General features: G+C 46.2%; 1 protein-coding gene across 1 annotated transcript; it reads left to right on the plus strand.

The window, feature by feature from the left end:
* The first annotated feature begins 75,195 nt into the window (after window positions 1-75,195).
* Window positions 75,196-114,270, plus strand: LOC144818351 (fructose-1,6-bisphosphatase 1-like). The gene is made up of 7 exons (XM_078675700.1): window positions 75,196-75,573; window positions 84,204-84,366; window positions 104,425-104,517; window positions 105,645-105,785; window positions 110,215-110,352; window positions 111,865-111,984; window positions 113,906-114,270. The coding sequence occupies exons 1-7, from the start codon at window positions 75,404-75,406 to the stop codon at window positions 114,095-114,097; spliced, it is 1,017 nt and encodes a 338-aa protein (XP_078531826.1). The 5' UTR covers window positions 75,196-75,403; the 3' UTR covers window positions 114,098-114,270.
* Window positions 114,271-144,179: the final 29,909 nt, after the last annotated feature.

Below are 144,179 nucleotides of genomic sequence, written 5' to 3' on the forward strand. Positions count from 1 at the left end.
AGTATTGTCGGTCTACCGACCACCCAACTCCACCCCACTATTCAATGATTTATTTGCCCCCCATTATATCTGACCTTTGCACGAGATATAAAAATATTGTGGTAACCAGAGATTTTAATCTAAACTGGGAAAACCCTTACAAGGACTTGGCCACACGTCTACTGGATATTACAATGTCCTCTTTGAGTTTTAAAAAACTTGTGGAAGTACCCACACATATCAAGGGTCACACCCTTGATCTTGTGTGGACCTCAGACCCAAATGTGACTCTCAGAGATGTTCTACCATGTATATGGACCGACCACTATTTATTGAACTGTGAAGTCCATATCGATGGTCATTTAAGTCATCCATCGCGGGGAGTCAGAAAAATCCGTAAATGGAACGAGGTTGATTTAAAAACCCTGACTGAGACATTTCCGGAAGTGGCCCGACCTTTTGGTGCCGGAAGCAACTTGGACCTGGAATACACGGATTTAACGTGGAGCCTGTGTCAAGCCATCGATCAGATAGCCCCTGAACAGACGCAGCTTATTAAAGGACCAGGCAAAGGAGCTCCATGGTTCACCCCGCTCCTGAGGGAGCATAAATGGAAACTTCGGGCTCTGGAGAGATCCTGGAGGAAAACTAAACATGCCATAGCGAGGGATCAGTATAAAGCCTTTCTTCATACGTATAAAAAACTCATATTACAAGTAAAGGTGGAGTATTTTGAGTCACGTTTAAAGAAGGTTAGGAATGTCCAGAAAGAGACTTTTAAGATTCTATCCAAGTTGAGCAAAAAACCGGATAACTCAGAAACTACTATAAGTTGTAATACCTTTCAGGGATACTTCCTAGAAAAGGTGGAGAATATTATTTCGGAAATAAAAAGCAACATGGTGAATGAGCCTGTATCACACCCTGACCCCCATAATGCTATTGGCTGTATTATTGAGGAGTTCCCAGAGATAGATGTGCTGAGTTTGGAGCAATTGATGGGTAGAATTAAATCTGGCTCCCCAGCTGACCCGTGCCCCCCTAGCGTATTTCGCGTGGCACGCCCCATTCTGGAGGAACGTATTATTTCTCTCCTCAATAGATCACTAGAAATGGGGTATCTACCTGCTGAATTCAAGGAAGCGCGAGTTAGACCCTTGCTGAAGAAACCTGGCGCGGATCCTATGGTCTTGAAGAACTATAGACCAATCTCCCAGTTGCCTTTTCTCTCCAAGATCTTAGAACAGCACGTCCTGAAGTTTCTATCTCTTCACGTGGAGTCTTACTGTTCACTCCACGAGCGACAGGCAGGTTTTCGAGCACATCACAGCACCGAGCTGGTGATGCTCTCGGTGCTGGATGAATTAAGAGGCATGGCTGACATTAAGAAACCGAGCGCCCTGATCCTCTTAGATCTGTCAGCGGCGTTCGATACTGTCAGCCATGCCCTGCTCCTGGAAAGACTGGATGACTTCGGGGTCAAGGGTGTGGCCTTCAACTGGCTGAAATCCTTCCTTTTGGGAAGGACACAGAGGATACAACTGGGGGATTTGATTTCAGATGTGGGGACTTTAGAGTGTGGGGTGCCTCAGGGCTCCACATTGTCCCCACTACTGTTCAACCTCTACCTTCAACCTCTGATTGCATCTTTGGCCAGTATGGGCTGCAGAGTCTTCAACTATGCAGATGATACTCAGCTTGTGCTGAGTATCGATAACACCGAGGCCGCACAGACCCAAGCGCAGAACATCTTGAGGTACACGGTTGGGTGGATGACTGGAAACCTGTTAAAGATCAACCCGGATAAGACCGAGGTACTGGTAATTCCATCTACCACCTCACCTTGGAGCGATCTCTACTGGCCACAAGAGTTAGGGTCAACTCCAAAGCCGAGTGCAAATGTAAAGAGCTTGGGGATCAAGCTGGACTGTGACTTGTCTATGTGCAGCCAAATCTCTTCTGTTGTTGGAAGCTGCACGAAAATCATCAGGCAGTTACGCAAGCTAGCCCCTGTTCTCTCTCAGTCCATGTTGCGAACAGTTGTAGCGGCGACTATTATATCAAGAATAGACTATGGAAATGCTCTTTACTTAGGTCTCCCTAAAACTTTAACTAAAAGGTTGCAGGTCGTGATGAACGATGCGGCGCGACTGATTTTTAGACTCCCCAGAAGGGCTAAGGCCTCTCCCTTGTTACAGAGCCTACATTGGCTCCCTATAAAAGAGAGGGTAGAGTTTAAGAGTCTATGTACGGCCCATAAGGCAATTTATGGCCATGCACCTGTTTACATCAGAGATCGTCTGAAAGTGTATAGCCCAAAAAGAACACTCAGATCCTCTGATTCTCAGCTACTGGTCTGCCCTCGGTACAAACTGGTAACCAAGGGAGGGAGAACCTTCTCTGTGTTGGTCCCTTAACTTTGGAATAAACTACCCGAGGGGCTACGCAGAGAGGTAAACCTCCTGCGATTTAGGTAATCTTTAAAAACATTGCTATTTGGAAGGGTTTTGGGTACAGTGTAGGTTGGCTGCTGCATTATCTTTCTGTGTTGTATGTAGTTATTGTAAAATTCCATCGATTTCCGAGCGCCTAGAGACCTGCAGGTGATTGGCGCGATATAAATCCAATATAACAATAACAATAACAATAACAATAAAAGGCAAGCAGTGGGATACCATAAGGAGGCAGGCACAAGCATGAAAAGGCAATATGTTAAGAGTGAAGTATGACAGCAAGAGTGAAAGGGAATAGGAAATTACAAAAACATGAAAAGTGAGCTAAGGTTCTCTCCTCCTGTTAAACAAAACTTAAAAAGTACAAGTGGTGGAGAAAAACACACAAACAACAGAAATATCTATTGAACAGCTTATATTCACTGTTGTAACAGTTCATCTTATGTGCACTAGATTAGTGTTTTAGTTTTAAATAAAGGGTTGTAAAATGCGTATCTCATATTCTAGTGATGCTTGATTGCGGTGTTCATTTATGAAAGAGGATCCGATGTCCTACTAGCTGTCTCCATCTCATGTCCCATGGGAGAGCACATCTTACACAAATAGTGCTCAGGTGGTTGTGTATGGATTGCAGTTGAGCTGGTTTTCTGACTCAAGTTGGCACACTGAGTGAATCCTTAGTGCCAGTGGTCAGGAATCCAAGTCTGCGGCTCTAAAAATCTCTAGAGAATGTAACACTGCAAACAAGTACCCTGTGAGCATGACCTAGGTCCAGTAGTATGAGGGGCATTGCTCATCAGCATCTGTTAAAGAAACGTTTAAATGAATAAATGTCAATCATCACCTGCAGCTCAGGCACCTTCATGGACTATACTTTCTTGGATTTAACTAGTACATTGTTCATTTTACAACCTGGTTCCTTTCTGATGCCTCAGCTTTTCTACATAGATGCTTAGATAAAATATTTTGTGGAATATCAATATCACTTCTATTGTTTCTGAACTACAGCACAGTATTTCTGATAGCCATTATTTAGCAGGTCAATGAATTGTGATGAACATTACTCAAGCTGTGGCTCAAGGTTGTTAGTGTGACCACGTTTGCCTTTTACACAAACATATTTCTGTAGCATGTCCATGATTCTACTTCAAAACTATAATACTAACAAAGGTTCAAGCACATAATTATACAAAACATAAAATAACAAATGTAAAGAATAATCAAATTTGTAAATAAATTATCCTGAAAGAAAAGAAAAAATATCACAAAAAACAAATCATGAGAAGTAGGAGAAAGGAATTGCTGATACACATACACAATTAAACAATATATATAACTTTTACTAAGATCATAATATAAAAAGAGACAAAATAAATACACTCTTAATAATGGTGCTCACAAAGTTACAAAGAAAACAATGTAAAAAAATAATTAACATTGTAAACAAAAGAACAATGGCAGACACTAATAATTCACAAAAGACTGATAGGACAAGACACAAAACCAGTGATGCAATTAATGCCTCCTCTTGAGTAGGTGGCAAAGCTAAGCGTCGACAGCGTTTCGCCAAAAATAAAGTAGTATGGTCATAATCAGGACAAACAATACATTTGACAGAGCATCCAACTGAGAATTTTGTTCGAAATCACTTTAAGAAATGTATAGGCCGATGAGGTTTTGGCCCATAAAAGAACAAACCACATCCAGTATTTTCCAAATGGAAACGGAGTCCAGTCATTAAAGTACTGGGAGAAAAAAAGGGGGGAGAGAAGGTATCAGAACAAATCCCGACTCTCACATGAATACCGGTGCGGAGTGCGACTCAATCTTCGGCCCAGAAAAGGTAATTAATATCAACCCGGAGCTACGGGCCTTCATCATTTTTGGGCACCATAAAAAGCAAAGATTCTACTTGAGCACAGCATCAAGGGAAGAGACAAAGACAAGCTTTTTTGACCTACAATGGGCTACTACATCTGAACAGTGTTGTAAACATACAGCATTAGATTATTTCACAAGGTCCCTATTTAACCATTGTGAGCTCAAAAGCACAATTAAGAACTGTCGTGTCTAAAAATATGACACCAAAATTGTACTTCAATAATTTTGCTGCTTTTATTAAAATCCAAATTACACTTTGATGGAGAACTTTTTTCACTCGATAAGAGGATATTTATTAAAGTTTTGCATCACTCTTGTGCCACGCAAGGTAGCGCAAGGGCGACACAAAACCTATATTTACCGCCTTTACATGGCCCTGCGTGGCTTGGCAAATCTGGAATAACGCAAGGCAGTGCAAGGTGCTGCCTTGTGTTACCCTGCCAGCAGCCCCTCCATTAGGGCAGAGGAGCATCACCTCCCTGCTGCCAGCGCAGCAAAGGTAAAAAATAAAATGGTAATAAAATGAATATACTACCATTGAACTTTTCTCTTTCCCCAGCCTGAGCAGTGTTTGGGGGTGGGGCCACTGATGCTGACCCGCGGCAGGAGAGTGGTGCTCACTCTAGTTTAGAGTGCGCATGTCATTTTGGCCGGCTGTCTTGCGACGGCCATCCTGATATGGGCGCTTTAAACCTCTCCACCGATCTCTTAGACAACTGAATGGTGAGCAGGCACAGGCACCCTTTGCCTGAGGGAGCGTTGAGGCAGCCTGCTCCAACCAATCCTGGTGCTGGTCTCATACTGCTCAACATTATCCGCAGCTTGAGAGCAGCGTCTAGATTGGTGTGGAGACTTGCTGCAGACCAGTGCCGACGGGCTGGAAGCACGAGGACCGGAGGAGTCAAGCCAGCGCATGCAGTGGGTAGTTACATTTTTATATTTATGTTATGATCATCCACTGATAAGAGCTGTAGGAAACCTGCACTGCCATCAGCCTCAACACGATCGCTCTCCGTCGTCGTTAATTGTAAACACTGTTTTTTAACACACCATGACTGATAGCTTTGACGCTGATCTTAAAGGCATTGCTGGTCAGTGGTTGCCCCACCAATTATTTAGGGTAATAGCCACCACTGTACTCTGCCCGAAGGAGCGTGTTCCATGGGTGGAGCGTGGGTGTTTCCACTCATCCACCCATGGATTTTGGTGCATTCCCAGATGTACCAAGACTGGTAAACTTGGGAATGTGTCAAAAAATGCTACGCCTCTCCAGGGTAGGCATAACGAGGAGAAACATTTTTATTTCTTCTAATTTGTTATGCCTCAGAATATTGTTTTTATTCCGGAAAGTGTAAATTCCTGCATAAAAACAATCCTGTCTGCAATGCAGGCACTCTTGCACCATGATGCAAGGGTGCCTGCTTTGGCACTAGGCAGCACTCATTGCGCCAGTGCAGGCAGACAGCAGGAATGCGCCATATCTAAACAGATAATGCTTATTCCTGCCTGATCTTTTTCATGCAGCTCAGCAAGGTATCCTGCTTCGTTGCATTGCGTGAAATAGTGATAAATATGGCGGTAAATCATTACACATGCTGGGGCATATTAGCAAGAACCTCGTTAACATTATCGCAGTTTTAGCGGCATGAAACTGCTGCTAAAACGGCGATAATGGGCTTGCTAATATGTGTTATAGAGTTCCAATAGAAGCCCAGGTTAGATGTCCTGCACATCTAACCTGGGCTTCTATTGGAATTCTATAACGCATATTAGCAAGCCAATTATCGCCGTTTTAGCGGCAGTTTCATGCCGCTAAAACGGAGATAATTTTAACGAGGTTCTTGCTAATATGCCCAGCTGCCTTTTTCTAAATAGGAATGTGTGTCAAATTTCACTACTAGCCTTCATGTTTAGAAAAACACTAATCTCTTTAAGAGGCCACCACAAACGTGGTTTACGGAATTTTGATCATGTGATGCACTGCCTTACTCAGTAACCTGGGATTTTTCTATTCCCTCCCAACCCTTATGATTTTAGTCGGTGAAAGCCTGGTCAACCTCCACTCAGATAGTTGTTCCAGTACCTCTGGGAAGGGGTGGGAGCGAGCGATGGAAGGGGGCAGGAATGGACTTTAGAGCTGCTTTCAACATTTTCCCTGGGTTTCCAGCCCGCCCTGCTGCGCTATCAAACGCATTTTCGATTCAAACACATCGCGAACCAAAGGTAATAATGCAGTTCGGGCTGTGGGAAAGTAAAAACATTCCTCACTTGAATGAAAATCGATCAGGAACTCTCGATGACTAACCAAGTGTCCGCTGTAGTTGGTTCTTGTACCAATTTGATCAGGCAACTGCGTAAGCTCGTCCCCCTACTCTCAAGGAACATGCTTAGAACCATTGTCTCAGCCACAATAGTGTCTAGAATTGACTACGGCAATGCGTTATACCTTGGCCTCCCAAAAAACTCCATCAACCGTCTTCAGGTTACTCTGAATGACGTAGCGCGTTTGATATTCGGAGTGCCGAGGCGGACTCATGCCTCCCCTTTGCTTTATAGGCTACACTGGCTGCCTATAGTACAAAGAGTCGCATTCAAGAGTATGTGTATCTGCCACAAAGCAATCCACGGACAGGCGCCAGCCTATATAAAAGACAGGCTAGAAATATACGAACCTAAGCGCGCCTTGCGATCATCCGGTTCTTTTTTGCTATCCTGCCCACGCTTTAAGCTGGCAACAAAAGGAGGCAGATCCTTTTCAGTTCAGGCTCCGATCATCTGGAACAAGCTACCGGAGGCGCTTCGTAGGGAACCCAATCTTCTCCACTTTAGGAAGTCCCTGAAGACTTTACTCTTCAAAGACGCATTTACACCTCAGTAGTCGGCCACTAGCTTCAGACACTCTTATACTTTCATCTTGTTTCTTGTTGCTGTATTTGTCAGAAGCGCTTTGAGACCTGTCGGTGAGCTGGCGCGATACAAAACTCAGTTACAAATTACAAATTACAATGACGCAAACCGTTAGTTCAGGTGACTAACCTGAAAGGTAACTTTCACCCGTCGCTTGACCTTGTCATTCACAGCAAACCGTACGTGACAAGTGGAAAGTGCTGTTTCTTGCCCTGTGGTCCCCTGGTCATGCTGCACGCAGGCTGTTATGCAGTTCTTCTGCACTCACGTGTGTATTACCACGCAAGTTATTTGCTGGCTGCTCAAACAGCAGTGAATAGGCAGCGTTGGCCAAGAACCGACTGCCAGCCGCTGCATGACGCTCTCAAATACCTACTTTGAACTTACTCCACACATTGTAAAGATCACTGAAAAATTCAACTGACTTTGCAACTTATTTTCCTCAAAATGTCTTGATTTTAGAAAGTAAACGTGTGTGTATGTATGAGAGAGAAACCCTTATGAGTGGCCTTTTGTGGTACCATTGGGGAACTTATGGCACCCGTAGAACTCTCTGGGGCTCCTCTTAATCCAGGAACTGTTCTGAAGTCTGCACCGTTTCTGAGTGCTTCGCTTGAAAAATAATAATACTAATAAATGCTGTCCTCGTTTCACAAAAGTATTCTTAGACGACTGAACTAGGAGATATGGCCATGTGGTCCGGCCTTACCTTCCTCCGCTTACATCATGTCGCGAAAACAGCTGCAGCAGCACCACTACCGACTGAAGCACCCAAGCACCTCTGATAGTGCCCGCTCATAGGCTGTACCATCAGCCTGCCTGGGGGGCAGCATGCTACTGCCTAGGAGTGTTAGCAACAGTCTTTGCTTTGTTTCCATTGTGGTTTGTGCAAACAGAAGAGCTGCCAGTATGCTAAATGGTGAAGAAACACGTTATTGGCTGTACTTCTCCTATTTCTAGGGACCTTAGTGGAAATAAAAGAAAAACTGACCTACTGTCTCCAGCTGCTCTTGAAATTAAAGGCAGCTACTTTCTGATACTGGGTCAGTGCTTCATGTGGCACAGGGTTATGGTTCCCGAAGCAAGTGCCTTTGGTGTCCATCTGAAACCAAAGGCACAAATTAAGCTCTGCAATTCCCTCCCTGGTCTGTTGGAACACCCGCTCTTTGCTGATCACACTCAGAGAGGCCGTTGGCCCTCCCTTGGGAGCTCAAAGTGACAGCACACAATTCTCTCCTAGCTTCCCCCTCTATTTTCAATGTTGGACAGGTTTCTCTTTTCAATGTTGGACAAGCTGAGTGGGACCGGGGAGGTCAGCCTTTAACTCCACAGAGGGTGAGCCCGTGCTTCACTGCAGCCCATGGCCACCAAACAAGGGGCACGCGTAACTCGCTGATCCCCCTATCCCTCTGCTCTGGACTGATCACTACCTATTGAAATTTACCATTCCTATCCTCGCAGCTAAAGTAGCTTCCAAAGAGAAATCCATATTACGCAGGTCCTTGAAAAAAATTACACTATCTTCGATTTCTAAACACTTTCATCTTGACTCGATAACCCCCATCATGAGTGCTAGTACAGCAGCACATCACCTTGACAAAGCCATTGAGATAGCAATGGATAAAACCGCCCCCTGGTGTAATGTTAAATGTAAGATTAGAAATGCCCCATGGTTCACTGAACAACTAAAAATCACCGAATCCCTAACCAGAGCCGCAGAGAAAAAATGGCGGAACAGCAAAGATCATGCCGACCGTAAAGCATATAACGCTCTGCATACTGGCTATATGCACGACATAAGGTTGTCAAAGCGAGCATTTCGCACGGAACGAATAAACAAAGTAGAAAATTCCTCCAAAGAATTGTATCAAATTTTAAGAGAGTTTACTACCTCTAACAACCCGTCATCAACAACCAACTCCCAAGAATGGACTGACGCTCTTTCAGTATTCTTTGAGAAAAAAATAAATGCTATACATGTATCATTCTCCCCCCATTCAACTTTAACGCAGCCTGAAGTGCTAGCACATTTGCCATGTGACCCCCCGCATATCCTGAGTGAATTTGAAAAATTCGACAATGATATGACCATGTCAGTTGGGCTGAAAATAAAGTCTGGGTCCCCTACTGACCAGGCCTCCCCTAAACTATTCCCCATACTTGCCCCGGCCTTGGTGGAATGTCTGACCGGTCTCCACAATAAATCTCTCCTGGAGGCAGACTTCCCCACAACATGGAAGGCAGCAAGAATTAGGCCAATACTGAAGAAACCCTCGGCTGACCCTAATGTCCTCTTAAACTACCGACCGATCTCCCTGCTCCCATATTTCGGAAAATACTTGAATTTTTTGTCAACAAACAGCTTGTGAGCCATTTGGAAAACCAGGGGCTTTTAGATCCTTCCCAATCGGGTTTCCGGGCATCACACAGCACGGAGACAGCACTGGTTGAGTTTGCGGACAATATCAGGCTGGCCTTAGACAAACATCAATCAACTATTCTTGTCCTGTTTGATCTGGCTGTGGCATTTGACACCATCTCGCATCGCATCCTAATCCAATTGCTGTGGGAGATCGGTGTCAGAGGAAATGCCCTAAAATGGTTCACCAACTACCTATCTGATCGTACAACAGCTGTCCAAATTGGCAAAAATATAGCAAGTGCAAGGCCTGTTAAGATGGATGTTCCGCAGGGCTCCATTTTAAGCCCTACGCTTTTTAATGTCTATATGACACCTTTAGCCAGAGTGATCAGAGCCTTCGGCTTCGATGTTCTGTTTTACGCCGATGATACCCAGATCCTAATTACCCTGGGCCCTGATCCAAATGAGACAAGACAGCGTTTTAAAAACTGCATGACTGAGGTTGAGAAATGGATGAGCACCAACCATCTGCAGCTCAACGGCAGCAAATCAGAAATCAAGCTCTTTGGCAAAGCTGCAGAATATTGGGCTCAGGACTGGTGGCCAACCAATCTGGGCAACTGTCCAACCTCCAAGGAATCAGTGCGGCACCTGGGTTTTCACATGGACAATAAACTGTCCATGAAGAACCAAACAAATTATATTGTAGGCACCTGCTTTGGACTTATGCGCAGCCTTCAGAAAGTTTTCAAGTGGATTCCCGCGGAGGCCCGGAAACCTCTAGTTCAGGGTCTAATCAAAAATAGATTGGACTATGGGAATGTGCTTTTATTAGCCATAAACAAGCATCACTTGAATAGACTACAGGTTCTTCAGAACACCGCAGCGTGGCTGGTTTTAAACCTTCCGCGAAGGTCCCATTCTGCCCCAAGCTTGAAGAGCCTTCATTGGCTCCCTGTAAAAAAACGAATCCTGTTTAAAACGTTATGCCTAGTCCACAAACACATGTACGGAAAGGGTCCAAAATATTGGTCTCAAAAGCTAACATGGTATGTGCCCCGAAGAGAACTCAGATCCAGTGCCGAGTCCTTGCTCACTCCCCTTAGAATACAAACCTCCAGAAATGGTGGTCGGGCCTTTTCTTTTCTCGCACCAACCTCATGGAATAAAATGCCCCTCAACCTTCGTGTTATTTCTGAACACAGGTGCTTCCGTAAGAAGCTGAAGACATGGTTCTTTGCAAACTAAGCCTCTCCACTCTCTCGTCAGCCGTCTGCAAGCGCCATGAGACTCTTTGGATGTGATATGTGTTACAAATGTTTTTGACTTGACTTGACTTGACTAAGTGTTCTTGACTTCTCTCCCTCTCCAGAGGTAGGCCTCACTATAAGAACTAAGGACAAAATGAAATGGGACATTTGCAAACCACCCTTGGATTCCATGCTCACCATGCTACGGGATCTAAGCTGCCCATGACTAATGAGGCCCAACAGAGCTGAAACATGCTTGCAGTTGTTTGTTTTCCCATTCACATGAGATGTGTGTGGCCTGGCAGTTTTGACTGGACTGTTACTATCGGAGCAGGAGCAGGAATGATTTGCATATGGTTGCTCCCGCTTTGGTGGACAAGAACAATGATTGGAACGCAACCCAAGCGATTACCAGTAGCTGATACTTTTAGGCAGTTCGGACTGTGCTGTTCATCAGAGTAGGCCACAGTGACTGCCAGTGGCAGGCGGTTTTGGTTGTCTGTGCGATCAATGGAAGGCATGCTTCTGCACTCCTCTGAAGGCCTGAAGGCCTACACTTTGTCCTTAGCGTTTTGGCCTCTTTCTACTGAGTGTATCGTTAGGAGAATGCAGTGAGGCAGTAACTGGAGTGGATGAACGAGGCTGACTGTAGTTTGTGCTCAAGCCCCTATTTCCCATTCCGGCAGTACTTACAAGGCCTTTTGAGGTACGTATCAACTCCTACTGCTTATCAATGCAACAACAGACTGACAGTTTCTGAGGACTTTGACCAGCTGCGAGTGTGCACAGTGTACAAGTGTGAATTGTCAGATGGTCGTAAGACTGTAACTGAAGTCTGCATTGGTCTGGGCCTTGCAGGTCTCTGGCCCTCAATATGCCCCAGCCCAAAGGCCAATTTTAAACACCTACTGCAGCTGCACCCCAAATGGCGTTAGGGAGGTCCCTAGAATATTGAGAAGTTAGAATAGTGGGAATTTCCTGGAGTGACACGGGTTGAGGGCCCTTATACTGACCAAAGAGTAACAGGCGGGCCAGGTACTGGAATCAGAGCTGGGGAAGGATTATGGGGGCTTCCCCGGCAAGCGCAAAAAACAATGCACCCATGTGCACACCTGTTGAGCTGAGGGAAGATGAAGACTGGTCACAAGAAGGTGAGAGAAATATTAATAAATAGCATATAGTCAGTCCTGCACACCACATTCTGCTATTCCTATACACTGTGAATGGCAGATGTTACTATCATCCAATGTAAGTGTTTACCAATTACGGAAGGCTGGGTCTGCCTTGCGGGAAGTCGACCGTGTGTATTTAATATCATTGCAGATGTCTGCAGTGAGTGTTAGCTCCCAATGTGGGGCTTCCCTTTTCCACGGGTGCCGGAGTGGGTATGTAATGAGAGAGAAGGCCCCGGTTTCTACTGTTAGGATGGCTGCATTGATAATATGCTGTGGGCAGGCGTTAATGTGGAGTTATTGAAATACTACCAGGTGTTAGAGAAGACCTTCCAATGAGACTGTGGCATCACAGACACAATGTCAAGGTATGTTGCAGGGACCACGTTTGTGTAGGCTGGGGAGCATGTCATGAGTAAGAACCTAGGGAATCCAGGTGCCAAATGTAGCCCACAGCGTTATTTACTGCAAATATGTAGGTGCCAGTAAAGGCCCTATGTGCCATCCTGGTATGTGAGTGTCTTCTGTCTGGGTTCAGAAGGTCTGGGTAGATTGTGTCGCTATGTAGAAGAGATCTCTCAATTATTTACCCGTGAATGAGAGTGTGGTAGGCCTGTAACTTCACAATAAAAGATCAAAGCTCACAGAGCTTGTGCCCATCCTTATTTGGAGGGTTATTGTTGTTCGCACAGTCCCGGGCCTTCTGAAACACCAAGCAGAGGCACTAAATTGGTACTTTGGCCAGTAGGCACTACACACGCCCAACATTTGGCCTGATTAATTCACGTCTCTTCACTGCAGGTTATGTGCCTCTGGGTCCTTCCTAAAAGACACAGATGTATGCCTTGCCTGACGGCTCAGCTTCCACACAGTGAGACCAAGGGGTATCAGTCAAAAGAAGGGATATCAATGGTGTACAGAGGCTCACTCCACCTAGCAGGCAATATATTGGGGGGGGGGGCAGGCATCAATAACAAGAGTCGGATGGTACAATCACTCGATTGATCATTTCATGTTGAGGTTGTTTGTGTTCCCATAGAATTAAAGGTGCCAACATGTTCAATTTGGGATCTTATTTTTCTCCAACCCCTGCAGGCTAGTAATGTTCACCAGGGTTCTTCTCAGTCTCCATGTATTTTCAAAATTGGCTTAGAGTGGATGTCATCTAGGCTCACCATTTAGTATTTCAATCATATATCAACTTTATTGAAAATGGAAGATCTTCAAATGAACTATGAACCCACCCTAATGTGAATGAATGAATGAAAGGCAATTTATAGGGCGCAACTTAGCCCAAGGGCATCAGGGCGCCAGACAAAGCATATATCGGGATAACAGTCTCGGGTCACCGGGTTCATGGCTATAGATAGGCCTCTCGGAAGAGCAGAGTTTCAAGCTCCTTTCGGAAGTGTAGAAAGGATGATTGCCCTACCAGGGCAGGGGGGAGGGAGTTCCAGAGTTTGGGAGCCAAGATGGAAAAAGCTCTGCCTCCCCATTTTGTCTTAGAAAATCTGGGAACTAGGAGAAGATTTTTGGTGTAGGATTGAAGGGCTCTGCCTGGGATATAGGGAACAAGAAGAGACCTGATACCTTCTGGTCCCGAACCATAGATGGCTCCATGGGCAAAACAGAGAAGTTTGAAGGCGATCCTAGACTGGACAGGAAGCCAATGAAGGTCTTTCCTGGCCATGGATGCTGATGAAGATTTAAGACCAGCCTAGCTGTGGCATTCTGGATCATCTGTAGGCTATAGACTAGACTCTTATTCATGCCCGCATACAATGCGTTGCAATAAACAAGCCTTGACAGGACCAGGGCCACAGTGGCCTGCTTCCTCGCCTCAGGAGAGAGATAAGATCCAATCTTTCTGAGGATCCTGATGATACCACAGCAGGAGGACACAGTCCTACTGACCTGATGGTCGAAGGAGAGATTGGTATCAATCAGGACCCCCAGATTCCTGGCCGAGTTGGAGGGAAGAGGGCAATCCCCAAGAGAGTCCAGCCACCAGTCCTTGGACCAGGTGTCCTGGCCACCCACGAAGATCAAGATCTCGGTTTTTTCTCCATTGAGTTTAAGAAAATTTTGGACCATCCAACGAGAGACTGCCTCCATACAAGATCTAAAATTGAGGGCAGCTTCATTCGCTGGCTGTGTTAGGGAGACCATGAATTGTGTGTCGTCGGCGTATGATAACACTTCAAACCTGAAGGATCTCACTACCCTGGCAAGTGGTGCCACATAGATGTTGAACAAGATGGGACTTAAAGAAGATCCCTGGGGGACCCCACATTGTACAGGTGTAGCAGGGGACAGAAAATCTCCCAATTTCACTCTCTGCTCCCTTTGATGGAGAAAGGAGGCTAGAAGGCTGAGAGCGAGGCCACCCACGCCTATATCCCTAAGCCTAGAGACCAGGACAGAGGGAGATAGGGTATCAAAGGCAGCCGTCAGGTCGAGTAGGACCAGCAGAGTGACCTGGCCCCTGTAGACCTTCGAGCGAATGTTGTTAATCACCACAGTAAGGGCGGATTCAGTACTGTGGGCTCGTCGAAAACCATGCTGGGAACTATCCAACAGGTTCGAGTCATTAAGAAAGGTGGTAAGATGGTAATTAAGATGAGACTCCAAAATTTTGGCAGAGGCCGGAAGCAGGGAAATAGGTCGGAAGTTTTTCAGGACCACAGGATCCAGGGAGGCTTTCTTCAAGAGGGGCTTAACCACTGCCTTTTTCCAAGGGAGGGGAAAAAACCCCTCGGTGATGGCAAGGTTAAGAACCTCTAGCAGAGGAGGCAGAATCGTCTCCCTACAAGTTTTCAGGACTTTCAGCGGACAAGGGTCCAATAGGGAGCCAGATTTAATTTTATCGAGGAGGCAACTTGTCTCTTCAAGGGTGAGGAGAGGGAATGCGAGAAGGCCAGCTCCTGGATCTGCCAGCTCATGAACTGCAGTAACCGAAGGAGGGGGAGAGTAAAGATCCAATTCCTGATTTAGGAGTTCCAAAGAGCTGTAGATGTCTACAATTTTAGTATGAAAAAAGGAAGAAATTTTATTACACAGCTCCTGAGACTCAACAATAGTATCCACCATCTGCGGAGCAGAGAGGGAATCAATAATCCTAAAAAGATCCCTAGATGAATTCAGTGAGGTGGTCAGATTAAGGAAGTGTGTCTTTTTCTCTTCAAAGATGGCTAGTTTATATTCCCTTAGAAGGAGTTTATGTCGTTGCTTATTTTCCGTGGAGTCCAAATGGGCGCGCAAGAGCCTCTCCTGTCTTCTGCAACCCTGTCTCAGTAGTCTGAGTTTGTCAGAGAACCAGGGAGCAGAGGGACTCTTTCTGGCAGAGTAGTGACGTTTGGCGGGGGCTATAGTATCTACCGCCTCAGTAATGGTATTCAGGAGCTCTGCTGCAGCTAAATTAGTGGTCTTACTAGAGAGAGAGCAGAGACTGTTCATAAAAGGGGCCAGCGCTTCGTTATTAATGTCCCTTAGGTTACGTCTAAGTTCCCATTTCTTGGAGTTCGGACAGGGAGAGGCATTGGGATGGATTTTGAGCTCGATAGGGACAGCAAAATGGTCTGACCATGCCAGGTGGATGGGTGGGACAGTCATTAACCTGGGGTCATTGGAAAAGACTCCATCAAGGATATGGCCTGCAAGATGAGTGGGACTATCCACAAGTTGAGTCAGACCGCAGGCACGCAGGGTTTCAATCAGAGACCGGGTATCACTAGAGGTGAGATTCTCTAAATGAAAGTTAAAATCACCCAGAAGAGTGAGATTGGGCCTATCAATAAGGGGTTCTAAAAGCTTCGTCAAGCTTTGGCTAAAGGAGGATCTCGGGCCCGGAGGTCTATAAAATAAAATGCCCGAGAATGACACAGTAGGAGTGGAATTAATAGAGAAGTACATGGCCTCAAACAAATCTGTAGGAGAAGAGAGGTTTTCAATTCGGCAAGTGGAGGCGCCTTTGTGTAGTATAGCCAGACCGCCTCCTCTTCGACCAGATCGATCCAGCCTGGTCAGGGCATATCCTGCGGGAACAGCCTCTACAAGATCGGGGCCAGAGGATTCCGAGGTCCAAGTTTCTGTAATGAACACCCACAAGGGTTTCCTCGAAGATACAAAGTCCCTAAAGGCTATATTATTTTTGACCAAAGACCTTGCATTGATAAGGAAGCCTAGTTCAGTCTCCGAGGAGGCAGTTTAGGCGACCTGGCATCCGGTGAGACCGACCTGGCATTGCCCTCCCTGTAGGACGCTGGGTGGCAGATACTGCAACATAGGTAGGGAAGGGCGTCAGGGGAGACAGTATGATGACACGCTTTCCTAGGGGGTTTGAGTGACAGTAGAGTATGAGTAGAGTACAGGTTACCTACTTGGGGAATGGGAAACCGGGGGCCAGCCCGACTGGCTCCTGGCGCCGACTCAGCGCGGACGGGCGCAGACGGGCTGGACTTAGACGCGACTTCGGCGCGCGTCCGCTGCGCACGTCCGCTAAGCGCGGAGAGAGTCATCAGGACTAAATAGGGATCGCCCTATGCGTGAAGCCCCACGTGACCCTGTGCAACCAATCTGGGCAGGGGGAGGAAATGTTTGCCGGTGCCCTCCACAACAACCGGGAAATCCCGTGGTGGACCGGGGCGCTGGCAGGAGCAACGTACAGCAGGTAAGAGAGTGCGGAAGATAGTGCAGTCAGCAAGTCACAATTTTAAAATAAAACGAGTCACAATTTTAAAATAAAACAACACTGATCAGAGCAGCATCGCAGTCATGCAGCTCAGAATCACACACGAGTAGCAGCGTTTAAAAACGAGGCATCTAAATCATGCACTCTGCACCAAAGACCAAACAGGCTGTATTCTAGACATCAGGACTAAATAGGGATCGCCCTAAGCGTGAAGCCCCGCGTGACCCTGGGCAGCCAATCAGGGCAGGGGAGGATATGTTTGCCGGCGCCCTCCACAACAACTGGGAAATCCCTTGGTGGACCGGGGCGCTGGCAGGAGCAACGTACAGCAGGTAAGAGAGTGCGGAAGATAGTGCAGTCAGCAAGTCACAATTTTAAAATAAAACGAGTCACAATTTTAAAATAAAACAACACTGATCAGAGCAGCATCGTAGTCATGCAGCTCAGAATCACACATGAGTAGCAGCGTTTAAAAACGAGGCATCTAAATCATGCACTCGGCACCAAAGACCAAAAACCAAAAATGTGTTTGAAAGATGTTGAAGACTGGGTGATGGAAAGTTAGATTCGGTTGTTGGGGGGTTACGGGGAGGGTAAGAGGGGTATAGCTATGTTCTATTCTAGAGTTGACTTTGTAATTGCCATCAGATCATGACTTTGAGTAGCATATAGCAAATGAGTTGATGTTTTGTGGTACAAACTTGAAGAGAATAGTTATTGCATGATGTGTTGCATTGACATGTCATGTTATGGTATTCTGGGATCTGTAGAGTGCATCTTTTACGCTAGCTTGACCTTGTGACTCTAGAAAGAAACCATCACCAAACTAGGAGAGACTTTTAAAACCAGTCAAGGCACTGATTATGACTATGGGTCTGGTTTAAATCTTGAAGGATATCCTATCTGCAACATATAAATCCCATTAGATCCTATAGGATAAATATTTTAGTGGATGGAATATCCGTCACCATTATAACGGAGTGATCCGTCCGCCAAGATCTAACTCACGCCGTATGTTTGAAAACAAAAGGCATTCCATGACAACCCTCAGTGTTGATCCTATGATTATTTTGAGGAGCCAGTTACTGCTTGATTTACAGACTATCACTTCATGTACCCAAGGCCAGATATATCACTGAAAACTTGTGGACAGAATTAGTTGTGTGTCCCGAATTAGACCATAGCATAAACATACCTATTTATGGATATTGACAGAAAATAAGCATAATCAAGCCCAAGTGGCCTGTCCATTTCACTGTAGCACCAGACTTGATTCATTCCTCAGATGTGTCATTGCTGATACTCTAGAATCACTCCTGTCAGCTTTTGGGGGATTTTGTCACTAATTTTATGATCATCGCTCCTCTAGAAGAGTAAAAGAAATATATTCTATTATGTAAAGACTATTTAAAGAACTTACCATTTCAGTAAAGACCCAATACTGTTCTGATAAAATCAAGGCTGCTAAGAACTCCTCTTCGGAGCTGTTTAAAACAGTGACTAAACTCTCCAATTGCAACCTCGGTAATACCTTAATCTCTGACCAACTTTTTTGTAATGACCTGGCATGCTATTTTCAAAAGAAAGTGAACAATGTTTTTAAATATTTTGCTACTTCTAGATCTTACAATGTAGATCAGCCACGCCCCATAAGTCGCCAGACTTATGTCTGCCGAGGTAAGAACCAGGGTGATTCTCCACCCTGAACTGAATAGTTTCCCACCTTTAACAGTGGAGAAGGTGAGCAGATTAATGGAGATTGTTAAATTAGGCTCGCCCCTAGATCTATGTCCACCATTTGCCCTGCTGCTAGTACCCGAAGTAATAGTGACTCCTTTGACCAGCATATTGAATGCTATCTTAAAAGTAGGTCACTATTCAGTAGGCTGGAAATAGGCCACAATTCTACCTATTCTGAAGAAAACGTCACTAGTCCCCACGTCTACTAAGAACTATCATCCGATCTCCTGCTTTAACTTCCCAGCCAAAAGCCTGGATAAAACATTGAATGAGGAGATCTGTGACCACCTTGATGCTTCAAATGATCTGAATACAGCACAACATGGCTTTAGAGAAAAGAACAGTACTGAATCAGCTTTGGTGATTGCAGCAGAGGAGATACGTAGGCTTGTCGATGAGTGTGGCGGGGCAGTCCTGATCCTTCTGGATATTTCAGTCACATTTGATACGGTAAATCATGACATACTTATCAACATGCTGGATGAGTCAGGGACTGCCTTAGCTCTGCTGAGATCATTTTTGGCTAAGAGAGAACAAATGGTTGAAATTGGCAGCTATAAATCTGCAGCTTTTACTCTGCCATGTAGTGTACCACAGGGGTCCTCCCTATCCCTGACACTTTCCAATCAATTTCTCCTCTGATTAAATTGATCTAATTGTTTGGCTTGACTGTTGTTAACTACGCCGATGATACACTGAATATTGTATCAATATCTGGTGAGGGAGCTACGACAGCCAGCAATTTCAATCATTGTTTCTCCCAGATATCTACCTGGATGCAAGCTAATTGTTTAAAGCTAAATGCAGGAAAAACAGAGGCCCTCCGGTTCGGCAAAAATGCCCTGTCTTGAGATAATACCTGGTGGCTGATGGAGCTCAGCCCTCTTCTCTCCCCAACCCAGAAAGCAAAAATCCGAGGGGGTTCCATTTGATGATTAACTAAGTTTCTCTAACCAGATAACCCTCATTACGTCACCTTGCTACTACCCAATTAAGAGGCTAAAAAAGGTCTTTAGGTTTATTCCATGCAAATTGCAAAAACAGGGGTGGTAGCCCTGATCCTTTCAAGGCAAGACTACTGCAGTGCCTGTACCTGGGTATGAATAAAGTCCTTCAGCGGAAACTTCAATCTATGCAGAACAGAGCAGCTCGACTTCTCCTGAAGCTGCCTAAATTAATCTCGATGTCAAACAAGATTCTGGAGTTACACTGGTTGCCAGTGGTAAACAGAGTGAAATTTAAGGCTTTTAGAGACCCGCCTTTGCTAATTAGAGTGTGACCTGGAGACCGCCTTTAGTCCGTGCTTGTTGGTGGACCTCCGCATGGCGGTATCAGAATATACAATCCTTGTAGACAGCGAGTGCATACATTTCTACAAATATGATATTGAACGCGCTTATAGGGAGAGTGATCGGCTTGGTCAAACACTAGCACGACTACTGAAACACAGACGAGGGCCCTCAATTGTGACCTGCCTGATCTGTGATGATGGTACTATCGCATAAGATGCAGACAATATCCTGATGAGTTTGCCGGCTATACTACTCAGCTATATTCTCCCCGATATTCGCATGATGCAGCAGACTATGCCATCTATCTTGACCGCCTTACCTTAGCCTAGTTAGAGGGGCCTCGTAGAGCATTCTTGGCAGAGCGTATCACTCCGGAGAAGATTACTGCAGCCATACTAGAACTTCCCACCTGTAAGTCCCCAGGCCACGATGGCCTCCCTACTGAGCTCTACAAGGCATTCTCGCTGCCTCTTACCTTGTCTACAGCAGGTTTATTAAGAAGCCTTGCGCACCAGCGCTCTGCCACCCTCCATGCATTAGAGCATCCTTATCGCACTCTTAAAGCCAGATAAGTCTCTTGAGTGTCCTGACTCCTATTACCCACTCTCATTCATCAACACCAGTTCAAAAATATTGACCAAGGTACTGGCAAATAGGCTTACTCTCCTACTGCTGAATCTCGTCCTGCCTGATCAGCCTGGCTTTATTCCGAATCGCTTTATGTCACAACGTTCGGACCTTGTTTTCCTCCTCCATCAGTTGCACTCAGGTACAGAAGCGATGGCTGTCTTTCTCTACGTCACTAAATTATTTGATTCACTGGAGTGGCCATACCTATTCGCGGTACTACGCTCCTTAGGGATTTCCAACACTTTGCTGCTTCTGATCCACCTTCAGTATATGACCCCCTTGTCACAAAACCATTTTAATGGATTGATATCGGACCCTATATCCATTGGCAGAGGTACTCGTCAAGGCTGCCCCATGTCAGTTATTCTATGCCTTGCCGACCGAACCACTGGCCGAGGCTGTCTGTCAACTCCATGACCACAGGGGCCTAGCCTTTTGCCTACAAAACATTGTCATATAGCTTTACCTGGATGACGTCACTCTTTATCTCAGCGACCCAGCAGTAAATCCTGACCCAATCATCCGAGAATTCTTGCTGCTCTGGGTGGTGTCGGGGATAGCAAGCGATTGGTCTAAATCTTGCATATTTCCCCTCACCCATCTACCACTGTTTGTCCCCTTTTGCTACCCCTCCGCCGGGTTACCGATTCCCTAAAATACTTGGGAATGTATGTCAGTGTTACAGAGTCAACTGTTATCCTTGAAAACCATGGTGCTGCAATATCTAAGCTGAAGGACACAATCCATGATGGATTAAACTTCTCCTCTCCCTAATGGGATGCATCTTCCTGATGAAAATGGTTATTTTTCCTCAATTGCTTTACCTATTCTTAAATATTCCTATCCCTCCACCTGGCCCTTTTTTCATACCTCGCAGTCTCAAGGTGCACCTTGTCTGGGCGGGTAGCCAACCTCCCCTCAGCTGGGAGACCCTGACCTTGCCTTACGACCAGGGCTTCCTTCACTCATTATTGGCTCAAATTGCTCCCCCTCCCTATCTGACACATCTAGCGCCCGAATATGATCAAGTTTATCCCACACCTCTGCCGGTGTTGCTAGAGCAGACCCCAACACAAAAATTGACACATTCGTGCATACCCAAAAAGCCTAGGCCCGTTTACAATCTAAGCTTTGGCACCCAATTCTCTACTCCCTGAGACAACACCCATTCACTCTCCTCTCTCATGGTACTCTACAGGAAGAGGTGGCATGTTGGCGGGTGAGGCGTTGGGGTGTGATCGAGATGGGTGATCTCTTTTCTGACGGGCGATTTTGCGAGCTGCTGACCTCGAGTACAGAAGTCTCTCGAAATTCGCTTGAACCTTTGACTCTGCAGCCCCAGCAGAATGTATCACATTAACTCTACTTTGGATGGCATCATCTTCCCGACATCTCCTTTCTCGCCTATTTACATCTGTGCAGTCTGAATTACCTATAGACTCCCAGCAGGCTAAGATTCGCTAGGAACTTGCCCTAGACATACTCATCTCTGATAAAGACTGGACCTCTGTGTGTGGATTGACAGAATCCTTCTCCTCTAATGATAGCCTCGTACACTTTCGATACCTACATCAAATGTACCACACCCCCACTAAACTGTATCGCTTCAAGTTGTGTGCTACTGATGAATGTACCAGACGTCATGCGAGTGGACCAGACTTTATGCATCTTGCGTGGCTTTGCCCTCCAATCTCGGCCTACTGGGCAACAGTTTTTAGTACACTCTCTGATATTTTACATATACTTCTTCCTCCTTCGGCTGGACGGGTACTACTATGTCTTCCAATGGAAATGCCAGATGATCACAAGAAATTTCTTCCATTGGCATTACTTATCGCTAAGCGTAGGGTGGCATGTACATGGGGTCGAGGGAGAGCCCCTACGGTCCGAGGGTGGTTATCCGACATAGCTTAATGTCAGGAGCAAGTAACCATATGCTACTCTATACTCCCTCCTACTAGTTGGCCAGGGATAATTGGTAATCTTTTCAGTCATATTTGCTATCATAGGCACAGTACTTCCCTCCTATTTCAGTGCCGAACTCAATTACTTCATGATGTGATATTAACTCTGTTCATTTGATGAGGTATTGTCATGAGCCTTGCACTTTCAATATGAACTGTTTCTAAACTACTATTATTGTCTCGTCTGGCATATATGACTTGTATTACGTCTGCTTCTTGACTGCCATGACGCGCCATCCAATGAACTTTATGCTATTTTAATTGTTTTATCTCTGGAGCTGCAGCTAAGTGTTGTTGGTATTCTGTTCCTATGTTTCGAAATAATGAATGAATAAAAAAGCAAACAAACAGTCGGAGGCTGTTGAGGCCCATACATATCTCTGTGCTCCAATGGGTGACCTGGGTGTAACAGCAGGCAGCTACTAGCAAAGGTAGCGGTTCCAGATAGTATCCCATCCCCACCCATATTTAGTCGGGAGGCAGGCTCCTTCCCTCATCCACTCCAAGAGGGAGAGACAGACCACTGGGTTTATGCAGCACCTTATCTTTCTGTAACTGGAACTGGGAGAGGATGTGGCGTAACGGCCAGCGCTACCTCCTTTGGAAATGGGGAACCAGTTTTGAGTCTAGCATTGGCTCACCATCCTGTCATTCTGGGCAATTCCTTTAATCCACCGGTGCTAAAAAACGAAAAAAATGAATATGTCATGTAAATAGAGCTCAAGCAAAGCGCTCCTATGCTTCCGACCGAGTTCGTGCTGCATAATAATACTTTTGAAAAAACCTCCACCCTCACTCGTAATACCAGTCACGTAAGCTCTCAACGCTGCACACTTTTTAGGTGGATGCCGCCACTAGCACTAGTGCTTGAAAAGTGCAGAACGCTTGTTTCTCGGGCCTGACTTGTTGGTTAGTGGTTGTGCTGTCCAGCTAAACATGCAAATGGCAGGAGCAAGAGCGTGAGGGATGCATTCAAATCGGAGGCCTGTTACACAGTACTCGGCATCCACACGTTACTACAATTTTTTTAAACAAATCATGAAACTTGAGAGGCAGGCATGAATTATGAGACGTGCGGCGCGCGGGAAAGATAGGCATGCACTGAGTTTATTTATACGAGCTCTCCTTTAGTTTTTCCTTCAAACAAACTTACACGTGCTAATTCTTGTCTCGAGGTCAACTCTCGAGTTGTACTAGAAGGCATGACATAAGAAGAAAAAATGTTACCTGACAGAATCTTTTGATATTAAATTACTATATACACAAGCTTGAGACTCACTCCTGAGGCGGAAGCCGGGAGCGATTCACCTTTAAATATTCTTAAAACTGTCACAATTTGGGGGCGTGGCTGGCAGCCGACGATGGCGGCCACAGCTTAGAGGGGCTCCCGTGCTGAGGCGGCATCCCGCTACTATCCGATCAGTTTATCCTGCTGAAAACGGTGCCTGGCGGGGTGGACCGGACCCTGAGTCCTTGCGGCACCCGCCGTAGAAAAATCGGAGCGGAACGACCTGGCAAGTGCCCGACATTGTGTAGATGCGATTGGGATGGGGAGGGGCCTGCCGACCTCCTGAGAGCAGCGGAGTCGTGGGCTGCGCAGAGCCGGCCGGAAGTGCATCCTTGGCGGCCACGACGGACCGGAAGTGCCGGACCCTGGAGCGCACGACCTACATTCTTCCCTGGCCCCGGAGGGGCGTATGAGACCCGGCAGCCTCCAGCGACAGCAGGCGCAGCTATTGGGCGGCTCCCTGAGGCGACACAGTCCTCACCGGCAGTTCGCGATCGGAACCGCCATTTTGGGTGCCGGAGACGCGCTGCGCCCGGGGCTCAGGTGGAGACAGCCTGCCTTCTGAGACGGTGATTTGGGGACCCTGTGGCTTGGTGCCACTGCGTGGGGGGGAGCGGAAGTACTGTTTGGGGATTGCCCTCTGTGGTGGAGGCGAGGATAATGGGCCCCCCCCCCAGGGATACCTTGTTGTGAAATAGAGGAGTAGGGAAGGATTGGCTCACCTGTCCTTGGGCCGCTGAGACGCGACACGACACTGCGCCGTGACCTTGCGCCTGCTGTGCTGTGTGCCCGTCCACCTCCTTGAGGCACACTGCTGCCATATAGACGCTGCGAGCCACGTCAGCGCCACCACCAGTCGGAGGGGGGCCGCGTCCTGCCTCCTGCTTAAAGCGGTTGCCCTGCCGGACCTGGCATCCCTGCTGGGCTGGGGCCCTGCGCCTGAAGGCCGTTGGAGTGAATGCGGCCCGCGCCCTGAATGCTTGACTGCACAGCTACTTCACTGATAGACGTGGCGGAGTGACAGGTGTTCCTCCTGGGCCTGACCACTGTCCCCCGGTGCCAGGCGGCGAAGCCCATACGACCATAACCATGTCCAACAGAGGCCCCAAACACAACGCTACCCAGGCCAAACTGGATAAGTTTGCGTACGAGAGGCACACTCCCCCACCGGAGCAACGCAGGAACGCCGGGAAGGCGACGGAAACTGAGGGGGTGAAAAAGGCCACGTTGGAAGACGTCCTAACAGCACTGGCCCAAGTACAGGCGACGGTGGGAGCTACGGCCACAGAAGTCACCTTGATCCGGGCGGACCTCCAGAAAATGAGCGAGAGGGTCAAGCAAGTTGAAGTGGTCACTAAGTCCTTGGTTGAGGATGTCTCTGTCTTGCAAACGGCGATGGAGCGACTCCAAACGGACAACAAACTACTTAAAGAAAAGTTGGACGACCAGGAAGGGCGCTCCCGGCGCAATAACGTACGAATTTTGGGTGTGCCGGAATCGGAGGACACGGGGGCCATGGACATCTATGTGGAAGGCATAATTAAAACCAGACTCCAACCCAAGGGCCTTTCCAACTTCTTCTCGGTGGAGCGGGCACACAGAGTGCCGGGGGGCAAACCTCGGACAGGAGGACCGCCTAGGCCGATCGTGGCCCGGCTGTTCAACTTCAGGGACCACGACGCCATTCTACAGGCCGCAAGAGTAGCTCCGGCCATCCAAATTCAGAATTCAAGAATAGCCTTCTTCCCGGACTACACAGCGGAGGTCGCCAGACGGAGGAAAACATTTCTGGAGGTGAAAAAGACTTTGCGGGAAAAGGACCTGCCGTACTCGATGATCTACCCGGCGAGGCTACGAGTGGTGGCGGACAAGAAGGTATGGTTTTTTGACTCACCGGACGCTGCCCGGGACTGGCTGGAGGGTTGGCACACCGTGGGCAGGCAGAGGAGGTTGAATAGATCTACCCAGGATCGAGGGGGCGGCAGCCGGCCTGCTTCACAGACGTCTGGACGGGAAGGAACGGAGGGCTCTCCGCCCCGTGGACTAGCGGCGGCAGGCGGGGAGGAATGACACCACTAATCCCCACCCCACTGAACTTTAAGGTCGAGGAGCTTGCCGACAGTTTCAACACAGATTCATAGCTGCATATGGACACTGGCATGGACACCCCGAGGGCACGCAGGGATGCCGCCTGCTCAGGGAGACGCTCTCCCCCTTACAAGCAAGTACACTGGTTGAGGGATGGGTAAAGCACTCTGCTCAGTTGGGGAGGCGGGCAGTTGAAAGTCCGTTAGGCAGGGACGCAGGGAGGGGGGTTGGGGAGAGGGTTGTTGTGGGTTTTTTTGTAGTTTAGAGTTGGAACAGTATTTTGCAGGAGAATGTCAGGCCCCGATCTGTATCTGCCCCGAGGGGGAGGAGAGTAATATCAAAAACACTGCCCCAGTGGGGGCATCCACCGTCCCCCTGCATTACCATGTACACATTGCCTATGACATGTGCACCTACAGATACCCCATGCTACCAGTAGTTCCGGATGGCTGACTTACCTTTGAATGGTGGAGGCGCCGCAGACACCGAAAGTGTGCATCCTACCCTGAAACTCATGTCGTGGAATGTGAGGGGGCTGGGGGACAGGGTGAAACGGGGTTTGGTCCTAGCAGCGATTAAGAGGCAGAAGCCCACTGTAGTGCTCCTGCAGGAGACTCACTTAACGGGGGGGACTGTTAAAGCTTTGGATAGAAGGGGGTACAAAATGGTGGTCCACTCAGCATTCACGTCCGGTTCCCGTGGGACCGGAGTCCTGTTACGTAAAAACGCACTGTTCATCCCCCAGCAGACCAGGACTGACGATCAGGGTTGCTTTGCCGCCCTGCAGGGGCAGTGGGAGGGGAAGTGTTTTAACCTAGTTTCAGTGTATGTCCCGCCAGCGCTGCACTCGGTGGTGCTCCCTAAACTGGGTGAGTTTATCTTATCTCTCCCAGAAGGGGAGGTCATCCTCGGTGGGGATTTCAATGCAGTCGTAGACGCCCAGCTCGACAGGTTCCCGCCACCGGCCACAAGGGGAGGGATCCCCCGGCTCCAACAATTCTTAACAGCCATGGGCCTTGTTGACATTTGGAGACATTTCCACCCCGCTGATCAGAAATTCACTTATCACTCAGCAGTGCATGGCAGTCTGTCTAGGATCGATCATTTTCTGACACTAGGGGGGGGACTCCACTGGGTAGGCGGAATGGAGATTCTTCCTAGGGGGATCTCAGACCACTCCCCACTGACTCTTACACTTTCCTCCCAGGTGCCGACTCGTCGGCGCATATACCTTATACAACCTGCTTACCTCAAGGTGCCCCAGATTCGCAAAGCTCTGAAAAAGGTCACGACACAATATTACGCTGAAAATATCCACTCGGTGGACTCTGCGGAGGTCCTCTGGGAGGCATATAAAACGGTTCTGAGGGGACAAGCTATAAATGCCATCGCGGGACACAAGAAAGAACGATCCCGAGAACTGGCGAACCTGGAACTGGCGTTGCAGGATTCAACCACAACACATGAGCAGCATCCCACCCCTGCTACACTACACACACTTACACTACAGCAGCAGATGTATACGGATCACATTCGCGTACACGTTAAACACGACATGGCTGACACACAGAATAGGATCTATGAGGTGGGCGACAAGGCGGGAAGGATGTTGGCCTGGCTCGACAAACGTGAAGGGGACTCAAGGGGGATCCATAGGTTGAAAGATGACCGGGGGGAGATACACACCAACCCGGAGCACATTGTGACACTACTCGCGGATCACTTCGAACGGATTTATACCCCTGAGAGGGAGGTGACGCCTGCTATGGCCAGGGAAGTGTTGGCCCCAATTGAGGTCAGTACACTGGCCCCTGAGGTGTCTGCTGAATTGGAGGCGGACATCACTGCTGAGGAAATACAACTGGCGATTGGCGCGTTGAACCCGGGTAAGGCTACGGGCCCCAACGGAATACCAATAGAATGGTACCAGGCTATGCCTGAGACCCTTAGTACACATTTGCTAGAAATGTACAGTGAATGCCTGGAAAAGGGTACGCTTCCGCCGGATCAACGAACGGCTACGATAGTGGCCATCTCCAAGCCGGGCAAGCCACCTGAGGAGTGCTCTTCCTACCGTCCCATATCACTGCTTAATGCAGAAACCAAGATTCTTGCCAAACTTCTAGCGCTGACGTTGATACCCCACTTGGCGTCACTCATTCACCCGGACCAGTCCGGGTTCATGCCTCATCGAAACACTGCTCTGAATTTACGCAGGCTGCACGGGGTATTGGCTCGTGCTGAGTCGATCACTACGCAGGCAGTCATCTTGGCGCTCGATGCTAGGATGGCCTTTGACCTTGTGGAATGGGCCCACTTATTTGAAACGCTGTCTCGCATGGATTTCGGCCCCCGCTTTGTTGCGTGGGTGCGATTGCTCTACACAGATCCAACGGCGCGGGTGGTGGCGAATGGGCATATCTCACGTGAATTCCCACTGGGCAGGGGTACGCGGCAGGGCTGCCCTCTGTCGCCATTATTGTTTGCACTCTCAATAGAACCTTTGGCCACTTTGATTAGGACATCGCCTCGGCTTCAGGGTATTTGCTGGAGGGAGGGGTGGGAGGACCGGCTGTCTCTGTACGCTGACGACATGCTGCTATACCTTACCAACCCCGACAGCGGAATTCCTGCACTCCTATGCCTCTGTGATGCTTATGGTAAGACCTCCGGCTATACGCTGAACTGGAGCAAATCAGAGGTGTACGTCCTGAAAGGGAATGCCCCGGTCCTAGCAGCGGACTGTCCTTTACGAATAGCGGGCACCTCCTTCAAATATCTGGGCATTCAGGTCACTGCGGACCCAGTGGAGTTTATGGACAAAAACCTGCGGCCCCACGTAGACAGGCTCAAACGTGATGTGCAATTCTGGTCGAGACTCCCATTGACGCTTCTAGGCCGTGCAGCACTCTATAAAATGATGACCCTGCCTAGACTCCTGTATGTTCTTGAAAATACTCCCTTTCCGGTGGCCCCAGGATTCTTTCAAAAGATATCAGCATTGGTAACAACCCTCTTATGGGGGACCTTCCCAGCACTTATAGCCCAATCCAAGTTGCATAGAGGGTGGTTTGACGGCGGTATTGCCCTTCCCAATATCACACTGTATTACTGGGCGGCACACCTTAAGCCTATTAACCAATGGATCCATGCTCCACAAACTGAGCCTGCATTCCGGGCAGACAGACTGCAGTTGGGCACCACCACTCTTCTGGCCCCGCTGTATGACCGACGTAAAGCGCGCAAGCTCGTGGGTCCTACTAGACTGACAGTAACACTCTGGCACACGGCCACGGCGGCCCTGGGCTGGAAGGGTAGGATCACCAAATTAACCCCGTTGTGGGACTCTCGGGTCCTCGGTTCCCTGAGGAATAGCAAGGGATTCTCGCACTGGGATACAATAGGCATATCCACCGTGGGCGATCTGTGGGACAGGGGAGGGGTCATACCCTTCACAAGACTGCAAGAACTGTATGAACTTAATGTTAGGGAACTTTATAGATACATCCAGATCCGACACGCACTCTTGGTAGCGCTTCCCGCGGGTACGGACCTGCCAGAGTCCTCCCCGTTGGAGGACCGCCTCCTTACTGATTTCATGTTAGAGCGAGCGACATCTTTCACATATCGCAAACTGATTAATAATCTACCAGACCCAATGCTTTCCCTGAAGGTGAAATGGGAGGGGGACACGGAAGAGATGGATGAGCACGAATGGAATGAGGCGTTGGCCTCGCCCAAGGAAGTAGGCATCTCGGCACGACTGAGGCTCGTGCAATTGAAAGTTCTTCATAGGGTGTACTACACGAGGACTATGCTACACCGTATAGCCCGAGCCCAACACCCCTATTGCCTTCGGGGATGTGGGGAGGAGGGAACGTTTTTCCACACCATATGGGACTGCCCCCACATACAGGACTACTGGAGACAAATAATGAGAACGATCTCACAAACGTTGGAGCTATCCCTAGTGCCAGATCCGAAGAGATGCCTGTTAAACGTGTGGGCACCTTCAGATATCACTAGACATGGGAGAATTTGGGCAGCGGTGGGAATGGTAGTAGCGAAACGAGATATTGCGCAAAGGTGGGGAGTGGCGGAGGTTCCTACTGTTTCGACCTGGTGCCTCAACATGGATAGAATAATGATAACCGAGAGGGCGGTGTACACCAGCCGCGCATGCCCGGGGAAGTGGAACAAGATTTGGTCCCTGTGGAACAGTTACAGGGGGGACATCTGTGACCCTTTGCCAGAGGAGGACTTAGCGGAGTCGGATGAGGAAGAGGTGGAGGGCTGAAGTGAGGCACACCGGGGGAGGATGGGGAGCTACAGGGCGGGATGCGTAGCCGCACTTAAGAGAGGGATGGGGTCGTGGGGGACTAAGAACCATAGCTGAGATAGGATCCATACCTTACCATGGGGATGGTGGCTGGGGGTGATGGATGAACTACTGGGAGTGATGCTTGGGGGTGCATGGGGACGGGGGCCAGGATGATTCAGTGATGTTGCGTATATGACAACGTGATTACTCCTGCCTGTTCTTCTAAGTTTCGGTTGTTTTTGTGGGGGGGGGGGAGAAAATGTAAAAACCAAAAACCTACTCTCGCGAATGTACCTTCGCTTAGACTGCACCATTTCTTGTGCGCGGCGGACATGATGGTAGTTTCACCACGAATGTAAGATTACCGGTGGGCGCATTCAATGTATTACACTAACTGTTACGGCGGCCAGCCCACTGGGTTGTAGGCATTTCGCAGTGTACATTAAATGTGTAATAAAGGTTTTTGTAAAAATAAAAAAAAAATAAAAAAAAAACTGTCACAATTTAACCTGTGTATTGTTGATTTAAAAAACTTACTTGTTGGGAAATTGGATACTAGAGGCAGTGGAGCCAGCGCTGACCCTGCACTCTGATTAACAACACTCCTCGCGCCACGAGCCGAGGCCACGCCCCTTTTTTAGGCCACGCCCCCTGCCGTCGCCTACTTATAGATGCCGAGTTAAGGGCTCTAAGTAGAAGCTTGAGACACACTCCTGAGGCGGAAGCCGGGAGCGATTCACTTTTAAATATTCTTAAAACTGTCACAATTTAACCTGTGTATTGTTGATTTAAAAAACTTACTTGTTGGGAAATTGGATACTAGAGGCAGCGGAGCCAGCGCTGACCCTGCACTCTGATTGACAACACTCCTCGCGCCACGAGCCGAGGCCACGCCCCTTTTTTAGGCCACGCCCCCCTGCCGTCGCCTACTTATAGATGCCGAGCAAAGGGCTCTAAGTAGAAGCTTGAGACTCACTCCTGAGGCGGAAGCCGGGAGCGATCACTTTTAAATATTCTTAAAACTGTCACAATTTAACCTGTGTATTGTTGATTTAAAAAACGTACTTGTTGGGAAATTGGATACTAGAGGCAGCGGAGCCAGCGCTGACCCTGCACTCTGATTAACAACACTCCTCGCGCCACGAGCCGAGGCCACGCCCCTTTTTTTAGGCCACGCCCCCTGCCGTCGCCTACTTATAGATGCCGAGTTAAGGGCTCTAAGTAGAAGCTTGAGACACACTCCTGAGGCGGAAGCCGGGAGCGATTCACTTTTAAATATTCTTAAAACTGTCACAATTTAACCTGTGTATTGTTGATTTAAAAAACTTACTTGTTGGGAAATTGGATACTAGAGGCAGCGGAGCCAGCGCTGACCCTGCACTCTGATTGACAACACTCCTCGCGCCACGAGCCGAGGCCACGCCCCTTTTTTAGGCCACGCCCCTACGGTCCCCTCCCATCGAATCAGCATAAATAATGTGCATTTTCCGGTCGCGCAGCTGGCGAGCGCAGCTGGCGAGCGCAGCTGGCGCGACGTTTGCGCGCCGAAGGCGCGCCTAAGGCAAGCCCGTCCACGACCGGCCGGGGCCAGGGGCCACCCCCCCTGCCCAACTATCACGCCAGACCATCACCTATCACCCGCAATCCCTGCATCAATTAAACCAGACAGTTGGGCCATCCTGTCTACACACATGGGATCCCTCTACCCAACACTCCGTCTGCAACCATTGTGGCTTTCACCTTTCTCATGGTATAAAGAATCCCACTTCATTCTCCATGTTGTTGCTTAACTGCCGTTCGCTCCCTAAACACTCCGCAGAAATCTCTCTACTATTAGAGGAAATAAGTCCTGATGTCTTTTTCGCTACCGAGACCTGGTTACAGGAACATTCTGAACCTGACCTAGTACAAGCACTTCCCCCTGGCTATCAAATATTCCGCCTCGACCGGAAAAAAGGCATCGGCGGTGGTCTGGCTATAATTCACAAAACAAATTACTCTGTCACCAGCACCCCCGTAGACTTCCCAGACTGCGAATGCCTCCCATTCTTCATAAAATTAAGTGCCACACATACCTTTTCGGGTATGCTTATATATCGTCCACCTGGACCACAAAGGCAATTTCTTTCAGACCTCACCTCGATAGCGGCAAGTCTTGCAGTCAGCACTGCTAATTTCACAATTCTGGGTGACCTTAACATCCACCTGGATGACCCAAACGACTCTATAGTAAGGGATCTGTCTTTGGGCCTAAGTGCCCTTGAATTGCACCAACGTGTCACCGGGCCTACTCATCAAAAGGGTCATCTCCTGGACCCCATTTTCAGCAACTGTAATAACCTCCAAATTGGAATCTCCTCTCCCCTCCCCTGGTCAGACCACTTCCTTATCCCGTTCACCTGGGCCCTGCCCGATCACTCGCCCCCCAACCCCCGTTGGCGCAACGCTCACGTAACTGGTCTAAACTCCACCTAGCTGAGTGGAAGGAACTCCTACTAGGCACTAAACCCACCAACACATCTATCCCCACTCAAGACAATGACAACTTCAACCTGTGGATCACCAGTTCCCTGGATACAGTTTTGCCACTAAAAAATTCCCACCCTAAACGGGGCAATCCTACAGCCCCGTGGTACTCAAACGAGCTACGCGAGGCAAAACGTGTATGTAAGCGACTAGAGAGGAAATGGCGCCTCAGCTACCTCCCTTCAGATAAATCATACTATAGAACAGCAATCAAAAACTACAAAACGGAAATTCACCAGGCCCAGGCTAAATACTTCGAACTCAAGATTGAAAACGCAGCGTCCAAACCCAAAGAAATCTATCGAATAGCCAAAACCCTTCTACAACTTCCGGAACCACTGAAGGACCACAACAATACTCAGGCCCATTGCGAGGAAATAGCTGAGTTTTTCCACCAGAAAATTGAAACGATCAACTCCTCTTTCCCCCTCCTCGTTACTCCTCCCACAGATTTCGTTAACACAGGTAGCCCACCAGTCCCTCCCCAGGATCTGAACAGCTTTCCTCCTTTAGAACTTACTAATTTGGAGAGACTTATGGGACAGGTCAAATCTGGATCACCCGCCGACCCTCCTCCCCCCAGTACCCTCACACAGATCACACCTTTGATCTCGTCTATTATTCTAGACCTGCTCAACTCTTCACTCCATACTGGGATCGTCCCTTCCCTATGGAAAAGAGCAATGGTCAAAGCCCTTCTAAAAAAAACCAATCTCGACCCATCTAACCCCGCCAACTACCGTCCCATCTCCCTCCTGCCATGGCTCAGTAAACTCCTCGAGAAGCATGTCAACTCCGTTCTCACCAACTTCTTAGAAGTCAATAACATCCTCGACTCTTCTCAGACCGGCTTTAGGCCCCGTCACGGAACGGAGACGGCATTGATTGCAGTGACGGAGGAGGCACGAAGGATCCTGGACGATGGCGGTTCTATGGCCATCGTCCTACTCGACCTAAGTGCCGCCTTCGACACTGTCAATCATAACATCCTACTTCATCGTCTCGGAGAAATAGGAGTGACCGGGACCGCCCTCAGTTGGATGAGTTCCTTTCTGACTGACAGATCCTTCAAGGTTTTTGAGAGAGACTTCTCCTCGGCCAGTAGACCACTTAATTGCGGAGTGCCTCAGGGCTCGTCCCTGAGTCTCACCCTTTTTAATGTCTACCTACGCCCCCTAGCTGATGTCGTCCGCCCATTTGGTGTAAAGATCGTTTCCTATGCGGACGACACGCAGCTAGTGGTATCTCTGGACCCCCCCCTAAACTCTCAACACAGCCTACACAGATGTCTGGAAGCAGTCGCCACCTGGATGTCCAGCTCTTGTCTTAGGCTTAATGGGGAAAAAACTGAGATAATGCTCCTGGGTAATAACATCGCCAAAACCATCGACCCCATCTGGCCCTCCTGCTTAGGCAACCCCCCGCAACCCAAGGAGCAAATCAAGAGCCTGGGCATCTGGCTTGACCACACTCTGTCCTTCAACCATCAGGCCACTAAGCTAGCTGCGACCTGTTTTGGCCTGATGAGACTGCTCCGCAAAATTCTCCCTTTGCTTCCATTCCACTCAAGACGAATCGTGGTTCAAGGACTGATCCTCTCCCGCCTCGACTGTGGAAATGCCTTATATCTTGGAGCACCCCAATCCACAATCAACAGACTCCAGGTTATTCAAAATTGCGCAGCAAGAATTCTTCTGGATATCCCCCGCCGAACGTCAGTAAGAGCCAGACTGAGAGATCTTCACTGGCTCCCGGTGAGATCTAGAATCGAGTTTAAGAGCATGTGCATTGCACACCGCTCTTACTGGGGAACAGGCCCCCCCGTTAACTCTCCCCTTGTGAAAACCTACCAGCCCACTCGTTCTCTCAGATCTGTGACCTCCTACCTCGCCTCAGTACCACGCATCAGGAAGGCCAGATGTGGTGGTCGTTCGCTCTCCTACAACCTGGCCAAGATCTGGAACTCCCTCCCTCTCAATCTCAGATCCGAACCCAACCTCCTCACCTTCCGAAAAACTCTCAAAACCTGGTTATTCAGCAAAACCTCTGTTTAAAACCAAACCTAGCCTCCCTCTTCCTACCCCTCCGGATTAGCTCAATTTTTCTACAGCGCTGGGACGCCCCTGGGTAGCCATCGCGCTCTACAAATCCTCATTCCATTCCATTCCATTCCATTCCACATACGAACTCGCCCTCCGCTCCTTTGTGTACATACATGTTCTTACGACAAAAGGACATCAATAAGTGTGCAACAGAGCAAAAAAGTTGAAACAGATTAAATGGTTCTAATATCACAAAACAGTTGAATGATAAACACCTAAGCACCTTTTCTTTATGTATGCACGTGTATTTTAAGCACAGGGGCCATCTGTTTATAATTAGCGTGGCTGCGCTTGTTTTCCTAATGCGCCCAAGCATGTCCCGGCTTCTTTTGGTCAATAAATTACATGCGCGGGCTCGGGCTTGGCTTGTTGGTTACCAGAGAGGTCACACCGATTCTCATGAGCTTCTAACTGCTTTGATAAGCCAGCCCTTATCCAAACGTGCATCCGCATCAAAAAGCCGGGGACTTAATGCTGCATAAAAAGTGCATGTTACTGAAAGTGAGCAATCGCCCTCTCTAAGCTGAGTTATGGTCTTCAGCAAGAGTGGGCGACTGAAAGTGCGCGATATCTGGTACTGTCATGGAAAGATGCATGATGTTTGGTCTGTGATTGAATCACATAGTATATATTGTAATGTCTGCCTTTTTTTAAAAAAGGTTTCCATTATATGTAGACTACAACGAGTGGCTCTGGTGGGGGTATCTGTGCAGGTCCTTTGGTCGGTTATCGGAGAGTGGAAGCTCCCAGCCTTCTGCATAGTCCCTGGATGTCGGGCTTTTACACTACAATACCTATTAATACATACAATATAAGCATTGGCATAGCCAATAGGTCTCGCCTTTGGGACCTTATAAGTGTTTAGCCATGCAAAAGTTTATTTGTTTATTTGATGAGTTTTATATAGCGCCGGCTAGACCCGGAGGTATCAGAGCGCTTTACATGAGGTTCCACATTGTTACAAAGTTACATCAGTTACAAGTTACATATGTTGCTAGAATTATTTAAAGACCATAGAAGTCAAGATAAAGGGAGCGTAGAGGGAAAGGGGGTAAGGTAAAAGGGTAGGAGGGAGATACGACTGAGAGACGAAGCAAAGTCTGCCCAAAGTCCGGCTGGGTAGGTGACGGCCGAGGAGGAAGTCCACAGCCAATCTCCTCTATAGCTATCCGGTAGCTCCACCGGGCATCGGCCAAAATGCTAGGTCTCAAAGGTCTGTGGCAAGTTCACAGATTCTTTCTCCTGATGGGTGAGCCGGATGGGGGATATGCTCGAGGTCTGGTCGATGTTACAATTTTTGTCCAAGAGTAGTAGCTCATCGTGGTAAAGGAGCACTGGGAAGGCCAACTTGGGGTCAGGCAGGAGATACTTTCCCTTGTGTTCCATTCGGCTGATGCCCCGTCACAGGTTGGCATCTGCATCTTCCCGTGGCCTTCATAGCTGCAATGTTTTCAGTGTTTTATGTGTCCTGCATTAGGCCTCAGGCAGCCACCTTAGAGTCAGGCACATTACAGTTTCGGGGGTTCCCCCCCTGAGCTTATTGAAATTAATCCGCTCTTTGAGCAATTAGTGTTACATAGGCCCTACCTAACATTCTTGTGTAAAGGTGCCTCTCTGATCATTTGTGCAAACCTTCATGGGTAAAGGGTTTCCCTTGGGTCACCATTTTGAGGTCAGCGGTGCCGTGTCGAAGTTAAATTTTAATTAAAAGGGTCCCCCAGTGATAAGGCAGTCGAGGCTCCCCCAATGTCCCCCGGTCCGCGCTCACTGAGATGAGCTGCTTCCGCTCTTCACTCACCGGTTCTGGGCACGTTCAGGAGCTTTTATAGCCTCGGGCGCAGGCCTCCCGACTACGGCATTGAATGTGCCCGCCACCTCCATCAATCACCCTCTTTGGCTGCACCAAGTTCTCCGGATCAGCCGAAATGCTGACGCTCCCGGCAGGCGCGGGGAGTTCCGTTAGGGAGCCTTTTCAAAGGTACGCCACTGTCGCAGCTCATTTTCGTTACCGCCCGGCTCCGACCGCAGGCGCCATTTGATGTTGTTGCACCAAGAATATTCTACTGCATAACTAAATACTTATAAGGTCCCAAAGGCGAGACCTATTGGCTATGCCAATGCTTGCTCTTTTCCCCCCTTTCTGCCCTGTTCGTTCCCCTCTTATGATCATTTGCCCCCTTATATCTGGAGCTTTAAGACTTGTGAGACAGCTGTGCACTATTTAAATCTCATTCGTAAATATATACATAAATGCAATGTAGTGGGTGTGAATATAGCGGTGTCTAGGTCGTGATAAGGCGATGCAGTACAAGTAATGTAGGAAGATGATAGTACAGCTTCACAACCAAGGGAGTCAAGAATGCAGTGGTTAATTTGTAAAAAGAAATAAGAGCCGGGGCTCTCGTCTGTAGGCAGCTTGTACCAGCCCATTTCTTATGCTATGAGAGCCTAAACAGAACAGATTGATTGATTGATTGATTGATTGAACCAACTACTAACAATGAAAGCTGAGAGAGTATGTGGCATAAAGGTCACAGCTGCCGACTTTGGAGCTGGGGAACCAGGTTCGAGTCTCAGCATCCACTCAACATCCTGTTATTCTGGGCAAATCACTTAATCTCCCCATGCCTACCATAAATTATTGTGTCCTTAACTGGTGCCCATGAAAAGCACAGGGTGTTGAGTATTAAGTGACGGTGCTGAGCACCGGAAACCAGAGGCTGAAATTAAGCACTGCGAGAATGTCATCGTTGAAGTTGTCTTCATTGAGAAAATAAGGTCTACAGCATGTGTAGAGAAAACTGCAGTGCTGGTCTGTCAGTGATTCAAGTACCTTCTCTATAAAATAAAGTAAACGATTAAAAACGAAGAAAAACATACAGAGGCAAATGCTGACATTTATGAGGTGCGTGTCTGAGGCTGAAGTGAGACTAAAGGACCAAACTTAAATTGTAATACGTGATACTACTATGCGCATCAAAAGTAATTGTTTACAATATAGGTTTTTGTTAGAAAACTAAACATAACCAATAAAAATATTGACATTTTACACTAATGAATGTATTGTGAAATCAATAGGTCCAAGCGTTATTAAAATGTAATTTAGCATCCACTCAAAGATACAAGTTAAAAAAAAAAAATCTAATTATTTAAAGAAGCAAATGTGCTAATTCTTAAAGAACAGAAGCTAGATTCAAGTGGTGGGATTGTAAAGACGAATTTAACCCGTTGGCTGCTGCCGTCGGCCAACTGTCATCGCGAGCACTACCTTGGTAGTGCTGCGCACGTCTGTTGGCCGACGCTGCCCCACCCGTTTTTCGAACATTCAGCACTGAAGCACAAGCTTGTGTAACAATATATCTGTAAGAGACATTAGTTAGTATTAGATTCCTTACCTTAGAATATCCCCATACGTCAGACTGGATCCGGAAATTTTTGCGTAGCAGTACCCTTGCGCGTCGGTAGGCGTCGTCTGCGGCTCCGCGTCCGTCGTGGGCGTCGTGGGCGCTGTGATGACGTCGTCGGAGTACTTAGACGCCGCCTCCGCGTGCTGACGTCAGTTCTTAGACACAGCTTTTCCGCGCCAGAAACGCAGAGCCATGTTAAAAACCAACACTGGTGCCATTGAAACTAGGGCCCTGAAAGGGGACAACCCTAACCCTAGATATTGGTTCGCAGAACGGGGAGGATGGGTGCGTCGGTAAGGAATCTAATACTAACTAATGTCTCTTACAGATATATCGTTACACAAGTAGTAACTTGTGCATCTGAAAGAGACACGTTAGTATTAGATTCCTTACCTTAGAATAGATACCCCAGCAATACCAACCCCGGAGGTGGGTCTGCGAACCAATAATCACACCAGAAAGTCCTGGAGGACGGAACGGCCAAACAAGCCATCCCTCCGGACTTGGCTGTCCAGGCAGTAGTGTCTAGCAAACGTGTGCAGCGATGCCCACGTAGCTGCCTGACAGATGTCTTGTAAGGGCACTCCCCTGCCCAGGGCAGTGGTAGTCGCCGTGGCTCGGGTAGAATGAGCCCACAATCCAGCAGGAGGCTCCTTTCTAGCCAAGGAGTAGCATGCCTGGATACACAGGATGATCCACCGGGAGATGGTCCTCTTGTGCACCGCTTTCTCCTTCTTCGCGCCCACGTAACCAACAAAGAGTTGGTCATCCACCCGGAACTGGCGTGTGCGATCCAAGTAGAATGAGAGCGCACGCTTTGGGTCCAGACGGTGGAGCCGCTCTTCCTCTTTAGAGGGATGCGGTGGCGGGAAGAAGGTTGGCAAGGTGATAGACTGCCCGATGTGGAAGGCCGTGACAACCTTGGGCAGGAAAGAAGGTTTGGTACGCAGCACCACTTTGTCCGGATGGACAGAAAGGAAAGGTGGAGTACAAGAAAGGGCCTGGAGCTCACTCACTCTCCTGGCAGAGGTGATGGCAACCAGGAAAGCAGTCTTCAAGGTAAGAAGGCGGAGAGGACAGTTATGAAGTGGCTCAAAGGGAGCGCACATCAGAAATGTAAGAACCAGGTTCAAGTCCCACTGAGGCATCACAAACGGAACAGGAGGAAACGTGTGAGTGATGCCCTTAAGAAATCTATTAACGATAGGGGACTTGAACAAAGAAGGTTGATCAGGCAGCCTGAGAAAGGCTGAAAGGGCAGAAAGGTAGCCCTTGATAGTGCCCAGAGCAGAGCCCTGCTGGGCAAGAGAAAGTAGGAAGAGAAGGACCTCAGAAAGAGGGGCATTGAGGGGATCCACAGCCTTTGCTGTGCACCATGCCACAAATCTGTTCCACCTGCAGGCGTATACCGACTTTGTGGAGGGACGCCTGGCTGCCAGAATGATGTTACAAACTTCAGGAGGCAAGTCAAATGGCCTCAACTGTCGCCGCTCAATCTCCAAGCATGGAGGTGGAGACTGGACAGGTTCGGGTGGAGGACCGTCCCCTGCTGCTGCGACAGAAGGTCCTCCTGAAGAGGCAGAATAACCAGGGGATCGACTGACATACTGAGTAGCTCTGGATACCAGTACCTTCTCGCCCAGTCCAGAGCCACAAGGACGACTTGGGCCCGGTCGCGCTTGATCTTCTTCAGCACTCTGGGCAGAAGTGGTATAGGCGGAAAGGCGTAAAACAGACCGCAACTCCACTCGCGACAAAAAGCATCTCCGAGCGAGTGCCGCCTTGGAAATTCAAACGCGCACGACTGATGACATTGCGCGTTCTCTTCGGTGGCGAATAGATCTAACCATGGCTCTCCCCATCGCTGAAAGAGGCCTTGCGCCACGTCCGAGTTCAGACGCCATTCGTGATCCATCATGCACCGACGGCTGAGCTCGTCCGCCCTGGCGTTCAGAGAACCTGCCAGGTGTTGAGCCACCAGGGTCACGCCCTGGCGTTCCAGCCATTGCCAAAGGCGAAGAGCCTCTTGACAAAGGATCCACGACCCCACCCCGCCTTGTTTGTTGCCCTACCACATGGCGGTGGTGTTGTCCGTGAACACCTGCACTACACTCCCCCGGACAGAGGGGAGGAATGCCTTCAGTGCCAGACGAATCGCCCTGAGCTCCAACAGGTTGATGTGGAGCCGGGTCTCCGCCGGAGACCAGAGGCCTCTGATCTCCGCCTCTCCCATGTGGCCTCCCCAGCCCTGGAGGGACGCGTCCGTCACAACTACGTGCTCCGGTTGGGGAAGGGAGAGGGATCTGCCGCTGACCCAATCGCGGTCCGTAAGCCACCACTGCAGCTGTCTCGCAGTGCCCTCCGAGATCAGGACGTGGTCGGATAGGTTGCCCTGATGCTGGGCCCACTGAAACTTCAGGTCCCACTGCAGAGCCCGCATCCGCCACCTGGCATGATGCACCAGTAGGATGCAGGAGGCCATCAGCCCCAGAAGCCGCAGCGTCAACCTGACCGAAACCCGGGATAACGGCTGAAAGATGGGAATCAGAGCCTGAATATCCCGGACCCGCTGTTCGGGCGGATGAACCCGAAACCGCGCCGAGTCCAGAACCGCTCCGATGAAGAGGAGCTTCTGAGAGGGGCACAGGTGTGACTTCGGCACATTGATGGAGAACCCCAGCTGGTGCAGGAGGTCTGCCGTCGTCTGGAGGTGGCTGACGACTGTCTGGGGCGAGCCCGCCTTCAACAACCAGTCGTCGAGGTAGGGGAAGACTGAAACCCCTAACCTGCGCAGATGAGCTGCGACCACCGCCATCACCTTTGTGAACACCCGTGGGGCGCTGGTAAGGCCGAAGGGGAGCACAGTAAATTGAAAGTGCTCGTGGCCAACCATGAACCGCAGGTAGCGCCGGTGGGCAGGCAGGACGAGAATATGAAAGTAAGCGTCCTGCAAGTCCAACGCTACCATCCAGTCTCCTGGGTCCAGGGCAGCCAGGACCTGAGCCAGTGTCAGCATCTTGAACTTCTCCTTCCGGAGGAAGCCGCTGACGTTCCTTAGGTCCAAGATAGGGCGTAGGCCCCCTTTGCCCTTCTTGGGTACCAGAAAGTAGTGGGAGTAGCAACCACACCCTACTTCTGGCCCAGGAACGCGCTCGATGGCCCCCTTGGCCAAGAGGGCCGTAACTTCCTCCTGCAGAAGTTGCAAATGATACCCCGACACACGGTGGTTCTGCGGTGGCATGGCTGGAGGAGTCGCTTTAAAGGGGAGGGAGTAGCCCCTTCAGACGATTTGCAGCACACACCTGTCCGACGTGACAGTGCGCCAGTGGAGGTGGTGATGGCGAACCCTGCCCCCCACTGGCGTCACATGGGCCTGAAAGCACGGACTAGGAGGGGTTTGAGGCGGATGCTGCGGGGGAAGGTGTGGACTGACCTTGCCGCTGCCCCCGACCGCCCGAACGGCGGTTCCCACGGCCGCCACCGCATTGGGTATTGCCCTGCTGAGCGTAGCTGGCGGCACGTGTGGGCGCACCCCTTCCGTGGCCACGAAAGGAGTGAAAGGCAGCCGATTGCTGGCGCTGGCCCGAGAGGCCCAAGGACTTGGCCGTAGCCCTGAAGTCCTTAAAGCGCTCAAGCGCATGGTCTGCCTTGTCGCCAAAGAGGCGACGGCCATCGAACGGCATGTCCATGAGCGTGCTCTGGACATCTGCCGAGAAGTTGGCGGACCTCAGCCAGGCGTGGCGTCTGACCGCCACCGTCGTTGCCATCGCTCTACCTAGCGAGTCGGTGGTATCCAGCCCACACCTGATGGAATACTTTGCTGCATCCCGGCCCTCCACAAGGGCTTGGCCGAGTTTGGCCCGTACCTCCAACGGACACTCTGGCAGCACTTCCGCGACCTTATCCCACACAGAGTGGGTGTAACGTCCCAAGAGGCAGGCGGTGTTGGAAGACCGCAGGCCTAGACTAAGGGATGAGAAGATCTTCTTCCCATACTGGTCATACGTCTTGGATTCCCTGTCCGGCGGGGCCGACGGGAATGCGGTCTGGGAATTGGAGGCCTAGATGACCAGGCTCTCGGGGGTAGGGTGGGAGGACAGGAAACATGGGTCGCCCGGCGGCGGGGCGTTGGCGTCTGGCCACGTTCCTATCTACGGGCGAACCCGTAGCGGGCTTGGACCAAGTGCCCAGAAGAACGTCGGTCAAGGCCTCATTAAAGGGCAGCAGAGGCTCGGCCGAGCTTGACTGCGGTTTAAGGACCTCAGTGAGGAGGTTAGTCCTCACGGCCGCGACGGGGAGCTCAAGGCCCAAGGCCTTGGCAGCCCTCATCAGCACCACACTATATGTTGCCCCCTCCTCCGAAGCCACGGTAGGAGGGGAGACAAAACCAGTGTCTGGAGAGGTGTCCAGGCCACTGGCCTCCCCAAGGTCTCCTGTCCAGTCCTCATGAGACTGACACTCCCTGGTCAGAGGGTCTTCAGACCCCTCCCAGTCCTCTTCATCACCCATCTCCTGAAACTCAGGGTTCTCAGCTAATGGGGCCTGTTCATAGAAGTGAAACTCCCCAAACGACGTCTGGAGCGGCGCCCATCGGGGCCGTCCCGGCGCCGGAACAAGAACGAAGGTGGAACCGGGGACGGCGCCGCCCGAGGACGGCGCCGGAGGCGACACCTGAGGGTCCGACGCCGGGGAGGTCGTAAGGTCCACCGGCGACGAACCAGATCCCGAAGGAGGTCCAGCGGCGTCCTGCGGCGCCGGGCCCGAAGGCGCGGGCGGCGCTGGAACAACTGAACCCCTCGGCGCCGGGCCCGAAGGCGCCGGCGGCGTCGGGATAACGGGAACCGGCGGCGCCGGGGCCGAAGCACCCGACGGCGTTGGGGCAGATCCCCCCGACCCGCTAGGGGTCCCAGACGGGTCCGCTGGGCCCGAAGGCGCCGCGGAGCCCGTCGGAGGAGAGAGTTTCCTCATGGCCATGAGGAAGCGCTCGATCTCCTCCGGCGTCGCGTTGAGCCCAGGGACCGTAGGGTATGTGGCTGGACGCGGCGCCTGCGACTCAGACGGAGCCGCGTGGGTGGTGTCACCCGAACCCCCGGCTGCATCGTGCGAGCGTCGGGGGGAGTCCGAGGAGCGATGATGCCGCTTGGACTTCTTGTGCCGCTTACCTGACGACGACTTCGACCCGGAGGAGTGCGGCCTACCCTCGGAACTGTGGTGGCTCCGAGCCCGCGACCTGTCCCTCGACCTCCCATGGGATCGGGACCTCTCGCGGCGCGGGACCAACTGCCGGAGTTCGAGCCGCCTGCGGGACCGCTCCCGTCTGGCCTTCGAAGAGAGGGCCCGGCAGTCGGAGCAGGCCTTGTCGTCGTGGTCGACGCCGAGACAAGATACACACACGCGGTGAGGATCCGTGACCGACATCAGGCGGTCGCAATCATCGCAGTGCTTAAATCCGGGCATCCCTACGGCACCGTCGTAGTCGATAGACTTCGAGAACAATCAAAAGTGATCAAAAAGTTAGTCAAAAATGACTAGGGTTACTGCTTTTTCCAGATCTGCGCTTGCTGGCGCGGAAAAAAGAAGAACTGACGTCAGCACGCGGAGGCGGCGTCTAAGTACTCTGACGACGTCATCACGGCGCCCACGACGACGGACGCGGAGCCGCAGACGACGCCTACCGACGCGCAAGGGTACTGCTACGCAAAAATTTCCGGAGCCAGTCTGACACCTGGGGATATTCTAAGGTAAGGAATCTAATACTAACGTGTCTCTTTCAGATGCTGAACGTTCGACTCAGCCAACGGGTTAACTTGATTTGTAGTTAGATGTATTTATGATTTGAACCAGAGGTCTCTCATGTCTCTCAGCTAAAGGGTGAGAGTGGGGCTTTGTGCACCACAAGTTCAGATTGAAAACCATTGGTCTAATTGTGGCCTCCATGCGAATGTGCAGATGTACTGTCTGAACACAGAAGTGCAGATTCACAGTCATGGCCTGCGGGGAGTAGTAGGGCAGCAAGGCTCAGAGAATCCAGCCCTTCTGGGATGGATCCCAGCAGTGTGAACTCACAGAGCCAAAGCGGGAGGGAGCGTACTGCCTCCCATCCCAGCACAGTTCACCCCATTGATTTCTGGTAAATGCAGCATGCTTACTTCAAAGTTGCTGTCGTTTTTCAGCAAAGTTGGTGCAGATAGTGCTGTAAACTCTAGACACGTGTTTCTGTGTTTAGCCCTTCGTCAGTGGTGAAATGTTGAAGGATAAAATCCAGAAACACGTGTGATAAACAGCACTTCTTACACCAAAGTTGGTGAAATACTACTACTAATATTCAAGTAAGCACTAATTGTGAACTGCATTTGTTATACTGCAAAGGGGCGAACTTGGCTGGGATGTGAGACAATGTGCTCCCAATCCCCCTTCTGTTTAAAGAGGCTTCCTTGAGCCAGTGAGCTGACAAGCTTTGGGAGATGTACCTGTGCGCCCGCGAGAGGTACTGAGACCTGAGAGGACTCTGGCAGAATTCTCAGTAACCCCTGATAAAATTGTTTTTTTAATTCTACTGATGAAGGATAAAATCCAGAAACACATGTCTAGAGATTAACAGCACTACCTACACCAACTTTGGTGAAATACTACTGCTAATATTCAAGTAAGCTCTAATTGTGAACAGCATTCACCATAATGCAAAGGGGCGATTTCTGCTGGGATGTCAGGCAGTGTGCTCCCATCCCCCTTCTGAACTCACAAAGCCCTCACAGCATCTCTGACCAGCATTTGGCCTCTTGCCGGATCTGGCACAACTGATCTTCAGGCAAAGTCTCCCTTGCTGGACGATCGGCTGCTGAAGATCCTAACAGAATACCTCCTGCTCAGAAGCCCAAAGACCTGAACATTGTGTTTAATACAGACAGTGACATAATGTAAAATCACAACATCTCTTGCAAAATCTGGTGAGGGAGCCCTCAGCCTCCCATATCTCACAGATAGTCATTGAATGGGGCTCCTGAATGGTGGAGGTCCCCTTTGCCGCAGGGCCGTGTTACACCCCTGAGCACAGGACACCTTCTTCAGCTCTGTTAGTCAGCAATCCTTTGCCAATTGTTTGTCTGACAGTTTAGCTCCAACCCTCAAGTTAGCTCTTTGTTGACCTCACTTAATACTGGGATCGTAGGTTTGTAGAACCTGGTACTTACGGGAATACAAGATGGTACAGCAGAGGGTGGTTGTCATCATTTGTTGAAGGAGGCCAAAAGCTTCCTTGGCTAATGAGTGAACACTGCCTATTCACCATTATTTGTACTTGTGTCTCTTTTAGCAAATGTTTGAAAATAAGATGCTGTGTTGACTAGAGGTGTGAGTTGTTGCATCATATTATTTGCAGCGTTTATATAGCACCTCATGCTTTGAAGAGACCCCACAACCTTTCTGAGTGAGTCTGAAGCTACTTCATGTGCATGGCTGATTTATAGTGACCTAGATAGAAACAGCCTGACTGTTGTGTGTGAGGTTCAGATGGGTGCTACAATATTGTAGTGGTAACCATTTGGCTGATGAGAGAAGAGAGGTGTAAGATAGAAAGGGATACTTATGGGTATTCTTCACATCTTTGTGCAGTTTGGTAAGAAGCTATCCTGATGCTCCTAATAAGAGGCTGAATCAGATGCCCGCGGTGTAGAAGGCAAATTTGATCATTTGATTTGCGTGTGGTAAAAGTGATAGGTTTGGTTCCATGGCGACTCACAGATTCCTCATCTTCTGTTGAGGTGGTTGTGGGAGGTCTGAGTTCCAGAGACCGGATGGCAGTGGGGTGGTACTTGCTACTGGTTTCATGGGTGAGTCTGTTTTGCTGAGTTGATTATAAGATGGTTGACTTGCATCCAGTGGACCAAACCTTGGAGCCATTAGCCTAGGGGACAGAAGTTGAGGTCTGAAGGGTTTTGTAACTTTAGGATGATGTTTGCATTGTGGAGCAGGATTGGTTGAATAATTTTATGAGATTTAGTGGCATGAGGTATGTCTTGAAGAGGATTGGAGAAATATCAGAATCTTTTGGGACTTTGGTGGAGGGGTAGAACAGAGGTGATGACAAAGGCAGAAGCAAGATGAAGTTTGATCTTATGAGGAGGTAGAAAGAAATCCAGTTCCGGACGGTATTGAACGTCTAAGTTGCTTACTCCCTGAGTACAGTGCAATGCTGCACTATGTAAAAGGGACATCATATCTGTTGAGGATCAGCCCATATTACTTTAGTGTTAACTGTTTTTTGTGGTCATACACATACCTTCGTCTACAACCAACCAGCCGATGAGGAGCTAATGTGCATGCATGGTTGTATGTGTTTTAATGGAATACTATTAATAAGAAACCATTTCTTCTATACTGCTTAATGGAAAATTTCAGGATAAATTACATTTATCCCTTAATAGAAACCAGTTCATAGAATGTCTGTTGTTCCGAAATTGGCATTTACATACCTATTTTTTGCAGGTGCAGATGATATGGTTGCAGGTCTTAATTTCAGAATTTTTTTTGTCTAAAGTATTTAGTGCAAACCTATACGAAGGGGGTATTTTTTCAGATTTATATTTTTCACATTGTCAAACATATACTTTGGATGCTTTTAACTCGCTGAACCCTGAACACCCCCTCAAACACCATTCATCTCTGCCCCCTAAAAATGCCTCCTCATGCATAAACTACACCCATTTCTGAACGATAAACTCCACTGATCCCTAAACTCTAAATTTCCTTTCTAACCCTAAACTCTACCCATCCCTGAACCCTAACACCGCTCACCACACCTAAAATCCACCTATCTCTGACCCCTAAACTCCACCCATCCCTGAACCCGTAAAGCCCATTCTACTGCCAAACTCTACTCATCTCTTAAAGTAAAACCCCCTCACCACCCGTAAACTTCACCCATTCCTGAACCCTAAACCTCTTTCTACGCCAAAACCCCTCCTACTTATATCCCTCTGTACCACCCCTAAACTCCACTCAATCTGGAACCCTAAAAAACCCTCATCACCCCTGAAAGCCACCCATTCATGACACCTAAAACCCATCACACCCTCAAACTCCACCTATCCCTGAACCCTTAAAACCCCACACCACCATAAACTCCACCAATTCTCGAACACAAAAAACCATTCACCACCCCAAACTTCTACGCATCATTCTACCTTACGCACCAGCCCAAAACTCCATGCATCTGTAAAACCTAAAAAACCTCAACACTCCTACAAGCGACCCATCTCTGAAACCTAACAACCCCTCCCCACTCTAAACTCCTCTCATCCCTGAACCCTTAAAACCCATCATCACCACTAAACATCACCCATCCCTCAGCCCAAAAAAATCACACTACCACAAATCTTCACCCAAGTGTATGATTTTGAATGTTTCTTTCAAATTATCTTTCCTTTAACCCCTTCGATGCTGGTGACGGAACCGTTCCGTCATCAGTCACGGCTGAGCTGTGCTGATGACGGAACGGTTCCGTCACGACCGCGCCCTGTTCTGGAATGTCCAGCACAGGGCGCGGCTACGGCGCCGCAGTCAAGGTGTTAAAACGTTTCCTTTAACTTTCGATATATATGCATTTCCTTAAAATTGTCTTTCCTTAAGTTGTTTTTCCATGATTTGGTTTCCTCCAACTTGGTATCTCGTTTTTAGTTTTTCCATAAATTTACATACATCAGTATGCATGGTGTTACGTAGTTTAGGTTACGAACAAATCCATCCCCCAACTAGATTCTCCCCCCTTTTCAATCAGTCATACTTGTGAAGGTGCTGTTCTCTAGTGGAGAATTTAGCATGGTAGTCCTCGACTGCGTGCTATCTATATCCAGTGTCTGCGGAGCAACAGGACATTGAGATTCTCTATGTCTGTAACACCCAGGAGAGTTCATTCAATGTCCCTTAGCTATATGGGACATGAAGTTTCCCTGTACTTATGAGCTAAGAGTTGAAGGAAGGGCTGCCTTTGTAAAAATGTAAGGCTATCCTCTATTGCAAATTAAACAGTTTCCATTGCTTGTATGTCTAACAGTTTCCTGTAGCGGTTCCTGGAGGTGTTGCCGTCCAAAAACAGACAACAGAACCTGTGTTGCTGTGACCAGGGCCATGGGGACTTCAGTGATTTACGGGCCGGGGATGGTCTTCCCAATAAAACCATCCCTGTATCAGTAGGGAGTTGAACTTTGAAGCACTTTTGTGGTTTCTAAGAATGCTCGCCACTACTTCCAGAGTTTGAGGCAGTGCCATAGGAGATGCAACATGGTTTCCATGGCCTCACAACCCATCCGACAACGGTCTCCTCTAGACGAGTTCCACTGCCCGGTTCCTTATGCTGCCCTATAGTAGTAGGTCAGGATTTTGTTTTGCGACTCTCGTAGTTGTACATCAGTTGCAAAGGTACGTGTTCTGTTGTATAGGTGTTCCCATTCCGTGGGGGTCAGGACCTGATGCTGGGTAAGTTATTTGGTTCCTCCCACGGGAGTGGCGGGGTTGCAGAGATCCTGGTCCTGTGCTCCTTGTAGCTTTGTAGTTACATCTGCTTTTACAATACAGCATTGTCTAGTAATGGTTTAAAAAGATGGTGATTGTTTTAAACTCTAGCCACGCCCACTACTGACCCTACCCCCCACTGGCCTCGCTCCCATCCGTGAGGCCCACAACCTCAAACCACACTGTAATTTTGGTCCCTGAGAGAAAGTTTGTGAGTACCTATGTTCTAAACAATTAGACGGTTCATTAAATCTGATAAGTCGGGCAATGCGTGTTAAGATTCATCAATATTATGAGTTTAGCAGAAACTCTGCTCGCAAGTGTCATCCGTCCCACAGATTTCAGCTCCATCAAGCAGGTGAAGAGTCTGACTGTATTTCAAGGTAAAAACATGCAGATATGGGTATAAATCAGATTTCTACATGGTAAAACTTGGAATCATGTTATTTCCCCTCCCCAGATTTACCGGGACACCGAGTAAAGATAATTCTGAGGTGCAGAAATAACAGGGAATTTAACTGTTCACTTGCAATGAGAGCCTATGATGAAGCAGGAAGACAAAGTGGTGATAGATGATTTCACCGAATTATAGTATGTGACACCACATAATGCTGAAAATACCTCAGTTTCTTTTGGGGATGGAAGAAATATTTTGGGTCAGAATTTGGAGAATATGATGAAGCTTTTACTGATTCCCACAGCTCCGAGGACTCTTTCAAGACGTATTCATTGACTTTGCGCTTCTGCAGAGCTCTGAAGTTCCACAGGTCCATGCTTGAGTAGATCATCCAGTTCAACTTGTTTTTCTTGGTGTTCTGCTACTTGTTGTTGCCCTGATTATATATCAGGATAAACATGACTACAATCACCAGAATTAAAGAAGACCCCAGTTTTCAAGATTTCATGGTACGTGTTCAGGAAACATGGTCTGAAACAATTTTTACGAATTTTCCATTTATGGGTCTAAAAAGTAAATAGTAAGAGCATTGCGTCAGGTGGAACAGTATGCATTACCAAGGTATTACTGGGTAACATAACATGCTGATTTGATGTACTGTACGGGTTTAAATTATCTTTAAACAGTTTTATAATAATGCTTTGAAAACGAAATGGTACCTTTTTGTCAAAGGGCTTTTCATCAAATGAATTCATTTGCAAAGCCTGTCTCCGATCAATCCAAGCCCACTAAGGCCATCGTTCTCAGTGCTAAATAATTCTTCATTAGGGAAGAAGTTGGTAATTGGTATTCTGTTTTTTCTAAGGACTTAATTTGCCCAGTATAATCTGGTGGAGTAAGTGACCAGAAAGCAGCCCAAAAATTGAGAATTACATGTGGAATGGTGCAGTGATACCAATCACATTGTAGCTCTAAATTCCTTTTGTGGAAACTGATGGTAGCGAGGTAATTTTGCAGCCTGAAATTACATCAACCCTCAATACTGGTGCTGCCAAGTGTAGTATTATTGCTGCACCAAACATTAAGTGGCACTTGGCATGGGGCCTAGGTATTGGAAGTGTGAGCTGCTGCTCATGCCGCGCGCTCAGCCCACCAATATGGGTTGTCCTGCATTCGGGGCTCCTGTCCTGTTGCCTGCACCGAGGAACTTCAGGAAGCCCTCATTGTGGTGCCCTGCCGCTTTTAACACCATAAAAAGACAAGAACCTCTCTCTCTTTTAAGGGCTCAATGACCTGTAAAGAGGTGCTTGCCAGTGGCCTGGAGGGGGAGGGGTCGTGTACAAAGCAGTTTCCGGATCACCTTCAGCGACTGAACGTGTGAAAGAACATCACGCTGAGCACCTGTTCTGTGATCTGCCCTTGGCATTTCTTTCTTCCATGAAGCCTGTTTCAGAGAGCTGACAAATGAAAAGATCAGTGGACGGATGCACAGGGAGAGATTCATTTGCCCCAGACCAAACAGTTTGTTTTATTAGTATAACCAAGCCTGAGGCACACTGCTACTTACCTCAAAGGACATACATTTAACAATGTGTTATATTTAGGTGAATAACCATGTGACTGGACACCTCTCCTCTCCCCAAGGTAATAGCCAATTCTGTTTTTTACAACCACATCCTTACAAGCAGCTTTTACATGAAATCTAAATACACCCAATCTTGCCAAAAAGGGAGCATTGGAATAAACTCAAAAACATGACTATCCAAGAACACACATTTTGGGCATATGGGAGACTGGGATTAAAAAGCAAACATTTTGTAGTACTACACAGCGTAATATAAAATGCTATTCATAAACTGCACTTCTAAAGTAATGCTGCACAAAAAAACACAGTAGGAAGTCCAGCACCACACATGACCAATCACTGGTACTTCAACACCCTCCAATAGAAAATAATGGAGGTAGGACTTAAAATAAAACTGCACAGAATTTTTTTTTTTTAATTAAATTAAATTATTAAAAAAAATATTTAATTTAATTTTAAAAAATCTAATAATAGTACATATTTATTACTTAATTATAACATATTTTAACAACCTTTATAATTTGAAAATGATTGTAACTTTGTGTTTATTAAATGCAATGAAATTAGTTTTAATTCATTTTATATCCCTTTTAATCATTATTCAATCATAATAAAAATATTTTTTCTTTGAGTAGAAATGTATTATTTAATTTAAACGTCAGAAGAATAATTTTAATTTAATCTGATATATTGATAAGTTAATAGTTTATAGCAGTTTTTTGGTCCTCGTTTAAAATAACTACTTTACAGTCTTCTGGTAAAGTACAGGGAACATTTAAAAAGTTTATTTAACTCAAAGCATTATTAAAAAAAAGATGTTAAATATTGGTATCAATTAACTTAACATAATGCAGTTGTTGAATTAGGCCCCATGTCTCCTCCTGAGTCCACATTTCCAGCTAGTCCTCTAGACCACAACTATGGTAGAAATTATTCTGATGGCAAAGCCACTGGGCCACCTTTCCCAGGGAAATGTCACTGTGTTGTGGGCTTTTTCCAGCTTTAGAATGCAGCATTTATTTTCATCGTATTTAGGTGAAGTGTTAAAGCTGAGATTAGATATCAAATATCCTAGTTCCATGGCTACAACATACCCAATGGACCAGCTCCTGTGGCAGTGGATAGTTATTGTGCAGTATGTTTGACAGATAATGTGATTTGCAACTGGTGTTTCAGAGCTTAAGACTATTTCATTTAATTTCATTACCAGAGATATTCATTTTCTAGCTTTGTGTGTCAAAATGTACTATAGCTAGCTGTCAAGGATTACTCCAGTGGGTGGTAAAAGGATTAGAACTGAAATATAGAATGAGTAAACTCAATATCCAGCCGAATTGTATATTTTAAGATGGCCTGCATTAGAGAAGGGGAATTTAGAATGAGATAATAAAAATGCGCAATGCAACTCATAGTCCCCATACTACCCAACAAGCATATGCTGATGTCTCTTCATGAGCAATGTGTCTCCGCATGTGCAATGTGCCTCCACAGGCATAAAATGCCTGTGATGCAACTTGCAAGCAGACTATTTTATAAACAACGTGGTGGATATTTATCGTAATTTTTCTGGAGAAGATCTTATTTTAGTTTTTGATCAGCGTGGACAACTCTGGCAGGCACCTCATCTAAGACCTTGACTAGCAGGTTTTAATTTTATGAACTTTAAATGCCTTGAATATGTGTTTACTGTAATACAATCTGGATTGCCCCTTGATCCGGAGAGGTCAGACATATTAAAAAAGGCAAGGCAAGTTCTTTTCCCCTTTTTTCTTAAAATCTTTAACTGGTCCATTTCCACTGTAGAGGTTCTGTCCATCTTATACTCCCCTTCCTTTCCTACCCTGGTTTTTCCCGGGACCACCCCGGCATTTATGAGATCAAAAACATCTATAAACTCGCCCTTGAGAATCTTTTCCTTGGTCTCCACAGGCACGTGCCATGTGATCCCGGCCGAGGGCAATAACGCCATGGACGCGGACCCATAGATTAAAGGGCTGTATGCTAATGTTGGCTGCCCCACGACCGCTGGCCCCACTGCCCCAGGATAGGAATTTGATGGAACCACTGAGCCTGTTGCACAATTACTGAGCGCTTGCCCTTGCGACGTCGCTGCTACTACCATTGGGGATTTCCCCATAGCCCCTGGCCCCACCGCCCCAGGATAGGCCATTGTGGGAACCATTGAACCTGCTGCGCAATTACTATACGCCTGCCCCTGCGACGTTGCTGCTACTACCCCTGGGGATTGTGCCACACCCCCTGACTGAACCCACACTTGCGCTATACCACTGCCTGGATGTGTGACCACTGGTGGAGTGGTTTGCGGGGCAATTTGCGTCGTGGGCGCCTCCGCGGTTGAGACAGGTAAGCCCCCAACTGTGAGCCATTGTTCGTTGTGTTGGTTCCCCCCGTCGGGCCCGGAGATGGATCATTCCTTGCTTGCATTGTGTCCGACCCCAAGCCTGCTGTTTCCAACACCCCTACCTCACCTGAGGATATGGCCTGAGAGTCACCCGCTCTGTAGCGCTTTCCAGTTGGCGCATCTTTAAACCTCTCCGGTTTACGCCGGACCCGCTTGCTCTGTGCTGTATCTTCTTGTGTGCTCGTTCCGGCCCCTTCCTTCAATGTCTTTAGCACCCAATCCACGCCTTTCTCCTTAGTGACCTCCAACAGCTCTGTCAACGCCCGAGTCGTCCTTTGTGGCCTGGGCCTCCTTGCCCTTCCGTGCGCGTCTAGGTGGCATTCTGCACTTAATAAAACGGAAAAATGTTAGACATCCACACTTTACTCCCTTATCCCCTGTGACTTGGAACGTGAGGCGCCCCTCTGTCTGCACCCCCCTTTCTGCGCCTGAAGTGGTCCTCCATCCTTCTGCCCCTAATCACCTGTGTTAGCACCCATGTGCACTCTTGGTGATACTCCGCTCCAACCCAATGCGTTGGTTTCCCCCATTGGTATTCCCTTCTTACTCCTGCAGTGCCCCCACTGTGTCTGGAATCTACCTGCGAGTGACATTATACCCCCATGCCTATGCCTCGCAGCACAACACCCCATCGCAGCGCAACTAGACTCGCCTGCCCTAGATGTGTCCTCTGACACCGCATCGACTTTGTGGCCAATGCGCCTATCTGTCTGCCTCGCACTTCCATGTCATTTAATAAACAGCACGAGTGCCCTTTGCCGGTGCTGTGAGACTGCGCATTCTTCGTTTAATCCCTCGGAGTGAATATGCTAATTGTGGCTACTAATAACCTCCCCCGGCTCGTACGCGTCGGCGCGAACGACGCATACGCCGCGCCCTCCATTACAGCCCAAGCGTACCTTCTGATCAATCCGGCTCGCACCCGGCATCCTTCTAGTCTCCTAGCGTACCAATGCATCGTCATGTACACTTGGTGCGTACGCCCCAGCCTCCAGCATACCTTCCAACCATTACGCCTCGCACCCGGCAGCCCTACGACACGTACCCTCCTAGCGTACCCATGCTTTACGTCCCGTACACTTTGGCGCGTACTCCTCAGTCTCCATTGCCGCACCAACGTACCTCCACACAACTACGGCTAGCACCAGGCAGCCATGTGACTAGTACAATCCCCGCATTCGCCGCAATCGCACCACTACGACTCGTACCCTGCGGCGCGTACGCCGTGACCTCCCCGAACCGAACCACTCGCTCAGACACGATTCTACATCTTGTACGCTGCTCACACCGGATTCGCTACGATACGCACTCGCAACATGTACCCAGCCCAGCGACTCGCACCCCATGCGCCCGCCGAGACGCCTTCCATCACGCATTGCACCACAATGCACTACACGCACCACATCACACTGTGAGGCCCTCTCACCTGCCACTTGGGTCATGCGGACGCTCTTTCTCCGGCCGCCGATACCGCACACGGTCCCACAGCAAGTCCGACGCGACCTCTGAGGAAGGAAAGTGGGCAAAGAGGGCGCAACTACCGCCCCTCTGCCTTTTAAAACCCCCGCCGATAATTGATTGCTTCCGGGTCATCCCGTGACGTGCATCCGGTCTGCCTGGCTGGCCCCCCTTCCGGGTCTCCCGACCAGGAAGGGATTCCTACTCTGCTCCGGCCCTTTGCTGCCACTAAAGGCGCCACGCCCCTTAGGTGGGGTGGCGCCCCTCATTTCCACTTTAGAGGTTCTGTCCAGCTGGAAACCTGTCATGGTTCTACCCCCTGTAAAAGAAACTACTGATCATGAATTGAGCGGAATTTCAGTCCATGCTTTTCTGTTCACTGTGTTACTACTGTCATAGGCCAGCCTTATGTAAATCAGTCTTGTTTATGCTGCAACAGGAACAGTCTAACCATGTAAAGTCCCCTCGCAACAGAAACACAAGCACCTCCAGGCTGCTCCCAGTCTTCATAGGCCGACTCAATGAGGTGCAGATTGCATTCTATTGCCATGCGGCCATATCTAGGCCTCCCCTTCGCACCTAGGGAGTTTAACTAGGAAGAAGAAATACGGTGGAGTAGAATACTTGAATTAATTTGAGCCCTTTATAATAATTTTAGTAAATATTCCAGACTATCGTTGTTTTGCCTAGTGTGCTACAGTTAATGACCAACCATATGCAAAAGAGCCTTTTGTCCTCGTTTAGAAAACAGAAAAATACCAGCTTGTGTTTTTTACCCAAGATTTCTTCTGGATTAAGCATGAAAATATTGGCCATGCTACTAAAATAATGTCTATAGCCTTACCTCCTGCCTTTCAATCATAGCCCAGCACTGTGAGGCCCAAAGAAACAGACCACTGCGTGAGCCGGGCTTGCAGCATAATTTAAATGCATTTGGACGTGTGCTTACCAGGTGTACTGTAACTTTTGGGGAAATCATCATATGCAGGTGATAGGGGATGTATCTCAAAACAGTTATTGAAGCTGAATCATTTTAATTTGCAAAAGAAAATGCAATTTGGAACCACCTAAGTGTATACAAATAATATTAGAACTTTTAAGGGCTGCAGAGGCCATTGATAGGAGTCTTGTAGTTATTGCTCAGGGCACATGCCATTAAACTCTTTTATTCTACATATCATTGTATTCTGGTAGTTTCTGGTATTTTACCGTGACTCGAGTGATGTCTCTAATAGAAATCAATAATGTTCAACAGTTTTGGTTGCTTTCTTACTGTTCTTGCTACAAAATCACCTGTGCACACACCTTATGTTGCATTGGGTATCTGGGAAATCATTTTCGAACTTGAATCCATTTTAGCACCACTTGAGGGTATCCTACATGTTGCAGCACACCTTATTAGGGCCTGAAGAAATATGACCACATGGGCCAATCCAGAGGGCACACTGCAAGTTCCCCTTGCCAGCTGTCACCACTTTCAAAATAAGCGGCATCATCTAAAAAGCCATCACAACTGGACGTCTCAATACATGAATAGTACACAAACCAGCTACTTCTCCTAACACTTATTGACTTATAGTTGCCTTTGACCCTGAACAGTGTTTTGTTGCATTTTTTTGGTTTGTGCTAAAGTAATACCACCTATCAGTGACTGGCACCCCACCTACCTGGCTGACAAGCTCACCATCTCCTGTGGCTGTTCACACACCAGCACCAGGGCTAAACCTTCTAATCAGTGTGACTAATATAATGTATGTCTAATTAATGAAACATTTAAACATTTGCAAATATATATATATAAATAGAGATTGTATTGTGCTTTTATTGCTTTACTGATATCTGCACCAGGAAAGTTGCTTCATGCACCATCGTTTCACAGTTCCCAGAGTACTAACAGTCAATTGATGGCACTTCTGTGATGTCTTTTCCTGATGTGTTGCCTTGTATGCAAATTAGAGGGGACTAGTACATTGCTTTCTGCATGAGACCCCAAAAATCCTAGAACCGTCACTGCCTATGTGGTGAAAGCAGACATTTTGAGGAGCAAATTAAATGAATGAGCCCAAAAAGCAGTGTTTGTATAAAAATGCAACATACCAGTGATGAACACTTACACAATTTGTTGGTAGAAACAGCAATAGCACACTCTCAATTCCTAGTAAACTTCCATCCATAAAGTGCCTGTGGTGAGAAGCTGAATGTCTGGTGACAGCTTTCAGTCAAGGCCGCTCTCCAATTCAACTCTTTACTTCATATGCTGAGAAGTGAAACCAATGTCTGAACTTTGGGCAAACTGTGAAGATCTGGGTCTGTATTATACATTGTGCCCCCGGGGTAGCTTTGGGTGTGTGCATCTGCTCTGTGTGGCCATGGAGCAGAATGGTATTACAGAAGTGGTAAAAAGTGCCAAAGATGCTGGTGCGGTCCCTTCTGTAATACTGATAGTGCTGGCGGAACATGTAGCACCAGTGCTGTCTTGAGAGAGCATTCCCTCATTTGCATGGGGATGTCGGAATCTCTTAGCCTCTGCACCAGCATACTATTATAGGCACAGGCACAATCAGGCTAAAAAGGTGGTACACTGTCAGTGCGCATCCTAAAGGCAGCCCTCTGCAGGGGCAAAGGGAATCCCATGGACCCCCCTAGATATCCCCTTCAGGCCGTTGCAGTCACTCATTGCACTCATTGCACCCGCCTCCAAGGGGATCTCTCTCCTTTCCCTCCTCAAAGTGCAGGCGGGTTGCCGCTTGCATAAAGAAACCCAAAGCAGCTTTGATGCAGCCACTCCATATTTCACTGAATACGCTGCTCCGTCGCCGTGTGAGTTTGTGGCTGCCGCGAGGGCAGTGCATTCATCGTAGTAGGTTGCACTTTCCTTGTTTGAGTCCGGCACACAGGGAAAGTGTACCCTATTTGTAATATGGGCCTATTATTTCATGCACTAAAAGGCATCAGTCGTTTGTAGCTTGACTCCTTTGTTCTCAAAGTGCCAAATATATTTTGGGTGATACAGGCTTTATACGTATATGTAAACAAAAGTAGAACATTGTTAGTTATTTTAAATCAGATTAATAATAGCAGGACTCAGGTTGCTTCTCCAAAAAGGTTAAATTGAACTTAATGAATAATTCTGTGTACTAGAGTCCGGATGAAGCCGGGTTTCAGTTCTATGGCCAAGCTCTCTCTTTTCTCTATGGCTGAGCTCTTTTTTTGTCTATGATCAAGCTCTCTTTTCCGCTGTGGATAAGCTCTCTCTTTTATTCTGTGGCTGAGCTCTCTTTTTCTCTATGACTGATCTCTCTCTTTTGTCAATGGTTGAGCCCTCATTTTCTTCAATGAGTGAGGGATCTTTTTTCTTTGCGATTGACCTCTAGACTGCTGCCCACAAAACAAAAACTTCTCTAGGTGAGCGTTAATAATTTGCAATTTGTAAACCTCTCCGAAGGCCTGAACAAAGGTCACTGGACAAAGAGATAGGAGGCACACAATCAGGATTTCTATTTTCTACCAGAAAACAACAACATAGAAGACGATAGCAGGAGCACGGAGTTATCCCCTTGCACAATTGGGAGTGCAAATACACGGTTTAACTTTAAATTAACTTTAAAAGAATCAAAAAGACGAGGGGAGTAGCAGAGAGCAAAGTTATGTATTTCTCTAGACCAAACCTCAATAGGAAGTTTTTGTAATCCTATCAGACAACAAAGCACTAAGGGTAAAGGGTCCTAGGGGAGGTTTAACGACCAGACCTGCTATGGCCCCTATCTACAAAGTTACACCAACAAAAAATAGCAGTAGGTCAAAGAGCTAACTAAATTATGTATCTGTGTTGTTCAAAAGCAGAAGTGAAATCCTGCCTAGGGCTCTCCCTCAATGTGAAAAGAGTTCCCATCAGTCATCGATTGAGACCGCCCTTCATCATCTGGGGACCCTCAAACTCTGAAGGTCGAGTACCCACAGCAGAATGGAAAATGCTGTAAACCTAGTCTGAAGTGAGTGTATCAGTGATGGATGGTAAAGTATGGGAATGTGTCTCTAAACAACTGAATAGCAGTGCCAATTAAAGTGAACGTGAATCAGTGAAAAGTGAAATACATTAAAATTGGGTAGTGACAGGGGAAAAAATTATTTATTCTGTACCCCTTCAATCCCAAATCAATAAAAACAGTGCAAATAGTAGTGTAACAAATAACTACTAATGAGTATCTTAGGTCGACATGTTTCTGCAGACAAACGGAGCCAAAGGGTCTCCTGCTGCTTCCTCAGGACCATTAGTGCTACTGCTATAGTAATAAAAAGAAAACGGAATAATATCACCTGAAAGTGTGATATCTTTTCGTCCTCCTGACTTCATGATGAAACAATCCATAGGAGAAATCCAGATACATAAAAAAGAAAGACAAACAAACAAGGCACATTCAGTATCAGCGATCATGTGCTAGAATCTTAGGATCAAGTTAATCCGATTCTTATGCCAGCTAATAAATGCCAGCCTCAAAAGGGCAAGCAAGCCTGCCCTATATGTTTATTAATCCCACTTCTATCCTATCAGACAACACACAAGTGGCAAAAATTCAATATTATGTACAACAGAGCTTTCACGCGTGCGCACTACCCATTTAACTTTCACGATTTTAAGGAGCAGAGATAGTACGTTGTTCGCCCAGATTTTAATGAAGTGCAAAATTCCAGATTCAAGACCCTTGTGCCCAAGTTTCAAGGTCAGCAATTTCCCTGATAGGTGACATTTCCTCCAGCAAGATTAAAATCTGAGAGCAAGTGAGATCTCAGGTGCCAGCTGTAAACTGGTAAATGGAACACCACACCCTCAGTATGTTGCTTTGCCAACTGCAAGGTTGTTTACAGTTCTCCATTTGTGACTGGGTGCCTAATTGTTGCCATGTTGGATAACATGCTTGATACAGTAGGCTTGAGTTGGTTCTGCTGGCAAGTCAATGATAAATGGTAGAAGCCTAATTGATACACTAGTAAACATTATGCCTCAAGCCATAGATCTGATATATTTATTATAATATGTCATGGCAAAGGTAGTACACTTGGCTTATTCATTGTAAAAAGCATCTGTTAAAGTATATAGGCCTTTGCCGGTAGCTCATTAAACTTTGTATTACAGGCAGTAGATAGGCATTTGTTACATGAATTCTCATGCTAGTCAAGGGTTTAGGTGTTTGTCACCCCCTGTGACAAACCCGGGGGTAGAAGATTTTAATTGAGATGAATCTTATTATGCCCTATTGAGAGAAGTTGTGTATTGTTTTCCACCTGTCATTTTGTACATCTTTCTAGTTTTATAACTGCATGCATGGTGGTTGCTAGCATATACATAGGATGGAGAGGTGTGGCGCCACGGCCAGGGCGACTGACTCCTGAATCTGGGTATCACGGTTCGATCCCCAGTGGCGGCGGCAGATTAGCCCAGCACCATGTGACTATGGGCAATAGCTTGCTTAATCTTCCCGGCGGCCCCCAGCGCCTAGAGACCCGTATGGGTGATTGTTCGCTCTTTACAAATGTGGATTATTATTATTACACACTTCAATAAGCTTGTGTTGATTTTGGTGCCCGGCCAATGATAAAGGCTTTCTTGTTTAATTAGGAAACGTTATGTCAGATTTGATAGGTTTGATCTCTTTCCTGAGAAAAGTTAGGAGAAAGCTGCTAGGCAGCCCGTGTTTAAGGAAGAAGGCTTTTAACTGTGGATTGTTATTATGCTGTGCTCAAGGCAGGTTTTTTTGTTGAATTTAATCTCACAGATGACCATAGTAAGCAAGGGATTTGGTACTGGTGATCTACTTAAACTGTGGGAATAGAAGATTTAGAATGTAATCATGCTTATTAGATCCTCGTAAAACGGATTTTATATGGTTTTGCCAATGGTAATTTATTCATATTTGTAATTTTATTCCTGTGCATCGGATGGTTGCCTTGTGGGAAAGCTCATGCTCAGCAGACTAGTTCCGAGTTGGTTATAATGACAAGGCAGTGACAAAGGAGAAGTGTGGCTCAGGGGTTAGAGGCAGCAGACCCGGAAGCTGAGATCAGTCCTGGACCAGGGTTCAATTCCCCGCCTCGGCGGGGTCTTGGGCTAAAAATTCCACGGACTCGATAATTCTCGCCCCGGTGCCTCCTCGACTCACGGGTTCACACTCTGCGACTCTGGGCAATAGCTTGCTTAATCTCCACAACGGCCCCTCGCGGCGGGATGCCTGACTTTCACCTTGTGGATACCCTGCTATCTCACAGGGGAATACCAGGAAGGGTTCCCTAAGCAAGCGCCGGGAAACCCACTGCGGGTAGCTGTGCGCTATAAAAGCTCAACTACATTTACATTAAAGGCGATAGGCTGATAGGTGGATTGGGAAAAGTGATGTAGATGCCATACTTCTGCTCTGTTTTTATAAAAGTAACAACAAAGGTAACAGATCTCAATTATTTATTGCGAAAAACATGTTAAAGCCAATAATACCTTAACAGTAGATTGTCATTCTATCGTGTTAAGACAGCAGGCATCTATCTAGTTATTTGAAATCTCACAGGTTTGTAAGCAAGGATTTTGATGTTGATTACCTCCTCTGTCTGTCGATCTGTCTGTCTGTCTGTCGATCTATCACTACTGAAAAAACTCAAATTAAAGGGGCATTATAGTAAGGCGAAAATCTCAGTTAAAAAAGTAACATTTTAAACTAACAAAGTCACTGAAATTTACCAGTTATAGTTATCTAAATTAACTATAACTTGTGCACTAAAGTAACTATAACTGCTGTCCCTGCCATGCACAGTGATGTTATCTATGATGTCCTTTCAGATGTGATTAGGGATGTTATCAATGCAGTAAGTGAATGTGTCATGAGTGATGTAATGTGTTCGAGTACAAGTAGTGCATGGTGAAGTTGCAAGTTATAGTTACATATAGGTATGTATATAGTGGTGGAGAAGTGTGGCTCAATGGTTAGAGCGGCAGACCCTGATGCAAAGGTCTAGCCCGGTACCAGGGTTCAATTCCCCGCCTCGGCGGGTCTTGGGCTCAAAAATTCCACGGACCTGATAATTCTCGCCTATTCCAATCATGGACCCACTCTGCAACTCTGGGCAATAGCTTGCTTAATCTCCACAACGGCCCCCACAACGCTAAGGGTGCCTGGCCTCCACCTTGGGGGTGCCCAGGAGTGGACACCTCACAGGGAAAGCCAAGATGGGTTCCACAGCGGTATTCGTACAAGCGCCTTGAGACCCTTGCGGGTGAGTAGTGCGCTATACAAGTATCAATTTACCCCTGTGTAGTTATAGTTAGGTCAGAGTTTCCTTTGGAGGGGGCGGGGGGTTGTTTTTGCTAATAACTGTGGTCTCATTTGATGAATCTTCAAAAAACTTCCCAAAAAAGTTAATCCTTCTCAGCTCTTCCCTGGAAAGTTTTCAGGAGATCCATCAAGCGGGGGCTGAGAAAACAGTGGGGGAGAGGCAAAACATGCTTTCCCATTCGCTACTGAACCTATTCTGGCCTACTCTCCTCCAGGGCAGGTTCCAGTGCACCAATCCAACTTCTAGATAATGGATTGATGATCTGCGGTGCACAAGGTGGTGCCCTTTTTCCACCTGTGACTCTCCTCATAGAGCTATCGGAGCCAGGGAGCACAGGGGAGCGTAGGCCTGCACACTCTACTTAGGACCTCCATGGCAGAGCTGGTGCTGTAGGGTGAGTAGGAGGTGAGTTCCATGCAGAGGCAAGCCGCACCAGCCTAATGCCAGTCGCTTCCATCTCAGTAGAGTAATCTCATTGGCCTAGCCTTCCCGCTGTTTTTTTTCCTACCACAGCCTCTTCCTTTCCTAGCTGACTGCAATCTGTCCTCTGCAGTCGACCTGTAATTGCCTTGTGGGTGTGGCCGGCAGGGTGGGGCGGCCTTGGATTTGTGGTGTTGTTGCGTGAGCTAACTCTCAGGTTCCCGAACCCCGGAGCAGAAAGTTTGTTCTGCTTGCGGCTCGTGTGGCATCAAGTTCAGGCTCAATCAGGCACACTTTCCCATTCAATTTCCCATTTAAATTTTAAGAAACGTTTTAGGAAAAATGGATGAACAGCATTACACCAAGTTTGGCAGAAGCCAAGGTATATGCTCTAAAAGCTTACTTTTTCTGATTTGGTGGAAGTCTGTGCAACTGTTTTTGAGAAATTAAGATTAAAAAAATAGAGATATCTGGACGGTTTGTACCGTGGGACTACTGCGGTACTGCAAATTACAAAAATACAGCATTCTGACTGGCCAAGAGTGCTTTCTTCCTGGTGGGTTCTTTGCTACCATGACAATGGTACTGGCCCATGGTACCAAGCAATCTAATTGTCTGGCAGCAACAACAACAAAAATGTTGCAGCCACCATAAAAGGTGCCTTCGGTCCCGATCTAAGAAAAATATAAGCCCTAAGCGAGCAGGGTAGAGATACCATGAACCTATGACCCTTTTGTGTGGTCCCAGAGGAACTCCCTCTGCCAAATTACAAAAATAAATATTTATGGGGAGCTCTCTAGTACTCCCGCAGGACCCGATGAGGCTACCATGAAGTAACGTGGTACTCTCTCAGGACACTGCGCAACCTTACCACGTGGTCCTACAGGAGTACCGTGGTGCCGTAAAACAAATTCTAAAAAATAAAAGGTACATATTTTTTGGGGGGGCTGCGGGATGCCATGAGTCGTGCGTGACTGGTGGCTGGCTACCTGTGGGGTTGGGTGCAGGGTCTGGCCTGCGACCAGGCTCTACATCCAACCCTCTACTGTGGTAGAATAGTACGTGCAGTGAGGGATTTGGGTGAATATGATCAAAAAGTCCCAGAAATTCTCTGAGAAAAAAACACAAAGGTTAAAGAGACATTATAGTTAGATATGGTAATAATATCTATCTTTACGTTAAAAAAAGTGGAAATTCACTGAAACAAGCGTTAGGAGATGTTATGGTAAGGTATGGAAAATATATCTACCTTTACATTTTGAAAAAACTTAGAAATTTACTGAAAGCTAAAAGGTTAAAGTGATATTATGGACTAGATCAAACAAGGACCCCCTGAAACTACTAGGAGTTCCTAGGACAGGTAAACAATTCTTATAATAATAGCATTCCTTGGCAACTAAAGACCTGGCGAAAATCAGGTCCTATACATACTGAATGATAAATACAGGCTCAGTGTACTACCATAGAGCTGTTAAAAACAATTAATTTTAGTCATACAAAATGTTTTTTTTAATCCAACATTAACATTCATAGTGACGGAACAATAACATCACAACCAAAATACCAATACATGTAATAAAAATTAATTCACATACATTACTAGAGCCATTTGCTTAACAACATATAAAACAAACATTCATTTAGAGATGAATTAGACCACAGGTGGCTAAGCTTTGTAGATATAGATCGTATTCTCTATGCGCGTTTCGGCGTTACACACGCCTTCTTCAGGAGAAGTCACTTGAATCTGTGTGTGAAAAAATCATATGACATAACATTCAGTATGTATAGGACCTGATTTTCGCCAGGTCTTTAGTTGCCCAGGAATGCTATTATTATAAGTAAAGTGATATTATGGCCAGTTCTTGTAATAATATAAACATTATTGTTTTAAAACAAAAAAAATTGACATTCACCAGTCATAATTTAATGAGATAGCTATAACTTGCGCCCCTGTCATGCACTGCTTATGACCTCACATATTACATTATTCATGACATGTTAAATCACATTGAATTCAGCCCTGAGGTGGTCCCTGGGGAGGTCTGTGACACCCCATTACAAAATTAAACAGCTCTGGGGAAGTGGTGGTCCCTGGAGTATCGGGGGTCCGTGAGTCTCCCCCGATTTCTATTCTATTAGCCCTGGGGAGGTGGCGGTCCCCAGGGCTGCTGAGGAGGCCTGCATTCATTTCATAAATAGCCCCGGGGAGGTGGAGGTCCTAGGGGCACGGGGGTCTGCGAGGCCCCCCATTACTTATAAATAAGCCCCGGGGAGGTGGTGGTCCTTGGGGAACCCCATTTGATGCAAATAACAATGGAGTAATGCCCCAGGGACCTGGCTCACCCAGGGGCTAAACAATAGAGGTGCCTTTGCTTCCCTTTTTAAAACAAATTTCAGCGAGAGCCGCAGCTCCAGGGTAACTCCCACTGAAATTGTTTTGGACAAAAAGTTTTTTTTTTCTCCCTCGGCCCCCCACCCCCAAGAGGCCTAGGGGGCAGCCAACACTTCCTGGTTTGAAGTGTTGGCAGCCAATCGGATTTGAGCATGGGAACTGTTGGAACCTCTGAGGATTCTTGTCCCTACATGTGCAAATTTGGATTTCGGTTAATATCTGTAAAACTACTGAACGGATTTACACCAAATCACAAAAAGGCACTTCCCTGGACCAATATCTATCTTTCTCCTAAATTTGGTGTAATTCTGTTCAGCAGTCCGGGCTGAAGCCGTGTCTAAAGTTCCTATGGGAAATAACATGGGGAAAATGTGTTTTGGGACTCCTCTTTTTCCCGGCCCCCACTTGACGGTTTTACCAAAAAACTTTGAAGACAGCAGCTGGAGTGAGCATGGTGGTTCTACTTTTATTATTTTAATTTCTCCTGCCTATGTTCTTGAGTTTGTGTGTGAATTTACTGTGTTCTGTAAGTAGGTGAATGCAAAAAAGAGTCTGTGGGACGATCAATGGATTCTAGAGTGCTAAACTGAGTGACAGAGTGCATGTATGAAGGCTTATTGAATGCCTGAATATATTATTGACTCAGGAGGCACTTGCATTTAAAAGCCAGGCCTTTTGGCATTGCTGGTTCTTGTTCAGAATGTGCTTTAAAATGTATGGTTTGCCTACCATTTTCAAATGCTCCCTTTAGTGTTAGACTCTTGCCAATCTTAATTGTCAATGTTTGTCCTATTATTATTTGCGGCCTGATTCACAAATGTTGCTTTGATTACTCTTATAGTACTACTCTCTTACTCCTGAACTCCAGGAGTAAGCCTGTAGTACTCTTGGATAACTCTTTCAATTCATAATTAAGGGCATGATTTATAATATGCGGATGGGATACTATGTCACAAAATGTGATGGATACCCAGTACACTGCATTACTATTACATTACATTACTATTACTATTACATTACATTACTGTTATATATTAATAGTAATGTAGCTATGCGGCTTTTGCAATGCGGCCGACAGGATATCCGTCACGTTTGTGATGGAGTATTCCATCTCCCAAAGTATAAATTAGGCCTTTAGTCACTAGTCCCATCCATGTAAGGGACTCCTGTTCATTTCAAAATCTTGTTGAACGAGCCATAGACTCCACAAGAGTCGTGCAATTTTAGTAAAATAACACCGGTGATCAATATCACAGCAGATAGCTATAGGCAAAGCTACAGTTAAAAAGAATCATGCAAAATGTCCGCTACTTATCCCAAAAGTGGAAATGATGATTTAGTGGAAAGCCAGTTGCTGATTTTATTGGAGCACTTTGGGTAAAAATTGAGATGATTGCAGATGTGTCCTTCTTTAAATTATGCGGAATAGACACAAATAGCATCGCCAATTATATTGTCCTGTTTATGTTCACTGTTTCTTTTTTCTATCAGCAGGCACGATCCATTTCTGTATTTTGCAATTTGACTAGTTTTCTGGTTGCACCTATGGTTTGTTCACCAATTCTATCCACTTAGTGGGGAACTGAAGAAATAACCAAACTAGGAAGTACTGACCACCAGTTACAAACATGATGAAATAATGTGACAACATTTTTTTACTCAGTGTGATTGCAGTAAACGCTGTGTTGCCTTTTTCAGAAATGTTGTAATATTTTGATTATTTACTCAGACCAGTCCGAAGAAAGTAAAAAAAATCGTTGTATTGTTACAATGCTCAACATTCTGGAAGAAAAGAAAGTACAACTGGCCCTATTACAGGTGGTGCCCAGGGGTTGCAACGGGCGTTTGCACCCGCTTTGCGCGCCCCCGGGGCACTTTGGTATTATAGAAGGGGACACAGATGCTTGTGCATCCCCTTCTATAAAACTGATAGCGCTGGCGCACTTAAAGCGCCAGCGCTATCAACAGAGGGTGTTCTCTCATTTTCATAGGGGCGTGCCCTATGCAAATGAGGGATTCCTTTGACTCTGCGCCCGCCCCATATTATAGACACGTGCAGAGTCAAAGAGGCCCTCAGGAGGCGCACTGACAGTGCGCCATTTAAAAGGGGGCGCACTGTAAGTGAGCCGCCTGACAGCAGACCTCTACAGGGGGTGAAGGGGGTCCCATGTACCTCCCAGACACCCCCTTGCAGGCGGGTGCAGTCACTGACTGCACCCGCCTGTAAGGGGATCTCTAAACCCTTTTGAAAGTGCAGGAGGGTGTCGCCTGCACATGAAAACACGGAGCGGCTGCTCCGTGTTTTTCACATGAATGTGCTGCCCTGGGGGCAGCACATACACCAAAATGGGAGGCATTTTCACTGTTTGCGCCCGGCACGCCTTTTGAAAGGTGCGCCGGGTGCAAACAGTGATAATGTGTAATACGGCCACTGATCTGAATAGATCGTATATCAATATACTATTTAAGACAATAGGAGCCAAAGGTTACAATCCTGACCCATCCAATGGGCCTGGCTCTGTAATCATGAAAATGTTCGTAATGACGATCATGGAGATGCGTCCAGTGTGTATAGTTTAGTAAAGCTGTGTAGGCTGGGTCCTTGTTGGCAGTGAGGTCAAGGGCTGATGGTGCGGCTCCTCTTTAAACTCCTAGCAGGTATACAGCACATTAAGTAGGCACGATCACTTTCAAGCGGGGCTCCTGCACTTCCCAAAGGCCAAACCCAGAGATTCATAGCAGAGCAGCAATCCTTTTAGGTTCCTGTGATGTAAATGACACTGTAATAACACTGCTGAGGACTCTGGTATGAGTACCCTGTTAATCCCACTGGAAGCAGAGCCAGGAGTTAATGGCTCAATTTGGATTATGCGATTTGTGAAAAAAAATTGCTGGACTGTTTCACCTAGACACCGTAACTCCCCAAAACTCCATTAATAAATGTAGCAAAAGATGTGGAAATCGGTGCTGAAACGCCCATTACAGCATGGCAATCCCTAACTCTTGTAATCAGTGGTACTGGTGCACCCTCAAATGCCTCAAATACAGTGTTTGTAGTTGCAGGGTGGGGAGTGGGAATATGGTGCCGAATTCTACAACACTTGTAATGAGATCGTTAGTAGGTATTTGTTCTTTGAAAAGATACAGCACTTCTCAGCAGGATTGCAGTGCGCTGCATTTTACGGGCATTTCTCAGCAGATCTGCAGGACTTTTATTGGAGCAATAAAGATATTGCTTAGTAGTGTTGCCCTACCTTCTAAGAAACAGAACTAGCACGTGTCAACACGGTCTTTCTAAGGAAAACTGAAGATATGCGTTATAGTATGTGCACGGTAAAACCTTATACAGTTACTTCATTCTGGCAACTCAATCGCGATATGATGAGGCCGCCAATTCAAACCTGATGTGATGTTTCAGGCATTTTAAGCTCAGGTAATTCCATGTTCGATGGTGTCTTCCCAAATCAGTCTTTTAGGTTGCTTTGGTCAACTCTTCAAAGACTACTCTAGCTATTTCCAAATCAATCAAATCCAACTCTCCATTAGAGCCAGGTTCTTCAAGAATCTTACATCTGCCTTTGGAATATTTTAGTGACATACTATTACCTGTTCCTAATGCATCTATTATCACCACTTTCGGGCTTCTTGCTAGCGAATATGCATTTGTTACCCCGCTATTAAAAAAACCTACAGATGATCCTTGAGCAATTATTGTCCAATATCTACATTTCGTGTAGCTATAAAGATCTTTAAAAAAATATATTAACAGTCAAATCTCTACCTATCTGGAGAAAAATTTAAACATAATTTAGGAGTACTAACACACAGGCACAGACTGGGGGTTCATGCCCTAAACTTCCATGGGTGCAACCTTCTTCTTGATCAACCTATAACCAAGCAATTTATAATCTACATAGGATTAAGGTGTTATTAGAAATGATTGAAATATGCTGTATAATATCTCTAAGATATGACATGACATGAACAGACATTACATAACTACCATAATATAATGGGCCCACAGTATTAAACCCAGTCTCAAACCAGGACTGGAAATTTGCAATCTAACTGGTTTGCGAATAGTTGTGCAATTTGTGATTCAATAAAGCACAGCTAACAAAACAATTGGCAATAAAACATAAACACCATAGAGCTCGCAGCAAAAGTACGTAAAACAGGCAGAGATCATAAAAGTACAAGAAGCACACATAACAAAAAGTGGCCTTAAAGCATAAATACAGTGAGGCAAGGAAGCACAGCTACGAAAAAACATATGGTAACAGAAAGTGTTTGTTTACAAAGAAACTAGCTCCAGCAACGAAAGCAGCGGATTATCAACGCAAAATGAAGAGGTACTTGGGACATGCTCCAGAGAAAACACAAACACATGGAAAGATACAGGAAACCAACAGGAAATCGTGATCAGTGCCCAAGGAAAAGCAAGGAAATGAGTGTGACAAAAAAATCATATAAATGATAAGTAATGGGCGGGCTGGCAGCCCCTTTCAAGATTTTTTTTATTTACAAGATAATTGGAAAGCCCAAATATATATAAAAAAAAATATATATATATATATATATATATATATATATATATATATATATATATATATATATATATATATAGAGAGAGAGAGAGAGAGAGAGAGAGATTTGTCAAGGATCACATAATTTTATGAAGCAGGTGTAGAAGTTTTTGTGCATGAATACTATTTGTGTATTAATAACAATGTGAAAAATTTGGATCTACACTCAAATTTACATGTGTACACTTATTTGATGCTGTTGCCCATGAAATGCTTTTGATATGACCTGTTAAAGTGCCTTTTCTTGGCTTACGCTAACTAAGCCTAAACTGGGCGTTAACACCATCATGAAGGCCTTAACCTGCACATTCACTGTTTATTATTCTGCTGCATTGCATGCAAGTCATGTTTCTCTATTTCTTAATAATGTTGTTCTCCAAGAAGACTCTCCAGCATGGGCTCAGTAATGTTTCAACCATCAAGGTTTCTTCTCCCTGCTCACTGTATTATATTAATACACAGTAGTTCACTTTTGTTTTGTAACTACTTTGTTCTGCCATCCTCGGCTGGCATTAGCATAGAGGGGGCTGAATCTATATTTGAATAGTCAGGTGGTGCTTCGTGGTAAGGAAGGATGACTCTTATCAGTACCTATGCTCTGATTTTCTGAAAATGTCATTCTTTTTTCACACCATGATGATTTTGCAGTTTATATTCTATTCTATATGAAGATTATATAAAGCCTTGAATTTTGAGGTGAGTCAGAATTCTCGTGAGATCGTTCCTATGCTACTAGGGATGCTGTCCGATTTCTTTCTAATTTTACCTCTCATTTAGGTCGTCGAATAGTTTTATTTGTGCCTATTGTTCCATACTAACCTATTGCTAAGTGCCTTCACAGTAATTACTTTTTTGCATTTGCTCTTTATGATTTCTGTATTGTACCTTTTGAATCTTTGCAATAAATATACCTAAATGTTGTAATTATGCCTTAGAAACCACTTATTGAGTCTGTCCTTCATTTGACTGTATTTTTGATATGCTGTATTGCACCTTATCTTGGGCCACATTGGCTCATGAAATTGCAGTTTAACGCTATCCCTGATCCACCCAACCGTGAGAGTGTTGTTGAGGTGTCTTTTGGGGTGGAAGATTTTAGGGGTCTCCAGCACCCATACAGGAAAGCCCAGGTTGGTCCCAAGGTCTCTAATTCCATATTGTACAGTTCAGCCACTTAACAAGCATCTCTTCTATTTCCTGTGTTAGCAGTCACGACTACTGGCATAATAAAGTGGTGGTGCAGAGGGGCAGGACCTGAGGGAGTGGGAATTAATAATACAAAAAAACGTACCTGATGCTGCTGGCCTTCTCGCGCCTTGGTGCTCCTCTGCCAGGGCCGGACTGGGAACCAAAACCAACCCTGGCAAAGTGCTTGGCCGGCCCCCTCGGGGGGCGTTGGCGGAGACGGCAGAGCTGTGTTACAGGGACGGTTTCGGACAATTTTGTTACAAGGCCGATATTGCAGCTATGCTGCAAAAAAAGTCCCTGTAACAAAAACAGCCCCCCCCAGGAGCCCAAAACCGGCCCCCACCCTGGTGGCCCATAGGGGAAATGCTGGTGCCCGCTACAGCCAGTCCGGCCTTTTCCACTGCTTCCTGCTCCCAGCAGACCCTGGGACACCTTCAGAGACTCTCCATCCAGTCTCTGCGCTGCTCTCATGCTATTATTACCAAGCATGAGAGCAGTGCGGGGATGTCCTGAGTGGTTTGGTTTAACGCTCGCTCAGGCACAGGGAGTCTGTGCTGTTTCACCACCAGGCTGTGGAATACAGCTGGGTTGGGGAAACCTAACTGCAGAAATCTGGTTGGCCAGTCTTAGATGGCCGGCCAAACGGACATGTGCACTTATAAGTGCACTCCACTCCTCCTCCCTCCCATGGCCCATCCCCGCCCCTCCCTGCACTCGCTTTGGCTCAGCCAGCAGCTGAAAACTAAAACAATAATAAAATATCATTTTAGCCCTCCCACCGGGATACAACATCAAGAGAATAGATAGGCCAAAGGGTAAAGGGGGAGGAATCGCAATAATTCATAAACTAGACCTGGTGTGCACTCTAGAGGAAAGGGATCTTGTCAGCAGTGAAACGGGCTTCTTTTCCATCTCTGTACACCAGGGATACTGCATCAGGGGTTACCTGATATACCGCCCCCAGGACCTGGAGCTCCCTTTTTCACCCAACTTATGGAAACCCTTACACTCTCCGCTCTCGAACATGAGAGACTTCTTCTACTAGGCGATCTAAACTATCATTTGGACGACCCGAAAAATACTGAAGCCCAGGAAATTAAACAAGAGCTGGCCAGCATCCAGATGCTGCTCAAATCAGAAAGGCCCACTCACTGTCGCGGCCATCTCCTAGATCCGATCTTTGCCAACTGGGATACTATAACCGTAGAGCCCCCCACCCCGGTAATCTGGTCAGACCATGCTTTAATCACCTTCAGGGTGGCGATCCCAGACAATGGACGCCTGAAGGAACCTATCACAACCAGCAAACGAAGGAAGTGGGCAAAATTTTCCACGGAGGCCTTCAATAAAATGATAACATCAGGGGGCCCCCCCGAAGGCAAAGATATAGAAACCGCCTGCCTTCAATTGAATCAACGAATCATACAAGCGCTAGATTGCACAGCGCCGTGGACTCATAAGGCTCCGGCAAGGAAATCCAAATCCGCACCCTGGTTCAATACTGAACTTCGGGATCAAAAAACTAAATGTAAAAGCTCAGAGAGGAAATGGCGGAGACATTACCTAGAGACTGATAGGGCGGACTACAAGAATGACCTTAAGATATACCACGCATTGATTCGTAAAACTAGAAGATCCTACTTTTGCACTAGAATCAAAGACGCTGACAGCTCTATGAAGGAAATGTTCCTAGTATATAGGGAACTTTCTGATCTTACCCCTCTAGCAGCCCCTATGACTGGATCTACCAAAACTTGTAACTTAATAGCTGAGTTCTTTGCTAACAAAGTAGATAAAATCTACGCGGGATTCCCAGACTCGGCCAGAGCAGGCGGGGGACAGACTGATAACATCATACAGATACAGGAGACCAACTGCCTCTCAGCATTTCTGGTTCCGTCTAGGGAAACCATATGTCACATAGCTAACAGTATTAAATCAGGATCACCAAATGATCCAGCAACCCCCAAAAGACTCCATGGCTGTACTACTACCCTGGAGCCCTACATCAGTCATCTCCTGGCTCTCTCCTTTAGCACAGGACAAGTCCCCACCTCCTGGAAAAAAGCGACTGTCCTCCCCTTGAGGAAAAAACCGAACATTAGTATAAAAAAACTGGACAACCTCCGACCTATCTCCCTCCTCCCCTACTTTGCTAAAATTGCTGAGAAAGCAGTGAACAACCAACTTTCAGCATTTGCTGAAACTAATGGACTGCTCCACCCCTCACAGTCGGGATTTCGAGCTCTTCACTCGACTGAGATGGCCCTATTATCTTCAACTGAAGCTTTACGAAGATATGCAGATGAGGGACAGACGGCGGCACTGATTCTCCTCGATCTCAGTGCCGCTTTCGACACTGTAGCCCACCACACTCTGCTACAGTGTCTTGAAAAGGGAGGAGTGAGAGGAAAAGCTTGGGAATGGCTGCAATCATTCCTAACGGACCGAACATTTCAGGTTGCCCAGGGACAGTTCAGGTCCAACGAAAGAAAATTAAATCAGGGAGTGCCTCAGGGCTCAAGTCTCAGCCCCACCCTTTTTAATTTGTATGTGGCCCCGGTTGGAAGAATCACAGACACGTACGGGGTTGCGATAGTATCGTATGCGGACGATACGCAACTGATTGTGACCTTAACGCAACCAGAGAAACAAAGCGCCAATAAATTTGCGGCCTGTATGCAGAAGGTGGCCCTGTGGATGGCAGACAACTGCCTACGCCTGAACGGAAATAAGACAGAGGTACTGATCATAGGTAAATCCCCATCAGTATGGACCTCAGCCTGGTGGCCGGAAGAACTGGGTGAGCTGCCCACACCTAGCAACGTAGTAAAAAATCTGGGGGTCTGGTTAGACAAAAACTTAACGTTCGACCATCAAACCAAACAAGTGGCAGGCACCTGTTTTGGGATACTGCGTGTCCTTAGAAAAACGCTGGACCTTATGCCCATATCAGTACGGCAGACCATAGTCCACAGCCTGATTACTTCCAGGCTGGACTATGGGAAAGTTCTGCTCTTAGGGGCCAGCGAAAAAAGTCTTTCTAGACTACAACGTACACAGAACGCAGCGGCCCGCCTGATCCTCCAACTTCCCAGAAGAGCATCCTCAAGGAAAGCTCTAAAAACCCTTTACTGGCTCCCGATCAGGGAGCGGGTGACCTTTAAAGCCCTGTGTGTAGGACACCGCATCCTGCATGGCAAAGGACCTAAATACCTGCATGGCCTTCTGAAATGGTATGAACCCACCCGCCAATTGAGATCTTGCGGCACAGGGCAAGTACAAGTCCCGAAGATCAAAACAGCCAGGATGGGTGGTAAATCTTTCAGAATCAAGGCGGCAAGGACATGGAACCAGCTGCCAGATATACTGCGTACAGAACAATCTGAGGCACACTTTAGAAGAGAGCTAAAAACAATCCTCTTCCCCAAGGACTAAGATCTTAGAGGAGCATGTAAACCCAGAACTACCTTTTCAGCAATCTTTTAGCGCGGGGACACACTTGCTAGTGTAACCATGCGCTCTACAGAATACTAATAAATAAATAAATAAATAAATGTTCCAGCTGCTGGCTCTGAGCAAGTGGGGCAAAGCTCCTCCACCATTGCGGAGGAGCCGCAGCTGCATTTTATATCAAAGGTTACATGCTTTGCCTATAATCCTTGGTGCATGAGGGTAGAGCGTAAGTGGCAGACAGAAGCCACATGAAAGCGCGGCTCGCTTTGGGCTCGAGGGTCGAAAAAGACCTTGAGCTGAGCTGGAGAATTGCATGAGGCTCGAGCCTTCAGTGACTTGCCCACCTTTACGTTTAAGGAGTGTACATTCAGTGCCAGGCTGCCAGCCCTAAAGATAGCCTAACATGGGTGATTTGCGCATGGACTAAACGAAGGAGAATACCAGTAGGAGGCTGGGAAAATATTCAAGGGATTTATGCAATAATAAATTAAATATTGGGGCATTACGTCTTAAGATGGAGCTAGGAGGGGTGTTTGACCCATTTGTCCAGATTGACTGAAGGACTTTGAATGGGTAAGCAGCCATCTTGTAGTGACCAGTACATGCAGCAGGCGACCAGCCACCGTGATGAACGAGGGATCTCCGACCAAGGCCCTGGAACATCCGTACCCAGCCACGGGGGCGCAACCCATCTATTAATGACAAACTTGCTGGAAATAAAACTGTCCAGGCTATCATATAGCTAAGACCTGAGCCTCCAAGTCACAGCACCCCAGAGCACTAGGTGCTGCATGTCAGCTGTAGGCAACTGACAACGAACCGCCGCTGCCTGTCACCCAACCACAATACACCACGACCAACCACTGCACTGTCATTTCTAAGCATGGCTGGAACTCGCGCGAATCCTGCCAGTTACTGAGTGTCATTTACTTCCGTGCCAAAAACTTAACAGAATAGCAACCACAATACAACATAGCACACACAGCTATATTTGTGCATCCTCTACTCCACAGCATAATGCACAGAGACGCGCACATCTCCAGGAATGTATGCATTTCTGTTAAAAAAAATCCGAATTTGATACAGTAACCCTGCAGAGTACAGAGAAACCATTCATCCCCACAGAGCTGTGTACGGTCATGCCTTAGATGCCACACATGTGACATGCATGCATGTACCTTCTGCTAGGACTGATCCGCCCTGCACATCATTGCATGCAGTGATCGATGCTCTTGTTTTTGCTTAGCAGGTGTGTACGGTGTGGTTTTTGCAAACACCTGCATTGCATTACCTTGTCAGCGGACTCTGACAGGTCCACCCTGGTTGTTGTGCCCGGAGCTGCTGGGCGACGGTGAACTTTGCTCCACTCTGCAGGACGTGTGGGAGGGACACCACCGCCAAACGCCCGAGTTTCTCTCCTCCTCGAGGGATTGGCCGGGTTCTCGTGCCGTGCCTCTGCCCCTGCACACACCCCCAGCCGGCAGCCCTCGCCCTCCCACGTCTCCTCCCCGGCCCGGATGTGGGAACTGCTTTTAAAGGCGGTGCAGGGCGCGTGGGGCTCCAGCAGTGCTCATCACCTCACCGCTCTCCCTGACAGCCCCACCGAGCCGCAGCCATGTCGGACCAGGCCCCCTTCGACACCGACGTCATGACCCTGACCCGCTTCGTGATGCAGGAGGGCCGGAAGGCCAAGGGGACGGGGGAGATGACCCAGCTGCTCAACTCCCTCTGCACTGCCGTCAAAGCCATCTCCTCCGCCGTCAGGAAAGCGGGGCTCGCGCACCTGTAAGTTGACCCTCGGCGCGAGCCGCAGACCCGCGCAGGGCACGCACGCTGCGCAATCTCACGCAAAGCACGCACGTTCACTCAGGGTGCACATCCGCGCACAGGCTGTCTCTCTCTCTATAGCACATCCCTACAAGCATTTCTCATTCATACACGCATGTTCACACTCAGTCTCACGCACAGCTCTCACGCAGAAACCGCACACACTCAAAAACACAAGACACACTCACAAATAGACAGCGACACATAAAAATGATAAGTGCACCTACACACTGTCACCCAACAAGCAAAAACACTGATAGTGATCGATTTCTCAACAATGATGGTAAAAACTTTAAGGTACTTTTTCCAGCTAGGATTCTGTAGTTTTTTTCATGCAAGGTGTGACTCTTACTCTTATACTCGCATACTGCGAACGAAGTCGTATCTAGTTGAGATCAGGGTGCGGATGGGTGTTTATGAAGGGCACAATTTAATGCTTTGAAGTTGAGGCAGAAGGAAGTGTGAGTTTCTCACAGTGCCTCACAGGGAGTCATAAAGGTATACAGACTATATGCTCATCCAGCCACTGGCCTCTCTGCTGAGCAAACGTTAATGGTCACTTATGTACCTTTTGTAACAGTAGTTAAATATGTGAAGGAGGTACTCGACTTTTCAAATATGGCCAGTGCCAAAGGAAATTAAAATGCTGTGTTTTCAGTTTCGTGGGTGGGTTGTGTGTGGAAAAGTAAGTGGATGACTTGAAAGGAGATACATGCAGAAGGGAGGGGCATAGGTGACTTAACAGATTGCAAGACTCCAGGGGAAAGTGCTGTGAAGGGGATAACAGGAGTGACTGGAAAACTTAAAAGACCACTACTCCTTCCACAGACCGCAGTAATAAAGCTCAAGTCTCACATTTCCATCATGGAAACATTTCCAGTTCTAATTATGCACTAGTCATTGTTGTTACTCATTCGATTGATAAGGCGTGCAAGCATTGGCAAAGCAAATGGGACTTGTTTTAGGTGTAGGTCTGTTGTGTTAAATGTCTGGATGTAGTAATAGAAAACAAAGAAAGGGGCATGCTTTGTGAAGCGCAGGATTATAGTTTACATTTTTAAAGCCACACCCTAACTTAAATAGTCTACTCCTCTTGGAAAGGATTCATAGCTATGCTTCTTTGGCTCTGTCCCTTTTAGAGACCCCCCACTAACCTCCTTTAACCCACTTAAAACACTGCCTTTTGCACCTACGCACGATTAACCTCAGGAAACAAATCAGAGTCTCCGTATCTGCAACTCGCAGTCTCTCCACAGGCCCTGTGCAACTAACTTTATCGATAGATCAGTGGGTCAAGGCGCCTACTTTAGGTAAAATGTGAATCCCAGAAGTAAAACTAGTGACCTTATTATGGTTGATAAGCCAGCATCAGTAGGATGAGGGATATTTGCAGCTGTTACCATAATGCTTTGCAGTAAGGCTGTTCTTGTCTGAAACACCCAAATTAATAATGTTTTTACTGTACCAGTTTCTGACACATTACAGAGATTCTATTTGTAGAGTGCATCAGGACGGTCAGTTGCAGTTTAGAAATGATACTATAATATGGATGATCTTTACTGTACGAAGATGTAGTTATCAATAGTGCATCAAGTGCAGTGGTGCCAGGCCGCAAGGTTGTGAAGGACACACCGCTCGCCCAATTATATCCATTACTAACTATGGGAAAGAGAGGCTCGTTTTCATTGCTTGCATCAAGACCCATGGCTCACTTGCTTACAGAAACCATTCAAAATGGGACTTTGGGGTGCCAAAAAGGCACAGTCTCCAAATCTTGAACTATTTTCATTGAACGACCTGGAAATTTAAAATAACAAATATTGTGAAAAGCATTACACGCATCAAGCTTCAGTTCTCAAAAACACTTGTACAGAGAAGGCACAGCGGGCCCTGTGGCATAGTGGCGGCTTGCATGACACAGAGCATTGCACCTTTCTCTGCAGCACTTCCAGGCCATGAGTGTATGCACCCTTCTAACAGATCACTGATAGTTCAAAATACTTTGAATGCCAAAGGGTTTCCTGCAGAAAAGACGTAGTGGTCTACAATGTGTAGGCTGCACTCCTCACCAACCCCAGCCTCAAGACCCTCCAGGTACATTAACCCACTGAGCTACCTTACTAGCTTCCATGGTGAGGGTGTTAGCTCGATATAAAGTTACAATATTGCACAACACCTATAGGGAGCAAGGCTTTCTGACAGCTTCACCCTCAAACAAACCTGCGTTGGCACCCATCCACCGTATGTGCCAGCGACATGTTTTGTTGTATGTAGCATTTACATATGGCTTACTACGTGACCTACTTTCAACGTCACGTTTTCCTTTTTAGATGGAATTCTGACTCTGCCAAACTTGCACATAATTGCATGTTATTATTATTATTATTATTAACCGGATTTTGTAGAGCGCAAACAACCCGAAGGCCTCGTAGCGCTAAGTACCGTCATACTAAAAGAAAAGAAGGGATCAGATGAACAGGTGGGTTTTTAAATTCTTCCGGAATTTTGAGAGGCTAGGTTCACTGCGGAGGAAGGTGGGCAGAGAATTCCATTCTTTTGCAGCGTTCCATGAGAAGGAGCGCCCGCCCCATCTGGCCCGTCTGATTTTATTGACAGTAGCCAGGAAGGCAGTGCTGGATCTTAAGGACCTGTGAGGAAGGTAGGGTTTAGCCAGGGAGCAGATCATAATAGGGGCATTTTTCCACATAGCTTTGTGCATAAAGCAGAGAGACTTAAACAGCACTCTGGCCCTGATCGGAAGCCAATGCAGTTTCCTGAGGGCAATGCTAGCTGAGTCTCGTTTATTGAGGTCTAACAAAAGACGGGCTGCAGCATTTTGGGTTACCTGTAGCTTTTTGATTGTAAAGGCAGGAGCACCTAAGTATAGGGAATTCCCGTAGTCTAGGCGGGACAGAATGATGGCTTGAACCATTATTCTGCGGGCTTCAAAAGGGAGAAGGGGCAGCACCTTTCTCAGCATACGCATTAGCCCAAAGCATGTAGCAGAGAGAGTGGTAGCTTGCTGCATGAAGCTGAGGTTGGAATCGAGCCAAATGCCTAAGCTCTTTATATGGCATTTTGATTGAGGCAAAGGGCCCATACATGGTGGCCAGTCTAGCAAAGGAATGGGAATGGTTGAGTTGCCTAACACCATAAGCTCAGTTTTCTCGCCATTTAATTTTAAATGCGAGGTTGACATCCACTGAGCCACAGCTACCAGGCAGTTACTTAGATTGGATGAGGACGGGGCTGCCTGATTCAAAGACACGACTAATTGCGTGTCATCGGCGTAAGTTATTATGTCCAGACCGAAAGAGTGGACTATATCAGCCAATGGCTGCATATAAATATTAAAAAGAGTAGGGCTCAACGAAGAGCCCTGAGGTACACCCCGATCCAAGGGCCAGACTTTGGAATAGGTAGTACCCTCAACTACCCTAAAAGAACGGTTCTCCAGAAATGACTGGAGCCAAAGCATGGCCTTCCCCGAGATTCCCATCTGGTTGAGGCGATGAAGAAGAATGCTGGTGTTAACGGTGTCGAAGGCGGCACTGAGGTCAAGCAACATGATTGCTGTAGTGCCGCCTTGATCCATTTGCTTCCTGGCCAGCTCAGTTACCGCCAGGAGAGCCGCTTCAGTTCCAAGTTTTGGACGAAAGCCAGCTTGGGAATCGTGGAGGAGATGATTGTTCTCTAAAAATTGAGTAATAGCCGAGTTGACATGTTTTTCAAGGAGTTTGCTGATCCATGGAAGGAGGGAAATAGGCCGATAATTGGCCATGTTTTCCGGATCCAGAGTGGGTTTTTTCAGCAATGCCTTAACCTGTGCACATTTCCATGCAGTAGGAACTGTACCTGTGGAAATGGAGGTGTTTAGTATGTTAAGGATTACAGGTTTGACTATGTTCTCAATTTTTACTATCTGAGAGGGGGGGGCAGGGTCTGTGGGGGATCCTGATTTTATTTTCGTCATGATAACTGCAAGTGAGTTTTCATCCAGCAAAGGGAACTCAACTAATTTTGGGGTCGTGAGGTTGGATGAACTGGTTCCCATGTCCTGGGGTAGAATAGGTGGCTGAAAGGCAGAGGCAATTTTTTGTATTTTCCTGTAAAAATACTCAGCTTGACTCTCACATCGAGCCTGGGCTTTACTGGGGTCAGCGGGAACCAGGGGAGTATCAATCAGGAATTTTGCTATTTGAAAGATTTCTCTAGCGGAGTTGGAGGCGGTTGAAATTTTTTCCTCGAAGTATAGTGTTTTAGTTCGACTAATTTCTAATTTGTACTTTTTAATGCACTTTGCCACTTGTTTGCTAACAGGGATACCTGTCGTGCATGTAAGCTGTTTCCTGACCTCTGACCTGAAATGCAGCAGAACCTGATAAACGCTGAGGGGGGCTTGCAGGCACTCCCCAGGCCGAGTTTATAGTGAACATTGTCTTTTCCGCTTATCTTTACGGTCGTCGGTTTTATGATGCTTTGTAGTACAGAGCAAGCAGGTTTTAAAGAGCAAAGAGCGCAATATAGGGATTTGTCGTTGCAGCAAGAATAAACAGAAGGCTATCCTTTTAGGAGGAGGCGTTGCCACTCTCCAGCCAATAACCGAGCTCCCCCGCACATGCAGATAGGAAACGGCCTGACGCCAGCACAAGAGCGGGTCTGTGCTTTAAAGGTTCACATATCCAAGTGGCCGGGTTAGCAGCAGGTTGACCTAAACCCGCGCTACATCATCTTAGGCCCAAATGGATATGCGCTGCATTTTCGCTCTAGGGGTTACTCTTATTCATTCACGTTTCTTTTGCACTTTTCACCATTTTGTGGAAAGGAATTCGTAAAATAAACACACGAAAAACTATCCTGTGGAAAACATCTTACGTGGTCGGGTGGTAGGAGAGGAAGGCCCTCCGCGGGTGCTGACGCAGGATTACCGACCCTTAAAGGACAGTGCCGAACATGTTCGATATTTTAGAGGCTAGAAGTCAGAAGTAAAGTCTTAAGCAAATGGTCCTTATGCCATGCCTTTTTTTGCAAAAGCAGAATGCGCGCCATTTTATATCACATAAAGTAATGTTTTCTTTAAGATATGAGATTGTCGTTATAAACCCTTCCTGTATCCTCATTGGCTCGTACGTTACCCTAGTCTGGCTCTAGTGTTGCACAGCGGCATATCCAGTGTGTCATGGGCCACCATAGTGCAAAGAAGGAAATGGGCCCCGTGGCTGCTGTTCGAACTGTAGAATACAGCAATAATCAAGGTTCTAATGGGCCCGGTGTCACTGCACCTGCTGCACCGATGAAAGCAATGCCCCTGATGATGCAAGTGGGTAACTCCCTTACTGTGGCCATTGACTGCTTCTATAGTCCACACAAACTTCTTTCCAACTGACCCCAACAAGGGAGGGCAGTGGGCACCTTGCGATGCCATCTCTGTACCATCCTTCCTGACACTGTGCCAAAAACCTATTCTTTGCTTTCAACGTGTGCTTAAATCTTTTCTTTTCCAATTCTTAGGCTTCCTATTGTTGTGGAGCGCCTTGAGTTAACCATCCGTTGTATAAGAGCACTATATAATTGCTCTCACTGTGAGAGCTTCTGATGATGGGTGCTGAGCGTCAAGGGAGGTCTTGCCGCATAATATGGGACCCGGGCTGTGGCAGCGTGTGTGAAACGGGGAGCTCCCTGGCCTTATGAGACTCTCACATACCCCAGAGTGACACACTCAAAAGTTTAAGGTTTCCTAAAAGAAAACACTTTAGTTACTCCCTGCATCCTTTGCAGAGAACAGTCAGTGTCTTCTGTGTAGCGGCCCGTGTACCTGCAGGAGGAGTAAGAAACCTATTGGGTGAGTCCCTATAATAAGTATTAGTTGCTCAAAACCAAAATTGCTCTCAGAGCCAGCTGCTTAAGCTTCTAGGTCTGGCATTAGCCAAAACGTTTACAATGTATTAACATTTGATGTACAATATACGTACAGCCAGACATTTTGATCCATTGATCTGTTATAGTGCCATTCACATTTTTCCTCCTCCCATCACAGCCCGCGGCAATGGGTTAGTCCGCTACAGCCATTGGCTAACATCACACGAGACATGTTGAAATGGCAGTATACTGCTTAGGGAACACTGGTCCAGGCCGTTTAATATGTGGGCCTTAGAGCTTCAAATGTAAGCCATTTTACAGAGGTAAGGAAGGGAGTGATTCTGGCTAACTTCCTATATAGGACGATGAAGCAGGCAGAAGAGTGAAGAATGGGTTTGAGAAGGGTTAGGCAGGCAGTCCAGTAAGTGGGGCTTACTAGTACGCAGTACAGAATATTACCAGCGCCTAGTTACATATTTGAAATCTTTTTGGAGATGAAGTTGTAATGTTGCTGAGTACCTTCAGTTCAAATCTGGCATTTTTAGCAATTTACTTAATCTGAAGGACAAACTTTTCAACCAGTCCTCACAAAACAAGACTGCCTGGGTAAAAGGCAGGTGTCCGTACAGACTATATCTTGTGTTAAGCACAAAAAGAAGGAGATGATACTAGATTTGTAACCTCTGCTCTGCAGCTCCATTTCCTACTCCATCTCCTACTGCAATGTCCAGGGAATGTATTTCTTATTTTTTAATTTTTTTTGTAAAGTGCTCTTAACTACCCACTGGTGACTCCGAGCTTGCAGGTTTATGGATACATATAAAGATTAGCAGATTGCAGGATAGAGTTTTTCACAATCTAGTTATGGAGATCCATAGCCCACCTGTGAAATGTGAGGCACTGACAAAGGTGACAAATCCTTAGAGAAGAACACAATCCAAGCCAGGGTTGAAGAAGGCCTAGGTATTTGACAAGCCACGATTTAGAGGAACAACTGAGGAAGAAAGATTGGATTACCCAAATGCCAAGGAGAATAGGTGAGCTTTTAGGATTGTCTGAATTTGACAAAGTAATTTTTCAGTCTTAGATGTAGCATCAGGAATTTTAACCGTGAAAAGTATGCCCATCAAATCTCTTGTATCTTGTTTGTAGGGTCATCAAGAGATATGAGTTACACACCTGAGAACACTAGTCAGGAGAACAGTTTTGTGTGGTAGTTCGGTGATCCACCGTGGAATACCTTATGTCCGAAGGAGTTTTGACAGTTGATCTTCCTTTTACTAATAGCCAAAACGATTGAATTCTGGACTTACGTAGTGTGGCTATTTTCCTTCAAAGTGAACAAAAGGCAGACTGCATTAGGGAGGCTTGTGCATGAAATTTTGCAGATATTCAGGTGGGACATCGCATTCCAAGTGGAAGACCTGGGTTCATATCCCAACCAATGCACTAGCTTGTGGAAGAGATCTGTACTCAAGCCTAACTTGAAGTCTGAAAATGTTTACTAAGAAAGAAGAAAAACACGTGTAAATCACTAAGTCCGCTGATTAGGGGCTACTCTGCCCTTCCTATTTTAGTGGCGAAATGAAACGAGCCCCCCCCCCCCTCCCCCAATCATGGGAAAGTTCACACTCGACCTTCAACTAATTAAAAAATATAAGCTTTCAGAACTGGGCAGGATATTAAATAATTTTTGCCTCTGATGACAGACATGAGAGTAAAGATTTTCACATCAGAGACGGGCACAGCTTGGTAGATTTGTTATAGCACTGAGTCGAAACATGGCTACCACTACTGCAGTTATGCTAAGGCAATAATTCTAAATTCTACAATAATCACTCTGGCAAAGACAAGGAGGATGTGTTTAGGACACTCGAGGCACAGTAGGTCCCTTTTGGCATACATGAATAGTGAAATTCAGTTTTTGAGAGGGTATCTATTTGGGCGAGGGTAAATATTAGCTCACCATCATAGCAAACTCCCATGTCAATCCACAGTGATTGGAGGAGAGCCCAATTCCAGAGACCGAGGCATGGGTGAGGGAGTAGGGCTGACATTGCCCTGGGTCAGCTGTTCCTTTTTCTTGCCCCAGAGATGGCACAGTTATCTTGTATATAGTTGTAAACCAGTAAGAGGCAGATAGACAAAATTGATGACAAGACAGAGCCCTGAGTACCTATGCCACCACTGATGTTGGCTAGTCTGGATAGGCATGTTCCCAGTTTGACTTGATGACTAAGACCATGTCAACACACTCAATCTGATGAAGGCCAAAGTGGACAATATTTTGATTAGCACCTCATGGTAAATGGTGTCAAAGACGCCTGAAAAAATCAATAGAATCAAGGCTCAGAGGTGGCCCTTGTTGATCAGACTGGGTAGTTCTTCCTTGATGTTTAGGATTGTGGTCTCCGTACCCTTATGTTGCATGAAACCTGCTTGAAAGTTAGTCATGAGGTCATTTGCCTCCAGGCTGGAGGGCAGTCAGTGGGTGACAACTGTTTGAAGCACCTTTTTAATACAAGGTAGGGTGGAGATGGGCCTTTACTTGGGTTCTCAAGACGCGTTCACTCCAAGCACCCCCTTTGATAATACCCAAAGTGCACATCTAAGACTCATGGTATACACCTTGACACACGGTGGTCAGATAGTCTGAGGACCCTGTAATGTTGGCTCATATTTATTGTATCATTAAAACTGTTAATCCTATTGTTTCTTTCATGCTTCAGATATGGCATAGCAGGATCCACCAATGTGACAGGAGACCAGGTGAAGAAGCTGGATGTCCTCTCCAATGACCTGGTCATCAACACGCTGAAGGCGTCCTTCAGTACCTGCGTCCTTGTGTCAGAAGAAGATACGAACGCTCTAGTGGTTGAAGTGGAAAAAAGGGTAAGTCACCAAGTACACATAACTCCATCTCATTAGCTGTCATTTTTTAGGACATGGTGTAAAAGATATAACGTCATAGGGGTATTCCATCAAATTAATATTTATTTACTCTTTTACTTATTTGTTCTTTACTACAGCACCAGATATGCTAATTATACATAAAAATACAGTGAGAAATCAAGGTGGATATTTCAAATGATGTGTTCCAATGCAGAGAGGATCATTCATTCATATGTCAAATCATAGGCCATTGCTCAGTTCTGCAATGCGTAGACCAGTTGCACCTGAATATGTTACAGGGATAATATGTAATGCAAGAAATATGAGCTATAACTTTAGGAGAATGGGTGGACTGGAGATGTTTGAGGATCGGGTAAGCGAGGATGATGGTGGAGGGAGAATAGAAGCAAGGAGGTAAGCAGGGATACGGAAGGGTGAAGACAATGAGGAGGAGGTAAAAGGAAGAGTATGTATAAACAAGCATTGGCAAAACCAATAAGTCTGGGTTTAAGGTGATAATGTATGCAGCGTTAGCACACTTATAGTACAACATATGGAAAGGAGTCAGGAGGAGCGGGCAGAGAGCCACTGGTGGAAGAATACCGATGGTGAAAGGGGTGGACCCACAGCCATGAAGGGGCCGACCCAAAGCCAGTTCTGGGTATATTGTTAGCAGTAGGTCTTCTTTACAGCTGTACTGCCAAAGCCCAGATCTAAAAAGCAGAAAGTTGTTGGAAATAGACTGATCCGGGGTTTGAGTATGGACATGTGCTAAAAGCACAATAAATCAAGGCATAATTAAGATATTGGTGGGAAATGCAACTTCTGCAGATCCTCTGTTCCCGGCTCAGTGACAGAAAGACGGGGTGCAGAGATACTTGGGGATCGCCATTCCTCCCTTAGTTTGTGAATGGTGTAAGCATTTAGACACCCGTTTTGACTCCCCATTCTGAGACTAAAAGAGGGTCAAGGAACTGAAGTGTGCACTGTGAGATTATGAATTGCTTTGATGACATAAAAGTGATGAAAGTGCTTAATTTATAAAACAATAATTGCCAGTACCCAAAGTTTTTCAATGAAACCCGTCACCAATGCTGCTGGATGTCTTGATTACACTTCATACTTTTCTCATCGAGCACCATACACTCCCTGGGCCTTCTTCTCACTCTTGCAGCTTCTTTTTCATACCTGCTTTCTCCATTTGTCACTGTTGTTTCATCGTATTCTTGCCACGTTTTTACTCCTTTCCTGCCTTTCTTTGTCTTGTTTTGGGTCAAAGTCTCATAATGACAAATACGACCAAGTCCACACAAAAGAGCACAAGTAGGACCCACATGCAACCACATGCTCAAATTAAGCACTGTTAATGAGTTCCGATCCAGGGGACATGGAGATGCAATTTAGGGGTATTTTCACATTGCCATTGGCAGCATATGATGTATCATCCAATTTTAGGACATTCTTTTCCCCTTCCGGTCTTATTGGCCATGTTGGGGTTGGAGTTTGCAGCTCTGTCATTCATCTTTTACCTTTTTCCTCCAGTGCTAGTGGGCTAGGATGTATGGCAAGACAGTGGGGCTTTAGGCTGCAGTATTCAGTAGGGTGTTCCCGGCTTGTGTCATACTGGATCAAGCGTAGAGAGTTCATAATTCACTTTTATGCACATGCGAAGTAGAAACTATGTGGGCCCTGTAACCGACAAATTGTATTTAAACCATACACAATTCCAGAAGACTATCCTAGCTGTGCTCTATTCGCCCACTTCTTTGCATTTCAGAATGGTTATTGTCAGTGTCTTTGTTTTGTCTGTGGCCGGGGCTGTGTGATTCAATCTGCAAATCAAGTGCTTCTCTCTTCTTGAGTTCTACCCAAGCACTACAGACTCCAGCGAGTAATATAGCACATAGATCCTGATTGTCTTCTCATTCGTGATTACAGCAAGGGTAAGAAGATATGTCGTCATCATTTCATTGGTTCCACTTCAGTCAACGATGTTATGATGCACAAACCCAGAACTAACCTAGACCCAAGAGCCAAGACCTCACCGTGCACCACCCAAGTTGAGAAACTGTACGAAAAATCACTATAGATGACCTTGTTATCAAATGTAGTTGAGTGGCATTTGTTTAGTAAGAGTGGGCAAAGAGTACACTTCTGTGGATCAGTTCTATACAACAACTGGAATACTCCCAGCTGACAACAGTGACGCTAAAGGTAGATGTTCATCCAATCCAACACAGCTGCAACACTGCTAAATGCATGTAATAATAATGGACTCTTTTCTCTTTAAGAGTGCCTTTCCTTCAGTTAGCATCCAAGTACCCTTTACTATTTCGATTTTCTACTCATATCTTTCAGCTAGCCGCACAAGCTTTTATTATTTTCCTTTTCATCTTCTTCTTCACGGTCCCACAAAAACACGCAGCAATGGGTGTGACCCCCATTGAAGTTATTTGAAGTGAAAGAATGAGCAATGCTGGGCAGTGTGGCTCAAGTGGAAGGAAAGCTGCATTTGTATTTACTCCGTTGCTTCACTTGCCTTCTGGGTGATTACAGAAGTGCCAACCGCCTCAAAGTGATGTAAGGAAGTTGCCTCAGATGCACACGAAGCTGTAGAAATCCCGGTCACTGCGCAGAAACCATGAGGAAATAAGGAAGCAACCAACAGATCTTTTCTTGAGCATTGTGTGACATTTGATCTTTCACAATCCTTTTACCAGGAAGTATTTGGGGTTTGTTCTTACCTTTGTATTTGGCTGGTAAACGAAGGCCTTTGCTGTGCGAACTGGCATGTTTTGCAGTTGCAAGAACCCAATTTACTGAGGGCAAAGGTGAGATTACGGGTCGCAAATGTCTGTGAGACTTGCAATGTCAACATTGCAGCTCCTTAGAGTTGCAATGGAATGGGGAAGGCACAGGGGCAGCCACCCTTCCTTACAACGAACAAGGCAAAGGGCCAGTGGTTGGCGACCACACCTGTAGTCCCCAAGCACTCACACCTTTCTGCCTGCCGAAGACCGTCGGTAACCGCTGGCACAGTGGAAGCTTTCTGTTGGGCGCTGCTTCACCCTGCAAGTGGCGGCTGTGGCATCGGAGCTAGCGGGCAGTGGTCCCACCATGGGGCTGCTGGCTGATGCTATCGGACGCCCTTTTGCATTGTTCATTAGTCGGTCTGATTGCAGTCTCAATAATGGCGGCATCTTGGGGAGGCAGAAACGGAAGTTTGCTGCTGCCCCTGTAGAACCCAAACTCTGCATTTACAGCCATTCCGAAGGATTCGCAGTGGAAACCCTGCTTTATTCATAGGAATCTGATAGACTGCGAATACCTGCACGTGGCCTTTTACAATGTCTGCCGGGACTGGAGTAACGAGTTGACATATGGAGAAACTGTGCAGACACAGCACAGCAGCATGGCCAGTAGTAGACCAGGACCAATGCCCTTGCTTAGAACAATAGCATCATGTTCTCTGTGAAGGTAACGCTACTTTTCAGAGCGTCGAATAAGGTCATTTCATGCAGAGCAATTCTCATTATATATCCCCTCCAGGTGCCACTAGTGTCCAAATGTCTGTTTGCCCATCCTTGCTAACATGGGCTATGTCAGTACGTAATCCAGTAGCGCAGGACAAAAATAGGCTCGGGCACAAAATTAAAAGTGGCCCCATTAGTGAAGCAAATAGCTAAAAAAGGGGTAATATTAGGGAAATCAACAGGAAAACCCGGACCACCTGGAAATAAAACCGCCCACAACTGCTAAAAACCGGCGCACACACCGATCTGTCAGACCCACTGGGCACTGCCTGGTTGGCCTGTAAGCCAGCCCGAGCCTGCACACATGTGAAGCACTCTCTGGTTGTTCTGGGGTGTAACTCTTCAGAAGTTCCCCATCACAGCCCAAGGCCTTTGTACATCTGTGAAAGGAAAGACTTTCAGGGACACATCTGTCTCTTTAGTGGTGGGGCAGATGAGAGCAACTTTGCCATAAGCCACTAATTGACTATAACCAGAAAGTTACTCCATTTGTTTAGAGAAACTGCACCCGGCTATGTGCAAGGAATAAAACATGAGTCAGATTTTTGGGTGGATTTAACTATACACAATAAATCTTACAGGATGTCTTGTCAGTCAACAATATTCTACCAACACGTCACACCCCGCAGATGGCTACTTCCAGTAGGACCCCGCCTTCAATAGCTATCAGAGGAAGGGAGTGGGCAGGGGTGTAGCTTCAGGGGGGATGTTTGGGGTGTTAAACCCCCGACATAAATGTATTATCTAGTAAGTAGTTGGGTACAGGTGGTTTCAGTCAGATGTGGTGAGGCGTCTGTCAGATTTCACCTGAGATTTGTACATACACAGAGACAACACACACCTCTCTCTCTCATCTCTGTTTTGAAGATCTTAAAAAAATATTGCTTACTTTGCAAAACGTTCTGTTTTAAATACCCCTAACAATCCGCACTCCTCTCCCTCTCCCCTGTCTCTTAAGCCCCCCAGTGCCCTGCTTCTCATATAATACCTTTTAATATGATATGTCAGCATGATTGTTGGGAAAACTGAAGCTCAACCCCCCCACACCCTCCCAATCTTACTGACAAATCTGCGTCTATGGGAGTGGGAGCAACTGCCTGAACTAATGACTATGTTCTGCTCATGCGAGCATGGGGAAGGCAGTCCTGATGAAACACCATAAGCCCCGGCTCAAAACAAGCATCCACAGAAGAGAGGCCGTGTAGTGCTCGGGGAGACTCTGATTGACAGCCACGGCTACCCACCCTCCTTAGAGACCAGTCAAAGTTCAAGAACGTGCACTTTATTCGAAAAGAACACATTTTGGATGTGCTGAACATGGAAATGTCGGCAGGTCAAACCTGCCAAAAATTAACATGAGAAATATGCACCGTAAGTTTTTATACATGTGAAATTTAGTTGAAAAACACCAGTTTTGCCTGGAATTCCCTATTTTTCTTAAGGAAACTCTGAATAGGAGGTATTACCTGACCCGGTAAATGCTTCACCCTGCAGTGGTGTGTGTAGTATGAATCGCTGAGCCACCTTGAGAACTTGTAAATTGGGCCTTAGAGTACGTTCCCTTAGATCATGAGAATATCTTATGGAAGGAGCCTTCAAGGGAGGGAGTAAGTGGGTCCTGGAGATGGAGGGCACTGTAATGGGGCATGCAGGGCACTATGGAAACTGCTGCACGGAAGGGCACCTGGGAGCAGGTGGCAAGCATAGAGCATTCGCAGTGCAGAAGTGGGTACACATGTATATGAACATTAAAAGCAGATTGGACATCAACAGGTGGGAAGGTTATCACAAGGCTCAGACACCATAACAATGAGAGGCGTGGCTTCGAATCAGGAAGCACGCTGATGGGCCTAGGCCCGGCCACAGGAGATGGCACGAGACCTGAGAATACAGGTCGTGACACTAAAACACGCCTGACGCTGTTCCAGATAAACCTGCATCACTGGGACTGAATGTGGGGCCGATGGAGAGCATGACTCGGGTGATCTCGACAAACGAGATAAACGGGGTTATTTGCTAATGGCTTGGGGTGGCGCTCAGGAAATACGACATACAACCACTCACAAAACCTTTAGCAAATCCAGGCCTAAATGTGCAGTTGCAAATCGGGACATGAGGAAACGTATTAACTCACTGCGCATGTTGAGCTGCGTGTCGGACTGCGACTCAAAAATAAAAAGACAATCTGTAGTTATAGGGTGACCTGAGGAAACAGAGGTGGAGTCTGTTTTCACTTGTAATGGAAGCTGCAGCCAAATAAATGACATTGTCTTTGTGCTCGGGCAGAACAGCACACATCTTAAAATGCGCATTGAAGCAGTTCATTCCTCATGCCCCATGACCCAGTGCCACTGGAATTATGCGGCAAGGGAGGACCAAATTATGGGGAAGTTTGACTAAATTATGTGGCAAGAAAAGGCAAATTACGCTGCATAATTCAGCACATTTTGTGATAGTATTTACCAGGGCATAAGTCCTAAAAGAAGTGGTGGGACGCTGCCGTCACGACAGGAAGTGACGTCACGAAAGGTCGCTTGCACCATCAGACTCATTGCTTCCCCTCACTCACCCCTTAGATGTGATTGCATCAGAGAAACCAGCACGTGAGCAGCGTTCTGAATGGGCTCCGAGCTCGCCCCAGAGAAGCCAAAGAGTGAATGTGTGGCTCCATTTGCTCCAGTTATCGAGCTCCCGGTAAAATAAGTGGTACCCCGACTCGAGCCCTGGTATTAACTCGTTATTTTGTTATTTTTACATGTTAACACTATCTGGGCATAGCTTTCACCTCATTATGTACCACTCTTTATGTACACTCCAGGTACCTGATCCCGTGGTTGCTTCACAGGAGCTATGTAATAACATCTCAGATTTCTTTTTTAATAAAATTGATGACATCTATGTGGCTCTTCAATCACAGAGGAACACTCTTAGTGAAGAAGACCTCTCTCGAGTTAAACAGCTTGAATCCTGGGATACGTCTTCTCCCCAAGTCTTGAACCAATTTCCCTTGCTCTCATTGGAGGGTCTCAACCTCCTGTTAGACAAAACTAAATCTGCATCTCCCCTGGACCCGGTTCCTTTGAGAATACTAAAGGACTGTAGGGACACCATTCTTCCTCCAATGTTGGAAATTATGAATGGAGCTCTGGAGCAAGGTATCTTCCCGGTGGCATGGAAGAGGGCCATTGTAAAACCACTTCTTAAAAAGCCCACCCTTGACCCTGGTCTATTGAAGAACTTTAGGCCCATATCTCTTTTGCCGGCCTCTGCTAAGATGTTGGAGGCCCATCTGAATTGTCATCTCTCCAACTTCCTGGATGTATCAGGATTTTTGGATGGGTCCCAACATGGCTTTAGAAAGCTACATAGCACTGAGTCTGCACTGACGAAGGTCGCGGATAACATCCGTCGGAAAGTTGATCTTGGACAGACGACCGTGCTAGTGCTGCTGGACCTAACAGCAGCATTTGACACCCTGTCTCCCGGTACTTTAACATCTAGGTTAAGGGAGGCAGGGGTAGCAGGACCGGCCCTGAGTCTCCTGAACTCCTTTCTACACCAGCGAGAGCAACGAGTGATGCTTGGGGAGTACCTCTCCCCTGTCAAGTCGTTGCATTGTGGGGTACCACAAGGGTCGGCATTGAGTCCGACCCTGTTTAATATCTATGTGGCCCCCCTTGCAAGACTTGTAAGATCTCAGGGGATGGAGGTCGTGTCGTATGCCGACGACACGCAGATTATGGTGTCCCTGACTCACTCCGTGAATGTCACCGCGTCCAACTTTAAGTCCTGTATGCAACTGGTTGCCGACTGGATGATTTTCAACTCATTAAAGTTGAACGGTGACAAAACGGAGGTCCTGGTCTTCGGCAAAGACCAGGAAATGTGGTCAGGTGAGTGGTGGCCTTCATCTTTAGGCATCTGCCCCACACCCACACAATCTGCTAGGAACCTAGGCGTCATCTTTGACACCCGGCTCTCCATGGAGCTGCAGGTGAATAGGACGGTGGCCACCTGTTGGGGCGTCATCAGGATTCTGAAAAGAATCGCGTACTATCTCTCCCCACAGGCACGAAAACAGGTTGTGATCGCCCTTGTTGGCTCAAGGCTGGATTACTGTAATTCACTCTATGCCGGGGCCAACAAGGGCTTTCTTCAACGCCTGCAGGTTGTGCAAAATGCCGCGGCGCGCTTCGTTTTGGCCCTGCCATGGATGTCCTCCGCGACCTCGGCAAGGAAGAGTCTTCACTGGTTGCCCATCCCTTTCAGAGTCTCTTTTAAACTTCTCTGTCTTACTTATAGCGCCTTGAGGGCAGGCCCGACTGATGCCTTGGGTTCTTTGCTCTCTAGGTATGTGCCAACCAGATGTCTTCGCTCGTTAGAGCTTAACCAACTGGTAGTTCCACGCGCTAAGACGGTAAGATGGGGGAACAAGGCCTTTTCTATTCTGGCGCCTCAGCTCTGGAATACTCTTCCTTTGGAGATTAAACTACAGCCCTCTCTTGATCTTTTTAAGAAAGCTCTGAAAACTTGGTGTTTTTCCAAAGCATATCAGTGAGCGCGTGTCTTTGTTTGCCGGCAGCTAATCTTTTTGAGTTAGGCGCCTTGACGCCCAGTGGGCATAGTAGCGCGTGAATAAATCATACTTCATTCATTCATTCATAGTACCATTTACAACAATACGCAGCACAAAGGTGGGTGACGAGTAAACCTTTGTGAAGGGCCTTTCACTGAAAGGCAATAAATGATTTTTTTTTGTTAAAGTCTGCAGATTATGCAGCAGATGAAGGATTATGCAGCAAATTAATAAACATGCAGAACATGCCACAGCCACAAAATCGCATAATTCCAGTGCCCCTGCTTATAATCGAAGAGGATGCAGCACTCCATGCATTTATCATTAAGAGATATGTTTTACTTGGAAGGGAGAGCCCTGTCATATAATGATCTGACAGTGGAGGAAAAGGATCACCAGAGAACAATATCGATAAATACCCATGTGTTTATCACATGCTTCTGCCCCGTGATCTCTCTATCCCACCACAATTCTATTATTGTAACACAATGGATCCCGCACACCTCCTTTATCCCAGATGGTCTCTCGTTTTCTTAGCTTTTGCATATATGCGGACATTTGGGAAGTGAGAAAGAGGGAGGCTTTTCAAAAATAAATCCGGAGAATTAATTTTATCCATTGACTTGCATTGAAATGGGGGTAATTTGAGGTAGGAGAAAGCTATAATAAATCAACTTTTGGCTTCAGAAATTGGGAATCTCTCTCTTAAATCGAGTATGTTGTCGTACATGTTTTTTCACCTAGGTCACCATAGGGCAAGGTGTTGTGCCATTCCATGAAAGTGGAGCAGAAAAACAACAAATAAATGTGGCTGCTTGCCTGTCTGGGCTGCTTTCAAGAGTCTTCGCCCAGTAGCTTACTGTCTCTTTGCTCATACAGGATTTTTCTCTGTGCTCCGCATGGCCATTCTGGTTCCACAGCAAGTGAAACTGGGTCTGGTGACTTAGTGGATGAATGCGTCCCGTGCAGGGGCTTGCGTTTGACCTTATGGTCACAGGTTCAAAACCCGGCAGGCCCATTCAGCCTTTCATCCATCTGAGGTTGATAAAAGGAGTACCATTGAGTTGGGTAACAAAAAACAACTGTTACTCAAGCCAATGTAACCCCTGTGAATGTGCGCTTTACAAATACATGTTATGTAAGCAAATAAGGGATTACAGGAGTGAACTGACCATAAGAGATTTAGGGCATGATCTTGTGAATTGCTCTGTATGGTCATTATTTACAGTGCCTAATTTAGGTTGCGATTGCAGGTACAGCACTCCTTTTTGGGAACCAGCACTTTTTTTCCTCATAACACTTTAATCCAGGGCTAGAGAGAAAAACAAAAAGAGGGCGAATGAAGGAAGAAAAGAAAGATTGAAAAACAGTGACAAAGGGAGAATGCAGGAATGATGTGATGAAGAACAGAGATAACAGGACAAGAAGTATCTTGTGGTGGATGAAATAGGCATAAGGTGGCATCAAGTCTATGCAGCCTTAGTATTCAGCATGCCGGATTTTAGGCAGTGATGGTCAGGGGCTTCTGGGAAATTCTTGGGCCTCAGCACTTCTTATTTTGTAAATTAAGCCCTGATTGCCCTAGTACCAGACACTTGTGTAGTGATATGCCCAATGACAACCAAAGAAAAAATGACATTTTCAGCAAGTGACAAGTAGAAACAAGCAGTGGCAAAGCCAATAGGTTTTGCCTATGAGCCAAGAGCTATTAGCTTTGTCAATGTTTAACCATGTTGTACCGCAGCATGGCTGCTGTGCAGCATATGTGAAAGCAAAAAAAAGATCTAAGACAAAGTCAGCATTGGCGGCATCATATCCCTTTTTTTATTACTGGTGGGATTTGGCAACACAGACAATAGGAGGTGAGGTGGTAAAAATAACGGCATAATACAGCTAGTGGTGTCTGCTTCAATACACTTTTTTTGTTGTGTTCTGTGGGTGAAGGAGGCAAGCAACAACACAGATGAGAGAGGGACAGTGGGGACAAGTAGCAACACAGATGAGGGACGGAGGGTAGATTAGGAGCAAGCAGCAGCATGGATTATGGAGGGCAAGCGGCAACTTGGTTGAGAGTGGGTGGGAGCAAGCATGGAGGGAGAGCGGGGACAAGCCGCAACACAGATGAGGGAGGGTGGATGGGGGCAAGCGGCAACATGGATCAAGGAGTGCAAGCATCCACACAGACTTGGGTGGGTGGGGGCAAGCAGCAACACGGATCATGGAATGAGGGATGGGGAAAGAAAAACCGAGGGGGGAAGGAGGAAGGGCAAGTCGGGCCAGCAACACATCCAGGCAGGGAAGGAGAAAGGGCACGTGGAGGCAAGCAACATGGACCCTTTACGGATTTGTGGAAGCCCCTTTGCGGACCCTGATACTCGAGGGAGGACCGTGCACTCCTGCACCTGAGGACACCGACACCGTTAGCACCTCGCCGGACCCGCTTCGCGGGTCCCGCAGTGCTGCTGACATTGACTCTGGGAGCTGTTTGTGGGAGCTGAGACGAGCGCGGGGCAGGTGAGCGAGCTAGCGGGGCTGCGAGCATTGAGGCAGGGACTCCAGCGTCCAGGAGTCCCTGCGCGCCCAACCAGTCACACCTGGGCTGCTCTCCCCGCTGGCCACGCCCCCCGCCTACGGAGTCAAAAGCGGAACCATCACTTGACTTCCTGGGACCCTTTACGGATTTGTGGAAGCCCCTTTGCGGACCCTGATACTCGGAGGGAGGACCGTGCACTCCTGCACCTGAGGACACCGACACCGTTAGCACCTCGCCGGACCCGCTTCGCGGGTCCCGCAGCGCTGCTGACATTGACTCTGGGAGCTGTTTGTGGGAGCTGAGAGGAGCGCGGGGCAGGTGAGCGAGCTAGCGGGGCTGCGAGCATTGAGGCAGGGACTCCAGCGTCCAGGAGTCCCTGCGCGCCCAACCAGTCACACCTGGGCTGCTCTCCCCGCTGGCCACGCCCCCCGCCTACGGAGTCAAAAGCGGAACCATCACTTGACTTCCTGGGACCCTTTACGGATTTGTGGAAGCCCCTTTGCGGACCCTGATACTCGGAGGGAGGACCGTGCACTCCTGCACCTGAGGACACCGACACCGTTAGCACCTCGCCGGACCCGCTTCGCGGGTCCCGCAGCGCTGCTGACATTGACTCTGGGAGCTGTTTGTGGGAGCTGAGAGGAGCGCGGGGCAGGTGAGCGAGCTAGCGGGGCTGCGAGCATTGAGGCAGGGACTCCAGCGTCCAGGAGTCCCTGCGCGCCCAACCAGTCACACCTGGGCTGCTCTCCCCGCTGGCCACACCCCCCTGTCCGCCGACCAATCACGAACAGTAACAGGGCATAAGGCAGAGCACTATTCCCGCTCCGCGGGAGCGAGCGGGAGCGCGCCGGGAGAAGCCCGGGACAAGGGCGGGACCGTTTGAGGCCGTTCGAGGCCTAAGAGGACTGGCCTGGCCTACCCCCCTTGGTTTGCACTTTTTGACTTCGGCCCTGCATTCTGATATCAGTGAGTACGCCACAAGATTTACATCTGCCATAGATCATGTGTACCAGGGGGAGCCGTAGTAAGACCGCACTGGGCCTGACCAAGCCAAATGGCACCCTGGATGACTTTCTAGTAAAGACAAATTTGGCAATAGACGCCGAAATTACCAAAATACAGAATAGGGTTTCTATTGAGCTGGACGCTGCGCGCAGGCTCTCCCAAACATTTGCTAACTCTAAAAAATCATCTTTGGGACACATTGCGTCCGCTGCATCCCCCAAACAGGCTGCACACCCCCTCCCTCTGCTAGTACATGCCGACATTCATCATTCCTATCCTTCTTCCTCTTCACCCCCATTAGATTCCTCTTTTATTTTTACACCCATGTCCCCTAAACCCACTGAGAATAATTTTTCTACTGCACAGGAAAAGCCTATCATTATGCGGGATATCCCTGCCCCCTCCTTTTCGGTAGCAAAAAGTAAACACCTACATCGTCAAACCACGAAAAGGAAGAACTTAGCTAAACTTGCCTATAATCGCAAGAAAGCAAAAATTGCTAGGCATCAGTTCTTCAATTCTAGAAGAACTCTGCCCAAATTAGGGGACCTTAAACAAACCTCACTTGCAGTTTCCCAGCAAATAGGGGGGGAGAGTGATCCTACCTATCTTAACACCACTTCTGTTCCGGCTGTAGAGAATTATGCTGTCTCTGGTGACAACTTAACATTGGGAGGCCAGAACGATCCGGGGAGGGATATGGGTAAGGCTGGTGAGGATGACCATTTTCTCAAAACAGTCTGGGTTACTTTGAAACAACTTTTGTCACCTTTTGAATTAAGACTGTCACGTATTGAGACTCACCTGCTTGAAATGGATAAAACTTTAGTTTCCTTGGCCACGCTTAGCCTAAAACAGCTGGAAGCTACATACCCCCAGATTACCGAGGGTCTCCCACAGGTGAGAAAAGATGGCTCCCAACCCGTATCAGCCTCAAATGCTGGCATTCAATCGGTACTAGTGCCTAACGGGGCACTCCCAGCTCCCAAAATTCTCCCCTCTCCTTTGCCCTCCCTACCACTCAAACCTATTCCAATTCCTAAACCCCGGAAAATCCCAAACGTCCTTGTTTCTTTGCCATCAAGTTCAGCAAATCCTGATACAAAATCACCCCTAATAAAAGTGCAGCCCAAAAATTCTTCTAGAAACGATCAAAATGTCACCAAGCCTATTATTCCCCTTTTACAGCGTACACTTGACCAACATCCAAATAAACAAAATTTTCGTGGGGGCTACATTGACCTCCCTCCTGATGCTGGGCCCTATGTTGCCATTTTGGCAGGGGTACCCACACTTGCCCCTGACACCGTGGAAACCCAGTGGTCCTTAAAGAACAAAGTGATCCACTGGCTAAATGCCAACAGGCAGCATCCACATACCACCACAAGCAGGGTCTTAATGGTTAGGCGAGTTCCATGGGTGGGACGCACTAATAAAACCATATCAGGAGACTGTATTGTGGTGTCATTTGCAGACCCCCATACAGCCCACCTTATTACCACATGGGATACACATGCGATGCACCATTCGATTGTGACTAAACCCCTTACCTTTTTCTACCCTCCTAAACAGATAGTGGAGCGTTCTGGTGGCTGGTCCATAGCCCACAATCACAGAGGGAAGGGGATCGGGCAGGGATGGCAAACCAATAATAATTGGTGGGAAGGCGCACCCACTATGAACAGGTTTGAATGCCTAGATCAGGTGGATTGACTGGAAATGCTTGAGCTTTCACCCCGGTCGAGCATTTTAAATCTTTCAACCAAGGCCAGCAACACTGACAATTACCCAACTGTAATTAAAAATAAAAATCATAATTCCCGGGGTGCAGAAGAACTATGCCCAGTCCACCGTCCCCTTGCTGTGTGCGCCACACAACATCTAGAGACGGTACACTCCGTAGCCTCGACTGACGCAAAGGGAAATCTTGTCCAACCACTGCAGAAAAACAGCGACTCAAACCATTCACTGCTATCTTGGAATGTAGCAGGCCTGGGTAATAAGATCACCCATAAACCCTGGTTGGAGATTATACAGAAGCATGGCGTTTTATGCCTGCAAGAAACTTGGCTTGTTGTGGAAAGTCATATTCTGGGGTATCGAACATTTCATTCACCCGCTGTTCCCTCTCCCCAGGGTCGAAATAAAGGGGGCCTGTGCATATATATATATCGAACGTGGGAGACATAAAGGTATATGACTTCCATTCCCACCAATACTTTCAAATTCTTTCATTTAAATGGGGCACCACACAAAAGGTGATATTGGTAAATTTTTATAATAATATGCCAGTAAATGAAATGGAACAGACCTTGAATAAAATGTCACACCACATTCATAAAGTGAGAGATCAAAACATGGGGGACCACTTAGTGTTATGGGTGGGAGACTTTAACTGTGCCATCTGCCCATTTTCCGAGTCAGGTTTGTGCGGCCTTACGGATCGTGAGGAGGACGGCCCTTTCCATTTCTCACACACTAAGTTGGGGTCCCTCCTCAACAGCATTATCTTCTCTTTTGATCTCACTTTTATTAATCAGGCTTGTTCCCCCCCAGTTCCCTTTGCCCCAACATATAATGGCAGAGGCTGTGAAACCATAATTGACTTTGCACTAGCATCCCCCATCAATCCCAATTTTATAACTTTCTGGGAGATTGGGGACGATCCAATGAGCGATCATTATCCAATTTCTTTTGGGGTAATGATCACAGAGGAGAAAGCAAAGGAATCTAGTGGGCCGCTGTATCCACTGGAGGTCACTTTAACACAAATAAACGGCTATGTGATAAAGTGGGAGAAAATGAATCCTTTAACCTTCTTCCATAGCCTCATATCATCTTGCTTTACAGACATACTTGTCTGTTTAGAAGAGGATATGGATCCAAAGGCGATTATGGCAGCTTTCGCTAACATTCAGCGTTACATCAAAGGCACGCTAACGAGGAGCCATAAAAAGAATGTGAAACACACACGTGGGTGGTTCGATTCTAGCTGCACAGCTGCCCTGAAGAAATTGAAGAAAGTTCTAAAGGCTATTCCAAAAGACAGGGTGCACATCTCCAAGGCCAGACGAGAGTATAAAAGGGAAATTAATCACCGCAAGGCCACAATGAAAAGGGAGGCCTGGGAAGCTCTGGGGGAAGCCGCAAGGAATAAGGATGCTAACCTCTTTTGGAAAGTTATAAGATCGGTATATAACATAAAAGCGAGCGAAAATTCCATAGATGTAGCAATCACGGCAGACCTCTGGGCAGAACATTATGGCAAACTTTATTCCAATAGCCAGGGGGTTACTCAGATCCAACAAAATGAACCCTTATCTTTGAATAACACATTTTATGATCACCAGTCAATTGACCCCCTAGTATCCCCCTATCCAATTGACTTGGTTTTTACTGCACTAGAAGTGGAAAATGCCATCAGGGAAAGCCCATCAGGGAAAGCTCCTGGCCCTGACTTCACCCCTGTGGATGTTTACAAAACAAACCTCGATTTTTGGGCCCCCCTCTTAACTAATGTTTTAAATATGGGAAACAAATGTGGCTTAATTAACACCTGGTCAGATGCAATTGTAGTGCCCATTTTTAAAAAGGGGAATAGGGACGATCCTGCTTGCTACCGTCCCATATCTTTATTGGACGGTCTTATGAAAATCGCAGGAAGGATCGTCCTTAAGAGAATTCAATACTGGGAGACAGAGAAAAAGGTTATTTCCGAAACCCAATATGGGTTCCGTAAGGGAATGGGTACCCAGGAACAATGCCTTAACCTGTCCCTATTGATCTCCAAATATACCGAGGCCAAAAAAGGGGACCTGTTTGTTACCTTTGTTGACCTCAGTACAGCATTCGATTGCGTGGACCACCTTCAGCTCTGGTCAACATTGGAACTTATCGGGGTGGATCCCACTATTATCATATTTATAAAAGAACTATATAGAGATGCCGGAGCTAGAGTGAGGTTCGGGTCCCAGGGTCAATGCACACAGAAATTTCCCATAAATAGAGGGGTTAGGCAAGGTTGCATACTTGCGCCACTCTTATTCTGTTTCTATATAAACTCTATTGCAGAGCACTTAATAAATATTCCAAGTGACTATCCAGCAATTAATGGTAGGCCTGTACCCATTCTTTTATATGCCGATGACGCGGCAATCATGTCTAGAACGAAGGTAGGGTTGCAGAGAGCAGTAACTGAATTCTCTTTCTATATGGGGAAGCGAAATTTGAAAGTGAACATTTCTAAAACCTTCACCATGGCATGCACCCAAAAATATAAAAGGCCACAATGTTCGATATATTTGGACGAGCAAAGAATTGAGTGCACAGACACCTTTTGCTACCTAGGTGTCGTTTTTGATAGAAAAGGAGGTTGGAAACATGCAGTATCTGCCAGGAAACTTGCCTTTAGTCTCGCCATTGGGGCCCTGCGAACTTTCGCAGTAAAAATTGGGGGAAAACCAACTGCTGAGATGTTACAGATCTATCAAGCTAAGTGTATAGCGACAGTCACCTATGGAGCAGGCCTATGGGGCTTTGAAAACGTGTCCTCACTACAAACCTGTGAAAATCTTTTTATCCGTTATTTACTAGGTGTGAGCAAATCCACTTCGACTTTTTCCACCCACATTGAGACTGGCATCAAATACCTTAGCGACACTATAAAGTTATCACCGTGTTTGCTATGGCACAAAATCTGGACCACTATGGAATGCCAACTTAATAGAGAACTCATTATGGACTGTAAAAACTTGGATGGTGCATCCAAAATCAAGTGGTTACGACATGTCCAGCTGATGTTCTCTGAAATTGGTCACCCTGAATATTATGACACTCCAGAGTCCTTAGAAAACTTGTCCAGGCCAGCTCTTAAAAAACTTTTAATTACACAACTGGAAAGTGCCAGATGGAATATCGAGAAACATAAGAGTTCTACCCTCCTGTATCAAAAAAGAACCCCTATTGAAGGTTTACAAAAGTATCTCAGGACCGAAACTACACCGTATCCACGTATGCTTCTTACAAGGCTGCGTTTAGGTACCTTCTTCCGAATGGTCACCCTTCCAAAACACAACGATTGGACTTTGGCGAATTTACTTTGCCCATGTGATGACCATTCTTCGCAAAGTAACATTCATATAATGTTCTTTTGTAAATTTTACTCTGCCCCGAGGAAATTAATCCTCTTACCCCTTCTTAAATCATGGGGCATAAGAACATGTAAATCTGCCTATCTGAAGTTACTAATGCTAGATGAGGTACATGTAATCTTTGTTGTTTCTCGCTTTTTAATGTCAGTGATAAAATACAGGAATTCGATGGTGTAAGTCTAACATGTTTAGATTCGCTAGAATTTCTTTAAACTTGAGACTTTTCGAGTACATGTTCATTGCTGACCTCTTATACATGGAAAATGTTTTACAGATTCTTTATAAATTTTTCCAAATTTTTTTAAAGTGGAAACCGTTTTAAAAATGTATGATATTAACTGTCTTGTATGCTTTTTATGATTTCTTATGTAAATCGAATAAAGCTAAATTTGATTTGATTTGATTTGACCAGGCATGGTGGAAGGAACACGGTGGAGGTATGCCAGACTGGCCATAGTGGCATCAGGTGTTACCACGGTGGGCCGGAAGGGTGGGGGGCGGTTTTGGACCAGTGAGGGCCGTTTTTGTTACTGGGGGGCGTTTTGCAGCAGTGCTGCAAAATCGGCCCCTTGTTACAAAAGCACAGCATCAGTGTTCCCACTTCCCCCCTCACACCCCCACCCCGGATGTAATTGCCAGGGCTGGTTTGGGGTCCCAGTCCGGTCCTGGAGGAGGGAGAAGAGCACAAGGGAGCCGGGTGAAACAGGCATTCTGGTAAAGAGATGTCTAAACGCAAAGAATTAAATAGTGCATACAAAATTAGCAGTAGAGCGACACAAGTAATGCGTCCATGCTCCAGTGGAGGGACAAGCACATAAAGAGGAGGAAAGCCTATGTAGCTGACCCATAAGAAGCAAGCAAATGAAAGCAACAAAAAACGCCAACCAATGGTAAGGAATGGATGACCTCTAAGCCTACTGTTAGATAACAACAGGCCCCAAAGAGGCAGCTCATGTTCCGTGTAGGCGAGACGTAAAATCATAGTTTGTGCTGTGCTAGTGGACTTGTGCAAATGTAAGTTCAAGACTGGCGAAGAATTGGCCACCTCCAAACAAAATAGAACTGAACTGCAAAATTGTTTTGTACATGATCTGGTCTTTCTCACTCCTTTCCAGTCACTGTCATAAAATATGAAGAAAAATTCATAGTTTTCTTTATACTTCTTTAATTCATGACTTTCATAGGAAAATAGATTTAAAATAATGAGGTTTTATTAGTGATGTAGCATCAGACAATAATAGAATTGTTATGTCCGCTTCTGAAATAAAGTGCCAGCCGGTGGCACTGGCCTCAAGATAACGTTTTTAAGGAAGATCATGTTATTCCATATTGTCTAAAAGAAGGAAGCGTTCTATAATATTTACGTTTTCAATTAATGCAAATGTTATGTGCAGTAAGTAATGCCCCATACTCATAATTTAAGTAGAGAGAGTTATTTTGCATCAAGATATGTAAAAAAAGCAAATTAGCATGTCAGCGACTTATGAGTGCCTATACTTTGGCTACACTTTAATCAAGGCTCAGTGCAGCTCAGAAATAATTATAGTCTGCTAATGTAACCATTTCTGTGTGTTTTTTAGATAGACTTAGCGTGATGGATCTTCTCTCCTAATCACAAATCTATGCTGTGTAGGTTTAGATACACCACCAAAAAATGTAAGTTATGTATTTAAGAAGTCTGCCATGTTTCTTGAGGATCACTAGTGCAGCACATGGGGTTCTAGGCCCATTATCTCCTCCCCTGTCTTCTTCATCCCAGTCTTTATTGAACGTGTTAATGTTCCCAAAGCTGGTGTTTCATGCTCGCTTTTAGCTCCATACCCAAACACATGTAGAGGTAACTCATTTGCACTCAAAGGACACTAATACACTGTCCCAGCATCGGCTTCCTGTTTATATATTGTTGCCAAGATACCAGTTGCTCAATATCCCAAAAGATTGTCACTCCAAAAGCCCATTTGCTCAGCAGTGTGTGCGCCCAGAGACCCCAAAATGATGTCTCCAGGGGCCAGATGTACGACCAATCTGTTTTGAGGGTCGAAAATTGCGATATTTTATATTTTGCAATATGCGACTCACAAAACAGAATGTACTAATGTGTCTCAGACACATTTAGTTATTCCCTATGGGGCGCAAATGACCTGCCTCAACAATATTCATGCGCAGGGCGCAATTTGCGACCCATTGGGAATGGGCAATAATATAGGGAGGGTGGCCTGCTGGGGACAGCAGACCACCATGTCTGTGTTTAATTTTTAAATAAAGCACTCTTGTTTTCAAAATGCAGACCATTTTCAATAAAAGTAAAAAATGGAAAGTTTTCTTTTCATTTTTTAAGGGCAGGCAGTGGTTTGTGGGACCACTGCCTGCTCTTAAAAATATTATTGCTGCCAAACGCAAAGAGGAAGGGGTCCCCTGGGAACCACTTCCCCTTTGCGACTGGCTTTCCACCAAATTGGTGTTTTGCTGCTGCATTTGTGGTTGCAAAACAATCATACACCCCCCTGCGACTCACTATTAGGAAGGGGTGCCTTTGACATGCCTCATAGCGACTCGCAAACATTGTGAGAGTTGGTAATAGGTTACTGACTCACAAAATAGGGCTTTGTACATTGTATAACCCTTTTTAGCAGTCACAAACGGCCTGATTTTCCGTTTGTGATTGCTAAAAACGGCGGTACATCTGGCCCCAAGAACGGAAAACGTCTCCTGAGTAGCCAGACTGCTAAAGCATGAACAAATGCTTCCCACAACCCTGGAATTTATCCCAATTTTCTAAGTCCAAGGCAAGGTTTTGGAGTCACTTGATTTTCACTGAGTATGGATCGAAACCTGCAAATAGTGCAAAAGTATTGGCTCTTAAAAAGTTGTAAATCTACACTTATGCATAGGAGTATGCATACAGATGTAAATGTACAAATCTTCTTTGTGAATAGAGCCCACAGTGCTTTACCGCCATACAGTTAAAAACATACAAAATGCTTAATATTGCTTTGTCTGCAGGAGAATTACACTTTTCTTCAACAGTCCTGAAGTAACATTTCAAAGAATAAATACAGACTCTGATCACAGTAACAACAAAATGGAGTGATATACAATAGGGGAGACATATTGCTGCTGTTACAGAATCCAATTACCTGCACACTTTCACAAGGGGTTTACTGTAATTTAGCCACTTGAGCTGTGATTGACCCTTTTGCTTGACTAGGTATTGTTCTTTTGAACGAGGCACACACTAATTCTCTCTGCTTTTATTTCTAGGGCAAATATGTGGTCTGCTTTGATCCTCTCGACGGTTCTTCTAACATTGACTGCCTTGTGTCCATTGGAACAATTTTTGCCATCTACAAAAAGGTAAACATATCTGCAAATGTACATGAAACCAGGGTACGCATTTGTTAGGCAGAAAGCAGAGACCACAGCCCACAGATTTGTTACGGGTCTTTCAGCATCCCATATTGGTGCAAGTCATTCCATTCCAGCCTTTTTAATAGAAGTGGACTAGTGGAAGAGGTTGCCTTAACCGGGAGTTGCATCTCCAAATTGCAATAACAATTTTTTTTAATCAATATAACACTCGAGTATGCAAATGTGTGTCTCCCTAAAGATGACCCAACATATCTGATTGCCACCAGGTGATCGAGGCTTGGGCTTCAGAGCTGAAGTCTAGAAGCTGGCACAGATGTCTGGCTGCAGTTTAGGCATGTCACTAGATTGCCTCAGTGGTTCCTCATGTACTTCCTTAGCTTCCTTCTCCATTTTGTGTGAACATATTTCCTGCTGAGACAAAGATGCCAATGCAATATTTGTGCAACAGCAATCTCTGTTGTTTTGTCAGCTGGTCTCCTTTGCTTTGTTGTTGTATTTTCGTGCATCTTTCTACGTGTAGAGTTTCATTGACGTATTTATTGCCAATCAATAGACCTTCACTAATGCATCATGTGCTTGCCCATTGCCTCTGTGTAACACTCAGGACTCCATTTTTGGCTAAACGAATGTGAGGAATTTCTGCTTATTGTCTGTATCCGCTACTCGGGAGATGACTGTGGACGAAATTGATGTATTTTCAACTGGGATCCTACAGCTACAGTATTAAAAATGATTATTAAAACTGACCACTCATACCAAGAACATTAAGACTTGAAACTGGTTCAGACAAACAATCTGTTATGTTCTTCCTGTGCATTAGAATATGTGGCTGTCTTGGGTGTGCATCTGTGTTTCCACTACAATGTAAAGCTCATTCTGGAACCATTGTATGTAAAGACAGGAGAGCAAAACAGCTACTGATCTGTTCCCTGTACCAAGGGAGGAGGGCTGCACAAGCCCTGAGATGGTTGTAGGAAAGCATTGGGTGTGGTAACACCCACAGCGGATTCTGACATTACTTGTAGACCTGTGCAGGCAAATGCTGTTATGAGAGCTTAGGTGCCATGCTTCAGCTTTCGTGAATTTTCTGATCTTTTCTTTCTGGTCTCCAGAATGGCGACAATGAACCCTGTGAAAAAGATGCTCTTCAGCCTGGAAGGGATATTGTAGCAGCAGGTTACGCCCTTTACGGCAGTGCCACAATGGTGGTGCTGGGCACCGAATGTGGGGTCAATGGCTTCATGCTCGATCCGGTAAGAGATTTACTCACAAGATACATTCTGCCTTTAGTGATTGCAGCTGCCATGAACATACATTATTGGCCCTGAGAGATATGATAACTTCATTAGCAGCTTTTTCATTAAATGATATTTGCAAAATATATATATACACACACATATATGCTCATATGTCCGAGATTTGCACTTTCTCAATGGTTCAATAAAAACTTTACTGCGGCTGGCAGAATCAGCTAAGAAGAGCCGTCGTCTCTCTTTCCGGTACCTGGATGCACCTTTGAGTGGTAATTAGATACACACATATTTGTACAATACCTGTTGGCACCCATTTTGTGGTATGAGGGATTTGTACCTCTAGGGAAATGGCACCCATCCCTTAGTGAGTTTTGGATACACAACACCATACACTTGATTGGATGATTTAATATCTCTCCTTTAGGAATTGTTTGGATAGTTATCAGTGAACATTTATATTATGTGGAAGAATGTACTTCATATTATGTGGAAGAATGTACATTAAAAAAAAAGAAATTGTGTTCTTTATGCATTCTTAATTCCATCATACAACAAATGATTGCACACACTTGAACCCAAAACAAGTACAGAACAGCCGAGGAGGCATGAACACACACACACCCACCAATTCAGGTTGAATTGACAGGGACAAGTTGTAGCCTCAGAAATGATTAAATACCCACCCACCCGTCCACCCCAGAGAGTGAGAAATCTCATGTCAACTAGACAAGTACTTGTGTGTGAGGCAAGAGAGGTCTGTCGCCCAACTGCTCAACCCAAAAACACCCAACTAGTACTCCAACTCCTGCAAAGTGAAGATTAGCAGGAAGAAAAACAATCCCGCCCCCACGATCAGGAAAGAAAAGAGCAGTCCTAAGTGATTGGCTAGATAGATAGGAAGGTGAGTGGGAGGCCACTGGACTCAGACCCGGCCCACCATCCCACATTCTGCCCGAGCTGCCTTCAGTGCAGCCAGCGTGACTGGCACCACCACATTAGGGCAAGCACAATTACTAGTAAAGCAGTCACAGTCTCATTGATTCCTCCATGCCTCGCTGTGCTGGACCACACCAGGTGCACAAGTCCAAGAGTTGCACCCATGACCTCTCTCCCCTGGCCAGGTGGATCCAGTCATGGGAGGCGTTATATGAGCCACTGTTTACAGACTAAGTATTGGAGGGCCTCTTGGTCTCAAGGTCCGGCATATCCTCGATCACCTCAGAGCCACTACCGGCCAATGCAGCAGAAGTGACCGCTTCCACAAAAGCCCTGGCTTCCTCCGCCTCCAGCCTCCGTTTCTCCACATCCAGCATTCCATCTTGGCGCGCCACCACCTGGGTGTCTGACATCGATATCCTTCTGTGTCTGACCCTTTGACGTCTCGGTGTCTCATTCTGGCATCTTCTGTGTTACTAGGCTGCAGATGTACTGGGCCCGACAGAGGGGGGACAACCCCCTTCCTGCACCTCTAGCCGGTCCCACACATCCTCCAGGCTTGTGAAGAAATATGAACCTTCCTCATGCATCACTTTTATCTTTGCAGAGTAGGGCAACATATACGTGAGATCCATGACCTTCAATTTCTGTTAGAATCACATGATTGTCAAACACTGGGTCTTTCTGCCATCTGTTTGGAGGATTGCATCCCTGTCCCTATAGTTGAGGAGCTTCACAATGATGGTGCAAGCAAGGTGACCACTCCTCGGGGGAGGGGGTGGTGTTAGGGACCGTTGCGCCCTTTCCACCGCAAAGACAGGTGACAGGTTGGCTTCTGGGATTGTTTCCTTTAGCCATCGCTCCAGGAATACCTCAGGTGCAGTGCTCTCAGCCTTCTCAGGGAATCCCACAAAGTGTAGATTGCATCTCCTTGATCTACCATCCACATCCCCAGCACACATTTGCACCTTTTGCATCTGTGTCGCCCGTGAGAGAAGCCACGCAGCCTTAAGGGATGACAGTTCCTCCTGCATTTGGACCACTTGTTGTTCCATTGCCATAGATCTTTCTGCCATTTTACAGAGGTTCACCCGGAGGAGAGTTACATCAAGGGATACAGAGTATATCTTAGCCTGAACGTTTGCTCTACAAGCCTCAATAGCCACCAGAATATGGGCTGCGGCAGGGCCCTGGGGCGCCTGCCAGCCCCATCCAGTCTCACCTGTCGTGCCCCCTCCAGTTCCGCTGGCAGTGAACTGGCCCATTTTAGTCTGTTGGGCCCCATGTGGCACCCTATCTCTGCCCATATCAAATTCGTGGTAGGGCACACCAGCAGCGCACCTCACTGTTCTGGACAGCCAGGAAGGTTGGGTGTCTCCTCCTCTCTCCTTCCCAGTCAGACAATTGTCTCTAAAGTTGTGCACCACTGAGTCCCCCCAAGAGAGTGTACTTCTCACGTCTCTCACCCCAAACGCCGAGCAGCCCTGCAGTAGTCCAGCTCAGCCGGCACTATTATGCCCCCTCTCCGCAGCTCCCCGCTTCCACAGATGTCTCTCCCTCACAAAATGTTCTTTCCAATGTCGCCAGGCGAGGAGGGAATGGTGGAAAAATGCGCAACAAGGTAGGGGCCACAGCTCTAGGTTATGGCTGGTCCCCCATGGCCCCTTCAAAGTAACCTGGTCTGCGGCTGTGGGGGATGGATGGGGGATGACTGAGGCACTCGGGCGCTGCTTCCAAGGCGAGGCCCCATGCTACTCAAAACCAGCCTTCACTCCTCAATACCGATGGCACCGATGCCCTGGGCCCCTTTAATAGAAGTAATGTCTGGCTTCCTCCTAAATCAGGAGCTCTCTATTGAAGCTTTTTTTTCCACAACCACAATTGAATCCTGAAGAAGGTACACGTCAATAGTCTCATTTATTTATGCATGTATTGTTTGTGTAGCACTTATGCTACATGATGCTACTCTGGAGTGCTGAGTGGTGATGGAGGACGATGGAAAGGAGGATACGGAGGAGGTGCAATGGTGATCACACAAAGGACGAGGCTTTGATTAGCCAAGGAAATCATGTACAGGCTTGTGAGGCTGTTACGTCGAAGTTTATGAGTTTATGTTTTTATTTTTGGAATGTTTTTTATGTTTCTATTTTTGTAATGTTTCATTTTCAAAAGAATGGAGGGAAGCAGGTCCTCTCCATCTCCAAAACATTACCGAAATGTTGTGTAAATTAAACAATGAACCACATTTAGTTAGTCCTTCCACGTCTGCCGGAGACCATTATTATGTTATCCATTAAAATAAGGCTTTTACTTCTGAGCCATTGAGTGTCATGTTCTGCCCTCTTTTCTTAGAAGAGCTCTTCCACTGAAACATGCTGCTTCTTGGAATGTGCTGCCTGAAAGAATGGGAATGTTTGTATAATGCTCTTCTCTCCATTCCTCAAGCATGTTGGGATCCATGACACTTTTCCCATAGAAGCTTAATTTAAGACATCTATCCCACACTTTTTTCTGATTTGTCTAGCCGACATAATGCTCCAGATGAGACCCAACTGAGTACATGTATATTGATAGGGCAAGACCATTTTTCTTGAAGGTAGTTGCACCTCACCCCTTGTTCTCCTGATAACTCAGAAGCAATGTTTGGCCCCTTTCAGATTAGCGGATACAATAACCCAGCACCAAGCTCCTGCTTGGTGGTCTTCGAAACCTCATCTCTTACTGTGGAGCTAGCCCCAGCACGCCTTTGCCCTGAAACCTGAAAACGCAAGGGTTTGCGCTTGTTTCAATGGATCTTCTCTGTCACCAGACACACTGTGCTTCCGGTACTTTTTAGACACTGCTGCTTTTTCCACTTCTCCTGGGGTACCAATGCAAGGGTAGAGCCATGTGTCATCAGCAGGCAGGTGTGCACCTCGATCCATGTTTAAACTGGTTCTTAAGAATAGCTAAAATAACACTGTACCCAGGACTGGCCCCAGGGCACTGCAATTGGCATCCCTTGACCTCATTCAGAAGCACACTTCACTGCCTCTCATTCAGCCAAGATCTAGAGAGTTTACACAACAGTCCCAGCCAGAAAACTGTTAACATGTCCCCTATAGCAATCTTTTCAAATGTGGTAATAAGTTATCAGTAAACCTTATGCATGTAATGCATAGAAATATAGTATCTGGCACTTAAAATATAGACCTGCAGTAAAACACATAGAGGGAACCTGAATAATAGTTACCATACCCTATACTTATACTATACATCTATCAATACCAGTTTCACTCCTAAGTGTATTCAAAATGAACAGAAAGGTATCTATTTCTGACTGTGATGGCATAAATAAATAGAACATGGAAAGTAAGCTTGCTGCCTTATTAATTGCTTGTCTCAAACACTGTTGAATGATCATCTGTCTTATTCAATTTAAGCAATCTGTGTGCACTTAAAATCATTTGAAATATTTTTGAATTATTCATTTCTCTCTGTTTGCCATGCATAGGCAATTGGAGAATTTATTTTGGTAGATAGAGACATGAGGATCAAGAAGAAAGGCAACCTCTACAGTATCAACGAGGGCTACGCCAAATACTTCGATGCTGCAGTTACGGAATACTTAAAGAAGAAGAAATTCCCAGAGGTAGGTGTGCTTATGCTATCAAAATTCAAAAAGGCAAGGGCAGCTTTGACTGCACTTTTGTTCATTACATTACTGTGGCTTAAGTGGCTTAGGGCCTTATTTAGAGTTCTGCGGATAGAATACTCTTTCAAAACATGACTGATATCCTGTCCGCCGTATTCCAAGTGCCATAGACCATAATATACGTGTAATATGGCTGAGTGGATATCTACCACCTTTGTGAGGAGTATCCATCCACCAAACTCTAACTAAGGCCCTTAAGTCTCTTGTTACTTGTTTGGTTGGTTAAATATCAATCCAGTGTACTACGAGTTTAAATTGTGCTCGTAATTCACAAATCTTGCATCACAATGACAGGCTTAACAGGAAAGAGTGGTTGCACTTGCTACTGGGGAAATCTGCAAGCATGGCAGCTATGGAGTAGAATTAAGTGTACGGTTGGAGGGTCAGTACTTGGACATTCACGTTTGAGGGGCAGTGGGGGCAGAGGCACTGAGACAGTTTCACGTATTCCCTGGAATTCAGGGCAATTATTGCATGCCACCACTTTCATAGCTCACCAGCTACCACTATGATTGCCCCTGGGCATTCATGGCTGTACCTTGTAAATGAGGGCTGTGCATACCATTTGATATTGTGGTTCCCTCTGGAGCTGCAATTGGCTGTATGAAGTCTTAGTAGATACATGATCACACTGTCAGTGGTAGCTATACCTATAAGTTATGGCTATGTTCCCGACATATGGCTAGATCCCTGGTAATCATGGGGGCACCCCAGATAAAATACGAGTGGGAACTAACTAGATCTTTGTCTGCTTTAGCAATATTGTTGGTATTTTATTGAAATTACACTTTTTGTAGGGTTTCAGTGACTTCAGTGGTAAAAGTAATGTGACATTACTGGCTCTGATGTCTTTGTGTTCTTGATTTCAAAGGCCATGAAATGCTATATTCAATGATGTTGTTGGTGCAGATGGGGTGGTGCGCATGAGGTGTTTTCTGTTTCTGCTATCAGATGTGAATTTAATCTATGGCGATAAAAATAATGAGCCATTTGTAACAATATCTTTGCTTTTTTAGGATCACATGCTGTACATCAATTTACCATCTAGTGGTTGGGCTCAGAATAGTATCTAGCAAGTAATCAGATTATGTGGGATTTAACAATTGGCAGAGTCAGTATGACTCACAACGATGACATCCTACGTGTAGAGTGCTTCAGTACTCCTGATTTATAAAAGCAAATATACCCTAGATGCATTAATACTAAATCAATATTCTAGGAATGTTGATCTTGTCTTACAGTCATGTATATCTCCCAAAAATATCCATGTTTAGAATTCCTGTGCATTCTTTGTCAATTCAATTGAAATACCCTCTTGAGAATTAATTAGCTTTTCTTGCCAATAAATTATATCCACCCCAATACCAGTGTCTCAAATTTTCATTTATTTTCTGTGACCCAAATCTTGTCCTGTCCTCACTGTTTATTCCCTGTGCCACTCTCTTACAGGATGGCAGTTCTCCATACGGAAGTAGATACGTTGGCTCTATGGTTGCTGATGTGCACCGTACGCTTGTATACGGAGGAATCTTTTTGTATCCGGCAAATGCAAAGAGCCCGAAAGGAAAGGTAACACAACCATTTGTAAAAATATTCAATTATCTTACAATATATTTAAAGCAGTTAAAACAAGGATGTTAATTTTTGGTGCATATAACGTTAGCCATGGCAAATGTTTAGGATATCCACTTTAGATCAATTTATAGAAAATTACGCCATAAAGTAAAAATTTACCTAGAGATTCTCATAGAAATCCAACAGGGCTCAGGCCCTCAAAGGCCAACACCGAAAATCCATGAATTAAACATATGATAGTTGACATTTTTGTCTTATCTTTTATTGGTTAGTTTAAGTACGGAACGTAACACATGACCATCTAAAAGTGCTTTGTTACACAGCCTGCACTGAGTCCCAAGGGTAGAGGTGTCAATTGTATTTTACATCACCAGTAGGCTAGTGTTATGATGACTGTTATCAGCAGTGGTAATATCAAATGCCTTTCACATATCTGACATTAATTAGAGTGCATATTTATAGCGCCTATGTAGTTATGGTGAGGTCAGAGTTTCCATTGAAAAAGCATGTTCTAAATTTCCAAACCTTCCAAAAAACATACATCCACATTGGGTTGTTCTTGTCAAGTCTCATTCAGATTTGTCAAGTGGGGGTTAAGAAAAAGAGGTGTCCTGAAAGTGCTGTTTTGTTCAATAAGATTCTTTGCTTTTCAATACAGAAACAGAATTCCACAAAATGTGGCACAAGGTAGAGCTTCACTCAAGAAAGTGCTTTTGCATGTTTGGTGTAAATATCTTCAGTAGTTTCGAGAAGTTATTGTTTAAAAAGGGTCGAAGGTTGGGCATGAAGATGTTACAATTTGCAGATACCTGGACCGTTAATTTGCAGAGTTCTGCGAATCTGGGTTCATAGAGCTCCATCTGTCTGTCTGTCTGTCTGTCTGTCTATCTATCTATCTATCTATCTATCTATCTATCTATCTATCTATCCATCTAGACAGATGCAGCAAGAATCTAGCTTAGAAAGAAAAGCAACTTTCTGTTTTGCTTTAAACAGCTGCTTTGAATATGCTTCATGACTAGACCTGCCTTTCACCTCGGCTGCTGGCTCTGGCAGCAGGCACTGTGACATCTGATCTTGACTGTAATAACTTATAGTAGTCAAGTTCTGACGTCTTTTATTTATAACTTGTGACTGGGTGCATCATAAGTCGCCGTTTATAAAGAAATTGGAGACTACTGTTTATACAGGGATTACAGAATCCCATGTACTATAAGAACATAGTATCCAAAATACCTGCTATTTACATTTTATAGACTTACATGTTGATTCTGCTGCAATTATGTTGAAAACAGTGTTATGTTTTTTTCAAGACAGAAAAGCTTTATTGAAAACATTATTTGAAATACTGCTCTATACTGTTTTCAGTAGAAGGAAAAGTAATGTCACTATATCTTTAGTAGATTGTTTTTGTACATTTTGCATTCTTTGTGCGCACATCTAATCAACACAAGTGCTGAGTAAGTAAATACATTTTGCTTGTCAGAATTGATCTGTAACTGCAAGCTCAGCAGAGAACTTTAACCCACCGTTAATCTTTAACTAGGTCTGCTGCTTACCCATTGAGATAAGACACACTCGGTGATTGTGGGATTTTCACATTCCAAAAATTGAAAACAAGACTTATTACTAGTGGCATTGGCTATAATGCACTTGTAATAAGGCAGAAAAGATATGCTTCACATTTGTGATAGAGTACCTATCCGCCAGGCTGTAAATCAGGCCCTTACTTTTTTATTTAATGGGAAAAAGCATAGCGTGCAATTGAAAAAATGCTGACACCATGTATGAAATTCTTTAAATTATCTCTGCACAAGAGAGTTTATTGGAAACTGTGCTGTGTAGTAGATGTGTGTGAAACATCAAGAGAAGTATCTGGTAACCTTTTGTATAACATGCCATTTCTCCTTTACAGCTGAGACTTCTGTATGAATGCAACCCCATGGCCTACATAATGGAGAAGGCAGGAGGGATGGCCACTACCGGCTCGGAAGCGGTGCTGGACGTGAACCCCACTGATATCCATCAGAGAATGCCCATCGTCTTGGGGTCCCCAGATGACGTGCAAGAGTACATTGACATCTTCAAAAAACATTTCCCCAAGTGAAAAGCAGCTCCTCTTGGTGACAACAAGAAATCCCTTCCAGCTGGTGGACCAAAGTTTGAGCTGTGCAGTCGCTCACTCAGACACAACACATTTCTGTTAAATGAATTATTTTTAGGACCATGTGCTTAAATTTTTTATATTATATTTCTAATGAAATAAAGAAATACAAACAACCTGGACTATCTCAGATGATTGGAAAATAGATATGTATAAGAACATTTTTAGGGACACACATGTCATGATTTCATAATTGTTCATGATAGGCTTGGCCATGCTTGGCAGTCACGACCAAAGGGTTGAAACCAAGAGGTTTGAAGGAATATAACTGCCTAGCATTGATAAATGCCCACTGCTTACTTTATGTCCCTCAACTATGTATTACTACCTTATCAGCATTCAAACAGGAAGGCACTAATCAAAACATATCAAAAAAGTAATTTTGATTGTTTTGTGAATCCTTTCTTTTTATTTTAAATATACTAAGCCAAAAACATTTTCAATCTGAATAAATTCCCTTGGAACGAATAACCTGTAACACAACTACAGTCAACCTGTGTTTTATCAAATTTTCTTTATCAGGGCTTTAAGTACTTCTCATCGCATAACCTCAAGTCTCAATTTGGTAATTACGGACCAGATGAGTGGATTCGGTAACAGGGGTTGCAAATGGTGCATCAACTTTGAACTAATCCATTCTGTTTTTACAAAATTACCCATGTACTAATAGGTTGATTCGGAAAACCTCAATTTGTAGAGGGTTGTAATTTGAGCAACCTCATGGAAATTAATGAGATAGGACAGTAATTGTAACCCACAATGAATCAGATCCATCATAGGGAAGGTGGCCTGCTGAGGTCAGCAGACCACATGTCTGTGATTGGTTTTAAATAAAGCTATTGTTTTCAAATCCAACCCATTTGCCTTAAAGGAAAACAGGATGCATTTAAGGAAAACATTAAACTTGCATCTAACATTTTTTAAGGGTAGGCAGTGGTCCATTGGACTACCTACTCCTAATTTGTTTTTCCAACATTCACAAAGAAGAATGGTTTCCTTGGGACCCCTTTCTATTTGTTATTGCCTAACCACTTCCTTTCAGTAGTCGATAAACATTAATATTGTGCAACTGGATATTGGTCGCAAAACAGTAATACATACCACTGTGAATTATTATTTGGAAGGGACACCCTAAATATGCCCCTTCCAAATACCAAATCCGTATGAAGTCACAATCCAAATGATGATTCGGCAAAGTGTTGCTGAATCACAATTTGGGTTTCTTATGTACCAAAGTGCCTTTTTGTAGTCCCAAACCGACCGATTCTGGGAATCGGGTCAAAAGATTGGGCACATCTGGCCCCACATTTTACTTACAGAGATTTCATTTGTTGGGTAAAGCTCACGTTAATTTCTCCAAGCTACATTTCTCTGCACAAGGTGTGCCTTCGCTACTCCACCAGGAAAGGGCTTTCATAACAGCTTTTCAAAACCTCAGCACTGCCACGATTCTCCTTATTTTGAAATGAACCCCGCTCTTCAGCATGAAGTGTAATGATATTGCCTGACAGCTAGAGGCCTCTAGGGTCAGCACCATTAAACGTAAGGCTGCAGAAAAAAGTTATTTCGCTGCTGCAATGTCTATTTCCTCCAGTCTCTGTGTTGATGTCACAATGTTGGCATTTTCTTGCCCCTTTGCCCCTATCTACCTGTCTCGATGTTGCTTCCTACTCCTGGTGTGTGTGTTGATATTTGGACTGAGTGTCCATGCCTTCTTGTCTCAGTATCTGTCATACCTATTGCTGAGTCTGTTTCACTTTTCTCATGCCTTGCTGTCCTAGTGTTTGTGTTCCATTGCTCTAGTGTCCCAATATTTCCTTCCTACGCTATCGGATTCCCTGTCGCCACTGCTGTGTCTTTTTGTCCCAGTGGCCATGTACTTTTGACCCGGGTTCTCTGTATTCCTGGAACGACATCTGTGATTTCCAGTCCAAACATCTGTATCTTCCTTCTCCAGTGTCCCTAACATGCTGTTCCAAAGTCAGTGACTTTCTCTTTATGTGTTTCTGTCTCCTATATTCGCATCTGTGTCTTTATGTTGCTGAGTCCTTCATGACATAGAAGCTGCATCTCCCTTTCACTCTGTCCAGTCTGTGACACACAATATGCATTTCCCTTCCCAGTGTCTAAATATTCTTGACCTGACATCTATGCCTTACTGTCTGTATCTCCTTGCTTCTATATCTATATCTTTCAATTCCTGGCTCCATGGTCCATTTTTCCTTTTACAGGTGTCCAAGTCTTGCGATTCTAGTTTTTCTGATCTCCAGTTCATGATGTTCAAGTCTCTCACTGCCCATTTCAGGCAGTAGTGTAGCAAGGATGCTATGGGCCCTCGTGTAAGCAAAGAAAATCTTCGCTTTGACTCCTGTTGGGATAGTAAAATACAGCAACCTACAAGGTTCAATGGGCCCAGTGACCTGCACCTGCTGCACAAATGGTAGCTACGCCCCGATTTCAGGGTACTCCCTGTCTATTAGTCTGTATGCCCCTGTCTAAATGTTTGTGTCTCATTCGCTGAGTGTTTGTATCTAGATCCAATTTGTTGAATTTCCCTGTGTTTCAATTAATATTTATAGCATCCAGGGAAATCGAACTGGTTTCATGGAGCTAAAAGCAGACAGACAGACGGCCTAGCCTAGCAACGTTAATCATGCGCAAGTTTTTTGGGGAGCTAGAGGGTGCGCGGTAAGATGGCAGCTCTGCCAACCGAACCTCCCATCCGCCCAGAATCCTGCTCCACTACGGGGCATCCAGCGCTGCAACACATGCCATTGCGTTGCTGCAGAGCCCAGGCAATGATTGGGAAGATTTGAGCACAAGAGAATGTTGCTGTTCAGAGAAATTGTCTCAAAGCGGAGTGACCGCAGACTCAATATGGCGGCTGCTGAGCAAGGCTGAGGTCCCACGCCTCTTGAATTGTGACTGGGGCTGCTGCTGGGCCTCACTGGCGGTGTGGGCGGTTGCACACCTGTGGACCTGACTGGCCTGTGCTGAATTTGCGTCTCTGGATTGACGCGGAGGGCCGCTGGTGCACTGCGGGGCCTGCTGCACATGCATAGCAGTTCGGTGCGAGCGGATAGGAGAGCGACAGACGCTGATCAACTTTGGGGCCGTGAAGTGGGCTTTGTGCGGGACGTAACGAGACACTAAGGTGAGGCCTGCAGCAGAGGGCGCTGTCTCCAGGAAGGCTGCTGTGACAGAACTCCCCTGATCTCAGGGCGCTGCCTCAGTGTATTACAGAGTGCGCCTCGTCTTCTCAGGCGGCCCGCCCTGGGTGTGGAGGTATTGTGTCACTCCATGGTGTGCTGTGCAGACATACAAGCAGCAGTGAGTACTGGCCCATGGTGTGACCCTGGGCCTAGATTATAGACTGTGCGGCTGGCGAATAGTGAGCCTGACACTGGTGTCCCAGCTTGCTGAGGTACAAGTGTGAGTTGCGCTCTTGTGCCTGGACATGTTACCTTGAAGACGTGGTGCAATGGCAGGGGTGCTGTGCTGATGCAACCTGGAATTGGGGTCACTGGTGAATGACTCTCCAGCATAACAGTGGTCCTGGTCATAATACCAGTAGTGGGACTGCTTGCCTCGTCTGGGGCTTTGTGTATGCACTGTTGGTGTAACAGGTACACCTGCCAAAATGAGCAAAACGGACAAGTCTCAGCCCCGCCTGACATGCGAGATGCGGAAACCTGGGAAGTCCCAACAAAGGCATAACTCAGGCTCCAAATTGGATGCCCTGGCTGCGGCTCCTCCTGTGCTGGAGACATCATTACTGGTAATGCAGCAAAGCCTGCAGTCCATAGACGCCAAGATAGATGCTTTAAATTTGTGAATGGATCACAAGTCTGTGAAGTTTGACAAGCAGGGCACCAGGTTAGGTGAAGTAGAGAAGCGAGTCTCCACTGCTGAATGTGACCTCCAAAATGTGTCCGCTACAGCCCTGAACATGGAGAAAGTACTGGCGGTCATCCAGGCGAAGAATGAGGACTTGGAGGCCAGATCGAGGCGGAACAATTTGAGAATAACTGGCCTGCCGGAATCAACCAACACCAGGAAGCTGAAGAACTTTGTTGAGGGGCTCCTCAAAGACATTTTTGGGCCTGAAAGTCTGTCCGCCATGCTGATCGTGGAACGCGCGCACAGCTCATTGGCCGCCCGTCCGGTCCCTGGGGCCCCGCCGCACCCGATCATCGTGCTGCTGCTCAATTATAAAGACTGTGAGTCGATTCTTCGAATGCCACGTGAAAAAGGTACAATCAGTTATCAAGGTAATGAGCTGACTTTCTTTCTGGATTTTACAGTTGCTGCCAGGCGTCGAAGGGGGAATTTGCACCAGTGAAAAAGCTGTTGATGGCCACTGAAAATGGCCCATACTCTATGCTTTACCCTGCAACCTGAAAACTGGGTCTGAGGGAACTGCCAAGATTTACAACAACCCCAAGGCGGCCATGGAACACGCTAAATCCCGGAATAAGAGGTGCAGAGATGCTGCAGGTGATTCTGACAAAGAGGAGCAGTGAGTATCAGTCCAGGACTGCATATTATTGACTGGTTGTTACAGGTATTGTGTGGCTTTTCAGCTACAGTGATGGAAAAGGTCTGTAGGGGATGGCTCGCTAGGAGGGGGAAAATTTCTGGTGACATATATTGGCATCTCGGTGGCTGGGACATATCTCCTGGCAGTTAAGTGGGCACTGTTGGGGTATTGGTTGGTTGATGCCCCTTGGGCTCTGGACTCTAGTTGGACTGCCATGTTGATACAATGGACTCATTCGGCCACCTCCCTGTTTAGTGGGAGGCTGACTGCACTCTAGCATTTCTTAATGGGTGTACCCCGCCTTTTTCACCGGGTGCTGTTTTTCGGGGGTGGCGGTTTGTTTGTTCTGCCATGGGCTGTCTTTAGCAAGTTGGGGGTGCTTAAGTGGGTTGAGGGGCTGGATGGATGGGGAAGAAATGTTGCCGGTGCAGTGCAATACAAATGTAGTACATTATCAAAAATGTGTGTACCCTTTTGGGGATCTGTAAGGTGGAGTCCTGTAAGCCATGGTTTGTTAATGCAGGTTTGGGTGGTATGGTTAAGTTAATAACATGGAACGTACACAGTCTGAATAACCCTAAGAAAATCGGCATTGTGCTAGCTTTTCTCGATAGGAATGATATACAGGTGGGCACACCATTCACTCTGCTTAAGACTGAGGCGGATGAGCAGGGTCGGGTGCTTCTGGTGCAGGGTAAACTGGGAGGCACAACTGTTCTGTTTGTCAATAACTATGGGCCAAATGTGGATGACCCCCTCCTTTATAATGATATTTGGAGGCGTATTGGGTTGTTCCCCCCCTGCGTAGTGATATTGGGTGGGGACCTGAATTTGTACCAGCACACTTGGCTGGATTGAACTGCGGACTCGATGCGACGGGGTAAGCAGGCTGCGTATGTTCTCACTGAGCTGATGGAGGCTGAGGGGATTGTGGTTATTTTGGCACAGCTGCAATCCTGCCGGGAGGGAGGGGACTTTCATGTCCTCAGTGCATGGGCCACGGTCAAGGCTGGATTATTGGTTGGTCTCTAAGGAAGTGGCCCCAGTGACAGTGACAGTTAAGTATCTGGCAAACATGCTGTCTGATCATGACCCCTTGTTCCTTGAGCTGGATGTGCCCGCTCTTTCTAGACATCCGTTCCAGTGGCAGCTACAGCTGGGGAAACATCCTTTACAACGCGGTGCTTATGCCGCGGGGCCTTTACGACGCAGCCATCACAACGCAAGTCATTACTACGACTTGCGCTGGATGGCGCTCTTGCTTAAGGAATAGTTTAATTTTCTATTCCAACACCTTCCCTACTGTTACGTGGGCTGGAGTTGGAATAGAAAATTAAAATAATCCACAATCCAGCGCCCCCCAACGCAAGTCGTTGTAACGACTTGCGTTGTGAAAACCGCGTTGTAAAGTACCGCAATCAAAATGATTGCGTTGTACTAACATACATCCCTACAGCTTTCGTCCCTATTGAACCCTGTGTTTGGGGCCACAAGTAGAGATGCCATAACAAAGTTTTTTCTTGAAAATTAAGGTTACCATTAGGGGGGAATGTATTGGGGCGCAGTCAGGTGTACTGTAGGCACTTCGGAATAGGCTACAGGGCTTGTACGAGGAGATAAGTGCTCTAGAGCGCCGCTATGAACAGTGCCCCTCGTCTATACTCTTAGCTCAAAAAGAGACCTTGTGTCGGAATACAACCAGGATGCTGAACAGGAACTTCTACACAGGTCCCGAAGATGTAAGGCCCGTACCTACAGGGAGGGAGGCAGGCCCAGTTGCTCTTTGGCGCATTAACAGGCTCTTCTAAAGGGACAGGAGCACATAGTAGAGATGCTAGACAGGGATTCCATTCCGCAATTCACTACTCCTGATATCACTAAGGTGTTTCTTGACTTCTTCTCAGATCTATATGGGGATAGACTGACAACGAGTGATAGTGAGATCTCCAGCTATTTGGAGAATGTAGCGCTGGGGTGATTTTCAGATGGTCAGCGGGAATATTTAATACAGTCTTTCACGGTAGAAGATGTTAGGGAAGCTAAAATGGCATTTCCATCTGGCAAAGCGGCCAGGCTGGATGGGCTGCCTAGCGAGTTTTACAAAACATATCCTGAGGCTCTGGCACAAGGCTACTGAAAGTATTTGCTGAAGCTTACAAGAAGGGTGTCTTGCCCCCATCTCTGAGGGAGGCACTTATTGTAACACTACTAAAGCCAGATAAGTAACCCAATAGGTGTGAGTTGTACAGGCCACTGTCTCGTATAAATATTGATGCAAAGATATCAGCGAAAATTATTGCTAACAGGCTTCAACCCTGGGTCCCCAAACTGATACTTCTGGACCAATCTGGATTTGTGCCCAAGCAATCAACCGTGCATAACTTACGTACCATTTTTGCGGTATTGCATAAGATGGATCCGGAGCTCCCAGCCGTGGCAGTGCTCCTAGAGGTGGCAAAAGGTTTTGATTTGATTCAATAGTGGTACATGTTTGTGGTCTTGCAGAGAATGCGGATGCCACCGTTTATTCTAAAATGGGTGCGACTTATGTACACCCGCCCGATTGCCAGAGTTCGGGTTAATGGATGAGTATCTTGTCCAATCACAATAAGCAGGGGCACTAGACAGGGCTGCCCCCTCTCCCCTTGGGATTCCGGCAGCGCCCGCTAGCCAATTCATTGTACGCGGACGATATGACGCTATACATCAGGAACCAGCCACGCATCTGGTACCTGTGCTCCACGTATATGTCCTGTTTGAGAGGCACTCTGGGTTGGGCATGAATTGGGCGAAGTCCACGGTCTTCCCATTAACTGATTGGTATACAACGTTTACCACGCAATTTTTACAACGCACTACCATTACAACGAAGCTTTTACAACGCAAAAACTTTTACAACGCATACCTTTACAACGCATGTTTTTACAACGCGGATACCTTTACAACGCATACCATTACAACGTAAGTATTGGTAAGTTTATAATTATTTTTAAAATGTTATATGTTTGGGTTTTTGGGTAAAGGGGTATTTTTAGGGTTCAGGGTCAGTTTTTAGTTTTTGGGTAAAGGGGTATTTTTAGGGTTCAGGGTCAGTTTTCAGTTTTTGGGTAAAGGGGTATTTTTAGGGTTCAGGGTCAGTTTTTAGTTTTTGGGTAAAGGGGTGTTTTTAGGGTTCAGGGTCAGTTTTTAGTTTTTGGGTAAAGGGGTATTTTTAGGGTTCAGGGTCAGTTTTGGGTTTTTGGGTAAAGGGGTATTTTTAGGGTTCAGGGTCAGTTTTTATTTTTTGGGTAAAGGGGTATTTTTAGGGTTCAGGGTCAGTTTTCAGTTTTTGGGTAAAGGGGTATTTTTAGGGTTCAGGGTCAGTTTTGGGTTTTTGGGGTACAGGGGTATTTTTTATAAATAAAATAAAATTACATTTAAATTAAATTAATTAAATAAAATGTAATCAAATTAAATTATATTACAATATTTTTAATGAATGTAAATTAAAAAAATTATTATATACTTACCAATACTTACGTTGTAATGGTATGCGTTGTCAAGGTATATGCGTTGTAAAATCTTGCGTGGTAAAGGTATGCGTTGTAAAAGTTTTTGCGTTGTAAAAGTTTCGTTGTAATGGTAGGCGTTGTAAAAGTATGCGTTGTAACGTCATACATCCAACTGATTGCACTCAAAAAATGGTATTGGAGTACCCACTCGCCTGGTCCACAGAGCCAGTGAAATACCTGGGGGTTTGGGTGCATAGAGACCCAGATATGCCGCTCAGTATGAATTGAGGGCGGGTAATTATCAAAATTACCGAACAAGTTGCCCGGTGGGCGCAGCTTCTGTTGGCCCTGGCAGACAGAATTGCAGTGGTAAAGATGACTATTCTCCCTAAGCTTCTCCATCTGTTCGTAAACATCCCGATAATTTTGAATATGGCACTTTTTAAAAACATTACAGTCCTGTCTGTTGTCCCTGGTGTGGGCTGGAAGGCAGCAGAGGTGTAGCTGGAGCACATTGATGCTATTGTTTGAATGGGGAGGGTTCAAGGTGCCGGAGCTACATCTGTACTATTTGTGTGCTCAGGCGCAATTTGTGCATTACTGGTATTTCCCTCAGCAGTATCTGCCACATTTAGCTGTGGTGGCGGACACTGCATTCTCAGTCCCGCTCACCGCTATGGTCCTGCACAATGATGATGGGGGTCCCAGAAAGGAGATTAACATGGTCAGGAGCACTGTCAGGGCGTGGAGAACTTCAGGTGCTCGTGCAGGGAGAGAGGATCTGTATGCGCCTGCCAAGCCAATCAATGCGCACCTGGGTTTTTCAGCTGGTCAGGCACTTGGGGCACTAAATGTCTTCCAAATGCAGGAGTCATTACACTGGGGGACATGTATAGAAATTGCCTTTTCCTGACCCTGGAAAACTTCATGGCTGGGCAAGCATATAAATCAGGGCCGGACTGGCTACCGGGCAGTTGTGTGTGCTGCCGAGCAGGGGGATGATTTCGTTGATGGGGACCTGTGTGTGCAAAACGAAATTCGTTTTGCTTTTTTTATTTCAAAGCGCACGCAGGTCCCCATCAACGAAATAAGCCCATACCACGGAGAAATCATCCCCCTGCTCGGCAGCACACACAACTGCCTGGTAGCCAGTCCGGCCTTGATATAAATCAATGCATAGGTTTATATATACCAGATTACGCATGGCAGTGAGAACATTGTACCCTGAGTTCCCTCAAGAACCGCTGATGTTGAAAGCATTACAAATAGTGTTGACTGAGCAAGGGACTAATCACTAAACTGTGCTGTACTTCTCAGCAGGAAAATGATGTGTCTAGCTCCCCATTCCCTGAGACATGGAATAATGAGCTATTTGTCCCTATGGTCTGGGAGGATTGGGGGGCGTGTTGTGCACTGACCGGGCGATTGACTACCATTTTAAATAATTACATCAGCTGTATTACACGTCTGCGCAATTGATGAGATTTGGTCTAAGGGAAGATGCAAGGTGAGCCAGGTGCGGGGCTGAGGTGGCAATTTTGTGCACCTAGCCTGAAGATGTGCTGCTATTCATAACTTCTGGCAGCAAGTTACACAGGTAATTATTTGACATGATAATGGAAATGGTTGAGTGTACGCTGGAACTCTGCTTGTTGGGATTGATAAAGAAGATAAATCCTAGTTATAGACTCATAGTTGCTGTCTCTACTCTGTTCGCAAAACAAGCTATCACTATGCATTGGGGGTGGGGACTGTCCCAACTTTGGTAAAATGGATCAAAGACCTGGTGTATTATAAAGAACAAATGGATATATATGCTGAGGAGCTGCCAGTGGCGTCCAGACCTAAGGACTTTTGGTCACCATTGACTGCGCACTTGATGGACCATCCTGACATGGCGTAAAATGTTTATGAATAGCCGGCATTTTTAATGGTTTTACTGATCTGCTGGACCACAGAGTGTAAAATAACCACAACTGACTAGGGAATGTACTATAATGTTCCTCACGCCTGGATGATTGTTTAAAGTTGTAACAAGGGGGGCGGGATCAATACCTGTTTCTTTTATGTTATCTTGTTTTGTTGCAACTTGGTTGCACATCTGTGCATGCTGTTATATGTCATTTGGCAATGCAATAAACAAAAAAACATAACAAATCGTGCACAAGTTAAACAAAACAAATTAGTTTTCAAGCACTTTTTAAACACAAAGTGGGCCTCAATCCTTAAAAATTCAAAGGGCAGGCTTTTCTATTATTTCAGTGCCAGGTATTTACCTGTACAAGCATTTGTGTTTCCTAATCCAAGAGTCTGTCTCTCTTTGCCCTCATGTCTGTATCTCCCTGCTCCAGTGTTTGTGAATTCCAGTGCCATAGTCTGTTGTTCCATCCCAGTGACTGTTTACCCATGGCTCGGTGTTCTCTTGCATCAGATTTCATTTCTTCGTACTTTGGAGTCAAACTTGGTAAGTTTGGGCAGAACTCACTGCAGGAACCAAAGTTACAGTGCTGCATTGCTTCAAAGGGTGATAGAAAAACAGTGCTGTATCTACTGTTGGTACCCCAGCGCTGGTGCACTTTTGGCTGCCAAGCACCAGTGCCCACACCCTTGAACTTTAGTGCAAGAGTAAGTACGTTCCGTCAACCGTAGGTTTTGTACTGAAAGGGAATCCTTCGAGTAGATAAACTATTTTTTCCTACTTTTCCTACTTTGTATGTGTGTTGTACATGCACAGATGGAAAAGTGTTGCTCCACTGTTACTCTGTCTTGTGGACACATAATTGTTTTGTGCACAAATATTAGTAGATAGTGATTTGCATCATAACCTATGGGTGGTTGCATGAGAGTGCCCATGTACCATCCTTGGTATGCCCTCTCGATGCAAAGTAGTGTAGAGTCATGATTTGCATTTCTGTTCAAACCCAGTTCAAAGAGTTAGTAAATCTGGACTTTTTTTCTGTGACTGCCCCTGTATTTATGTCACTTTGTAGCAATATATGTATATGCATGATGCAGAGTCACATCTCCGACTCTTATCCCACTGTCATGTCTCCTTTCCTCAATGTCCTAATTACAGTATGCCCTCTCCACCCCCTTTTGCTGGAGCCCATAACTACCGGTCTCACTGTCTGTGTATCTTTATTCCGGTGTCTATGCCTCCCTGCCCTGGTTTTGCATTATCTCTGTTACAGAGCCTGTGTCTCCTGAATCAATGTCCTTGCCCATGACTCCCACTCTTGACACCTTTATTTCACTGTGCCTGTGTTCTTATCTCTGTCTTGTTAATTATGCACCCTCACATCAGTCAAGTCAAGTCAAGTCAAAAAATTTGTATAGCGCACTACATACCCAGAGGGTTTCAAGGCGCTTAGGAAGGGGAGGAGGATTATTTGTCAAATATCCACGTTTTAAGCTGCTTTCTGAAAGCTAGGTGGTTCTGGGTGAGGCGAAGGTAAGCGGGGAGTGAGTTCCATGTTTTAGCAGCCAGGTATGAAAAGGATCTGCCTCCCATGGTGGTCTTGTTTATGCGAGGTACAGTGGCGAGGGCTTGGCTGGAAGAACGTAGTTGGCGGGGGGAGGGGTGTAGAAGGACAGTCGAGAGTTGAGGCAATCTGGTCCGATGTCGTAGAGTGATTTGTGTGCGTGGGTAAGCAGTCGGAAGGTGATCCTCTTATTGACGGGTAGCCAGTGGAGGTCTTTAAGGTGACCAGAGATGTGTTCGTTGCGTGGGATGTCTAGTATGATCCTGGCTGAGGCGTTCTGGATTCGTTGGAGTTTCTTCTGGAGTTTGGCAGTGGTACCTGCGTAGAGGGTGTTTCCGTAGTCCAGTCGGCTCGTGACCAGAGCGTGGGTGACTGTTTTCCTTGTTTCGGAGGGGATCCAGCGAAATGTTTTTCTGAGCATGCGGAGAATGTTGAAGCAGGAAGAGGAAACGGCGTTGACTTGTCTGTTCATTGAGAGTGAAGAATCCAGGATAACGCCTAGGTTCCGTGCGTGGTCTGTCGGGATGGGTGCTTTTCCGAGGGCTTCCGGCCACCAGGAGTCGTCCCAAGCAGAGGGGGATGTACCTAAGATGAGGACTTCTGTTTTGTCTGAGTTCAGTTTCAGACGGCTTTGTTTCATCCATTCGGCAACTTCTTTCATTCCTTCGTGTAGGTTAGTTTTGGCGGTGTTGGGGTCTTTGGTGAGTGATAGGATCAGTTGGGTGTCATCAGCGTAGGAGATGATGTTGAGGTTGTGTTGGCGTGCGATGGCCGCGAGGGGGCTCATGTATACGTTGAAGAGGGTGGGACTGAGTGAGGATCCCTGTGGTACGCCACAGATGACTTCAGTGGCCTCGGACTTGAATGGTGGGAGGCGGACTCTTTGTGTTCTTCCGGAGAGGAAGGAGGTGATCCAATCAAGTGCTTTGCCTTGTATTCCGATGTTTCTGAGGCGCTGAAGAAGGGTGCTGTGGCAGACTGTATCGAATGCAGCAGATAGGTCGAGGAGGATGAGGGCGACTGTGTCTCCATTGTCCAGTAGAGTTCGAATGTCGTCAGTTTGTGGTATATAAATAAATAATACCGGATCTAGGTTTTACTGGACATAGTAATAACAGATAGCTCAATAAATAAGAGTCAAGATTCGAGGTAGTAGGAGTTTGCAGGTTTAATACAGCATAAAGGACAGGAACAGGACAACCTGCATAGGAATAGGATGGCAGGGCCCGACACGGGGGCAGGATTGGACTGGTGTGGCCCGGCAGCTGCCGGGGCTGGATCTGGGATGAGCGCGCTAACATTTAATAACAGTACACAAGCATATATACTAAAACAGTTGCAATTGCAATACATACAATAGGCGGAGCAGTGGGTGTGGTCAATAGCAGTCGCGAAAGATAAGGGTGAAAGTGGGTGTAACAAGAGGCGTGTACATAGACATGTGATGTAAACGTAACAGAATATGTCATAAATGGGGCGGAAACATGGAGGGGGCTACCTAAGGAGCCGGGACCTCTAACCTAATGGTGCGCGCAAACTGACAATGACGTGTTACTAGGAGAAGCTGGGGGCTATGAACTCTGTGCTAGGAGCAGAGACTGAAGTCTGGAGAGTCAGGGCGACATGTACCTACCACTATCTAGTATCTGATGTTTAGAGAACATGTTGATAGAATCCAAAAGTTATCGGGGTAAAGGCTAACAGACTCTAAGACTGGTGCATACATTATTCTACATGTAGTGCGTGTTGAAGAATATTAAATGACCATAAATACAGTATTTCCCTTACATGGAGACGTAAAGGCTAGACTGTGACGGAAACTATTGATGCGATTCAGTAGCTTAGGAATGCAGAGAAGGAGGACTGGACTGATAACTAGAATCATAACATATTCTTGGCAGACTAACAGGCAGAGCCAGGCCGAGCCGGGCACTGTGAGGCAGGAAGTAAGTGAAGGGTCGAGGATACAGGTGGGGGCTGTATCGCTCCTCAGCGAGGGTTCAGGAGACAGGAGCTGAATCTGGTGTCCAGGCCCTTTTGAGGCCTAGAAACGGGGACTTTACAATGAAATAACGTGCACACTGGGAAACGTGGCAACGTAGCTTTACATAGGCCCAACATTCGTAGTATTCACGAGAACTGGAAACTGGCATACTAGAGATGGACACAACTGTAATTGCATCTTTAATCGAACATGGGGAATACATATGCATATTAATCATGCACACATAACATAAGATGGGGAACACGTAGGGACACAGAACATGGCAAAATTTACTTTTCCACATTCCCTCCTTGTCACTACGTTTCCATCAGGAAACATCAATATTCATGATACCATCTATCATTTCATACAGTATCATTTGCTCGTCTCGAATTTTCTTGGAACGGTATTTAGAACGGGACTTGGGACTAGGAATACAAGAGGTAGCACAAATGCCACAAATCGCAGGGCCACATTGTATACAGAGGCAGCAACTGAATATGATCGCTACTGCAATACCTAGAAAGGACAATACTTTCCATCCCCAGGCGGAAATTATATTCCAGAACCAACCGGACCATGTCCAGGTGCCTGGATCTTGGTGTAACATATGGGCAATTTTATGGAGTCTGGTTATAGCTGAATAAACAGACGGCGCGTTATTAGGAATGAAAATGCAGCAACTAGATCCGATGACTCTACAAGCCCCGCCCCTATCGGCCAGTATGACGTCAAGGACGAGACGATTCTGGAGCACGACAAATCTCATAGCAGATTGTTCTTCGGTTAAGTTACCTAGAGCAGAGGCAGTCTCATTCACTACTGCTTCGAGGGTTCTGGTCAATCTACGTATTAACTTACTATTCTGGACAGGTCCTATAAAGAAGAAGAAACCTTTATTGAAATCTGTATACTGTTCTAGAGCAGTTTCAGTATAATCGACAATTGGGGACTCGGTCTCCCTTCTATGTCTAATGTGTACTAGATGTGTGTTTCTGTGATAATCAGATGGGGCTAGGAAAACTGGTGGCAGTAGGAATGCAATGTAACAGGTTCCCTCCCAATCGAGGGGCAGACGAACATATGCGGTCTGACCACAAACAAAATAAGAATGACGTGAAGCTTTGAAAATAGATTTCCTACTGTCACTATACTTGACAATAGTAGTACAATCACTATGTCCTACGTGTATGGAACCATTATTTCGGACACATAATTCGCCTTTAACTGGTAGTACTGAAATAGCAGGTAAGTCTGGAGTAGTATCAGACTGAACATTCAGGACCATAAAATTCGAAGAATAATTACCTAAATTATAAACTTCATTTTCTAGATCTAACCCTATTCTGTGGGGAAGACCTTGCTTGTCTGGAAAACATGTACTGTTAAGAAAAGACATATCTGTTGAGGATGACGTTAACGTGGACCATGCTCCACACGAACCATTATGTGAAAATGGATAAGGAAAGAGTGGCAGAACTCCCTTCGGTGTCTGGAAAGGGGGGAGTCGACCACACACCCAACAATTAGTGGCATTGCTGGTCTGGTGTGAATAATGTAACATGCGGATAAAGGAATTATTACGCATAGCAAGACGATAAGATAGTTCATGAGGAGGCAGATCACTAAACGTGTGCTCTACTGTAACAATAGAAGACTTATTTACATGTGAAATAGGAAAATACAAATAAAATGCATAACTGGTGCAGGTAGTCATAAGGCTGAAAAACAATATGAAACTTAGAAAAACGATACATCGGATTGAGTTTTGACTAACTCTCTCACTATGGGGGTCTATATTATACATGTCAGAAACCGGTCTAACCGTTTCACCTAGGGGAGGACTTAGACAATCAAACTGGCTGACTTATTTTACTAGACCTTAATTTTAGCTTATACTCCTGTTGCGGAGTTTTCTCTAACAGGGAGGGTTTAGTATCATTGTCTTTTGCGGGACAGTCCTTAAGAATAGTACTTTGGCAGTCCTTAAAATCCTCGGAAATGTTCTTAGAAACGGGCTTTAGTCCGTAAAACTTCTTCACATGAGACAAATGGACCCAGCCCTTCCTGCCTTCCAGCTTGACGGCAGTACGGGTGGCCAGGAGGACCTGTCTGGGTTCCTTCCAGCGAGGCTCCAGCGGACTTGAACGATCAAAGTTCCGGACAAGAACCATGCATCCGGGAACGATTTCATGCGGTGCCACCTCGGTATTGTCTGGAAATGCGGCAGCAACCTGTGAACGACAAGAGTGTAGGGCAGACATCAAGGAAGCTAGGTAATCTGTCAGCATATTACTTGAAACATCGGTAATACTTCGGGGTCTAGGTGTACCCCACATATTAGGGGGGCGGCCGAATACGACCTCGTACGGGGACAGACCTGATCTGGAATGTGCGACCATGCGCATATAAAATAAAGCAACTGGCAGAGCTACTATCCAGTCTACACCTTTCTCTTTACATACTTTGGCGATGCGGATTTTCAGGGTCTGGTTATGTCTCTCTACGAGACCGGCTGCTTCAGGATGGCGTACACAATGGAACTTCCACTGGTACCCTAACAACAGGGAAACATGTTTCATAAGCTCAGATGAGAATGGCTGGCCGTTATCAGAATATACGACCCTAGGGAGTCCATAACGGGGGAAGAATTCACGAACCAACTGCTTGGCAGTGGTCGCGGCTGTGTAATCTGGGACTGGATATGCCTCTGTCCACCTGGACAAAGCGCATACAACTACAAGGACATACTTGAAACCTCGACATCGCTCCATCTGAATATAATCCATCTGGAGGACTTCAAAAGGGTGGTCAGGGGGCTGGAATCCACCTTGTTCCACCGGGACACTTTTACCTGGATTAAACTGGCAACATATCATACAGGTACGGACTTTCTGCTTGGCTGCAGCTCGTAAATGCTTGTTGAACCAAATGTTCTGGATACTGTCTAACATAGCTTTTTCTCCTAAATGTGCTGGACTATGTGCGGTATTGATAATGACTTGAACCATAGAGTCGGGGAGAAACCATGTGGCTCTACCCTTCGTTACCCATCCCTGATCTGTCTGGACCCCTCCTTGTTCGGACCATTTCTTGATTTCATCGGGAGTAGCATGTAACTGGATATCTATGACATCTTGAGTAGGGTCCTTAACTGTCATGCATGTAGTCGGATTTGGAGTAGGTGTCTGTGTCGGATTAACTGAAATGTCTGGAGTCTGTGCTGTAAGCTTGGCTGTGCGATCTGCTAGATCATTACCTTGGGAAATAATGTCAGTAACTTTAGTATGTGCTTTGCACTTCATAATAGCGATAGATGTCGGTAAATGTATTGCATCTAACAGAGCTTGAATAAGGAGACCATGCTGAATCTTGGTTCCATGAGAAGTCATGAAACCTCTCTCCTGCCAGAGCACTCCGAAGTCGTGTACAACTCCAAATGCGTAGCGTGAATCTGTGTAAACATTAACTTTCAGGTTCTTAGCGTGTATGCAGGCTTGGGTCAGAGCAACTAGCTCTGCTGCTTGAGCAGACAGGGTGTCGATACGGTGTGTTTCTATAACTTCAGTGTCAGTAGTCACTGCATACGCGGCTACTAGTTCTCCTGTACTTGTTCTCATACATGAACCATCCACATAAAGTGTCAGGTCGGGATCTGGTAATGGAATATCTGTCAGATCTTGTCTTGGCTTAGTCATAATGTTAACTACTTCCACACAGTCGTGTGTGGCAGGATTTGAATTAACTGATGGTAACAGGGTAACAGGATTTAGAACGTTGCAGCGTCTGATTTCTATGTGTGGCTGGAACAGTGTCAATTCATAACCTGTTAAACGTGCAATTGTCAAGTGCTGAGTTTGTGTTCGGTTTAAAAGAACTTCCACGGAGTGTGGAACTTGTACTGTCAAGGAATGCCCTAATACTATGGAATCACTTTGCCTGATAGCTAGTGCTGTGGCTGCAACTGACTTGAGGCACGCAGGCAGGGCCTGGGCTACAGGATCTAATGTGCTTGAGAAGTAAGCACAAGGCTTGTACTGTCCTGCTTGATCTTGTGTAAGAACAGATAATGCTGTACCTTCACGTTTTGTGACAAAAAGTGTAAAAGGCTTACTGTAGTTCGGTGTAGCTAGAACTGGAGCTTGGCATAAAGCTTTCTTTAACTCATTGAAACTAAGTGTATGTTCAGATGACCAAGGGAGGACAGTCGATACGGCTGCCTCCTGTGTCGTTAACTGTATCAGTGGTTTAGCTAGAAATGCATACTGAGGAATCCATTGTCTACAATAAGAAGTAAGGCCGATAAAAGCACGTACCTCCTTCTGTGTCTTGGGCTGAGGAAGACTCGCTATTAACTGGATACGGTCTGGTGTCAACTGCCTACCCCACTTGGACAGTAAGTGGCCTAAATAGATCACTTGCTGGACACAGAACTGAAGCTTCGAAGGGGACACCTTGTGCCCCATCTCGGCAAGGAAATACAAGACTGTAAGTGATGCTCGCTCGCAAGCACGTTCAGAACGGGCTGTGATCAGTAGATCATCGACATACTGGAGCAGGGCAGTATCTGTTGGCATGTGAATGTTGTCTAGTTGTCTCTTAAGTGCTTGACTGTAAATACTAGGACTTTCTGTGAAACCTTGAGGAGCTCGTGTGAACATATAGCTTCTTCCATTTAAACAAAATCCGAAAAGAAACTGGCTGTCTGGATGAATGGGGACACTGAAAAACGCGTTCTTGAGGTCTATGACTGTAAAAAATGAGGCTTCGGAATCAATGGCTGTCAATAGGGATGAAATATCTGGGACAACTGGGTACTGGGGAATTATACATTTATTGAGTTCTCGAAGGTCAATCACTAATCGATATACTGGAGGTGCATTTAGATCAGTACGTTTCATGACGGGAATGATCGGAGAATTACATACATTGGAGTCAGTTTCTACAACTACTCCTTGAGCCATGAGCTCGTCAATAATTTTGGATAAGGCTGCTACAGCCTCAGGTGGCAGTCTGTACTGTCTGATTCGTGGCAGGACTACACCTGGCTTGAGAGTCACACGATGGGGTGTGATTTGCATATAACCAACATCAGTCGGACCTTGCGCCCATAGATGCTGCAGAACATTGGACAATCTCGGATCAAAATCTCGTAATACATAGTGACCCTTGAAGTCACGTAGGAACAATCATATTCCCTCTGGGGAGCAGCAAATAACTGCACCTAATTCTTTCAGTGTCTTAATACCTAACAAATTTTCTGGGCATGACTTTGTAAGTAACAGATCAGTAGTGCGGGACAATGGACCTACTTCTAGAGTAACTGGCTTAGATATCTCGTTTACAATAGGCTTTCCTGAAAATCCAAGGGAAACATTTCTAGAGCCTGAGAGCGGAGCCCCTGGAACTTCGGCGTGACTGATGGTGGTCCTACTTGCCCCTGTATCAATCAGAAACTTTCTGTCTTTCCCTAGTACTTGACTATGAACATAGGGACCTTCTTGATCTACAGGTATCTCGATGAGAGGCAAGCCTACCTCCCTCTCTAGGCTGTTTCATGAATATGGCTGATACTCTGGATACTCGGACTGTGCATACTGGTACATCTGCTGTGTAACATGCTGTGTTGCAGCAATAGGCTGCGGTGCTGTAACTGTCTGTTGTGCATTCTGTGGCTGAGAGGTCTGTGAAACCTGTTCTTGTCTAGGCGGACGTGGTCTTTCTTTAGTCTTACCAGTAGCTATATTATGTTTCAGGACTGCACACTCGTTTATGAAATGACCTGGCTGTTTACAATAATTACATGTCCCTTTAGCGGGAGCTGCAGGATGACTGGCTTGAATCGGACCCCTCTTCTGACTGTCTTGTGGAACAGATTGTGCAACTAGTACTTTCATTTTCGTGTCTTTCATACGTTTTCTCTCGTGTTCTTGCTCTTCTCTGATTCTATTCTGATGGTACTGGAGCATCTGTAACATCTGGGATGGAGTACTAGCTTGCCACGTACTTTCGACTTTCAAAACTCGATTCTTAACTTGTGGACTTGAATTCTCGACTAATTTAGTAACAAAAAGATGAGGGTATGACTCGCTACTTGTCTTCAAGCCACTGTTTATAATAAAGCATTTCTCGAACCTAGAATAAAAATCACTAGTGTCTTCATCTTGTTTCTGTTTACAGGCTGAGATTGCATCCCAGTCTTCCTTTTTAGTGGCTAATAATCTGGGCAAAACTTGTATTAACAGTTCTGGTAATTCTTTACATTTATCTCCAAGACCGGTACCTGGTACGCGTATCTTATCTTCAGCTTCTAGAACTGCCCAATCGATCTTTTTCTCTCCCACCTCCCAATCTTTTTCCTTGAGTTTCTCGTATACCCCTGCGGGCAACAGGACCTTTAACATTTTAATAATATCTAGATACGTGTATTCTCCCATACGGAGCATGTCTTTTAATTCTCGGTGGAACCCTGCTGGATCTTTGTCATGACAAGGAATTAATTTCTTCATTTCTAAGAGTTCCATCTTTGTAATCGGGGTGTAAACAAACACTCTTTGCATTTCACCATCTGTTGTCCTAACTGGGTGTACTTCTCGTAACGGGTTCTGTCTATCTATGTAAAACGGTTTACTTTCTGGAGGTGAGACATGAACAAAATGCGGGTTCAAAAACATACTATATTTGTGGCGCTGTTCTAAAATGACACTAATTAAATCGGTACCTAAACCTTTCCACCTATACTGGAGTAACTCGTTCAGGACATCGTGTAACGGACCTGGATCAGAATGTTGACCCTCATACAATGTGATGAGGTGCTGGATCATATACATACCCACCAGTCGCTGCTCGGCTGGGGGCAATTTCAGAAACATTTGTGCCACTATTTCATCTGGAAAAGTGGTAGAATCAGTAGTCCATCGGACTGCTGATCGGACTAGTTCTTGTTCATGCATAGTACTTAACTCACTATAACCGATTCGTGATTTCAGAATGTGATCGGTAGCTTGAAATACTTGTTCTAGAGAACCTTGTTCTGGTGCTGGATGATGAAAAACTGACTTGTGTTCTAGGCGTAAATGGCGATCTGGAAATCTAGATTTTCCTACATACGCTATTCTGGCGGGATTCTCGTCCTCTACCTCTTCCGTAGGAGAGTCATTCTCTTTCTCGCTCACTTGTGCTTCTTTGCGTTTCTCGTGTAACTTTATTATTTCCTTACGAATTTTCTTGTACATACTCTCTATACTACTGATAGTTCTGTGCTTACCCTCGGCTATATTATCACTCCACCTTGTCAGGATTCTCATTTCGCTCGGATCTTTGGTCGGGTAATCTTGTTCTCTTATTAAACAATTAATCAGAAACTTTAATATCATGAGCTGGATCTCAGCTTTCCTTTGAGACATGGCTTCGCCAATACTTTCTGGATCATTCCCTGTACGGATGAAACGATATATTCTGTCTAGATCTTCTTTCATATCTGGTAGGGTGTCCAAATACCCGGTCACCCGTCTTACACGGATGGAATATATAACTGTACTATCATCACCTGCGACTGGATCATAGCGGCATTCAGTAAGAGCTCGTCGGATATCTGCAACGGACTTATATTTGGGCGTACGCTGTAACGCACATTCATGTAACTCGGCCAACGTTCTACGTTGGTGTGGCGGCGGGGTACCAGGAGGACCTCCTCCTGCGGCCCCTAAACTGGAATCGTCGACTGATACTTTTCGTGCTGGCGCGGCGGGAAGTTGTAATGTAGGCTGGACCGGGGGTACCGTAACAGGTACTCCGGTGTCTGGAGGAGCAGGAATTACATGATTTACAGGGACTGGCGGAACAGGATTTGCATATTCTGGGACTGTGTCGTCCAAATAGGACGAGATGAAAATATCAGCTGCGGTCGGTTTGTGACGTAGCTTGGTCGGAACTAAGGGTGGCGGAAAATTACTGGATGCCTCCGGGGTCGCTTTTGGCAAGCCCTCGGCAAGAAGAGGATACATACCCTTAATAAGGGCATGCCTCTGTCTATCTGACTGTTCGGTTTTGACTCGTTCACCTATCTCGATTAATTCCCTTTCTTGGGCTCGTTCTAAGGATTCTTTACTTAATTCTGACTTTCTGATTTCTTTTTCGGTTCTTTTATGAGATTCTTTGCGCCATAACTCGATGGCATCTTTCTGTGACTGTCTGGCTTTCTTTTTCCATAATGCTTCTTCTACTCGCATGATGCACTCGGCATCCCACGTACCTGATACAGGCCATCTATACTTTTCTTCTAACTGTTTGGTATACTCTACCCATAAATCTAGATATAATATGGCACTTATGCCATGCTTCTGATACATAAAGTGACCTGGACTGTCCCTAGGCGGGACAGGAACTGCTTCTTCTAACAGACCTTTTCTGGTTTTTAACTGACGTAGTTTCGAGAACAACGGCATGACGGAACTGTAATCTAGACACAATATAATACACAATGAACACGATAATTACACCACTTTCGTACCACGACATTAAAAATACATGAAGAACATTTAAAATAACAGTTCGAACAGAATACTACCTGGAATACGGAAAACAGAATACATGAATTTTCTCGAGAACAGAACTGACTAGAACAGAAACTAGATGCACTGCTAAAACAGTACGAAACTCACCGGTCTCATAAAGAGACACGTCAGGACCCGCATCCACCGAAGTGGACACTTCGTTTTGGGATCTGTGTACCACCAAACCCCACGGACCAGAGACAATTAGATTGACCCTGTCTAGATACTACCCCAGCAACGGTACTCACCGGGCAGCAAGAACGGAAGGCCTCGGACTGGACGGGACTGCTTCGACGCCGGACGGACGAACTTCGGACTTCTGTTACGGGTGGGCCTCCGGATACCTCGGACCTTGGACTCTCGGCTTGGGCTCTGGTCGGGACTCGCCGCGTTCCTCCACCGCCTCGTCTGGATGCTGGACCGCAACCTCCGTCTCCTCCGTGGGCCTGAGGGATACTTGAAGCAGAAATATCTGCACGTGCACGGTATGGTTCCGTCACGGCTGCAGAGGATCAGGGGGCATACGTGGCTTCACCGGCGCGTGGGGAAAGGGCAAGTCCCTGTTCGGGCGCCATTATGTGGTATATAAATAAATAATACCGGATCTAGGTTTTACTGGACATAGTAATAACAGATAGCTCAATAAATAAGAGTCAAGATTCGAGGTAGTAGGAGTTTGCAGGTTTAATACAGCATAAAGGACAGGAACAGGACAACCTGCATAGGAATAGGATGGCAGGGCCCGACACGGGGGCAGGATTGGACTGGTGTGGCCCGGCAGCTGCCGGGGCTGGATCTGGGATGAGCGCGCTAACATTTAATAACAGTACACAAGCATATATACTAAAACAGTTGCAATTGCAATACATACAATAGGCGGAGCAGTGGGTGTGGTCAATAGCAGTCGCGAAAGATAAGGGTGAAAGTGGGTGTAACAAGAGGCGTGTACATAGACATGTGATGTAAACGTAACAGAATATGTCATAAATGGGGCGGAAACATGGAGGGGGCTACCTAAGGAGCCGGGACATCTAACCTAATGGTGCGCGCAAACTGACAATGACGTGTTACTAGGAGAAGCTGGGGGCTATGAACTCTGTGCTAGGAGCAGAGACTGAAGTCTGGAGAGTCAGGGCGACATGTACCTACCACTATCTAGTATCTGATGTTTAGAGAACATGTTGATAGAATCCAAAAGTTATCGGGGTAAAGGCTAACAGACTCTAAGACTGGTGCATACATTATTCTACATGTAGTGCGTGTTGAAGAATATTAAATGACCATAAATACAGTATTTCCCTTACATGGAGACGTAAAGGCTAGACTGTGACGGAAACTATTGATGCGATTCAGTAGCTTAGGAATGCAGAGAAGGAGGACTGGACTGATAACTAGAATCATAACATATTCTTGGCAGACTAACAGGCAGAGCCAGGCCGAGCCGGGCACTGTGAGGCAGGAAGTAAGTGAAGGGTCGAGGATACAGGTGGGGGCTGTATCGCTCCTCAGCGAGGGTTCAGGAGACAGGAGCTGAATCTGGTGTCCAGGCCCTTTTGAGGCCTAGAAACGGGGACTTTACAATGAAATAACGTGCACACTGGGAAACGTGGCAACGTAGCTTTACATAGGCCCAACATTCGTAGTATTCACGAGAACTGGAAACTGGCATACTAGAGATGGACACAACTGTAATTGCGTCTTTAATCGAACATGGGGAATACATATGCATATTAATCATGCACACATAACATAAGATGGGGAACACGTAGGGACACAGAACATGGCAAAATTTACTTTTCCACAAGTTGCTGCGATGAGGGCGGTCTCAGTGCTGTGTTTTGCTCTGAATCCCGATTGTGAGGGGTCGAGGGATTTGTTGGCTTCGAGGAAAGCGGCGAGCTGGTTGTTGACGGCTTTCTCGATGACTTTGGCCGGGAATGGAAGAAGCGAGATGGGGCGGTAATTTTTGAGTTCGGTGGGGTCCGCTGTTGGTTTTTTCAGAAGGGCGGTGAGTTCAGCGTGTTTCCAGATTTCTGGGAAGGTAGCGGAGTTGAAGGAGCAGTTGATGACGTCTCGGAGGTGCGGTGCTATGACGGAGTCTGCTTTGTTGAAGATGTGGTGAGGGCATGGGTCTGTGGGGGATCCTGAGTGGATGGAGTTCATCAGGCGGATGGTGTCCTCAGTGGAAATTGGATTCCAGGCGTGAAGGGTGTTCACGGGGGGAAGATGGTCAGCAGATGGTAGGGTGGGTTGGTTTCCGGGAAGGTTGTCAAAGCTGTTGTGGATGTCTGCAATCTTGTTGTGGAAAAAAGAGGCTAGGGAGTCACAGAGGGTTTGGGAGGGGGTGATGTCGTTGGAGTTGGCCGAGGGATTGGAGAATTCCTTGACGATGTTGAAAAGTTCCTTGCTGTTGTGGGCGTTATTGTCAAGTCGATCCTTGAATGCTGTTTTCTTGGCTTTTCGGATCAGTTGGTGATGAGTGCGGATGGCGCTTTTGAAGGCGTCCTTGGTGCTGGTGGTTGGGTCTTTTTTCCAGGCCTTTTCTAGGGAGCGGCAGAGTTTCTTGGACTTCTTGAGATCATCGTTGAACCATGAGGCTTTCTTGCTGCCAGGTTTTCTTTGACGTTTTTTCAGGGGTGCTAAGGTGTCGGCGGTGTTGGATAACCATAGGGTGAGGTTGGTGGCGGCTTCGTTGGCGTTAGAAGAGAGGGCTGGGGAGTTTCGATGGAGTGATGCGGAGATTTGGTCCGTGGTGATTTTGTTCCAGTTTCTTTGCAGGGTAGGTTGGGGGTGGTTGATGGGTTTCGGCTTGTTGTAGGTGAAGTGAACGCAGCTGTGGTCAGTCCAGAGGAGGTCCGTGGTGTGGCTGAAGGAGACATGGTTGCTGGATGTGAAGATGGGGTCGAGTGTGTGACCTGCGATGTGGGTGGGGGAAGTGACTAGTTGTTTAAGTCCGAGGTTGGCGAGGTTGTCCACGAGGGTGGCGGTGTTGTGGTCGTTGATCTTTTCGAGGTGAAAGTTGAGGTCTCCCAGAAGGATGTAGTCTTTGGAGGGGAGCGCATGAGGAGTGATGAAGTCCGTGATGTCTTCACTGAATTTTGCGCGGGGTCCTGGTGGTCTGTAGAGGAGGGTGCCTCTGAGTGTGGTCTTGGGGTCGATGTGGATCTGGAAGTGAAGGTGTTCGGAGTTGGCGAGGTTGGCGTCAGAGCTGGTAGAGATTCGGATGGAGTTCTTATGGACGATAGCGATTCCTCCTCCTGAGTGGCCGGTACGGTCCTTGCGAGTGATCTTATAGTCTTCCGGGATGGCAATGGTGATGTCTGGGGCGGAGGAAGGTATGTTGGTATGTTGAGCATGGTATGTCTATTACAGTATCACTCTCCCAGGTCTGATTCGCCATGTTCCCTTGGTGGTTTCGTCACAAAATCTATGACTTCTTGTCGCTGTTTCATGTTTCTTGCCTCCATGTATGTAAGCCTGTTGTAGTGTTCTCGTAAATGTCCCAGTGTCTATGACCTTCATGACTTTAGGCCTTACTTTAAATTTGGAGGATGCAAAATATGTGCCAAAAAATGTGGGGTGTCCTGTCCACTCTGTTTAGAGTGCATAGAGGTTTTAAAAATAGGGTTTGTGGGATTCTGCCACTTGTTGGTTGATATTCTGCATCTGCCAAACACTTAGGGCAGTGGTTCCCAAACTTTTTCAACCCGCGCCTCCCTTGACCTATTAACCATTGGCCGTGGCTCCCCATTATGTTTCTTGGCGGGTGGGAGGATGAAAGCCCAGACTCAGGAGTACCTTCATTTTTCCTCCTGAAAATAATTTGGATGAAGCTGATGAGGTATTATGATCATAGATGATCATAGATGTAATTCTATCCTATCGATTGTGGAGCCCCATGCAGTGTCAACAACTAATTGAAGGGGCACAGGGTTCTCAGAGAAGTGAACTATTACATCATTGTGATGTAGTGCTCTTAAAAGAGGTGTGTCTTTAGTTCATTCCTGAGCAGCGTTTGTGAGGCCCTGATAGATACAGGAATGTTGTTTCAGATCCTGGGTGCATTGATAGAGAAGGTCTGCGCCTACCGTCTAGTTTTTTCTTTTTTGCACATTATTACATCCTGTCTGAGGGTACCAGGCTGTCCTTGTTTCCTTAGCAGTGTGGTCCTTGAGCCTGATGTTGGTGTCCAGGGTGAATCCAAGTAACTTAGTTTTGTGTAAAAGTTGGGGTCTGAATTGTTCCCAGTTCATGCTGCTGACTCCTGTTTGGAATAATTACTGGTTGTTTTTCTAGGTAAAAAAACAGCCCCTTGAAGGGCTGGGATTCAGATCGGTGCTGAACATCCCCTTCTGAATGAGGGGCTGAAATTGCTTGTGGTGTAGGAGGCCTGGGGCAGAGGATACTTTCAAGTAATATACCTTTCCCCAGCAGTGCCCTGTGAGTACTAAGATTTTGGCAGTGACCTCTCCCTGCAGTGTACCCCATGATATACATGAACATACACTCCCTCCTACCACTAATGATCACACATAACTCATATTAATCCCCCATGCAGAAAAGGGAGTAAATGCAAGTATCGTCTTCATTGAGGGCTGAAGATGAACTTGAATTCATACAAACTGTGCCTCTTATTGTACACATATAAATCCGCTATATACACATCAGTGCATACCTCGGACCTGGGGATCTGGGTTCGAGTCTCGGTAACGACGCCAAAACCTCCTGTGATTCTGGGCAAATCACTTAATCTCCCAGTGCCTAAAAAATGAATAAATAAATAAATAAAAAATGAAAGTGTGTCCTCATGTATCGTAACTGGAAAATATGTAAATCGCTCTGATACCTGATTCGGTTCGGGTCTAGTTCGCGCTGTATAAAACTCTGCAAAAAAAAAAAAAAAAAAGATGTGCGTGTGGTGAACTATATACCTTGGCGTACAAACGTACTTGTGATAAGATGAGCTATATATTTGAGTTCTTGTATTAAAAAGACAAATGGTGCACATTCCATCATTCACATTGCCTCTGTGAGGTTAGACTTTTTGTTAACAATAGACACACTTGTGTCTTGTTTTACCACTCTTTATAACCTGTATCCAGCAGGTAACCACCAAAAGCGTACTCTACCTATCAGGTTTGTTACCAAGCCCCAACAACTCCACGGGTTAAAGAAAAGATTGAGCATCAATCAGAAAGATGTGGATAATAGGTTAAACTTCCATGCCTTGAGCCGTGTTATATATAAGGATGAGTGCGTTAGGGAAATTTCTGATTTGTTTCATGGTAATGGCATCGGACTGCACAGCCTCATATCGTTTGGTAAACATTTAATTTTACAAAGACATGCATGTGTGGGTCTAAAATTCAAAAGCTTGCAGAGTTCACATTGAAAGGCTTGCATTAGTAACTGTGTGTGAAATTAAACATTTGAACTGGGCAGCCACACCATGAAAGGAATGCAAACTAGATAATACCAAGGGCCCAGGCTCTTCAGGACATTTGTAAAATAAACAGTTTTCTCTAAACAAAATAATGAAAACCATTTTAACCAGGTTTTCTTCGGTAAAACTGAGCATTTTTAAGCATTTGTAATCCATGCCAAAATAAACATATACCTGACCCAAGCCCTTTCAAAGTATAAATTGGATTACATATAGAAGAAGATGAGTATGAAAGGTGAGGGAGTGAGCGCTGCCCCTGAAGGGATCTTCTTAGTAAAAGAGAAGGGGTGAAGGCTGGGCCTGAGTTCTCAAGGGAAAGCATACAACTGATGGTTTTCCTGTGCCAAGTTTGCATTTCACATACCTAAAGAACCATAGCTGCCAAGGTTTCAGATTGCCACGTGTGACATTTTCAACAACTATGAGTGACACTTTCTCGTGAGCAAAATCACGCAGTGAACATGAGGGAAACTACATATAAATATCAATAATTACACTCATTTGAGTAACAGGACCTCTAAAAAGATCTTAAAACTACTACAAAGCACCAGAAATGGAAGGGCACCAACTGAGTGCCTGCAGTTTCAGTAGCAAAAGGCAGGCAGGTCTGCTGCTCTGAAGATGTCATTGATTTGATCATTCATGAGCACGCAATACCCTAAAAAACAAAGCTCATAGCATAGCAAGTGCAACTAAGAGATTATACCCTAAATCGGGATTCTCTGAGACTGGTCAAACTGAAAGAGAAACTAACTTTGTTTATCATTTCTGTTCGAGAACTTACCGACTAGAGAAAATTTAACACAGCAGACACGATCGTAAATGCATATATCTGCTAAGGCGCCACTTTCAATACTGGGTGCCAGGGGCCCAGTTGCACTCCGAGGGTAGAGGGGGTGTAGTTATGCCCGTGCCAACCCCTAAATAGTCCCTAGATATTAGTGCACATTGTTATTACAGCCTTTCTTTCACCTTGTGTTATACAAGTTAAAAATAATGACATGCATATTTATAGTGCTGCAAGAAGCCGGGTCTTCGTAGCACTTCAAATACATGTCACTAATATCCAATGCATCTACTAGGGTTCAATTGTGTGTCAAGCAGATAGCAGGTTGCTTCAGTTTCTTTACTTCTAATATAGGTAGAGACCTGTATATGCCCCACTACGAGGCTAAAAGATAATCTAACAGGAGGAGCATTCTACTCTGTCAGAACTAGGACGAGTCCCAAGCATTCACTCTTGTGTGGTAAGCCCCATAGTGTGTCTACCGTATATCTCAAATGGCTGTACAAAACATAAAACAAATTCTTTATCAATCTAAGGCCAAAACACAATAACAGTGATCATAAACCATGTGTAAGTAAAATCAAGAAATGTATTAACAATCAATAAAAACAGTGTTTATACAGTACTAATACTCAAGAATGTATACAGCATATAAAGAACAGATATTCTTTAAAAAAACAAGTATTAAAAATGGTTGTATTGTAAACAAATTTATCACAGAATAAAAATTAGTGTAGATGTCGATGCAGCGTTTCGGTGTACCAACGATGTCACCATCTTCAGGACAAACAATTCTAAGTAAAAGAACATCACAATTAAATTCATGCCATGGAACATAAGGTTATCATCTATTTACATTCTTGTTTATTGTACATGTCTTTATTTCAAAACTTGGGGCCTGAGATCTTGTAGATTCCATATGGAAATTGTTTCTGGGTTAACAAAGGATCTGGGATTGATGTATTTTTACTAAAGGAGCCTTTGAGATATAGTCGGCACTACACTTGGGGCTAGAAAGATGGTAACAAATGGTTATCCATTGCTTATCTGAGAAAACCTCTCAGGGAACATACCTGTGGGAAGTTGATTTTTTGCACAAATCCACTTTTTCAATTTAATGGGGTTTGTGGTTCCAAAATTATTCAGGTGTGTAGATCATCTGGTGTCTTTTCTTCCAGATTTATTGACCTTAGGAAGTGAAACCAATCTCATGACCAAGTCATTATCAATTGAAAGGCGCAAAAGACTGGGTTTTAAATTAAATTTATGTCCCCATTTACCTTATTCAATCAGGCGATTTCTTTACTGGAGGTACTGGAGGGGGGCCACCGTATTTTGTTCTATTAAAATCACTGTGAATCAAGAAAACAGAGGTGGTCTACTAATTAAATTATTCAGGGGTTGTTTACATTATTAACTAGATGTCAGGTTTGTTTTATTTCATATTGAAAAAGGGGGCAATTCTGTTATATTAATATAACTCACCAAACCATATAGGGATAAAGCTCCCTTCTATGCAGCGCCACTGGATGCCTTCAATTCACTCCACAGTGTCCTTGCACTTTTTTATTTAAAAAGAGGTTGTTCATTGCCTCAATGCTGTGTAGAGTAAAAAATAAAATACACAGTGTCTGTATCTATCCCTTTACTACATCCAATATTCACTATTTATTAATTTCATTCACTCCTTTCATTTTGTCACTCAGTGCTTATACTCGAGGTTGTTATACCATGTATAAGCTG

Source organism: Lissotriton helveticus, chromosome 2_1, assembly GCF_964261635.1.
Source record: "Lissotriton helveticus chromosome 2_1, aLisHel1.1, whole genome shotgun sequence".
In the NCBI taxonomy this organism is placed as follows: domain Eukaryota; kingdom Metazoa; phylum Chordata; class Amphibia; order Caudata; family Salamandridae; genus Lissotriton; species Lissotriton helveticus.

Excerpts from the sequence above, each read along its gene's own strand:
- LOC144818351 (XM_078675700.1), top strand. The coding sequence starts at position 75,404 with ATGTCGGACCAGGCCCCCTTCGACACCGACGTCATGACCCTGACCCGC. Across the intron at positions 75,574-84,203 it reads AAAGCGGGGCTCGCGCACCT|ATATGGCATAGCAGGATCCA; the intron begins GTAAGTTGACCC and ends TTCATGCTTCAG. Across the intron at positions 84,367-104,424 it reads TGGTTGAAGTGGAAAAAAGG|GGCAAATATGTGGTCTGCTT; the intron begins GTAAGTCACCAA and ends TTTTATTTCTAG.